The sequence below is a fragment of the Dermacentor silvarum genome, chromosome 2 (genome assembly GCF_013339745.2).
Source record: "Dermacentor silvarum isolate Dsil-2018 chromosome 2, BIME_Dsil_1.4, whole genome shotgun sequence".
NCBI classification, from domain to species: Eukaryota; Metazoa; Arthropoda; class Arachnida; order Ixodida; family Ixodidae; genus Dermacentor; species Dermacentor silvarum.
This window is the reverse complement of record NC_051155.1, coordinates 53,064,659-53,208,837: the sequence shown is the minus strand read 5'-3', so window position 1 is coordinate 53,208,837 and position 144,179 is coordinate 53,064,659. Positions and strand designations below refer to the sequence as shown.

General features: G+C 48.4%; 1 protein-coding gene across 2 annotated transcripts; it reads left to right on the top strand.

The window, feature by feature from the left end:
* Positions 1-27,301: 27,301 nt before the first annotated feature.
* LOC119441469 (transcription termination factor 2) lies at positions 27,302-136,693 on the top strand. 2 transcript variants are annotated; one of them, XM_037706088.2, is made up of 17 exons: positions 27,302-28,046; positions 28,728-29,370; positions 33,766-33,967; positions 34,919-35,058; positions 42,768-42,881; positions 44,380-44,636; positions 46,265-46,440; positions 67,337-67,401; positions 71,158-71,240; positions 71,853-71,944; positions 75,044-75,173; positions 79,194-79,361; positions 88,246-88,307; positions 92,556-92,709; positions 97,115-97,197; positions 120,445-120,519; positions 136,354-136,693. In XM_037706088.2, exons 1-17 carry the CDS (start codon positions 27,738-27,740, stop codon positions 136,487-136,489), a joined length of 2,889 nt encoding a protein of 962 aa, XP_037562016.1. In that variant the 5' UTR covers positions 27,302-27,737; the 3' UTR covers positions 136,490-136,693. The 2 variants fall into 2 exon arrangements, with proteins under 2 accessions (XP_037562016.1, XP_037562015.1); XM_037706087.2 differs by having other exon boundaries at positions 33,709-33,967.
* The last annotated feature ends 7,486 nt before the right edge of the window (positions 136,694-144,179 follow it).

Below are 144,179 nucleotides of genomic sequence, written 5' to 3'. Positions count from 1 at the left end.
GTCCGATACCTCGGCGCTGTAGCGGACGTTCTCTGTCCCGTCGCTGTCGACAGGGTTGTAAATTTGCTTTGGCTTTCACCCAAATTTTCTTCGTGTTTGGACATGGTTAATATACTTAATTTGCAAGGTGTTACAAAACCCGACAAACGGAAGTGATTCACTTTGCCAGAGAAGAGTGTTGATTTATTGTTCCTTCACGAAGTGAATTTTTTCTCGCACATCTGATGTCACGGATTTTCAGAAGCGCTTTAATTTCACGATTTTTTTTTCTTTGGCATCTCGCGTAAATGCGGGGGTCGGTGTAGTCATTCTGCATCCCGCCCACTTTTCAGCGGTGTTCACCACGGTTTGACTGTGACGGTCGCGTCCTAGGCAGCGATTTGTAGCGATGCATAATGGCTTTATTCTACTCTAGTCTTATCATCCACGGCTCACGGCCGGGTGATCCCGTTGATAACGCGAGCGGACCGTCGCTCCGACCACTGACAAAGCGCGAAAAGGCATTACCGGAAAGGCATCGCTATAAAATACCGGCCCTAGTCTTAAGTTGCTCAGTTGGGGGTTTGCGCATGCGCGTGGTGTGTGTGTGTGTGTTGTACGCCCCCTACGCGGAAAAGATATGCGAACACTTTCCTTCTCTCGCTGAGGCCTTATCTGTTGGATGATTGTGCTATCATTCTCCTGCGGCGAGTTCAACTGCGTTATAGAGATAGTGTGAGGGATGTTCAGGGCCCAGGTCGAGGCAGGCCGGGGGACAACGCGCGTCAGCTGTCCTATATACTTGATGACTTTAAAGTACATTATGCATGGGTTCTTAAGAATGGGGTAATGTGTGTTGCACCTTGGAAGCGAGGAAGATCCGCAGCGAGACTAGGTAGATTTTACGAGAGTGAGGATTAAATACGAGTACATGCCGTAGCAGCGGTCACAATTGGTTCCTTTCCTGCAGACGCGGGTCACATTTCGAATCATTACCCTATAATGCTTTCTATACTGAGCCTGCCAGACCCCCGTTTTGAAGGCGAGCGTCACTGGATGTTAGATCGGCAGTACTTATGGACCTAGAAGCCAAGGTATTTCTAGTACACTGGCAAACAGTAACGACCCCGCTCTGGAGTGCCAGTGGGACTGACTTAAAACCAGTGTGGCAACATTGGGCTAGAGAAGCAGGCCGGAATATCAAAGTAAGGCTTGCATGCGAGCTAAATGAAACTCCTAGAAGAATCAGGATAGTAAACGCTGGTGTTCCCTTGACCCCAAGCCACAAGAGAATTTCGAGAAACACTGCGGCTAGGTATATCGTCTCTGACTGAGATCACTCGGAAAGGTAATTCGTACGAGCAGAACATACTTCGAGACGGACCCTGCAGAAGTGCACACGGTTGTTGAGACCGCGGCACTCACTAGACGAAAACAGGTAGATTCGTGACATCCGTTTTCCTAACGGATTGTTCCGTCTCTGAAAAACGCATCTGACATCAAGAGAGTATTCTTCGATTACTTTTTAAACCTCTTTTCAGAAAGCCACACACCTGACCCAGGCTTACTAGGAAGGGACGTTAAAACTTTCTGTCCGAAGGTTCCGCAGTTGCCATTTTCTGTTAGCGAAGACCTCCTAATGCCCACTACACTTGCAGAAGTGCATTCTGTGCTAGGAGCGATGAAAGTAGGGTCCGGTCCCGATGGTTCAGGAACCGAATTCAACAAAGCATTTCGGCGCGAGTTAGGCCCAGGTTTGGTCGCGACACTGAACAAAAATTTGAATACTAAAGTGCTCCCGAAGTCATAGGGCAGGCCTCATTCTACTTCCCAAAGACGTTAAAGATCGCCGCCAACCTGCGTCTTGGCGGTGCGATCAAGGTGTTGAACTCGCATCACAAAATATTCGCCACAGTATTAGTAAGAGGCTGAAGCAATACTGGCCCGATGTAATTTGCTGTAGGCAAACCGTTTGGTTGTCGGCAGGAACATCTTCAGTACGTTGTTCGCTAACCACGATCTTTTAGCTTATACTGAACATACGAAGGCGCCAGGTTTGTTCGTTTCATTGGACCAAGAGCACGCCTTTGACAGTCAGTTGGTGTACTGCGCATCTATGGCTTTGAACCAGAAGTTGTCGATTTGTTCCGGGGAATATACCGGGAACATGTCGAGCACCTTGGTCTTAAACGGAGTGGCAAAGGGTACGATAATATATAAGTAGGGGCGTCCGACAGGAATGCGCAATTAAGCCCGATGCTTTTTTTTCCTGTGCATAGACCTCTTTATTCGATCGATATGCGCTGATTCGAAAGTACGCGGCCTTCCGTTCCCGGGCAAATCGGCGATATCAGCGTATGCCCAAAGAGCAATATGGTATGCTGATAACGTGACCGTGTTTATCAGAGACCCAGACAGTTTGCTTCAAGTGTTGAGGCGCTTCGACGAGTATGGAAGCATATCGGGGGCGAAGCTGAACATGGCGAAAAGCTCTTGGCGACCAGCTTAAACCGAGCATGCCACACAACCTTAAATAGTATAGAAAGGTTAATCTTCTGGGAGTTGAGTTTGATCGATCTGGCGTCGCAACCGAATGTATGGGAACCGCTCGTCCAAGAGGTTAAGAATGCTACTCAGAGGGCAAGACTCTGCAATTTCTCATTTGCAGAGAAAGCCTATCATGTTAAGTGTATTTTTCTGGCGCATTTCTTTATGTTGCTCGTGTCGCACTTCCTCCGAGACCAGTGCTGCAGGCCCTCAGCACGCCGTTTCTCTTTCTTCTGGGGATGGCGGCAGCAGAGCGTCTGCAGAGGGACGCCCTACCAAGGCGCCTCGGGGGCTTCAGCTTGCCCTGTATCGAAACGATGGCGCTACTGCTTGTCCTTAAGACACTAATGACAATCCTAGATGACGTAGGAGCAGCCGCAAGGCTACTCGCCATGTATTTCCTAGGCCCACTTCGGAGGGTATCGACCCCGAGGTGGAGCGAAGAAATGTAGCGCCCGCGCGGCTTTGCGAAATGCTTGTATCCGCCCGGTCCACCTTGAATAGCCCGCCACCGACGTCCCATGGTTGGAATTACGTCGACTAGGTTCCCTAGAATGTAGCGGACATGCGTGGGAAAGGGCATGGAGAATCCTGCCTACACTAGACCGCCTACAGCGCTGGGGTCCAGCCCGCGAGGTGCCCCAACTGTGGAAACGGAGACTGCGGTACATGCTGTCGCAAGTTGTGTGGTAGCCACGACCTTCTGACGTCTCGTGCATCGATGCATGCTAAGTATAGGCGTTCCCAGTATTACACTAGGGGCCGGTGTCCGCGAGGCGTCTTCGGAAGGCTCGTCCTCGCCGCCGGGGAATGTCCTTACCGCCGTGCCAGTGGCAACTCATAGATTCCCCGCAGGGGCGTCTGCGCAAGCAGGCGTTTGGTGAGTTGCGCCACCACGTACCCGAGCACACGAGGGTTGGACCCTCCCGCGTCTAACCGTGCGCGGCTTAGCCGTGTCCGGGGAAAAGGGGATCCTGGGGGTTGAGCCAACGCTGAGTGTTTGGACCTTTAAGGCCCCTCAGCAGAGGCAACACACCCCTTTGGCCTCGGCTTCACGTAGACGGCACCCCCGGACTGACCCACCCTGGGGAAATCGGTAGTTGCCTTTTCCTGTCTCTCTCTCCCTCCAACCTTCGTCTTTCTCTCTCACTTTCCATCTCTCCTGTTTTCTACTCTCTTCTATATTACTTCCAATCTTCTTGGCAGCGAGGGTTAACCTTGTGTGGGTAGCCAACCTTGGATATTCCATATTTGGTTATAGTGGTGGCATACAGTTGGCGTTTGCAGGACCTGTCCTTTACAGATTCTGCAGCGTCCCCTTGTTGGGCTCCATGGTGGGTGGCTGGCGCCACCGCCGAAACAAATTCCGCATACATGGATAGTTCCTTTCCCGCACTTCCTGATTGCCGCCAGAAACGGGGGCGCACCGAAGCATTCCAATTTTTTGGCCAAAAAACTGAAATTTTTCCGCGCTTTCACGTTATTCATAGTGAGAAGCCAGACAAGAGCGTAAGAGTTGCATCACCCTTTCTCGTTGCGAAATGTTTGACCGAGACCATAGGACCAGGCTACAAGGCTACAAAGTTGGCAAGTGGAGATCTCCTGCTGGAACTCCGCGACAAAAAACATGACAAGTTACATACCCTAGTGTCTTTTGGCGAAATACCAATAACAGTGACCCCGCACCGCACGATGAACACCACTCGTGGTGTCGTCTCAGATGACGATCTCATGGACCTAACCGAAGCTGAACTTCTAGAAGGCTGGAAAGATGAAAATGTGATCAATGTAAAACGAATTAAGATGAGGCGAGATGGCAAAGAGATCCAAACGAAACACATTATTCTCACATTCGGTACAAGCGTTCTGCCCGAGACCATAGAGACAGGATACATCAAGATCAAAGTCAGGCCCTACATTCCGAATCCTCTCCGTTGCTTTAAATGTCAAAGATTTGGCCACAGTTCGCAGAACTGCCGTGGCCGCCTCACCTGTGCGAAATGTGCCCACGAACATGTATCCGAATCCTGCGAAAACAAACTGCAATGTGTCAACTGCGACGGCGAGCATGCCGCCTACTCGCGGTCCTGCCCGTCGTGGAAAAAAGAGAAAGAAATTGTCACAATCAAAGTCAAAGAAAATATATCGTTCAAAGAGGCACGAAGGCGGGTGTCATACCTGCCAAAGAACACCTTTGCCGAAGTGGCGCGTCAGGGGGCAGCGTCGCAACGGCTTCCGGCGGCTGTCCGGCCCACACGCAGTGAGCCGGCAGTGACGCCATCTGCCCCCTCGGCGGCTGCAGCTAGCGCTGCTCCGCCAACTCACAAGAAGGGGCCATGTACCTCAGCGCTGGTGGCCTCCAGGGCCTCGTCCCTCGAGGCGAGGCCTTCTCGTCAAACCAACCGCTCGCAAGAGCGCGTGTCCAGCGCCTCGCAAGAGGCTATGGACACAACAACCAGCCAAACGGCGCCACTTGCGCCTAAGGAGCCGCGAGAATCTCGCGATCGCTCCAAAAAAGAGAAAGCCCGCATCACAGGGCCCGACAAGGGCTCTGTAAGTTAAGTTAGTCTCTTAAACGCACAGCACAAAAAACACTTTCAACATGAATACACAAATAATACATTGGAACGTCAGAGGACTCCTACACAACCTCGATGACGTTAAAGAAATCCTACAGAAGTTTAATCCTAAGGTGCTGTGTGTTCAAGAGACACACCTTAAATCTACACAATGCAACTTTCTCCGGCAATACGCCATTTTCAGGAAAGACCGAGACGACGCTCTTGCGTCGTCCGGTGGTGTAGCAATAGTTGTAGACAAGTCCGTAGCTTGTCAACATGTACCCCTTCAGACGGCCCTTGAGGCAGTGTCAATTCGGGCAATTCTTTTCAATAAATTGGTCACAGTATGTTCTATATACATACCCCCAAATTATATTCTCGGAAAAACTGAATTTCATAACCTCATTGACCAGCTTCCCGAACCTTACATTCTCGTGGGAGATTTTAATGCTCACAACACGTTGTGGGGAGACTCGCGATGCGACGCGAGAGGTCGACTCATCGAAAATTTCCTTCTGACCTCTGGTTCCTGCCTTTTTAATAAGAATAAGCCGACCTACTATAACGCCCAACATGATTCGTACTCATCAATAGATCTAGCAATTGGATCTGCTTCTCTTATGCCTGACCTTGAATGGAATGTCATTAACAATCCTTTTGGAAGTGACCACTTCCCTGTAATTTTAAACTTAATAACGCAGCACGATAACCCTCCCAATATTCCTCGATGGAAATTATCATCGGCTGACTGGGAGCATTTTAAAGATTTAACTTATTTACCACGATATTTTATAAACAATTTTAGTATCGACGATGCTGTTGCGTATTTTACTGCTTTTATTATCAATGCTGCTGAAAAGTGTATCCCACAAACGAATGGTTGCTCACTTAAAAGACGTGTCCCCTGGTGGAACAAAGACTGCAGAGAGGCGCGAAATAGACATAATAAGGCATGGAGCATATTGCGTAGATCGCCAAGTACAGAAAATCTAATTGAATTCAAACGCATTAAATCACAGGGAAGACGGACACGACGTCAGGCAAAGAGAGAAAGCTGGGTGAGGTTTCTATCGTGTATAAATTCATACACACAGGAGGCAAAAGTGTGGAATGGCTTAAGAAAGCTAAAGGGTCACCAAATCCATCCGTTGCCTCTGGTGAATGACCAAGGGAATACCTTGCAGGACCAGGCATACTGTCTTGGGGAGCACTTTGAGCGTGTTTCAAGCTCAATCCACTATTCGCAACCCTTTCTCAAATATAAACAGAGAGAAGAATGCAAGCCATTCGTACGCAAATGTCGACAGAAGGAACCGCATAACCTTTCTTTCACTATTGCCGAGTTGAGAGCTGCCTTGATCGCATGTAAGAGTTCTGCACCGGGACCCGACAGAGTCATGTATGACATGATTAAGAACGTACACCCTGATACACAACTGACACTACTCGCACTTTTCAACACTATTTGGGCTGCCGGATACCTTCCGTCCGCATGGAAAGAAGCGACTGTGGTCCCTGTATTGAAGCAAGGTAAAGATCCTTCCTCGGCGGCAAGTTACCGTCCCATAGCTCTCACAAGTTGCGTATGTAAGCTATTTGAAAAAATGGTTAATCGACGACTCATACATTTCCTTGAACTCAACAAAATGCTTGATCCCTATCAGTGTGGCTTTAGAGAAGGGCGATCCACAACTGATCACCTTGTGCGCATTGAAGGAAATATCCGGGACGCATTTGTGCATAAACAGTTTTTCTTATCGGTATTCCTCGATATGGAGAAGGCGTACGACACAACATGGCGTTACGGAATCCTGAGAGACCTGTCGCGAATGGGCATCCATGGCAATATGCTAAGCCTAATAGAAAGCTATTTGACTAATCGTACCTTCCGTGTCAGAATCGGCAATGTATTGTCACGTCCATTTATACAGGAAACTGGTGTACCCCAAGGAGGGGTGCTTAGCTGCACACTGTTTATCGTGAAGATGAACACACTTCGTGCTTCATTACCACCAGCGATTATTTATTCCGTCTACGTAGACGACATACAAATAGGTTTCAAATCCTGCAACCTCACAGTGTGTGAAAGACAAGTACAACAGGGCCTAAACAAAGTATCCAAGTGGGCAGACGAAAACGGTTTCAAAGTGAACCCCCACAAAAGTTCTTGTGTTCTGTTCACCAGGAAGAAAGGGCTTGTTGCAGATCCCACTATCGAAATGTATGGACAACAAATACCTGTGAACAAACAGCACAAGTTCCTAGGCATCATTCTTGATTCTAAACTTACTTTCATTCCGCATATAATATATCTGAAGGAGAAATGTCTAAAAACAATGAACTTACTGAAAATCTTATCTCACACATCCTGGGGTAGCGACAGGAAATGTCTAATGAATCTTTACAAGAGTCTCATTTCATCACGATTGGATTATGGTAGCGTGGTATATCACTCTGCCACCCCTAGTGCGCTGAAGATGCTGGACCCCGTCCACCATCTAGGTATCCGCCTGGCCACTGGCGCTTTCAGAACAAGCCCCATTGAAAGTTTATACGTCGAATCAAATGAGTGGTCACTCCATCTGCAGAGAACATACACCAGCCTCACATATTTCCTTAAAGTCCACTCTAATCATCAGCATCCGTGTTTTAATACCGTTAACGATATGACGTGCGCTACACTTTTTCGTAATCGTCCCTCTGTAAGACAACCTTTCTCACTGCGTGTCAGGGAGCTTAGTGAAGAAATGGATATCCCACTCTTCGAACATCGCCTAATGCCTTCAGCCAAGCTGTTACCACCTTGGGAGTGGCAGGTAGTAGCATGTGATATATCATTTGTAGAGGTTACAAAGCACGCTTCAGAAGTCGAAATCCGAATGCATTTCCTAGAATTACAATCCAAGTACTCGTGCACAGAATTCTACACAGACGCTTCTAAGTCGCATGTCGGAGTATCTTATGCAGCCGTCGGTCCGCCCTTCTCGGAATCCGGCGTACTCCACCCCGAAACAAGCATCTTTACGGCTGAGGCCTACGCAATATTGTCAGCTGTAAAGCATATAAAGGAATCTAAACTTCAAAAAACGATTATATTTACAGACTCCCAAAGCGTCGTAAAAGCCTTGAAGTCACCCTGTAAACAGAAAAACCCTGTTCTCATTGAGCTCTATTCTGTTCTTTGTAGAGCATACGCAACTAACCAGCATGTCATTATATGCTGGGTGCCAGGACATAGAGGCATCGAGGGCAATGTTCTTGCCGACCAAATGGCCACATCAGTCACATCACCCGCTATCAACCCTACAGCTGCTGTTCCTGCAACAGATTTAAAACCTTTCTTGCGAAAGAAACTGCGAAGCCACTGGCAACGCTTGTGGGACGCAGAAACAAGTAATAAACTTCATTTGATTAAGCCGCAATTAGGTTACTGGCCTTCCATAACAAAAACCCGGCGAACTGATATCCTGTTCTGTCGTCTAAGAATAGGACACACGTACGGCACCCACAATTTTCTATTGAGTGGTAATGACCCTCCAACCTGTGGTAGATGTGGCGAGAGGCTCACCGTCCTCCACGTTCTCCTGGAGTGTCGGGAAGCCGAAAGAGAAAGGAAGAAACACTTTCCTCTAGCATATCGCTATTATGTCCCTCTACATCCCACTATGTTTCTCGGTAAAGAACCGCTCTTTAACACCAAAGCAGTCCTCGCATTCCTGAATGATGTTGTGCTACATGTTATTAGCCCAACAAGTTCGTAGCGCATCCTCTCTCCAGAGGATGTTGCTGTGATTGTTTTTTATAGCACATGCCTCCAGGCCCTTGTGTCTCAAGGGCTCTGTTTAGGCACTTGTGCTTCTGGCTAATTCTTGCATCTGCAATATTTTGGAAGTCATATCATTCTTTCGCAATGTATTGTTCATGTCTATAGTACACATCATTAGTCATTGCCATAATTTTATTACGTATAGATTTTACGCACTTTACAGCGACTGCTTTTAGGCCCCTTTACAGCCATGCCACATCTAACCTTCATATAATTGACTATTAATATACCACTAACAAGCCATTACCATCGTCCTGGCGCTCTTTGGCCACACCTGGCCCTTGCGCCAATAAACAACAATAATCATCATCAACTCATAGATTGCGACACATCGTTTGTAGAGGTCACTAAACACGCGCCAGATGCACACATTAAAATGCAGTTCTTAGAGCTTCAATACAAGTACTCGTGTACAGAGCTTTACACTGACGCTTCCAAGTCACATGCCGGGGTGTCTTATGCAGCTGTTGGCCCATCCTTCTCGGAATCCGGTGTACTCCACCCGGAAACGAGTATTTTTACGGCTGAGGCCCATGCACTGTTGTCGGCTGTAAAGCATATAAGGAAATCAAAACTTCAAAAGGCAATTATATTTACGGACTCCCTAAGCGTCGTAAAAGCATTGATGTCACTCGGTAAACACAAAAATCCTGTACTTGCTGAGCTCTATTCCGTTCTCTGTGAAGCGTATGTATGTAACCAGCATGTCATTATATGCTGGGTGCCTGGCCATAGAAGCATTGAGGGTAATGTGCTAGCTGACCGAATGGCTACGTCAATAACGTCGCACGCTATTAACCCTACAGCTGCTGTCCCTGTAACAGATCTGAAACCTTTCTTGCGAAAGAAACTGCGAAGCCACTGGCAACGCTTGTGGGATGCTGAAACAAGTAATAAGCTTCACTTGATTAAACCACAGTTAGGTTTCTGGCCCCCCGTAGCGAAAACACAGCGAACTGACGTCCTATTCAGTCGGCTGAGAATAGGACACACGTACGGAACCCACAGTTTTTTGTTGACAGGTGATGAACCACCAACCTGTGGTAGATGTGGTGAGAGGCTGACCGTCCTCCATGTCCTCCTGGAGTGTCGGGAAGCCGAAGTAGAGAGAAGGAAACATTTCCCTGTAGCATACCACTATCATATCCCTCTTCATCCTATGATGTTTATTGGTGAAGAACCGCTGTTTAACACCAGAGCAGTCCTCGGTTTCTTAAACGAAGTGGTCCTGCATGTTATAAGCTCAACAAATTCGTAGCGCATCCTCTCTCAAGAGGATGCCGCTGTGATAGTTTTGTATAAGCACATGCCTCCAGGCCCTTGTGTTTCAAGGGCTCTGTTTAGGTAGTAGTGTTTTTTGACAATTTTTATATCTGACATATCTTGTATATCATATCATTGTTTAGCAATGCATATTTTACGTTCATAGTACACGTCACTAGTCATTGCCATTATCTTATTCCGTGTAGATTTTACGCACTTTACAGCGATTATTTTCGGCCCCTTTACAGCCATGTCACATCTACTTCTCTCAATTCATCACTTCACTGCGAACTAATACTGTCATGGCGCTCTTTGGTCATACCTGGCCCTTGCGCCACTAAACTCCAACAATCATCAATCATCAATTGAGTATTGCATTGAAAGAAGAATCATTGAACGATCCTGACCAAAGATAATTTGCACGAAATATATATCTTCTCGTTCAACAGTAGAACAACGCATAGCGCGTGATTGCATACGCTAGCCGTCTTCTCTCGTCCACAAAATGGAAGTTTTCCATTACTGAATGCAAGCGCCTGGCGTTCGTCTAGGCAGTAGCCAAGTGCTGCCCGTACTTGTTCTGCCGTCCATGTTCCGTTATCACTGATCGCCATGGCCTGTGATAACTGAAAAGCACTCGCATGATGACCCGCCTGGACGACTGGGTCAGTGTGCGCTATGGTTACAAGAGTACACGTTTGCTGTTCTGTACAAATCTGGCCGTTTACACGAGGACGCTGCATGTCTCTCCTGTCAACATGTCGACAGTCCAGACCATGATGCCCACGACACCTACGCTTGTGCACTAGCCATTTCAGACTTGCGTGACATTCACAATGAACAATAATGGCGTGGTGACTCTACGTTGCCTCGTCGAAAACGGAAAATTTACAGGGTCTCTTCTGTTATCCCTATGACGACTTGAAGGCGGAAGCCCAAGTGCCGATGTAATAATTAGCCAGTTTAATTAGCCACTTTCGCTGAGTCATCCACTTTAATCGCTTCGTAATCCCTCTTCACTCGATTTGATTCCACTTGATTCGCTTTGTAATCCCTCTTCATTCCCTTTGATTACTCTTAATTCACTGTCATTCTTAATTCACTTTGATTCCTCTTAATTTGCTTCATCCTCCTTCTTAATTCGCTTCGATTCTTCTTAATTCGCTTAGTCATCCACTTAATTCGCTTAGTAATCCACTTTAATTAGCTTTGATTACTCTTAATTCACTTTGATTCAACTTAAATCGCATTGATTCATCTTAATTCAGTTTGATTCCTCTTAAATCGCTTTGTCCTCTTTCCTAATTGACTTTGATCCTTCTTAATTTGCTTTGATTACTCTTAATTACTCTTAATTCACTTTGATTCCTCTTATTTCCCTTTGCCATGCACTCATGATATTCTGGCCCGCTTTAACTAGCTATAACTCGCTGGAGAAGCTCACAAATTTTTATACGATACGTGCTGGCGGCCTGTTTTCGCTCAAGGACGTTAAAGGTCGACTGAATGATGAGACATATTAGGCTTTCGCCTTAAAAGGAATAGTGAAAATACTAGTATTGTTGCTTGAAGGAAATCAGAGAGAGCGTCAAACGCATCCATGTGTCTAAAACTCAAGGCCAACCTCCATGCATCGAACGTGCGTTCCTGTTTGTCCAACAGGAAGCAGTATGTTCACGTAGGCGCATCGCACTCGCCATATGCGCCCGTCCTCTCAGGTGTTCCGCAAGGTTCAATCCTTGGGTCGCTTCTCTTAACTTATTTAAACGACCTAGCTCTTGATTCACCAATGCGCTGCTGTTTATTTGCAGACAATTATGTTGTCTGTTTGAATATTCAGTCAGCTGAAGATCAACCAATATTGGATGATTACCTGAAAGCCATTGACAATTGGTGCTAGGGAAGGCCTTAATTGGTGTTAGGGGGAGCCTTAATATTTCAAAGTGCTCACACATCTGAGTAACAATAAAGAGTAATTCGTTAGAACACACATACGCCATAAACAATGTCGCAATTACGAGGGTTGACAAATACAAATATCTCGGTGTGATCATACCCAGAACGTTGAACTGGAACGCCCAGGTTAAATACATAGCATCAGCAGCATTAAACAAATTATGGTTACTGAGACACCGTTCGAAACACGCTACTGGTAAAACAAAGCTTGTCGCTTACATATCATTAGTGAGGCCGTTACTTGAATATGCTGATGTGGTATGGGACCCGGATTTTAAGACAAATATTGCCCTGATCGAAAGTGTACAGAGAAAAGCACATCGTTTCATTTATAGTGCCTACAACCGAAATACATCTGTTAGTGAACTCAGAATTTAATCAGGCCTTCTAACACTCAACTCACGTCGTACACTGCATCGATTAAAAATGATGTACAACATTGTGAACAATACGAAAAGACTATTCTAATGCCACAGTGACGAACTTCGGCGGAGCGCTTTTAGTTTTTTCCACGAAATATCGCGGAGTGGAATTCATTGCCGCATAAAGTAACAAATTTATCTAGAGTTGAATCATTTTTGTCTGCCCTCCCTAAGAATGTGTCTTTTATCAGATTTACTGCATCGATTTTCTTTGCGTCATATCAGCGGCGCGCACTCTGTGGTCTGACTGTTGTCATGGTTATTTTTTTGTGTCTTTTTTTTCAGCACACTTGCTGTCCACTAATTCAGGTAGCTCTTCCCATTTTATGTGTGTTATGTACAGTAATCATTGAATATTTGCTCTTCGTTACGCGCACATGTTTTCATATCGGTATTTGAAAGTGATCTTGACTATGTGCTGGAAAATATCTTGCTGTTTTCTTTATGCGTTTTGGTCATTTGTTCTGAAATGTACGCATCTGTACCTAATGTAACGCTACTACTTCATTCTTAACCACTCCTGCACTGGTTGCCAAAAGGCAGCTGGCATGCAGTATTGTACAATAAATAAAATAAATATTTACCGCTTTGCGATATTTCAAGTTTTGCTGCTAAAACTAAAATAATAGTACGCAAAGGAGACTAAATAAACATTGCCGTGCGTTTAGTATGTTGCAAAGTACGGACAGAAAAATATTCGAAAGAAACTTGCTGTAAAAATACACATAAAAAATTGTTTGGAAAAAAAAAGCCTATTTTTCAATTTCTTGTTCAAATATCATGTTTGCCATTTTTTGCTTGGGTTGTGGGTGTGCGCAGGCAATCGAGATTATTTTATCGTAACAAACGAAGGTTTGTAAAGTAGCTATCAACAGTATGAAAGCATGAAAATTTTCCCATTTTTTTAGACTCTAAAAATTGTAACACCGTGCAATAGACCTCTCCCTGTTTGCAAAAAGCGTGACGACACTGCGGGGGCCCCTCCCCTCTGCTGCGCCTCCGAAGCGGGCGCTGGTTGGCAAAAAAACATTCGTGCGACCTGTTCTCTCTGCATAAGAGCGCTGCTTGTATATCAACTGCCGCGACCGTAAGTCCGGCATATTGCCTTTTTTTGAAGTGATAGCATTTACGAACTGTGCCTAGGAAGTATAATCGTCCCCGTTTCACCGGTACAACAATGTAGCGGTTCCCGTAAGTCAGAGTGTGGTGATTTCGCAAAAGTGCGCCTCTTCCGTAGATAAAACATCCACAAAAATGTATTACGCCTCGAAAACGAATATTTTATCATAGATGATGCATATTTTCGCGGTGACAATGTGATACTTCGCTAAATGACTGGTCTTGGAACACAAATTTGTATTGCATTGTCGTGAATGCACTGATGTGCGCCCCATTTACACTGTAGCTTTAAACGATATACAAGATTAACTTCGTATACAACTCTACGGCGAATCAGTGGAGCCGTCATAAAATTAATCTGGAGCCTTTCGTTGCACTGTCCTCCATAAGCCGCTGTGCAGCTCAGGGATGTTAAACACCACAATTTGTAGTCTCGGTCATGTGAATGAACAAAGCAAAATCTTACATAAGTACATAATCCGTTGCGCGTTAACTTCGCTGTGTCTGCTGCCTTCTTTGCTGCTCTCAACTTTACAACACCCAACTTTTGCACGAATATGTGCATCATCACGGCATAAAGTCCGTACCATAAAGTGAATACACCAATAACGAAAAAAAGGAAAGTTCAATTTTATTTAAGACCCGTGAGATCTGCATTAAATCGCGATAATTTCAGTGGTTTGCCTTTTGGGCATTTCCTGTGGTTAAATGTATACACGCAGCTTCGGCAGCGGTCAAAACATCGTAGGAGCTCAGTTGTAATCATACCTCTCAGTCGTTAAATTATGCTCAAAATGAAGGTCTTTTGTTCATATTTTTTTTCTGCACACAGCGCGGATGGCCCCGATATATACATGCGCTCTCTAATCATCGCGTCTCATTCACTCTCACCTGTTCAATAATTACGGATTCTGAAGTTCTGTCGGAGCCTGATCACTACGACTGGTTTTGTTACACGCAACACGCGTCCACAGTCTCGTAAGCGAGATGTATTGCTAATCGCGTAGTACACCACGCGCGCGCACACACGCACACAGTGTGGTCCGTTTCCCTACGCAAAGGTAAGCCGATATCATTGCTGTTCTCGCCGCACACTTTACCACAACAAATGTGGCACACATTCAAGGAAAATCCGATATTCTTCTTTGCACAATCCATCGCAGACCACCACCACGTGGTTCACGTTCGCAAGTAAAAAAGGCCCCAGCGTCGCCACATTTTCATCACGCAGTTTACCACACGCCGATGTTCTCCGACACACATTACTGTTAATCTGGCTGGCAAGAGAATTGTGGAGGTTCACGTAAAAATAAAATAATAGATAAAATAAACAAAAACACGCGTCCACGTGGCGCTCGCTTACACCAACTACGCGCGACTGCACCACGCAGAAAGCCGCCGGCGGCTGTTTTTTGCCAACCAAGGTCACCGCACGTGCGCCGTTGACGTCACGCTGTGACGTCGCCGGTGCGGTTTGACGTACCCCAGGAGAGGTCTACTGCGTAAGTCACATTTTCCACCCTGTATAAGTCAAAATTTTTTCATGCTAGAACAAAGGCGTGCGCTGAAAAAACTAAACTCGGTTCCGATGTGTGGAGGAATTTGGCACATAAAAATGTCGCCGAAAAAAAAATTGTTGGCACCCCCTCTGACTGTCTTTATGTGAGCACACCCTACTATGGCATACGGAAAACTGCCGCGAATGTGAAATAGACACCACGCAAGAAGAGGTAACGCTTGATTCTTTTACGTAAGTGTCAAAAAGAATTTGTGCATGCTGTGAAATTGTTCGCGAACGACACCGCAAAATCTTCGGGGATGATGGACACGCCGCAAAGGTTCATGAGGAACCACACGCCGATAATTACGTCGCAAGAGTTCAAGTGAGGCGGAAAATTGCTAACAGGTGCCACGTTTTAGTCGCACTACTAACACTTCTGCCACTAACCATTGAGGGTGCCAGTCGTAGATGGGCTGCTTGCGCAATGAGGCAAATATGTGTGAGTCGGTTTGTGCTCTTCCGCGTTAAAACGTCCAAGTGGGCAGCTGCGCGAATCCAAGCACTGTCCTCGCACAAACTAATACCAGTGGCTGACCAGCTCGCAATGATGTTGGACCAGCCGGGCGAGTACAATTTGGTAGTTCGCAAACAACTGGGAGTTGGTTTACAACTGGAACCAGTCATGCCCGACTGGGTAATAGTTAACCCCCAGTTAGGACATGTTGCAGCTGCTTTTGCTCGTTGCTGGGAAGTAGGGTCCAATTGCAAACCAGTCGCCTTCAAATTGGCACCAACTTAAACCATTCAGCACCAGTTTAAAACCAGATGGATATCTTTCACCTGGTTCAAGTTCACCAAAGAGATCGAACGCCTTCACCTAACGAAGTAGCGTGCTGAAGTGGCACCGGATCGACCAATACAGCCTCAGTTCAAGCCTTGTCGTACATCATGCAGTGATGTTCCGTGCGGGGAATTTTCCCCTTTTCGGAGAATTTTCGGCCGCAATTTTGCGCGATAGGGAAAAATGGAATCTTTGCGATATTGCAGGGAGCTTTAAGGTTGATAAAGTAAATATTAGAATTATGCCTTTGAGCAAGCCATCACTTTGACAAACCACCGCACACCCTTTCAGTGCATTGGCCAAACTTGGAGTCGGTCGGCTTCAAGTTCAAATAGCCTTTGTTGTTGAAAGGTTGGTGCACTGTTCCGGTACAAAACGCGAACAGCAATTCGTTGCATCAATATTCTATACGGTGACCTACTTAGAATCGCTAAAGAGCTGCGAGCCACCAGTGTTAGTTGATGCTATAGAGCTCTGTCTACGCGGAAGGTATGTCAGGAACCGACATTAGAAAGTGCCTCATTAGAAATTGAGGTCTCATATTGCCGTTCGGCCGAGATGTTGAATTCACTGTGTAATGTCTTTAAACGCACGCGCGCACACACACGCGTACGCACGCACGCACGCACGCATACACACGCACGCACGCACGCACACACACACACACACACACACACACACACACGCACACACACACACATATATATATATATATATATATATATATATATATATATATATATATATATATATATTGTAAGGAAGATGACGAACGTCGCTGCAGAGTCAGCAGCATCGGCAGCATCAAGCGCGCAGCAGAAGCTCGAGCGAGAGGACTGTGCTCGGTGCAACCTACGACCGGCTGTCGCTACGAACCCCAATAAATCTCCTTTATAAGTGGTGGAGCCGTGCTGGGTAACGCTCCACTCTACCATCCTGGAACTTCGTTCGCGGACGCTACCCTCTGCCATGCCGGACGCCGACCAGCAGACTCTTCCATCGCCACCCGTCCCTTGCGCTGGCACCGTTCGCCAGCGGGAACCTCCCATCTTCAGCGGAAGCGATGACAACGACGTTGAAGAGTGGCTGTCATCTTATGAACGGGTGAGCGTTCACAACACATGGGATGACTCCGACAAGCTGGCTTACGTATCCTTCTATCTTGCGGGCGTCGCCAGTCTCTGGTTCAGGAATCATGAGAGGGATATCCGAACGTGGTCGGCGTTCAAGACCTCGATTACCGAAGTATTTGACCGACCCGCCGTCAGGAAACTCCGAGCCGAGCAGCGTTTGCGTACACGCGCACAGGACACGGGTGAGACGTTCACCAGCTATATAGAAGATGTTATCGATTTGTGCCGGCGCGTGAACGCTGCCATGACGGAAGTGGAAAAGATCAAGCACGTCATGAAGGGCATCGATGATGACGCGTTCCAGATGCTCCTGGCCAAGGACCCGCGCAGTGTTGGCGACGTTATCAGCTTGTGCCAGAGCTATGATGAATTGCGTAAGCAGCGAGCTCTGACAAGGCGACATCCCACACTTAATGCGGCGTCACTCTGCAGCCTGACCACCGGCCCCGAACAAGCCTCCCTGATAACCCAAATCAAGGATTTCGTCCGCGAAGAAGTCGCACGACAGCTGTCTCTGGTGTCCATTACTCCGGAGTCTGCCAGCACTTTGCCGTCTCCTCTCCGTAATGTGATCCATGAAGAGGCCACGAAAGCGCTGCCAGCTGTTCACCAGCAGGATGCCGTGGCTACACCGTTAACTTATGCTGCGGTTGCTGCAATGGCCCCTCGCACTGCGCCCGTACCACGTTTCCAGCAGCCTGTGCACCGCCCTACTCCTCCCGTTCCCTGGGCCAGCACTGCCGTCGCTAACCCGTGGCGTAAGCCGGACAATCGCCCTATATGCTTTGCATGTCGGTATCCCGGTCACGTCGCAAGGTTCTGCCGCCGCCGATCGCAGGCGTTCGATGACGATCGACGAGCGTCCTATGTGCCGCCCGATCCAAATGAGCCTTACGGACCCTTCGATCCATCACCACATCGCTCCCAGATTGATCGCCGTCCTCGCTTCGAACGCTTCCGGTCACCCTCCCCACGTCGCCGATCGCTTTCCCCTATGCGTCAGCGACCCGTCTCTAACGAAGAGGGAAACTAGACGACGCAGTTCCTGAGGCAAGAACTGCGCAAGTGTCGACATGCCGAAGTCCTCCTCCTTTACCTGCCAATGTCATTGATGTGTTTGTCGAAGATGTCGCTACAGTCGCCCTCGTCGATACCGGTGCCGCTATTTCAGTTATGGATGCCAGGTTTTGCCGCTTGCTTGGTAAAGTGACGACGTCTCTCTCTGGATTGTCGCTTCGAACGGCAAGTGCTCAACCCATTCGCCCTACCGCTGCCTGTACAGCCCGTGTAATCATACAGGACGTTTTATACACGATTGAGTTCATAGTTGTTTCATCGTGCTCCCAAGCCGTTATTCTAGGATGGGATTTTCTCTCACGCCACAATGCCATCATCAATTGCGCTAGGGCTGAGATTGAACTTTCCCACTTTGGTGACCTGGCTTCGGTCGATGCTCATCCTGCCGCTAAACTTCTCGTGAAAGAAGACACCTGTATTCCCCCGTGCTCTTCAGCATTCGTACCGGTCTCGTGTAGTGCTATATCCGACGGGACGGTCTTATTCATGCCCTCTCATCACTTTGTTACCCGAAAAGCGCTTCCTTTGCCCTTTGCAGATCTTGACCTCGCCGCCGGTGTCAGCACGATGCCCATTTACAATCATCTTTCATCGCCGCTATCACTGCTCCGACGCGAATGCCTTGGTTACGTCGAGTCGGTTGATTCTACACGAATTGTCTCCGTACTCGACGAAATGCCTTCTACTGCCGTTCATGAAGTGAGTGCCCTCTCCGTAGCCGACTCAGCATGGACAGATGTGTTCAGCCCATTCACCGCCGACGATCTGACACATTCGCAGCGATCTCAACTTCTCGCAATCCTTCAGCACTTCCACCGTTCTTTCGACGTTGCGCAAGCATCTCTTGGCCGTGCATCGACAGTCGAGCATCACATCGACACTGGATCACACTCACCGCTGCGACAAAGACCATATCGCATGTCCGCTACGGAACGTCGCGTCATTGCAGAACAGGTCGATGACATGCTTCGTCGGGGCGTCATTCAACCTTCACAGAGCCCATAGGCCTCTCCCGTGGTACTCGTCACGAAGAAAGACGGTTCCATCCGCTTCTGTGCTGATTTTCGACGGTTGAACAAGATCACACTGAAGGACGTCTACCCATTACCACGCATCGATGATGCTCTGGACTGTTTGCAGGGAGCCGAGTTCTTTTCTTCGCTGGATTTGCGGTAAGGCTACTGGCAGGTTCCGATGGCAGAGGCCGATCGCCCGAAAACTGCATTTGTTACACCAGACGGCTTGTATGAATTCACCGTCATGTCTTAATTTCGGACTTTGCAACGCACCTGCTACGTTCGAAAGAATGATGGATAATGTTCTGCGTGGCCTCAAATGGAAAATCTGTCTTTGATATCTTGACGACATTGTGGTGTTCGCCCCTGATTTCGCAACGCACCTGCTCCGCCTCCAGCACGTACTCACTTGCTTGACCAACGCCGGGTTGCAACTTAACCTGAAGAAATGTCGATTTGCTGTTCGTCAGCTCACAATTTTAGGCCATGTCGTGTCAAAGGAGGGCATTCGCCCGGATCCCGAGAAGCTACGTGCTGTTACTGCGTTCCCAAAACCTACCACTATCAAAGAGCTACGCAGTTTCATCGGCCTCTGTTCTTACTTTCGGCGATTCGTTTCGAAACTTGGCGTCTATTATATCACCTCTCACGCAGCTCCTTGGTGGCTCTACAGATCTCTCATCATGGTCTCCAGAGTGTGACGACGCCTTCACAACCTTGCGCCGTCTTCTCACGACGCCACCCATTCTTCGCCATTTTGACCCTCAAGCGCCAACCGAACTTCATACTGACGCAAGTGGTGTAGGCCTTGGTGCTGTGTTGGCACAAAGTCAACCTGGCCACACAGAATACGTCGTCGCATAGGCGAGTCGCACGTTAACCAAGGCAGAGGCCAATTACAGCGTAACAGAAAAGGAGTGTTTGGCCATTGCGTGGGCGCTTGGCAAGTTTCGCCCATATTTATACGGCCGATCTTTTGACGTAGTGACCGACCACCACGCACGCACTATGTTGGCTGTCGACGTTAAAAGACCCATTGGGCCGCCTTGACCGCTGGGCATTGCGAATTCAAGAATATGACATCCGCGTGGTTTACCGTTCCGGGCGAAAGCACTCCGACGCTGACGCGCTATCCCGATCACCGCTTCCCCCGAAGGCCAGTCACGACTCCTCCTGCGAGTGCACATTGTCATCTCTGGACTTTGACACTATCGCTGCTGTACAGCGATCTCTGGACTGCATCTCTGTTCGACCTTATCTCGGATACGTCGAAAGTTCCAGCGTCACGCACGCTCCGGCGCCAAGTTCCTCATTCTGCGATTCGAGACCAGCTACTGTATCGCCGCAACTATAACCCAGAGGGACGCACATGGTTACTCGTCATTCCGCCAACCTTGCGATCAGAGATTTGCTCCTCGTACGACGTCGACCCTCAGTTTGGCCACGCGGGAGTCTTCAAGACCTACGGAAGACTTCGACACCGCTATTACTGGCGGGGAATGTACAATTTCGTCCGCCACTTCGTCCGCTCTTGTCATGAGTGCCAACGCCGCAAAGCGCCACCGCACAACTCCGCGGGTGAACTCCAGCCTTTACAATGCCCATCCCGACCCTTTGATCGCGTGGGCATAGATCTCTACGGGCCACTCCCGTTGGCTCCTACCGGCAACAGGTGGATCATCGTTGCGGTAGACCACTTACACGGTATGCGGAGACTGCTGCTCTACCAAATGCTACAGCGCAGGAGGTCGCCAATTTCATACTACGCCGTTTTCTCCTTCGTCATGGGGGTCCACATGAACTTATAAGCGACAGAGGCCGCACCTTCTTATCTGAAGTCATCGAACAACTGCTTGCTGCATGCGCTATTGTTCATCGTAAATGCACTGCCTATCACCCACAGACTAACGGTACCACGAAACGCTTCAATCGAACTCTTGGTGACATGCTCGCCATGTACGTCTCACCTGATCACTCTAATGGGGACCTAGTTCTTCCTGTTTTTCACCTACGCCTACAACACCGCGACTCAGGCCACTACCGGATTCCAGGGGCGTAGCCAGAAATTTTTTTCGGGGGGGGGGGGGGTTCACCGGCCCGACCGGGGGGGGGGGGGGGGGGGCAAGCGTGTGCTTTCCTCTACGTGACGTGATCGATAATAAATATCGGTAGTTTAAGCAGACTCTATACATGTATATCACAGACACATGTATATCAAAGACATGGGACCCCCCCCCCTCCCTACCCCCCCCCCCCCTCCCTACCCCCCCCCACCCCCTCGCGTGTGCTTGTGGAGAAAGTAAGTAAGTAAGGATTCGGGGGTTGTAACCCCCCCCCCCCCCCCTGAGGCCGACTTAACCCCCCCTTTTGTTTAACCCCTTTTCTTTCCTTACGCATTTGAGTACTGGAACTAAGATGTGAGATGCGCAATCGTCTGCACACTCGCAAAAAGCGCATTTTTTTTTTACAATTTCCTGTGAATAAATCGAAATTAGTGCTGTTCAGATGGTATTGGCAAACTGTCAACCAAAGCTGTCAACCAAAGCTGGGCTCGCCAAAGCCTGCGAGTCCTACGTGAGACCTACGCTCCCAATCTATCGTCGCGACGAGAAAAGCACCCCGCGACTTCTGCAACATACCGTGCACGTGCACGAATTATGGAGCGCCAACGAGGAATCTGCCCAACTATTGTATGCCATGGAAGTGGAAGAAGAAATGGCTTTTATACTTCTACCTACTTGTTTTCTAGAAATGGACAATGAATAAACGGAAGACGCGGACACCTTGGAAACGGTGGTGGTGGGTTCGCCTGGCTTTGCAAAAGAGTGAGAAGTTGGGTCACTCCAAGGCTTCGTTGCCGCACCTCCGGTCGCGCGACATTGAATACTATCCTATCGCGAGTATTACTGACAGTACGTTTTAGTACCACTCTTGTCGTAGAGCAAGGGGTGGTTCTTGATCGCGTCGATCAGCATTGCAGCCTACACTTCTGGTGCCATGTTCAATTTTACGACCGGTTGTTTACATGCTAGTGTAGCTTCCGGTTGAGCAGAACGACTTTCCGCCGCGTTTCCGCTTCGCCATAGCGAAAAAATCGGTCCGAGACCGATTTGGCTCGCCGCTTGTGTTTCTGCCTGTTTTGCCGCCTAGGCGGGTGGATTTTTGCAAGATTTTGCCGCTTCCGACAGCTCCGAGACCAAGTGTGAACGTAGCCTAGGATCCTGCGCGAGCGCGGCCTAACCGGCACCTGAAGGGAGGCGGCGGAAATGTATACGGAAATTTCGACCACCTGGGGTCTTTAACGTGCACCTAAATTTAAGTAAACGGGCCTCGAGCATTTTCGCCTTCATCTAAAATGCGGCTGCCGCATTTGTAGCTTCAGAATGCGGCCGCCACATTCTCGCCCAAAACCTCAGAGAGCCTCAAAGCCTTGACAAACACCGTGACAGTTTTTTTTTTTTTTTTTTCATATGTAGAAATGATTCGCTGTAAATTACCAACCCAAACGAAAGCGCCCAGGAATGAAACTGTGATATAGTAGCACCGGTTCCTTGAATTATGTCAGCGCGAAGCGACGCGAACAAAGGGTGGGTAAGTGGGGCGGGGTTTGAACCCCCCCCCCCCCCCCCCTGGCTACGCCCCTGCCGGATTCTCACCCTTCTACCTTCTTTACGGCCGTCATCCTTCGCACACAATCGACACCATCCTGCCCTATTGGGGCAGGATGGTGGGCAGGATAAATGTGTTTTTCCGAGTGTGAAAGATGCCCGCGAATACACACAGAATTGCCGCGCGACTGGCCGCTCGAGGCACTTTGCGTGTATTCGCGGGCTTCTTTCACGCTCGGAAAAACATTTCTATGTAGCACGTACTGAGCAACAGAAAGCTGTATCGGGAGTTTTTCATGTTGCTCTACAACTTTCTGATTGACACTTTGATAATTAGGACAGTACTTCTCGAGATAGATAAGTAATTACAATTACCTAATTAAATCCCAGTAACGAAAAAAAGTACTGGCGGCTACTCCACTGTGCTGGGAACAATACGCACTATAGGCTTGCTTCGCGTAACGCCGTTCCACTTTTTTATATATATATTTTTTATACGAGCTGCGCGATAGCTGGGACACCCTGTATATGAATACCGCCGTCCCCGTGGGAATAACTTCATACCAGGGGCGTAGCCAGAAATGTTTTTCGGGGGGGGGGGGGGGGGGGGGGGCAAGCGTCTGCTTTCCTCTACGTGACGTGATCGATAATAAATATCGGTAGTTTAAGCAGACTCTATACATGTATATCAAAGACATGGGACCCCTCCCCCTCCCTCGCGTGTGCGTGCGCTTGTGGAGAAAGTAAGTAAAAAGTAAAGTAAGCTCAGTAAAATACAACAAGTACGACAGGTACAGTGGGCGTTTGGAGCAACGGTCTCTCATCGCGCCACTGAATGGATCAGTCTTCGAAAACGCATCATTGAGACGACCCGCCCGATCGGAGAAAACATCATTAATTGTTAATCTCCGTTAAGCGTAGATGGCGTCGTCCTTGTCGGGGCGAAGTGCGTTTCACAAATCTAGGACGGCTATACACGTGAGAATGCACGTGTGACCAGGCTATACCTACTCCCATAGCAATAGCTTGTTCGCTGCGTCTTTGCACTAGAAAACTTAAATACGCGCAAAAACGCGTAATACTTTTTTTTTTTTCGAAGCTTTCGTCGCCCTGCTCCTTCGTACGAGAGGTTTGCATTTCCTGCGACAAGTGCATGGGCCGCTGTGTCTTCCGCTGTGTGCGAGCGTGCAGCTGTCATTTGCCTTTACGTCAACATATTCAGAATTGTACAGAATATTTCACCGCACAGCATAGATATGGCATGTGTAGGCATTTTAAGTAGTGCGTGCAACTCATTTCTGCTTCACTTACGCCGGTGCAAACAGGAAGCGGCCTTGTACCTCACAGAATCTCGACTGATTGGTGTACTAGTGATGCAGGAATGAACTCCGGTCTTGTTCAGTGCATAGTGCACATAATCAATTTCCCAGGACGCGTGAACTCCGACGAGAACTGTCAGCGCCTGCAACAAGAGTTTACTTACGCTGTACTGCGCACAGCAGTAATCCATGCTTGTCGGCTGTCTGTTTCGTGCATTCTGTTGCGAGTCGGTGAAATTTCACTGCTGGCATCAACCTCTTCGTGTGTACATTGCTCGTTTGGGATTCCACAACACAACAGCAACTACCAGCCTTCCGTAATTGCTAGTCTGGGATTCCACAACACAACAGCAACTACCAGCCTTCCGTAATTGCTGGTTTGGGATTCAACAACACAACAGTAACTACCAGCCTTCCGTGGGGGCGCAATCGCAAACAAGAGACGTTTCGCGCGCAGGGCTCATTCACACTTGCGACTAGGCGAGGTCGCGCGACCAAGTTGGTAGCAAAGCGACCAGTCGCAAGTAGTCGCAAATGGTCGCTTTTCTCGAAATGCGACCGTTTCGGGCCAGTCGCTCACTGCTCGATTTTTCAGTCGCGCGACCGCAGTCGCAGAACAGCTGAACCAATCAGATGCGAAGGAACAGGACGTCCGTATACGCATACGCTTATTTTACGCGGCGATGACATTTCAAGCAGACGTGAACGGCATATCGTGATACATTTCGGTTTAGCGACCGACGAGTCGCGACGAGTCGCTATTCCGCGCATGTCCAAGTTCACATTTGTTTCGCTACCGCTGCGGCCGCCGCTGCCGCTTTCGTCCACATCCATCTATATAGTCTGCGTACGTTTGTCGGCGTAGTGGCGCTCATTATCGTATTTCGAGCGGTATGTTCATTCATTGACCCACCCGTCATCAAAAGTGATCATTTTGCGCAATTTCGCGTGTCATCTGCGGCCTTTGGTAAATTCCTCGTTGGCGTTCCGTAATTCTCCTCACACGGGCGCGGTAGCGCTGAGTCACAGCTTGGTGCCTAGGCGTGACTATATTTCTTTAATAGCTTTTATTTACAAGTTGTAATAACATTTCACCATTTCGTATTGTCGGCGCCTCCAGGACACCAAAGGGGCAACGGGAACACCACAGCTAAAACGCGGGCTGGCCCTTCTGTTGGGGCTCGCCAAAGCCTGCGCGTCCTACGTGAGACCTACGCTCCCAATCTATCGTCGCGACGAGAAAAGCACCCCGCGACTTCTGCAACATACCGTGCACGTGCGAGGAGAATTATGGAGCACCAACGAGGAATCTGCCTAACTATTGTCTGACATGGAAGTGGAAGAAAAAATGGCTTTTATACTTCTACCTACTTGTTTTCTAGAAATGGACAATGAATAAACGGAAGACGCGGACACCTCGGAAACGGCGGTGGTGGGTTCGCCTGGCTTTGCTAAAGTGTTAGAAGTTGGGTCACGCCAAGGCTTCGTTGCCGCACCTCTGGTCGCGCGATGTTGAATACTATCGTGAGTATTGCTGACAGTACGTTTTAGTACCACTCTTGTCGTAGAGCAAGGGGTGGTTCTTGATCGCGTCGATCAGCATTGCAGCCTACACTGCTAGTGTAGCTTCCGGTCGAGCAAAACGACTTTCCTCCGCGTTTCCGCTTCGCCATGGCGAAAAAATCGGTCCGAGACCGATTTGGCTCACCGCCTGTTTTTCTGCCTGTTTTGCCGCATAGGCGGACGGATTTTTGCAAGATTTTGCCGCTTCCACCTTACCGGCACCTGAAGGGAAGCGGCGGAAATGTATACCGGAAATTTCGACCACCTGGGGTCTTGAACGTGCACCTAAATCTAAGTAAACGGGCCTCGAGCATTTCCGCCTTCATCTGAAATGCGGCTGCCACATTTGTTGGTTCATTTGTTGCGCATTTGTTGCTTCAGAATGCGGCCGCCACATTCTCGCCCAAAACCTCACAGAGTGTCAAAGCCTTGACAAACACCGTGACAGTTTTTTCCATATGCAGACATGATTCGCGGTAAATTACCAACCCAAACGGAAGCGCCCAGGAATAAAATTGTGATAGTAGCACCGGTTTCTTGAATTATGTCAGCGCGAAGCGACGAGAACAAAGAGTGGGTAAGTGGGGGGGTGGGCGCAAAAAATTTCGGGGGGTTTGAACCCCCCCCCCCCTGGCTACGCCCCTGCTTCATACGACGTGCGATGGTATTTCACAGTATATTGCAGATGTTCCGGCTGGTGGAGGAGCCTTATCTTTTACGCTGAAATTTTATTTCAGTGTATTCCCAGGTGCATATATAACCCATACCTATGTACAAAAATTCCCTATATATAGTAGCAAATAGGGAATTTTCGTGCATAGGAATGGGCAAGCTGCCGCAAGGTACGGAATGTCACTGCGTACATGCGAATTTACGCATGTTGACGGTATCAATTAATGTCCATTGATTGACGACGGAACCATCGATACTTTTTTGTAGGCGGCACCGTCGATATTCGCAGCAGAAACGCTGGCACCGGTCGCAAGAGATGAATTGTTCTTTTAAACGTTTATTGAGCAAAAAAGAAACCAGAGGCCTTGATTGACGTCGCTGCGTCTCGCTTTCCCTTTCTTGAAGGCATTTTCTTATCAGCTGCTGCTTGTGCGCTCGCCGAGTCCGTTCGTACCCCTTTGCGCTAGGTCCTCACGGCGCTCACAGTGAGCGCCGTTTTAGCATACTTTCCGCTAGTGGCCGGATGAACAGAACGAAGTTGTTTTCGAAAGGATATTCTCAGAACGAAGTTCAGTCTGGGTGCCGTATTTAATTCTTAATTCAGGCTCGATACTCAGCTACGATATATACGACATGGTCTCATCGACGCCAAACTCGCTTGCGGTTGTTTGACTTGTTTCATACAACATCTAACGCTTCGACACGCCTAGTTGAAGCAGACGCAGCGCTCCCTGTCCAAGGGTTCACGATCCTACAATTTGGGAAACTGGCATTTACTGCATTGCTGCGCGGCATTCCCTTCTTCGCCCGCCTGTCCAGCACGGCCTACGCCAACACAGCGGCCAAACTCTCCTCAAACGTTCGAGAAGCCGAAAGCAAAAATGGGAAACAATTGGCGTCTATGTTCTTTCATGGTTGAACATTTAGACGGTATCCTAGCCTTGAATGAGCTTGTGATGATTTGCCATTCAAGCGCGACCAGCTTCACATTTCAAGTTGAATTCAAACGACCCGCTTTGGGGCATGAGAGACGCAATTTTAAGCAGGCCGTAGCTTCAGATTAACATTTGTTTGCGAATTCTTTAAGTAGATTACCTAATTTTAATGCGATAAATCTTACGTGATAAAAATAATTATAATACGAGCACTAGAGCTATTATAATAATGAAAATTTAATGAAAATTGTCTGCGTAGATGCGATACTAAAGCATAAATCGAAAGGGCTTTCGCGGTATGTCAACTCGTGGTTTGCGGTCTTGGCGGCGAAGTTTGTAAGTGTCAGCCCGTTACCCTACCAACAACTGTAGTTGTTGCACACGTGTAATGCTTCGTTGATGACAGATCACGGCTGTTACGCTGTGGCGCGAAGTATGGAGTCGTCCGGCGAGTGCGGCAAGAAAACAGGCGATCCCGGGCAACCTGAGAGCATCCGTCGCGAAAAGTCGGATGCGTTTTCGCGTCACCGAGGCGACAATCATGGGCGTGTGGCCGACAAACAGAAAGTGCCGAAGCTACCCGCTCCATCGCAAGCAAGGGGACTGGAACATTCGTCAAAGATGCCTACCAAGGACGCGCCTGCGACTAAGCTCCTACCGATGAACAAGTCAAAAGAGGCACTGGAGTTGGAGATAGAAAAGAAAAAGGTGAGAGCGCTACAGTACGCGCGGCTACCTCTCGCTTTTCCAACTGAAAGCATGCAAGCCTGAAACCTTACGTGTGTTGCAAAAGGTTATGGCATCCTCGGCGAATTGCAAGGGTTTCATCCAGTCATCGCCGGTCCAGGGCGCCCCGGTGCGATTTCTATAGAGTGCCACGACCAAAAACATTAGGGTGGTGCAGTCATTATGACCGCGCATGCTCAGATGCAAGCTATCCAGAACCAAGCGTTATTGGTAGACGGCGCCAATGCAGCCCAAAGCATGGCGTACGAGCGCTCCAGACGAGCGTGCTGACGACTATGCCAGGATACCTGGCAGAAAGCAACGTCCCCAACCCCCGAAAAAAAATTCCTGGCTATGTCACTGGTTTCTGGGGCCACGAAACTGGTACTCTAAAGTACTCTCCCTCTCTCTCATACCACCCTTAAAAATAGGGACTAAACATTTTTAAGCGAAGTAATGAAATAAGTGAAAAACAGATGATGTTGAATGATGGACGTGTAGATGTATAGTGTGTGAATTAAAACTCTTGTCACATTGTGTTGCACAAAATGAGTAACCAGTTACTGAAAAGCAATGCATTGCTTATATTACGGGATGACTTCATGTAGACAACAAAAAACTATAACAAGTTGTTGTTTAAAGCTGCCATTTTTGTACATGCAGAAAGTCATGGGAACTATCAAGCTAAACACCCTCCCCGACGGGGGCAAGCGGCTCAGGGACCAATTGAAAGAACTGGAGGACCAGCTCTCGCTTCTGTGTCTGTCAGCGCCAAACAAGCAGGGAACCGGCACCGAAAGCAGCTCAGCAAAGGATATGAACACGACTGCCAAACATTCTTTCACTAGTTCTTCTCGAGGGGAGTCCACATCAGACGCAGCAGTTGAGAAATCCGTGAGAGAAGCTGATACAGGTGTTGAGCGGGCGCTTCCTGCCTGTAAAGAGTCGAAAAAGAGTGCCCCAACCAAGAGTGATGTGAGAGAGCGTGACCCTTCAAAGGTGTCTCATCAAAGCTTGCAAACAAAAAGTAGTTCTGATGCACGTGGTTCCAATGCATCAGCAGGTGACCATAAAAAGCATAGTGATAGATTAAGCCATGACATAGTGAAGAGCCGTGCTATGCCCGAGTCTGCAGAAAAACAAAGATCATTGGAATCAAAAGAAAGCAGAGTGCAGAGCTCCCTTCGAGAGCACATTCTGGCAGATACTGATTTGTCCGAGCGCAAGTGCGAGTCCATGTGCCAGAGTACAACAGCAGCTGATATTCCACTGAAGGGGACCTCATCTTTAACAAGTGTGCAGCAAGGTATGTGTGTCCTTCTTTCAGTCCACCTTCTCATAACTGCGTAACAATGGGAAGCTCCTCCTGCGGAAACCGCCTGATGGTTTCAAACCGGGAAACGAATATGGCCTTAGCATTTGTTGCTGTATTAAATGTAATTCTCTATGCCTTTTGCAGTTATTTGGACCGTAGCGCTTAAGTGACATGGACAAGGAAGAACGACAAGGACGTGCGCACATACTTGTCGTTCTTCCTTGCCTGCGTCACTTAAGCACTATGGTTCCCGTAACTGCACCAAACCAACTAGCCCAGAAGTCTGTGCTCCTGCCTTTTGAAGAGCCTGTGTCGGGAATGGCATTGTGCATGACACAGCTGTACCATCACGACAACCACCAGCTTGTTACATTTTCAATCTGTTGTGCTTCTGACTTAATGCATGTGTCTCGAGTCGTTACACAGTTAACTTTACTAAATTTTCCCAGCAGAACACATGCTGTTGGTCAAAAGTTCCTTAATGTGCTATTTCCATCAAGCTGCACCTTTGTGCACTTCAAGGTGTCTTGCAGTGGTGGTTTGTGCGCATGCCTAGGAGTTGGCTGCTATGCGAACAATGTTTCAAGATTGAAGTTCTGTTTTATATGTTCTTTGTACGCTCATGTATTCTAATAGCTGGGCCACAAGACGATAATATGAGATGATTGTGAGATTGAGGTTGCTGATGCGCTGGAGACTAGATATACCCTAAACGGTTTTGAATGAGAGGAGGTTGTTGCCAAAACTAAAATATTGAGCCCATACTTACAGCATTGGCTTTATCATCGCCTTTAATCCTGTTTAGTGATTTCGGGGGAAGCCGGCATATAAGATTTAAAGGTTATTTGGTGTGGTTTCCTTGGGTAGAAATGTTGCAGTGGCGATTGTGACAATTTAGCATTATCCAATTAAGCTTAAGTTCAATAATGGTTGTGGTATGAATGGAAGTTTCATTTTATTTATTTTCTCTGCAAGCTGAGGCATTACAGAGAGGAGTGGGTAGTATGTAAAAACAACACACATTTTAGTAGCCTAGTAGGGTTTACAATAATTTGTTAACTGGGGCATTCTTGAATGGCGTTGACATTAACAGTGGAACTGGGAAGGCAGTGCTAGTCTGCGCTTGTTATCAGAACAAGTAAATTGAAGGGCAGGTTAATGCAGCAACATGTCAAAGCAACCATTATTTCCAAAAGAAATGTACGATGGTGATAACAAAAGAGTTACTTAAAATGTGACTGTAAGCGATAATATTTATGAAAAAGAAACATGAGATCTTAAGACAAAGTGGTAGGTTAGGCATATCAAGAATCGATTTCATTAAAGCGACACACCCGCCGGGGTGGCTCCGTCAGCTAAGGCGGTGCACTGCTGAGCACGAGACCATGGGATCAAATCCCAGCCGCAGCGGCCGCATTTAGATGGAGGTGAAATGCAAAAACGCCCGTGTGCTTGCGTTGTAGTGCACTTTAAAGAACCCCAGGTGGTCAAAATTATTCCGGAGCCCTCCACTACGGCGTGCCTCATAATCAGAACTGGTTTTGGCACATAAAATCCCAGAAAGAAGACGAATATTAAAGCGACACTTGCTGTGTGCAAGTAGTTGAAAAAAACTGGTTCGGTCAGTAGTGAATTGCACTGGTATAGCGTAGCCAAATAAATATCTGGCTACGTCACTTGCACAGTGTAATCACAGAAACACTCCGTTGTGGCGAATACCATGATGTGAAAATTGTTGGGGGGAAGGTGGTACCTTATTTGCAAACTATTAGAAAAATATTTAATATTTGATTGAATTCACTTCTGGCACTATTCAATTCGTATGCGATTCGGTCTCAAAAACCGCTGTTGCACACCCCTACATTTGACACTGTTCAATTACCCATACGAGCAATTACCAAAGAAATTGTTTAACAGGTCAGATAAATTTTTGTTACTAATGGGTGGAATATCAACATCTTGTCTAATTTATTTTACTTATTTATTTATCAATACTGTAAGCCTTGAAGGGCTCATATGGGAGTGGACATACTAACAGTACAGGTGTAGTGCTTTGTCATACAGGGTTTATCGATAAATTTTTGATGAACGCTCAGCCAAGACGACCACAATGCATTCATCATTTTGATAATGACTCGAGGTGAAATTCGAGTGCTGACACGAATGAGTGCACAGATTGTGAGCAAACAATTTCACTTGGAAGGAAATTCCACAGATCTTCTGTTCAAGTAAAAAAAAAGAGTATTTTAGTGTGCTACAACGTGAAAAAAATGATCTAATACATTTATCATGGTTAGTTCTAATGGAGTGACGTCCAGGGGGCACCAAGTAGTCGGATTTCGTTAAGCTTATCAGGTCATTGTAAAGAAGATAAAGGAACTTCAAACAGCCCAACTTCCTCCGACTAGCAAGTGTTGGTATGCTTGCTTGGGTGCGAAGCACAGTTACGCTGTCGTACCTTGAATACTTTGTGTAAATGAACCGGAGCACCCTGCTTTGGATCTCTTCTAATGCCAAGTTTAAATATTTTGGATGCGGGTTTCATGCTATGCTGCCATATTCTAATATCGGCCTAACCAGAGTTTTATAAGCAGTTAAATTTCACCGAGGGTGGGGAGGCTGTCGCTAGTTTTCTTCGTAAAAATCTGAGTTGTTTGAACGCGTGTGCACAGACATTATGGATATGTTGGTCCCATTTCAATCATCTTGTTATTGTGACGCCTAGATATTTGACTGAGTGAACTCGTTCCAAAGAAGTATTAATTAATTTATATGTGAAAATTAAGGCCTCTCTTTTTATGTGTTACAGTCATACACGTAGTTTTCTGTGTGTCAATTTGCATGCCCCATTTCTTGCACCAGGTAACAATGTTTTCTAGAGACTTGTTAAGCTTTGCCTGTTCATTGACTAGCAGGTGTGTAAATGACTCAGTCATCTGCAAAAAGCCTTATTGTAACCCCTGGTTCCATACATTCGTTCAGTGTAGTTGCCAGTATGTATAGAAATGTTATGGGTGCATCAAACAGGAACTCGCAGTTTGACGATACCTGAAAGGATAAGAAATTGTGCTTTTTTGAAGATGATAATGTTTTTTGAAGGTATGATAATGTTCTAGGATGTGGTAACGGTGGACCTATGGTTTTTTAAAAGCAGCTACTACAGTGACAACGCAATAGCAGTCTGAAAGCATGTTGCAGCAAGGTTTAAACAGAGATAGCACTGATAACACGCTGAAAGAAGAACTGAACATCAAAACAGCATTAAAGCAAAGCAAAAAACAATACATTGGCTCTGAAGGGTCTGGAAGAGACTGAACTCAGTGCATCAAAACTAAAACCAGCACAATTCTAGGATGAAATCTTGTGCTGTAGTATTGTAGAGTTGAAGTGCAATACTATGCTCATGCATGAACCTGCCAGTGCCATTGTCACACTAAGTACATGAGCTTATTGATTTCTGCTGTGTTGCACATCAGAATATTTGCATTGCAAAGCTCTGTCCAGTTAGCTGTAGTGGGCATTACGGAAGTGAGACACAGCCTAATAGGAAGTGTGGCGCCAGTGTCAATGAGATATTGCAGAAGTACATCGCAACTATCGTGGGAGTGATGAGCAACGCAGAGCTCCTGTTTGTTTAGTCACAATGTGACTATGACAGTGTAAGTATTCCTCATGGCAATGTAATCACAGGGACATATGACTTAAATGTTCAATATTTTGCTCTGTGCGTGAAATTTGTCGTGAAAAGCATTGAATATGACTCTGAGCACTGAGGAGTATTCACTTCACAATTTTCTGCTTGCAAACTAAATTTTCCGGCCAACAGATAAGTGACTACTATTGATAAGAGTGCGATTGTCAGCATTTGGATATTGTGTCATATGGAAAGATATAGAACATTCGTACACTTCTGTGCAACATTGCTGCAGCACCAGAAAACGGTTCAACTGTACAGCAAAGCAGGATGTGTATTAGGCAGATGCAAATTGCAAATGCAATTGCATCTGCGCAGATGCAAATTAAGACTCATAGTGTGCAGTAACTAAAAATCAAGACCATAGTACACCAAGAATTGAAATTGTAGTACAATGAGCAATTAGCCATGCTGAAGGTTAAAGAGTAATTCTCGTGGTGCTCAAACAGCTACTCGCAAATGTTGTTGCTCAGAAATCTGGCAGTACTGGATTTCCTCTGCAATAAGTTCACATGAAAGTATTGTGTGTGGGGGTATCCTATCCGCTTATATGGGGATAACCCTTTTGCTTCTCAGTATTCTTTAGTGTGTTCACTCCGTCACATACCCCTATCCCTGACACCCACGGCCACCAGGGCCCAGTGGCGGCGGCATGGTAAAGAGGCGACCCGTGAGCCCTGTGGCACGTGCAGGCATCTGCGGGGAGGAGCCCCGTCCTCCGACGAGCGCCTTGCACAGCGTGTACGACCGACGCACGCTCCTTGTGTCCCCTCTGCCACTCAGCAAGACAGCTGCTCCATTGGCAAAGAAGGGGGCTACGCTGGAGGCACTGGGCACCCGTGTCCCCAGAGGGCTCTCGGAGCGCTGCACGGCTCGACTGCAGCACTTGTTCCAGTGGGTGCTCTTCCTTTTAGCCCAAGCACAGTTATAAACTACTGCACAGTGCAGCGTGTTTAAATGGACACAGAAAGCGCTTGCGAGCACTTGGCCAAAGCATAATTGAAAGTTGAGTGAGCGCCGTCGGCCACTCATCACCTGAGGCAGGCTTCGCACACCCAGCTTGCCCACAGGGTCCGAGAATGCTCGCCCTGCTGCGATAGGTCTGCTTCAGTTTTTTTTAAAAGTTTTTTATTTGAAAGCGAGAAAATGAAAATCAAAGAAAACTGAAGGAAAACTGTCGCAGTAGGGTGAGCATCCTCTCATCCTGCAGGCAAGCTGGATATGTGCGCCTGTCTCAGGTGATGACTAGCTGACTGTGAATACTGTATCTTCATTAATGCTTTAGCCACAGACTTGTGCAGTCCTGTTAGCATGTCTAAACTAACAGTGTTAGCATATCTAATGGTTGGAATGAAAACTTCACAAAAATAGAAAATGAGGGAAAGCTGAATATCTCCACAGTCTGGTATCCTGATGTTAAGCCTGTACAGTGCAAAGAAAATAGTGTTGTATAGTTTTACTTGCTATGGTCACAAAGTGGTTGGAAATCGGACGTTTCATCGGATCCTGCAATCTGTAAACTCTGACATGACTGTATAAAGAAGCGTTAAAACCATGAGGCTCAGTTTTTCCTCAGGAACCTAGTGAAGCCAACAGCAGCAAAGTCAGCTAAAGCATAGAGGAATTTAAGTCTTTTTCAATTGAACTGTTGAGTCAATAATAAATTCAGGGTAAGTTTTGCATAACCTTCTTATTCTCAGTGAAAAAGAAAGGAAATGAAAGCACTGGAAAAGAAAACGAAGTTGGATTCTAGAGATAAAAGTATTTCAAACTTTTTATTAATTGCGCACCCGTCATTTCCATGCGTGTCTATGATTCTCTTTCTACTGTGGTTGTGTCAAGCAGAAGCCTGTCCAGCCAGCCAGATGAGTGGGATGAGAGCCCTCAGCCGGAGGGGGTGCGTACCCCGCTGATGCCCCATCAACGACAAGCCCTGCGATGGATGCTCTGGAGGGAGGAGCAGGAGGCTCCAGGGGGCATCCTTGGTGAGCCTTCATGTGTATTACTCAAAAACAAGTCGGGTCAATGAATCCCACAGTCATAAAGGAACAAGGGGTTACGGAAGGACGTTTGCCAGTGGCACTTAAGTCGCAGACAGCAACAAAAAAAGCCATGTTAAAACCTGAAGTCAGAGATGCAAAGGCAGTGTATTGGATAGGAACAACGGAGATAAAAGCCATTTGTGGAGCTTCATTGAAAGGAAAAGATAGAAATTGGAGAGGACATGCTTTTACGATAATTCAGGGGGCAGTACCCTACCATTCTATGCCGGATCAATCTGTGTGAGAGCAAGTAGTTTTAGGAGGAAATTGGTGAATAACAGACGGATCCAGAGATAGGGGTGTTAAATGCATTGCTATAGACACCAATTGTAGTATGGAACCTATGGAGAGAAGGCCAGCTGTGAAACCAAGGACAAAGAAAGAAGTAATATTCAAAGGGTGGTGTCCTACTGTTCAAAGCCAGGTCGAGCCTACTCAGAAGGAGGAGTTTTGCAGGAGGAGGGGGGCGTCGCATGAACTTGCTGTGACCCTCCCGATATCAAAATCTTTGACAGGTGGCAAATCCTGCCGAACCTAACAATAAAGAGGCGCATGCTAGTCACTGTCGGCATCGATCACGGTTGACTCGAGCAACGTGCCAATGTTGGCTAAGCATGGAGCAGTGGCTGAGTCATGTGATGCGATGTCCTCGTTTTCGTATGTCGTGCAGATTGTCCTTACAATAAGTGTGTCGAAAAGAAATGTTTTTCGTTCTGGTTTTAGTTTTGTTCCACTGAAGAAAGTTTCGTTCCCGTTCTGCTCCAGAACGAAAAAAAAAAATGCTTCGCAACGGTTCATAACGGTCCTGGTTCGCATGCAAAAATTTTCAAGCAAAATAATGATAAAAACATAGTATTTATTTTTCTCAATAATTTGAGAATAACATTTTCAATATATTTCTCAAATATTTTTCTCAATTTATTTGTCTATAGCGTGGTAACCGTTTTGCGCGTGCTTTGAAACGTTAGTGCAAATGTGATGCAGCTTACGACGAGGGCTTCACTAGTCGTCTCGTCCTCAGTGAGGTCGTCCTTGCTTCGCGGTATTCAGGCTATTATGAATTATGAATTATGAGATCATGCTCAGTGCCTCGAGTCCAGGCACTGAGTATGATCTCTGAAGCAGCACGTCATCGAGTGTACCTAACGAAAGGCGAGACAACTGTTTTCTGATAAAACGAACATAAACAAACGATAACGCTTCGGTAACAAAGCGTTGTACCCGTAGAAAACGAAACGATGAGCGCCTCAGCGCACAAGCCCTGGGCTTTGCTACGATCCCGATCTGCTGGTGTAGCGAGCAGCAGTCCTAGATTAGGGGAGCGCTCGACCGGCTATCGCTCGTACTATCGCTGCCTGAGATACGCACTTATGCGGACCCTTGAGGTAAGCGCTAATTCTCACGTTGCCTGACGTCGGTTGCTGCGGATTGCCGACTTTCACCTTGAACTGAAAACCGATCAAAGATATTTCGGTTTCACTCAGGAACAAAATAATGAATGAAGTTTCGGTTACATTTTCGTTCCGGTCAAAAATATTCTTTTTCGTTCCATTCCGACACACTGCTTGCAATAACCGACTTGCCGTTAAGATGGGAAAGCCCTTCTGGAATTTGGAAGAAAACTGAAAAGCAAAACTCTGTATTCAATAAAAATGCCATAAAACACAGGTCCACTATTAAACTGAGAACCTCATTGGTGTACAGTAGAACATAACAACAGAGCACTTGATTCTAATAAACAGGCATTCTATTTATAAAAATATGTCTTCCAGTCCTCCGTATACTAGAACTGATTTGTAATCGATGCTCACATACTAATTTGAAGTTTGCCTTAATACCAATACACCGTACTATATATCTTGATTTCTGTATACCCAAGTTACTGATAGCTTGTGATATTCTTGTTATACGATGTTAGGAAACTCCCGAGCATGTGCAACGCTCTTTTCTTGTACAAAATTTTTCAGCAATAAATTTGATTATTTTCTGCTATTAGATATTCGATTGGAAATCTACTATGGGTATTTGCACATCCTTACTTCTAACTGCTAACATCCTTGGCTAACTCAGGGCAGCTCAGGGCTACGCTGACTACCCCAATAGGTAGAGGGACTGGGTTCAATCCCTGTATACAGATTAGTTTTCCTTACACTGAGAAGCTTTCTTTCTGAGGGACCTCAAAAGCTACCGTATAGACTTGTGTAAAGGCTGCACTTGTTTTCACAATTCGGACGAGGTGCGGCCTTTATACGGGACTGAAGCTATTGGTCAAAATGGTGCCGGCGCAGCCGGTGACTTGTCCGTAACCCGGGTCCACGAATTTACCATTGCATCAGAGGTCAACACGCAGCTCTCGCTGTCTAGTAGTGGCATGCGAAAGTGTGCAGCGCGCAAAAATTTGCCAATGCGCGTGCATGGAATCGCAGCAGTACTTGCTCTGAGCACTTCTCTGTTGGAAAAATTTTTTTTCTTCAAATTTTAGGCGGCCAAGTTGGGGGTGCGGCCATTACTTGGGTGCGGCCCTTACACAAGTTTATACGGTAAATTGCCTTCCAAGCAATGCCAGCCCTCTCTCCACCAAAACTATAATGCACAGCGCAGGCACAGCATTTCAGCTGTAACTGGAAAAGTTATGTATGAAAATTTTTTGCCAGTTAGCGAATGAACTGGGCAAATAAAAAATGTATCTGGTGTTTGTCAAGAGTCTGTCAACTGAATGAGAAGTGTCCGTTAAGTGAAGTCACTAGTACATTAGAACAGTATGATGAAATAACTGTATTGCCTTATTTACACTGTGTGTGTAGATGTCTATGCACTGAACAGGATTGGCACATTGAAGGACCACTTAGTTTTAATTCATTGTAGCTGTGTGGCACATGATCGCTGGGTGGCTTGTTGGCATGATAAGAACCTCGGTCTCTCCTGACATGAGAATTATGGTTTGATGCAGCTGAAACGCAGTGTTTATGTTCTAGATGTGGCTGGTCTTTTATGTTTTCAGTTAACAGGGGTGACACATTTATAGTACAGTTAAACCTGCTTATAACGAACCTCCATATAACGAATTCCTGCATATTGACGCGTACTCTATCTATAGACGTTTAAACGACGATGACAGTATATGCATTAACTGACTCTGAGTAGTAGGACAGGGTGTTCGAAGACGAAGAAGATGTCTTTGTGCTGGTGATTCTGAAGCTGCTCCGCCGTCTTGTTCAACGTGTGGTCTCTGGTTCGTGTTGACCCGTGACAATTTAACGAAGTTTTTCTATTTCCCGCCGTCACTCCATAGAAGCACATGTATTTGAGACCTCTAAGTAACGGAAGTGGCAGCGGGAGACCCCCTCGATATAACAAATTTTCCCCTCCGACAACCTAGAGATTTCGCGCCAAATTTTGTCATTTTTAGGTGAGCAGCAACCGGAAGCACCTTCTCCGCCGCGACAGAATGCGAAGCGAGCGCACGTGTGCGTGCGTGCGTGTGCGAGGCGGGCCTGCATCCCTCGACCCAGCGATCTTGCCGCTGCGGGCATGACCTTTCCCCCCTCCCTTCATTCAAACCTGATCCTGCTGCTCGCTGCAGCTGGCCTAGCCCGCCAAGCCGGCACTCTCTCCTTTTCCAGTTGATGTTGCCGACGCGCTGATACACGCTGTGACACATCACACTCGATGAGTGCGGACACGCGCTGTCAAACACTGGCGGCGTGTGGAGAAGCGAGCGAAGTGACCTTCGTGCTGTTGTCTATCGCTTCAACGCAAACTGAGCGCCGAGAACACAGAGCACGCACAAAGCTACGAGCCGCCAATGCACCTACACTGCTAGACTCTGCCCCAACGCAGATCGCTTTCAAGATACAGCCCGCGCGACCGCGCGCCGCCGCGCAGTACGCAGTTGATGCCAGAGTACAGTACAACGCCGCCCCGCTATCCCTTCCCCCTCGCTCCCTCGCCGGTGCCTCGAGCACAACCGGAGAAGGCACGCTTCCTCCCTGCTTTTCTTGCACGCGCGAGATTTAGACGCGGTCGTCGGCTCCCCTCGCACGATTTCACTCGCACATACAGCATACGGCGCGTGGCGACTGCGTTATCGCCCTTGGACTTTATACGGAATATCTATGAGCCAAAACCAATTTTAGGGCCACAACGCGTCATAGACACCATCTTTATATAGCAAATACGGATCTCAAGAGGCATACTTTTTTTGGCTGAAACCAAAATGCGTCATAGTTGTCACCCCCGGCACTTTGGGCGGCCAATGCCATCGTCAAGCCACCAAGCAAGCGACATGAAAAGTCAAAATGGCCGCTCGGGCCGGCGCGGGGTGGCAGTTCGCAACGTATGATGCGGGAACGGTCCCACAGGTGCGGCGCAACAGCGGGGTTACCAATGCATTGGGTACTATGGGAGCTTTACCGGGACCGGCCGAAAACGACGTAACAGCCGGGAAAACGCAGCCCCCGGGAACGTAACAGCGGGATTCTACTGTAACACTATACGACGCTAAGACGCCATCGTGACGCTTGCTCTTCGTTTCCGATGCCTCGCGCTTGTGCGAAACGACACACGTCCACGCATCCGGTACCTGGTGGGACATTCCAAGGATGAGTGCTTCGATGAAAACAGGTGCGTGTTACAATTGAGGGCGAGTTAGAATCGAGTAAATACGGTAAGAGTTGTTTCTTTTAACGAAATACTCTTTATAACGAAATTTTTCGGGAATTTGTCAATTGCGTTATATCCAGGTTTAACTGTATACTGTCACATTTAAGTAATGTTTCATTCGGTGCTTAAAGTCAGGGGGGGTCCCGGCCCCCCTCCATTTATTTAGGAGGGGCTTGAACCCCCTCGGCAGGTCAAGTGTAGGACTGCGGCACCCATTCGACAAGGCACTGGAGGTGATTTTATTACCAGTAGTGCCTTGTGCGGGGCAATTCTAACCCTCCAATTTTTCAAATAATGATTTAATCGTGAATAATCAGTTGATTTGGCATGAGCAAAAACAAGAAAGCAGGTGTTGTCGTACTGCTGCATGCATTTCCTCGACGCACTGCACATGACGGTCACCACCCTTGTTTGACTAAGATTCTTGGCACAGCATACTGTATCGTGAGCCACCTGAACGTGAAGCTACCTGCTCGTGAATTAGTGAAGGTTCACCTTGGTTTCTTAAGGTTACCAGTTAATTTTCATTGTTGCCACAGTGAGTTTCCATGGCCATATGCCTATGCGCGCGCGACGCCATGCTTGGTAATTTATTTAGTCAGCGAATGTTTACTGGAATTTATACAGATGGTAAAATTGCTAATCTTACTTGTTATAGCTGTTTAGTGATTTGTTATAGCTACCATTGCTTAGCATTTTGAGTGAAGCTGCATTTTTCCCCCTATATACGTGTATTTTTTTCGCCTCCTCTACTGCCACAATCTTTCACAGATATACATATTATCACATTGTAGTGATGGAGAATACACTAGTGAAAACTGTAAATCATGAGATTAACTCTTTATTGGGCAAACCTGTGCCCAGAAAAAAAACAAGCAACAGTGAAGCACAACAGTAGCGGGGAGCACAGTTGGTGATCGTCGAAAATCTGATCAGCAGGTCAAGCGTGTCGGCATTTATACATGACTCATCAGAGGTTCCAGAGTAATCGATGGTGCCCGCGTGTCTTCCGGAAAGTACTACACAATTAGTGTCACGCATACAATAAGGTTACACAAGGTTCGGTGACAAGAGACAACGGATAAAACCATTGATAACATTCGAGAAACTTCCGAATTCATGCAGGCACGTCCTGCGCCAAGTGATAACGTTTAACATTTGTTAGCGAGTGAAGAGTGGTCATGAAGAGCGGTCACCGGAGAAAGATAAACACCGGGGTGGGACTCCTGCGCCAATTGCTCCATTTTAATACAAATGCAGATTCCTGCGCCAAACACAGAAAATTTACCGAAATTACGCCACGCTGCGCCAGAACCGCTTTGGCATATGTGCTCCAGCAGTGGCCGTGAACAGCGAGGTAATTCATTCCCCAAAAGAGAACGCATTCATTCTCATTCCACAGACTGCGCGACGGCGCCTCCCGCACAGTTTCTCGTGATTTTCGCGCTTATAACACTGGACTGTTTGGCGGATCCGGCAAGTGGCCAGCGTGCGCGCGGCCACTCCCGGCTGTTGTCACTGCTGTTGGAACGGCCAGGGCGGCTGTATTTAGAGTTTACTAGACTACGGTTCCCTAGCTGAGGGTGCTGCGAGCGAACTAGATTTTAGGGAGGCGTGCGCTGCAGCAGGTTCAGTGAATGGGCGTCTCTGTCCCCAGGGCCAGTATACCGTAAAAATATTCCAATCGGTTTTTATGCCCATATGGGCGAGGCCTGAGCCATTTTAACATTTCGCGAAGGGCTAATGGTGGATTTGTAATAAAAAGTCGCAGTTTCGCCCAGAAGGCGAAACTGCAAATTAGTTTACAGCTACGCGAAGTAAGGATAGTAGTTTTATCATCCGTATAAGCTTGCAAACATTCGCTTACTAACTAAATTAACAAGCATGGTGTCATGCACGCACGAGCAAACATGAACACATCTCACTTGATGACCGTGGGAACTCGCTGTCAAAATGCTGGAGTGAGGAAGCGCGGCAGCAGCAGCGAGCGAATTGACCTTCGTGCTGCCTCTTTCTTCAGTGCGAACTAAGTGGCGAAAGCACAGCGCACATGACGCTATCAGCACTCGCACTCAGTCCCCATCGCAGATCGCATTCAAAATAGGGCCAGTGCGGCCGCGCCATACGAAGCAGCCGCCGAAGTGCAATCTTCCCCCGGTGCATTGCGCACGACAAAACAGCGCGTTTCCTCCCCGCTCTCCTCCTTAGTGCGCGCTAGATTGAGCCGTCATCGTCGGCTCACCCTAGCACGCTTTCCCTCGCACATACAGCATACGGTGCGCGGCGACGTACAATGTTATCGCCCCTGTTCTTTATAAGGGGCATCAGGACGACGGCAGAAACGTGCCTGGAGTGTCCATATAATTGCTATTGCAATAAAGACAGATTGGAATAGTTTTACGTTATACTAGCCCGGGATTGATTGCGGCTCTCTGGGTATGCGGTGACAAATGGTGACCCAGAAATTATGCTAGCGCATCGATTGACAGCATAATTTGAGAGCATTTTTCACTATCCTCATAAGCGTTCGTGCGAGAATATATAGTTCTATTGTAGCTCCACCTATGTTTTCGCCTTTACAGGAAAACATGCGTTATGGCTCCGCTCGACCCACTATAGCTACAAAGCTATAGCTACAAAGCGTGCTTCCACTGTGCGCTTTGTGCTGGTTTATTTTCTGTTTGATCGCGGTTTCGAAGTTCGCTGTTCTATTCCAATATTCCACCAAAATTTAGATTGGCCTGCGCCAAACTGCTCCAAAATAAAATTTACGCTGCTCCAAGCTGCTCCAAAATGCAATTTTGTCTGCGCCAAGCTGCTCCATAAGGCAATTTTACTTGCTCCAAAAATTGCTCCAAAATGACTGTGGCTAGTCCCACCCCTGTAAATAAGTATACAATATATAAGTATAGATGATTAAGTATGGGTGAGCTCGTTGCCTGGAAGTTGTAATAATGTGAGTGCCATGCATTTTCTTCTCTGCTCTGCAGCTGATGCAATGGGTCTGGGCAAGACGCTGACCATGTTGACTCTGATTGAGCAGCAACGGTCAAGCGACAAGTCACACAAGTCAGCCTCAGGCATCGAAAATAGCAACAAACATGGTGCGTGCTTCTTGTGCTTGCATTTATATATTTCACCATTGTCCCGTACTTGTACTAAGGAAGGGACATAAATAAGTTCCGTTATTTGAGAATGACTTCGGTAAAGCTTTCACTGTTGAAGCATTCTGGCATGCTGGTTTCAAATTTGCAGCAAGTTTTCTTGCACAACTAAGAGTTCACACACTATTGTGGAAGGTGTATGTGTTTTTTGTCTGAAGGTGAGCTTAACTCTAGATGGCATCCAGGGGATTGGCATTCCAAGAGAATCTGGAATGACCGGAGAGTTGAATAAAGCAAAAAAATTTGGTTTGAACCAAAGTTGTTGAACCCAAAGTGTTGAACCAAAGTAACAAACACCCACTACAGTGGAACCTCGATACGATTCTGCGTAATACGTTGTTCGAGATACCTTTTTTTCACTTTTCCTGGTAATACGATTTGGTTGGATAATACGCTGGATGATAAGATTTTTGGATGATACGCTTTATTTACTGGTTCCCGTGAAGATCGTATTAATGAGAGTCCACTGTACTTGGAAATGGTAAATTTTCAGAGAAGTGTAAAATGTTGAATACATTCGAGTCTTGATATAACGAAGACAGATATAATGAATTATCATTGGATATAACAAAGTAAATCTAAAAACTTTACCGACGATTACAATACTCCTTAGTGCGAAATTTGAGCGAAGCTCTGTATATGTTTTCCTTTTGCAATGCATTGGCTGGCGCTGACAAGCTGTCTCGTGCGGCACATTGCAAATGGAGTGAAATGTGGTGCGAGTGACGCATGGCCGCGATTCATAGCAGCCGTCGTAGACAGACCTCCACTAATGCAGCGCTTTGTTTCCATATGTGGTATTGCTGGATGCGCTTGCCACATGCCTTATCGATGGCGTCATCGGTGAACAGATGACACGCGTTATTCTGGTGCCATCTCATAGTGATCATTGCCACAAAACACGTCTTGCACGGCACTATGCTTTTCTTCTCACGCTTTCGCCATACACTCCACTTTTGTCCTTGCGCTCTCTTCACTATTGTCATCTTTCATCCCTGCTGTGCTCCATATTCGGTGTTCCATCCTTCGCTGTGCTCGTTCGCTTGGTTACGCCGAGGGACGCCGACGCACAACACAGGAATGGGCGCCTAAGAGCTGTGCTCTAAAGCGTTTGTCACTGATATCGGCATGTAAGGAATACATAGTTATTACAAATGTCAGAAATAGTGAAGGCATTTTTGTGTTAGATGCGATTTTGTTATATCGAGGTATGACTATAATAGTGAAAAGAAACAAAACTTCATTATGAGTCATTTGTTTTTTCTAATTTGCAAACAGTTATCTTTAAATATGTCATTTTCTTCTCATTGAGCAATCACAGGCCAGAAAGCGTGGTGATATCTTTGTGCATGTCTCTCCAACCCAGCCTTATGTGTGTCAGGCTTTTGAGGCGCCCATCTGTGCACTTCTTCTTTGTTACAACTGCACTCTGATGCAGATGACAACGATGACTGTGAAACAGCGGCTGCTGCATCACCCAGGGGTGGGACCCTGGTGGTGTGCCCACTGTCTCTGCTGCACCAGTGGGAGGAGGAGGTGCAGCGGCACCTGCCCGATCGGTGGCAGGTGCAGCTGCACCATGGCCGCAACCGCACGAGTGACCCGCAGGAGCTCGCGCGCTGCGACCTGGTTGTCACCACCTACGACACCATCAGCAGTGACTGGGCACGCGTTGATGCTGCTGGCAACAGTGGGGTTGGTATTGCTGCCTATATCCGTGATACTGTGAACCATTTTATATTAACCAAGTTTGAGCTGCAATTTTGTAGCGATTCCTTCTGCCAGATTCTATGCCACTCTTGTCGTCCACCGTTCACGGTCAGCTAATCCCATTGATAATGCGGACAGAGCATCGCTCTTACTACTGACAAAGCGCGAAAAGGAAATTGCATTGGAAAAGGCATCGCTGCAAAAAGATGGCCCTGTATGCATGTCGTGCTTTTAGCTTGGTCTGAATGTGCTGAATAAACAAGCACTAAATTAAGGGTATGTGAGTATTTAGCAATTCAAATACAAATAGAATAATCTTTATTCACTTCACTTTGTCAATTTCACATTGGAAGCTCTAAAAAATTTGTGACCAAGTGTATGGGATAAAAAGAGTTGTCAAAGCCTACTGGAACAATGAACTTTGTAAGATCACTTGGAATGCCCAGACTGAACCTAGGCCATTCGTGCAAAACTACTGCTCTAAAGGACTAAGCTTCAAGAGTTATTGTTACAGTAGAAAAAGAAAGGACTGGTCTATGAGTTCATGTTTAGACATGAAAATATTTCATTCGTGATGTCCTATAGTCAATATGTTTTGTTTAGATTTATTTTTGTCAGTTTGTGTGAAATATCGTTATGAAGCACTTCCTTGGTGCACCTGAGCAGGTTCTCATGGGTAAGGGGATTTGTATTGTTTGTCTTTTATATATTATTTCTTCATCAAAATTCAGTTTGACATTTAAAGCCAAATTTTATTGAATGCACATAGCGGAATGCCTACCTTGTGCTCGTTTACCTTTTATTCTAGTATTCGTCCCATCATTCCAATAGTATTCTCAAGTGAAATGGAGTAGCCATCACACTGTAATGTGAACAAGTCTCCCTTTTATTTCATTTCAATAACAGAATAATAGTGCAAAGCTACAAAAGAAGTCTCACAATTGCAGAAGAATTGGTCCTAGTACAGAGACCAAACCGACGATGAACGCCTTCCCAAGGCATTGTCTGTGGCAGCTAAGATAATGGCGAGACAAGCAGATGGAAGGGCGAGCCGAACTAATCTGGAATTCAGAACCTCTTCAAGTTTTTTCCTTTTTTATAGTTTCATGCTAATTCCATGCAGATGCTGACTTTCTCTACCATAAATCTTCCTTCGGCTTGCAGATGTCTGCTGAATTCATTATCTTTAAGATTTCGAAGGCACTACGACAACCAAGTTATGAACTGATCAAACTAATGTTGAATTGCACTTGTTATTTTGATGCAGCTACCTGATTTCTTGAGCTTGGATTGGGCTCGGGTTATGGACATTCAAATCTACCTGCAAAAAACATAGAACATGATGGTCCGTGCTGAATCACAGTGAAAGTGGTTGCGTGCATACGGCAAAACGTGATGCCATCTAGACCATCCGATCAACTACGAACCTCAACCGCTTTGGAAGAGCAACATATCCTTTTAGCTTGGCCTAATATTTGCCTTTAGTGTTCTTTTGAGAAACCCCAGTTAGAATAATAATTAATTGCGTGTTCGCCTTGGTGACTATGTGTGTGGCTTTGTTGTGCTAAATTGATTGCTTCTCATACCCGTTTTTGTCTTTCCTGTCCACACAGCTGTCTCCGCTGTTAACGGTGAGGTGGCGCCGCCTGGTGCTGGATGAGGCACACAGCATCCGCAACCTGCACACGCGGCGTGCCAAGGCCGCGTGCGCCCTGCTTGCATGGTCACGCTGGGCCCTCACGGGGACCCCCGTGCACAATGATCTCAACGACATGCGTTCCTTGCTCAAGTGAGGCCAACCACCATGCACTTGCTATGCCAGCCGGTTTATTCTGCTTTGACAATTCTTTGAAATTACAGTCAAACCTCGATATAATGAACCTCGATTTAACGAAATTTGCTATGTAACGAACTATTTTTATTTCCCGATCTTAGTTCCGTTGAATTAAGGGGGGGAGGAGGGGATGAAAAATTAACTTTTTTGTTTCTTGACAGAAAGGGCTGAAATTTGGCACACACGCTGTACATTGCAATAGAGAGGCAAATCTAAAATTTCATTAAGATATCTTCATTAGTTGTTGTTTTATAAGAATTTACAAAAGTTTACAAGTTCCTTGCTCGTGGAAAGCCTGGCACAGTAACGAAACATGGTACGGAACTGGGAATACTGTGTATGTTTGCCCAAATGTCTAATCTATATCAAGACAGTGTTAGATTTTTTTTTTAGTGCCCTCATAATTTTTTACTCGATATGACATGCATGTGACTTGTGTTTCACTGCATAGAGCCATGTAGTCATTCTGAAATAATTAAATAATGGAAAAATAAATGAACATTTCAAGACTGTCTTGATGTGCAGCACAGTTTATGGATCACAGCAAAACAAACTGGACCAAAATCGGTCCAGCCATTGTTGTGCTATGCTTTCCACGAGCGAGGTGACCAACAAAAAAAACTCTATTGAGAAAACGACCTGCAAAGTTTTGCAAGCAGGGCAGGTTTATTAGAACGCAGCAGGGCGGTAATTTTTGGCATCAGTGCTGCCAAGCACCTTCTTGCACCTTTGCCTCTTCGTTTGGTGGGCTTTGAAAATTTCATAGCCTGGCTAGTCCATCAAATTGAACTTCCGTTCAGTTGTGGACATCGCGCGAAGGGAGTCGCGCACGCTGCATGCTCGCGATTCTGCCGTCACCGCTGACACGAAACGCGTCTGAATCGTGCGCCGTTTGGGCGACTATTTGTCCGGTGAATCTTCAGTTATCACACTGTAGCTCGTCGACGGTTGGGGCTCGCTCGGAGGCGGCGTGTCCGTGTCGCACGATGCACCAAACTAAGTACACCGTCTTTGCCGGCGATGGTGACCTTCGACCCGCGTCGATACGATCTCGGCTGATTCGCGCGGCCGTACACCGAGGCGCGGGAGCTTCCGTTGGCGCGTCTTCCGTCGACTGCGTTGTCGGTACCGATGGCACAGGGCAATTGTCGGTTTCGCTGCTTGAGTCAGACGGTGCAAGATAGCGCGGCACGTAATCCACGGTGCAAGGTAGCGCGGCACGTTCAGTCGGGTGCTCCTCCGCTTCTCCCGCTAATCGCCGTATTTTTCTCGCCGTAGGAGGCTTGCGCTTCCGTATTCCGAAGGCGTGCTTCGTCCAAACTTTCATCTCCAACAAGCGACGATCCATAACTAAACTGGGCGCTCTCAGAAATCCGAATTCTGCATGTCAAGTGAAGACGCCGGCATGGTTTGCGAAGCAGACAACTGCGGTTGCCATCTTGCTCGCTGCCGCAGCAGTAACCAATGGGAAGACGCCTTTCACCACGGCAGCCAATCGGAGGCCCGCTTTCATCGGAGGGCCCGTGTGACTACCTCCAGCAGACCCGCGCTTCTTTTGTGTTTGTGCGTTTGTTACAAGATGGCGACGACCGACGAATTGAGAAGCGGAACGGCGAAACTTTGAGCTTTCGAACGATACCAAGATGGCGGCGCTCAGTGGCGGGAAATACGAGATATGGCTCCGCGAACGGCGGTGATTTTGCGTGATTTAAAGCTGTTTTCTCGCCCTGCGCACTGACAAATTAATTTTTTTCAGGCACTTTTAGCGCGTTTTCAGCCAAACCATTTTGATACAGCGTAGATTAGGCGTTGCAGATAATGAAATGCGGGGTTTCCAAAAACCGATTTTTCTCGTGATTTTCGCGATCTGATCCCCGCGCCCCCCCTTAACGAAACCTCAAATTAACGATATTTGTGATATAACAAAGTTTTTTGTTGCAAGTACAACTTCGTTATAGCGAGGTTCGACTGTACATCTCACTTATTTTGTGAGCTAACTTGGTGAAACTTAGCACACCACTTGTTCAATTTCTATAGCAGGTTCCGAAAATACAATTACTTTTCCTCTGGCATAATTAGTTCCAAATATAACTGGAAATTAATTGTCATTGGACAATCTTCCACTATGGAAGTATACATGCATAACCAATAACAAGATGACAAAGCTTCGCCGGCGGGTTCAACCAATTGCAACAACTGAAACGATCATACTTAGGGGACGCTTTGTGATATCACAGACACGACAGTTATCTCAAAAGGAGGACAAATAGCCTTCTCAAGTCCGACGCACCTTGAGATCCAAGCCACTCGCAGCTATGCAACTGAATTTTCAGACCTCTTATTATTTGAGCTGCAGGCTGTACACGATGCGATTGGAACCATTGCCAACCTGCCTAATATCAATGAAGCCCACATCTATACTCCTACACCACGGCGCTACGTCACAAAAATGCGCTGTCATTGTCGTCGCAAGTTAGTTTCGCATGGTAAGCACTCTGCCACTCGTGCCGCAGTAGCCGCTGGGTTTCGCGGGTGGGTGTGCAGTTTTGTGTGTGAAGTCTTTATTCTTGGTTTTGCAACGAAGAAAACTCGGTATGTCGACGAGCTGTGTTGCACCGAAATACGCAAGGGGCTCATGTTTTCATATGTTTCCTGTTAATGAAAACCATCGCAAGCAATGGGCTGCCGCGGCCAAAAGCAAAAGTTGGATTCTGATACCAGATCATCCATTATGCGCCAGACATTTCATAACAGTTAAGCTTCTCTGTTATGTTGAGTGGCGTGTATTAGCCAACCTATGATCTTAGGATCGTTAATAGCATGTCATTACAATTTCTTTCTGCACTGTGGGAAAGCTAGATTAGGATTAGCCTTGAATGTAGGTCGAGCCAGCAGATTCCCCTCAAAGCACGTCACATTCAAATTTATTTTAATCTCAAAGGATTGAGCAGCCTGCAGTGTAGATATCCTATCACACGTTCACATACACAGGCAGCACGGTCAAAGCTAGGTTAATTGCAGTGTGCACGTCATAAATGCGCCTTAACATGTTAAACTCCACGCCCGAAGTAAAATGTACAGAGTTGGTACAGAGTTGGAGTGATCGGACGGCCACGGCCAACAGCTCAGATTGTGCGAGCCTACACAGCCAGCGTCGTAATAGGGCTGGTACCTCACCAGTCCCATCACTGAGCCGAGGCAATCGGTTCTATCACCGCTCACGGCGACATAGAAATCGACTACAGCTTATTTTTTTCACGAAATAGTACCTAATAGAACAAAATTATATCGAATGCGTGCATTTTGTAAAGCAGTGCCCAGTACTAAACCACTGGCGTGATCGCGAGCAACAATATTCGACGATGTTTCTTCTTGCAGACAGAAAGCAAACACTGACCTCCTCAGCGAGGCGGCTTGGGTGGCTTGCAAGTACTATGTTTCGTTTGCTATGCGCACCCACAGCACTGAGAAAACCAATTCATTTAAACCCACATTAAGCGCGTTGTAAAAAGTAAGTCCGCTATGACGAGCTGCGGCCAGATCGAGGCGCCGTCGGCCGTCATTGCGGCGGTCAGCGAGCTAGGCCTATCCATCTCGTTCCGTCGTATTTCACTGGGGGCAAAATGCAAGAACGTGCATTGGGTGCCTGGTAAAGAAGCCCGTGTAGTCAACAATAATCTGGAGTCCTCCACTACGGCGTGCCCGCTTCAAATCATGATTTTGGCAACCTCCTCAACCCCCCCCTCCAAAAAAAAACCCACCAACCTAGGCATGCAAGTGAGGGCGACGAATGTGGGTGGAGTGTACGCGATGGCGGTATAGGACCTGGAATATAGGACTTGGGATGAATGGTGCCTACCGTTGTTTGCAAACATGGTGTAGGTCAGTACTGACAGCCTCGGCGCAGTTAAGCACTTAAAACAAGTAACAAAAACATTGCGTATTTGTGAGCAGATACACAAAATTAACAATTCTACATGTGTGAACATTACTGTCCACTGGTGCAGGCGCATGTTCTTGACCAGAACAATGACCTTGTGGACCACATTGCTCATTCTTTCTCGACACCTATAACTCCTCCTCTTTCCCTTCCATCTGACCCCCACTCTGTTTTCATTGCCCAAAAATCCATCCTTCAGTGTCACAAGCGTGCCCTCATCCCCCTGCGTGTCTGCTGCCTTCCACACAATCTTTCTCGTTTGGAGGAAGTCTCTCTTCAGAAACTTTAGGCCGGGGCGGGCCTTACACCAGCCATCACTTGTGCCTGGGGTCAACCATGCGAAGACATTGTCCAGTGTCCGTAGTGCTCTGCTCTTAGGTCTGCAGCGGATGCCTGCCATCTACTTTGGACGTGTCCTGGGACAAAGACAATTTGCGGAAGTGTTCTTAAATGTTTGAAATTGAACAATAATCAAGTAGAAGACTATGAAAGATGGATTCTGGGCAACGCATTTTTAAAGTCGCTGTTGCAGTATGTTTGTGAAACGGGCCTGCATGCTTACCGTATTTACTCGAATCTAGGCCGACTCCGATTCTAAGCCGACCCCCCAAAAGTTCGAAGTCAGAAAAAAAAAAAAACTTACCTCAAATGTAGGCCGAACGAAAAAGCGAGGACAGCATTCGCAAAATGAAACAGCATTTATTAAATATGAACATGCCGAGCTCATTCTATGTCACCATCGCTGCTAGCCTCGTCGCTATCTTCCTTACTGCTGACATCTTCAAACAGTGCGCTATATTCAGTACCATCCAGCGCATTAGAGATGCTGCATTTTTGGAAGGAGCGCACGTTGCGGCGCACGCAAAAACCATCTCCCCTTAAACGACAGACCGATGCCGAAGTTCCGCCCGGCTTGAACGTTTGACGATGCCTGTACGGCTAGCACAACTGCCGTATTTACTCGATTCTCACGCTTCCTCGATTGTAACGCGCACACGTTTTCCGTGAGGAAAAAGTCCTTTACCAGTACCGCGCACCTCATGCTTTCAAACTGAAATACAACTTTCTGTCATTTGTAAAAATAATTTCCTCCCGATGCACTGATGTTACGATGAATAAAAAAAAAGTCGCAGTTTCGCCCGAAAGGCGATGCATCGAATGCGGTAGCAAATTAGTAGACCGCTATTAACAAGCACGGTGTTACTCGCGCTCAAGCAAACATGAACACATCTCGCTCGTTGACCGCGGAAACGAACTGTCAAAACGCTGGAGACGAAGCGCGCCTTCGTGCTAGCATGCCTCTCGCTTCAACGCGGCGAAAACACGGCGCGCGGTGTACTTTACCCGTCGCAGATTGCTTTCAAGATAGGGCCACGGCAATCGTATCGCCGGAGTGGATCGTCGCAGATTACGTCCTGCTTCGGTCCACTGAAACCATTCCGCATTGCTTTGCTGGCGAAAATCCTCTCCTTCTGTTTGCGCCAGTCCCGCTCGCAAGTTTCGGATTCTCCGAACGCCCGTCATGCGGCCCGATTTCCGTCCGTCTCCGCACAGATGATCACTTTCCTTTTAAATGCGGCATCATGATGAACTCGGTACTTCATGCTGATAGATAGAGCAGATGCTGAGAACGTGAAGACAGACGGTAGACTATTGCCTAAGCACGTGTACTGCAGCACACGGAGGAAGCTTCCGCATGCTACGGTAGCTAGGCTCGACGCGCGTGCGAGGCGGCCATCTTGAAATGCCGACGCAGATTTAGGGTCGTGTTGAAAGTGCGCGTTAGATTCGAGTAAATACAGTATTCGTTTAGAAAGCGGCACTATAGTGGCATCGCCCATTCGGTGCCATTACGATAACGCCACACCGCGCGCTGCACCATACCGATACTACCGATACGACGCAGGTCAAAATGGCGACGTCGCTCGTGTACTTCAGTTGGCTACTGGCGCGGCTAGTAGCGGCTGCGATACTGACTTTTCTAGATGACGCTAACTATGCACCACATTTATCAGTTTCAGTTAAAAACTGGCGCGTTTTTTAAAATCCTCGAATCTAAGCCGACCCTAGAGTTTCGTATGTGATTATTTGAAAAAAAACTATCGGCCTAGATTCGAATAAATACGGTATATTTAGCTCCATTATGACATTATGCAGCGTGGCAATCTAAGTGAAAATAAAAAATTGTCATTGTTCATGAAATCAAATAAAAAATAACCCCTGGATAGAAATTTGTTAATTGCATGTTAGTAGACACTGTATAGCATAAGGAACACAAAGTGGCAAGCAGATGTCTTATGGAGGAACTACAGTAAAACCGCGGTAATTCGAACTCGGTTAATTCAAAATTTCGGTTACTTCAAAGAATTTTAGTGGTCCCGTGATTTTCGATGCAAATTATACCGGATAATTTGAATGGGCCGCACGGCTCTATTCGGATAATTCGAAGTTTTCGGCTGGCAGCAATGTGCGGCTGTTAGGTTAGGGCACTCCGTACAGTCGCCAACCGATTTTCCGAGCTCGTGGGGACTGAAAACTAATCTGAAAAACTCGTTCGGCTGAAAAAAAAAAGAATTTTAGGCCCCTTAGTGCGGCTTTAAAAAAAATCTCTAATAATGCCCTGCCTCATACTATGCTTGGAGGGGATCGACTTGCTTGGATTTGCACAGCAGTGACGTCGTCTCCGTGTACGGTCGACGCGAACGTCACCGCGTTGGCAATCTCCGCCAACGGAGTTCGCCGTGGAGATCGAAAAAACGAACTTTGCACCGCTTTTAACTCTCCCGAAGGCACAGGAGGTAGCGCCGATCACCGAGACATGGGTCTCTGAGACACCTGCTCAGTGTACACGCCGCGTTCGAAATAGCAACCGAAACGTTAGAGAAAAAAAAAACTTACTAACTGAATTAACAAGCGTGGTGTCAGTGCGCACACGCAAGCATGAATAGATCACACTCGATGACCGTAGACAAATACTGTCAAAATGCTGGCGCTAGCGAGCGCAGCCATCGCCGCGAGCGAAGGTTCGTGCAGTCTGTGGTTCAACGGAAACGTGAGCGGCGAAAGCACGGCGCCTACAAAGGTCAGAGCCGTCTGGAGATTGCTTTCAAGATACGGTGCACGTGACAATCTGCACCGGCGCTAAGTACACAGTTTGAAGAGTAGAAGTTGCCCCCCCCCCTCTCTATCCTGCGCTGCTTTCCGCTTTCCTCCTTTTGCATGGGAGATAGCGTCGCCAGTTCCCCTTGCGCCCTGTTGCAAGATACGCATTTGGTGCCGCAGCACAACATTGCTCCCCCTCCCTCCCTCCCATACCCCCACGGCCTTTGGCACGACGGAGGAAGTTGCGTTTGCGCTCCGCCGTGCGTTCGCTCTCTGTGAAAGCGCGCGTGGCCTCCGAGACTGGAGGATGGTGCGAGCTCTAATCTTGGAGGCTATAGAGCGAGCCACTGGAATCCAAGCCAGTGCAAAATCTAACATGGCGTCCTCCAAGTTTGGGTAGCGTGGCTCGGAACGAGCGATTTAGTCCGGAAAATCGAACATTCGTGTCTCAATTCGTCCGAAAAATTGAGTGCGAAAATGCATGGACTCAATGGGAACCCTGACGGTGCATTTTTGAAGTCCGGAATATCCAGCAAGTCCATATTTTTGGAGTCAAGCACCCACACGCCCACTTTAGTGGCAGTTATTGATTCCGTGAACATCGTCCGCAGCTTTGTTGAGTGCAGTGTGGGTGCAGTGTGGGTGTTGAGTGCAGTATATGCTGCAACGTGAGGCAGCTGGAGAGCATGGCACTTTGGGGCGGCGAACTACTGTGCTACAGTGGCTAGAATAGGGGAAGTGTGATTACCGCCCGGTGGCTCCTATGGCAACCGCCGTTGCCGCCTTGTGATGCATCTGCCGGGGGGCGCTCGCACTCGTTTATACGTCGCGCTGAGTACCCGATACGAATTGGTCCGCAAGTTTCTCCCGCTTTTTGTTGGAAATTCTTGTGCAAAGTTATGTTTTGTGCGGTGCTGACAAGTGCTTAGGGATGAGCCGCCGTCAAAGTCACTGTTTTGTGCCTGGCTGCACGACTGGTTACAAGTCGTGCAAAAAGAAGTTGTCGCTCTTCGGGGTACCGAAAGGCGAGGAGACAAACCGAAAGGGGCAGCGCAACATACCTTGAGCTGACAAGCTACTCGAACGAAATGCTGCTGTGTGCGAACTGCATTTCGATCCGCAGTTTGTGTCGTGTCACTTTGAACACATCATCAATGGGGAACTGGTGCGCCTGGAAAGGAGCAGGCCATTTCTACAGCCGGATGCGATACCGACGATCTTTCCAAACTTTCCCAAGTACCTCTCCAAGCCAGTGCTCAAGAAAAGAAATCTGAAAGAAAGGTTGGACCCACAGTTTGCGCCTCCACAGAAAAAATCGCGAATAGACGTGGCCTCACCTGACACATCGGATGAAGCACCCACGCTTGCCGCCAACTCTGTGGATTACCAAAATGTGATCATGCCGTCCAATCAGTGGGGTAAGCACATTTTTTCTGAAAGTCCCCTTTTTGTCGCATATAGCGTCTGCCTACCGGGGCCAAACATGAGCTTGCTTCATGCTCAAAAGCTTGTGCTGTTTCGTGGCGGGGACAGCATGATCGAACGCCAAGTGTTTGTACGTGGTGTCGAGCTCTCACTTGATGAGCACTGCGATCCTGCATCCCTCCTACAGGCTGTTGACAGCATGCAGCTCTGTTCTGGCGCAGCGCAGTCGGTAGAGTTCCCTCTTGCGCGCAGCTCCAACATAACGTGGAATGAAAGCCTCTACCACATGAAGTGCAATGGGGTTGTAAGTGGCCCTGAGAAGTGCTGCATCGCCTGCAAGTACCTCAGAAGGCTACTGCTCAACCAGAGGTGTCGAGCTAGGCAGCTAAAGCGTAAGGAAAATTACGCCAGGAAGCTAAAGGCAAGGACCCAAGCTACTGTGCGCCGCCTAAGAGCCAAAGCGAAATGCTTGGACGAGGCTCTCACGCAGCAAAAACAGGCAAATCACGCGATTGAAGAAAGTACACTTAAGAAGAAGATCGACAGGCTTCCACCGAAACAGAAAGCAGCAATCATGCAGTGCCTTGAAGCTGCATGACACTTTATAGTACACGGCAACACAGTGAGTGATAAAAATTATCAATAATTGCACCATATTTTGCTTATAACATCCTAGTTTCCAAGAAATCGCGCAAACTTGAAAATATTGGGCGAGCCACGGCGAGCCAACTTTCTATGTAACATAATCATCGGTGCATGCCAATCCGCCTTTTGCATGTCCCGAGTGCGCATGCGCTGTACCCTAGCGGCGAGCGCCGAAAACGTTTTGTACGGCGTCGGCGGTTCGTGCAGCTGACGACACACGCGTATGCAGCATAGCCGTCGAGCACGCGAACTCTATTGTCGGCGCTGGGCCGGTCAACGACGCGGTATTTGCGCTGTGTTTCGGTAGAAACTTCAGCTGTTCACAGCGATATTCGGTTAACATCCGGTACATCGCAATATATGCCGACACGACACCGATGTCGGTCAGAAGTCAACCTCACGCCGGCGCCAACGCTCGGCCGGCTGTAGTTGTGATACTGTGCCAGTGGGAGACCTATATTGTCATACAAGTATATGACGAAGAAGCGACCGAACCACGCAACCGTCGACAGCGAGTGATCGTAGTGTGATAAGCTTTCGTGCCGACGACGCCGACAAAACCAGTGTGCTGATCGCCGTGCGAGCGGCCGCCGAGTGAGAACGTCGCACCGACAACGTGAATATCGCTGCAAATGCGCTCGTGTATGTATTTATTGACGCTCAAATTGAGTCGAAACGTGCTTCCGACGCTGATATGCACGATTTCCAGCCCTTTAAGGCCCTCCACATCAAGTTTGAGGCGGTGTCGATCTCGTTCAGGCAGCTTCATTAGGCCTGACACAGCCTACGATTTCGTCCGCTACCGGCGGACCTGAGATATAGGATAAGCAAGTACGACGAAGGAAACTGCTTATATAGTGTGGTACTGACCTTACCGACTTGAAGTGAACCACTCAGCATAGTACGATGCACACACAGAGTGGGAAGCGGCGACACGGCGCAGTGCTAATACCGCGGTACAGGCACCGTTCTTGAACGAAGGCTGTCGGTCGCAGTCGCCGGCGCTTCCATGAACGAAGTGCAACTACGGAGAGTGTATTTTTTGCTGCCAGATTTAGTAGTTACTGAAAACACAGTTTGCCTCTTATGCTAAACAGGCAACAAGTGATGGCCTTGTCAACAAGTGACCTTTCGATACTGCATCGTAAGCAACAACACCGCTCGTTGCCACGCGAGTACGGCGGGCATCGGCATTTTCGCGTGCCAGTGCGGCTAGGTGGTCGTTGTCGCCGTTTTCGATGTGCCCGGGCCGTTCATGCCTTCTCGTCTCAGTGTGATCGCTTCTGGTATGTGCATGAGAAGTGTTAATATTTGCTTTGAACATTTCCTCATTATTTCGTGTTTCTACTGGTTTTCTACTGTACTTGAAGCGAACAGCTAGCGGTGGCCGTACGCGTGCGGATGTAAACAAATGCGCCGTTCTTGCGTTGCATAAATACTCCGGGCACAGTGTGGCCTCTTCAAAGAGCTATGGCCACTGTGGTCAAGACTCAGCTATAGAAGCAGTTTTTATCATCCTATTAGCGTACGTTCAGTGCACGTCTAACAGTGGCAAATGCATGAACCCTGCTGCTATATACGATACAGCTAACCTCCACTGAGCGGAATCGACCCCAGGTTAAACTTGATGTGGGCAGCTGGCGAGTGCTCACGTTCGTGCATTTCAACTTCCAAAGCATGTTTGGACTTGTATTCGGTACGAATAAACATGAATAACACGAATACAAGCGTAGGCGCTGTGTCAATCGCGTTACAGTGCGATGTATTCGTCAGAGGCACATCGCACGGTGACGGGTTTTGTCGGCGAACCTGCACGAAATCCCGTCATCATATTTTGACGACTTACGGTTGTAAGTCGCACCAGAGTCATTGCCTGTCTAGGCACTCTGTCCAACAAGCGGCCACTAACACAAAACGAAAATTACGACTGACGAATGCACAAACCCATTTCAGCTTGCTTCTTGCAGCGTGTCTCTGCGTCTCGCGGGGCCCCGACGCCGTACATATTGTTTCTCGCGCAGTCCGCTAAGGTGGCGCCACAGCGCAATGCAAAAGGCGGATTAAGGGCAGGTACAGATGTTTAAGTGCAATCCAATTGTATATTTCTTTAACGAGCAACTCGGGGACTAAATTCATCTTTGCAAGCAAGAACAGTTGTTTTCGTTCAAGCGTGCGTTTATACAGTAAAACCTCGGTGATACGAATCTCGCGGGTTCGCGTGAAATATTCGTATCACCCAAAATTCGTATCATCAGCACATACACAATATCAAGAAAAATGAAATTTTTACCAGAAAAGATTTCTGATAGTGGAATCCCATTAATACCTACCGCGCTGCTACGTCGCGTTTTTGCGGTCCCGACCTAAATCCCATTCACTTCCATGTATAGTTGAATCTCGATTATTCGAACTCGATGGGGCCCAAAAATTTTTTCAAATTAAAAGAAGGCCTTATTTTTGCAATATTCGTGCACCATAGCACGATGCATGAACGGTGCGATTCCTGAAATATCGCGGCGCGCAAGCACATATCGAGCAACGGCCATGAAACTGCCCGCGCTTGCTTCGCGATAACGGCAGAAAATGAAACTTCAGGGAGCGGGCGGCGCAGGCATGGCGAGAGAGAGATTGTGGTTGTGAAGAGGAAGAGGTGACACGGCGACGGGCGTGCGCAGGGACCGTCGCAGGTGAGGGAGGAGGGCGGCAGGGAAGCGGATTTGGCCTCGGCAACTCTGACGCTTCGGTGGCTCCCCTCGCCCTTCCTCTCCACACCCTCGTAGCCCCCTCACCTACGACTGTCTCCGTGCACGTCAGCCGCTCCCGCCGGCCCGGCGCCGCTTAGCCCGCTCTCTGAAGTTTCGTTTTCTGCAGTTGAAGCGAGCGTTGGCCAAACTGGGCCTCAGCCGTTGCTTCCCTCTGCGCTGCAGCCGCAGCGTTGGCTGAGACGTCGGCACGTACATGCGTGTTCCAGCGCCACGCAGAAACGGCGACCTTGGCGTGATGCCGCGCTTCTTTTCTTTTTTTTTCTCCGCGCGGCGCTGAAGGGTCTCGCCTAAGCTTTTGCTCTATGGCGGTGTCGGAGCAATGCTGGTCGGAGGCGCCGCCATGTGATTAGGCGCGCTGCTGAGAGTATTGTCGGTGCGCGGTATGTTCGAATTAACCATCGCAAATGCTTTCGCGTTCGAATAACCGGGTGTTCCCCGTGATTCGCCAATCTATAATGTACCAGCACGTTACGTTGCATTCGAATATGGCGGTCACGTAAATTTTGCGGTGCAGCCAGCTGTACATTGCAACAAGCGACCGGCACGTTGCAGATACGACACACCTGCACGGACCTTATCGTCAAAATGATCTGCGATGTTGACAAAGTGCGCCTAGTGCCAGTAGCTTCGTATGTGCTGTGCCTTCGACGTTTAGTTCGCATTGAAGCTAGAGACAGCGCAAAGGTCAATTCGCTCGCTGCTGCTGCTGCGTTTCCGTTGCTTCACCTTTTGGGCGAAACTGCGGCTTTTTTTTTTCATTTTTTTCGCGGTCCCTTGAAAAACGTATCAATGAGACGTTTTCTTCTTGTCCAAATCGTCAACGATTGCCTTCTGAAAGGCATATAAGTGCGCACACGTGATCTTGGGAATGTTTTCGCAGACCACTGAACGCCTGAGCACGTCGAGTGCAGGGAGCGTTTTGACCGTCGGGGTTGCGCCTCGGTCGTCGTTGCAGCAGCGGTCCTCGTCTACTTTCTCGCTAAGCATTGGCTAGGCTGTGATGTCCAGTCTGCTCGATGTGGCGACCAATGAGAGATTGCGCAGCCGCGTGACGTAGTCGGTTGCTTGGCGACAAGCTGGCCCAGATCCCGCTGTGCCGGCTTGTCTGTGCCGGTTGCCCCGCTGGTTCGGCCGCCGCCGCCGTTGCTCACGCGTTCGTATGATCCGTAGTGCAACACGTTCGGAACAGCCGTTTTTTTTTTTATTGTGAGCAATGTATTTCGGCCGGGGAATGTTACGAATTCGTATCATACCGAAATTCGTACCAGCCGGGTTCGTAGCACCGGGGTTTTACTGTAGACAGTAATTTGCACGTAAAATAAGACCGCAGTTAAGCAAAACTCAAGGCGTGTCTGCGCGGCCTCCGAGGTAAACATGGCAAGACGGCCCAGATCTCGCAAGCAAAAGACGTGTTATACACAAATTTATAGGGCGCATATGTCGCTACAATGTTGCTGCGATCTTTGCGAACACGAGCGGCTGAGCAAGATGTATCATTCGAGGTAAAGAAGAGCAAGATCTACCATTCGAGGTAAATAAAATGAAATTCGCATGGCGAATCGGGGCGGTTATCCGGCTAGTCGATCGTTGGGCCTGGTCGGGTGACGTGAATGCAAGCGTGAGCGCCGCCTTGTGGCTGCATCTGAAACGCTCACACGAGCAGCGGGGCCTTCGTCACACTTCCCTCTTCTAGCCACTGTAACTGTGCCAAGTAATCCCGCATCAGTGTTTACTACGAGTAATCTTTCTCGGACATGGAAAATAAAGGTGATTTCTTTTTTCGGCAAGTTCTTGCTTGTTTTCTTTTTTAAAATTAATTTCGGTTAATTCGAAAATCCGCTTAATTCGAAGAATTTTCATCGTCTGGCGACCTTCGAATTATCGAGGTTTTACTGTATGTCTGATTTTATAGCCAATTGAATTTTATTTATTTATTTCAATATAGTACTGCAGACTTTCTCGGTCCAAGCAGGAGTGACACACATGTGAGGGCCCTTTATGAGGCAATTACCCCGTCAGAAATTGCACCATATAAAATATTTTTAAAAACAAAATTCAAAAATGTGCTTGTATTGATCTGTACTATCTTCATTCAGCTATGTACTGCAAAAAGAATTATGGTTGTATCGCCAACTGTTGTTGAGATATTGTATTTACGGATTCAATGAGAGGCCAGAATTGCCATTTTGAGAAAAGGGTGAAAAAAAATAGTATGTACATTCCCTCACAAGCCACTAATAAGCTCCAGGGGCATAGTCACTTTGTTCACTGCTACCTTTATGACGCTTCCTTCAATTTATGCTGCGCATTGTCTGCAGATGTGCGCTTGCGTGCGGAGTCTGCAGGCATGACCAATCGCTGCTGCTCCTTCTCCCTCATGCTTTTGATGCTTTGCTGGCCAGGATTCATCCTTAGCTCTTGTAGGATTCCAGCTGAGATTCTTTCAGGGCTTGTAACTGTTTCTGCCACGGTTGCCACTATGCTGAAGAGAGATGCATGCCTCTTTCTTGGTGCGAGTTCCCATATAAGTGAGTGCAAGCTATCATTAATTTTTTTGAGTCTTGCTGTGCACACTCCACTCATGAAGGTTTTTCTCAGATAGGCGATCATAGATAGGCAGCAGAGCGTTGGCCATATGCTGAGAAAGGTTATAACGATGTTTTGGCGCTGGCTCTCCTTTAGCTTTTGCAGCATTCTGCCGGCACCAGGAATCGGTACCAGTGGTACAAAGGCTGTGATTGGACTTACTATCATTCAATGTTACATGTTGATATGTCAGCATCACAGCCTTCTGCATTGTGTCAACGTCACCATTTCGTGACTTGAGGAGAGCCCAGCTATAGTACGAGCTGAGTTTGTTGACAAGGTGGTGACTAATATGTCAGCATCATAGCATCACAGCCAGAAAAGGAAGTTGCAACCCTTGTATTCTGCAAGCAGATTGCACAGGCCTGTCCCCATGCGCTTCTGCACATGATTAATGCAGTCCTCTTTCTGAATATTTATGCAGTAAAAGCTTGTTAATTCAGATTTCACGGGACCGAAAAGAAATGTCCGAATTAACCGAATGTCGAATTATCAAGGGTATCAAGAAAACAAACAAATGCTTACTACGTCAACATGCTCTTATTTACAGTATGACACATCAAATTCTGTTTCTATTTTGCACAAACGCAATGCGGAAGCTGCATTTCTCGTCGTCTCGTGACTGATTAGAGTTCGCAGCGGCGAGGGTCTCGCAACTTCACAGCACGGCCGCGGCGCATGTCTTCATCTAAGACGCGCTTTGCACTAGCGCACGCACATAACGATTATTTTTTCGCCAATGTCACCGGGTCGCCGCCCATCGCGATGTCGACGGTGCTTTTCATCCTCAACATCTTTGCACTGAGTAAAAACGAAACTATTGTTTGCCGCAACCGCGGCCGCTGTCAACGCGATCATGCACGGCGACCTTGCGGTTCTGAAGGTGCGCGGCTGATGCACGCACCCACTCAAAACGAAACTACCGTTTGCTGCAACTGCGGACGAAACCGCAGTCGTTATCGGCGCAATCATGGATGGCAACTACTCGGTTGTGAAGGCACGCGGCCGACGCACGTACCGAGTCAAAACGAAATAACTTTTTGCCGCAACCACTACGGACGAAACCGCGGCCGCTATCAACGTGATCACGGATGGCAACTACGCAGTTTTGAAGGCATGCGGCCAACACGGTGGTATGCGCGCCAGCAAGCGCAAGAATAAAAGCTTCAAAGGCTCAAATAGGCACGAAGCGTTCTGGCGTTGCTGTCATTCCCGTACGATTTCCACTGATGGCTATGGCGATGCGAATTCTGTCGCTTCGTTTCGGTGGACGCTAACGCTGTTATGGCTCATTTGCGTCGCACATTTGCGGTGCTCCGCGCTCGCCGAGCTCCGAGAGTTGTCCCAATTAACCAATCTGCGGCCAGATACGTCTGAATTAACGAGTTTCATTGCATTAAATAATGCGTATGCCTGCCTAAGACCACAGGACGTGTCCAATTAACCAATTTTCTGAATTAACGAGTGTCGAATCAATGAGCTTTTACTATACCCATAGATTTCAGCCTCTTTTAGGGTGAGGAAGGTCCTGCTGTCATCTGACAAAACAGTCGTATCTCTGAGCTGGTGCTTCTCTGATGACCTTCTAAACAAGTTAAGGCCAGCCTTAACCTCCATTTCACCAGTCTTCTTGTCAGCATTTTTTTGGCAAACGTGACTGGCCTTCCATTCTTCATAGCGGGGGTCATCAGCTTATGGTCTGCACTCGCAACCAGCACAAAAGTTGCTGAGTTGAACTTACTCTTAGACAAGCTCTGAAAAAAGTTCAATAACCACGCTGACTCAGTTCATGAAAGACGAAGCCATTTTTTTCCAAAAACAAATTTAATATTCATTGCGAGAAAAAAAAGAAGAGAACACTAAACAGCACACAGAAAGTGCATAAAAGAAAAGTACAACTAGCCACTTTAGTCCACGCGAGAAGTTCAAACGACTCTCGGTTCCGACGAATAAAGAAAAACTCAATCATCGAAACTTTTATTTACTTGGGCAGTGCTGTTGACAGCATGCACTGGCTCTAGCGTTGACAGCGGTAGTGGTGCGGCGGGCAGTGGCATATGAGGGGTGCGGCCAGCCTTGGACGTCCGAGTCCAAGGCTGTCGGAGTTGAAGGCTGACCAAGTGTGACCGCTACAGCTGAGCGGCGCACATACTGGTGCCTTGGCTCGCGGTTCCACCCTGGCGCCTCTCACCAGCGTCGCTCCAGGCCTCTGGTCACCCTCAGGTGACCTCTGCTCTCCGCACGGCGGCTCAGGAACAGCACCAGGAACAGGAACGCCAACAGCAGCAGGTGCAGCAGGAATAGCCAAGCCCTACGCTCGGCGGATCTCTCCAGGGACAGCCAGGGTCATCCTGGTTCTGTCGAGGCTCTCGGGTTCGGGTCTGAACCCCGACGACACCGACCTCGACACCAGCGCTCTTCTAACCCCCGTCTCCGAGCGATCTCTTCATCGAGCGTTCCAGTCTGTCCTTCTCTCTGCTCGTTTCTCGTACCTGTGGTTTTGTGCCCACCGCTGATTGGTCGATCCTATTTCTCGCTCGTCCGGTCACTCGTGCCACCGCCCGCCAACATCATCTTCTTTGTTGGCAGCTCGATGGTGTTTGGAGCAGCCGCTCCTAGACTTTTTTGTTGCTCTCCACTCACTCATGACACTCGCCCACCTGAAGGGGTTCATTCCCGATGCTTCTCTATCTCTTAGCAACCCTCCTGATGTTCTTGATCAATGATTTCTTTGTCTTCTTGCCATGCTTGTGTTGGCACACAAACTTTCGTGTTGACATTGCCACACATTTTTCGTGTCCGATGACACGACAAGATTGCACCCACGGCCCGGCCCGCATGTCTCTGGCTGAAGCGCGTAGCAGGTGATGCTCTCAGCCAATCGCATAGCCACTTTTCGTCACGTGCTGTCGGCAACCAATAGCCACAGGCCTCTTATCATTTTTTGTGCCATTTTTCTACCGATTCCAGTGACTAGAAAGAAGCACCGTCGCGCGAAATTTGAACACAAAGGGCTGATCTTTCAAATGATACCAACATGGCAGCGAGCGTGGCTGTTGCTTGAAAGCTGTCCGTTGATGAAAGTGCACCGTTTTAGGTTCTGCACCTACAGAAATTGATGCACCTTTCATGCAAAAAATTTATATTATGGTGGTAACATATGCGTTTCAGATATGAAACCTGTCAGATTGGGAGAATAATGAATGTACATTCCGAAAATAGCATTAAAAAAATTGATTTGCTCCTTATTTTCAGCGCCGAAGACCTGTGTCTCCATTCAGCTCAATTCAGTCTTATTTGACCTTGTGGGGTCTCACACGGGCTCTTGGGACAAAGGAACGACAACACAGTAGTGTAAACAAACAAAGGGGCATTTATTGCACCTTTCATACACTAATGCATGCTAGCCGAATTACTATGCATAGAACATTCATATGGGCACGCGACAAGTCAAGGAAGTCCAACTTACTGTGACCGGATAGCGAGCGAACATCATCGCCTAGTCATTCACGTGTACGGTCATGTGAACGGTGGCGCATTCGCACGATCTGTGTTCGTCCATACCAGTACCCTGCTCCCAGCCTCGTGAGACGGTCTCGCGAAGCGTGGACCGGCGCACACGCGGGACGTCTGCATCAAATCTCGATCCCAACCTGAAGAGGAAGCGCCTTCGACCCTTTTCTCCGAAGTCACCCCGCCATTCAGTGGCGTTAGCATCGCGATACTCGTGCCATCTCGCAATGCTCCGCAACTACTATGACCGCCGCCGGCGCTTAGCCACACGGAGAAGCCGGAATACAGGAGACGCGAGCTATGCAGAGGAAAACAACATCGGGGACGCGTGAGAGTCGCGCATCCCTACGTCCCCCCAACCTCAAATCACTACACATACTCCGGCGAAACATGTCACACGGTCTGTCAACGCGCGCGTCGCGAACAAAAGTTAGTACGTGCGACAGTGGCCGCGCCGAGGAAATGTCTACAAGTTATCCACAACATGCGAGCCGACATTGTCTCTGGGGTTCACTGTTGGCGTTCGTTGGTCACAGCACCACCTCTGCAGATTTGATGGCACGACTCCAGCCCAGGACTCCGGAAACGGCGACTCAGAAGTCGGCACGAGCAAGCGTCGCTTGCTCCGACGCGCCCTGCTGGCTAGAGCCGCAGTAGCCATTGGTGACTGCCGGCTCTTTTCCCAGCCGCTGAGGGTTGCGAGCCGGACATAGGCGGCCCCCGAAGTCGCTGCGCCGTACGATGTGCAGGTGACAGCAAACCAGGGGTGACTCCGCTCACGCTGCGTACACTCAACGCACTCAACAAACACTAAAGTAGTGCAAGGGAGAGGAATTCGGCATACGCATCGCCCATGTGGTACGATATTCAATTCGGCGAGCAAAATTTCGGGCGGCGTTTCGGATGCTATAGGTTCACGTGAACAAAGCTTACTTTCTTGAGTCGAACGAGTAATTTCAATTCGTGCAAGGCGAACTAATGAGGGAAGCAATGTGCGACACCTCAACACCGCGGTCCACCAGGTTGTGTCCCTCAATGTGCGACAGGCGGCTTTGTAAAGCCTTAGGCCTAATGCATCGCTACTTTGACAACAACCGGCATCAAAAAAAAAAACATCACCCAAAATGGGCACAACAGGCAGCCGCGAGGAGTCGCTAGCTCTGTGAGGTGGTCCTACCCCGCTCGGTGCACACAGCATCCGAGTTGACGGTGCCCACCGTCCCAGACGGTGTCGGAGCGCCCGGTGCCAGGCTGCAATTCCAGTCAGCTCGTAGCGGCACCCGTGGCCCACGGCCACCCGGCTCCCTGAGCCGCGACTTCCGAAGTCAAAGAGATAGAAGAAGCTATTTATATAAGAAATTATATAAGAAACTCACTCGCTTCAGGCTTGCCAATGCTCCGCGGGCGCTGGGCCTCGCTCTCCTAGGATACAGACCACGTGGCTCTCGTACCGACGAGTGTACTTCAACAAAACACTCGCGAAAAGGCTTAGCATGTTGAAAAATTCAAACACGCTACAGCAACTGTCGCCTCGCTCAAGAAAGCATGCCGCCGACACTAGCTATCAAAATCCACGCTAGGACTACGCTTCGGTTCAAACAAAGGTTGTCTCGAACCGAGCAAAACATAAAATTATCGTTCGATGCCCCAAGAGCCCCACGTTGGGCGCCAGATGTGGGGTCTCACACGGGCTCTTGGGACAAAGGAACACACAGTAGTGTTCCTTTGTGTGTTTGTTTACACAGTAGTGTAAACAAACACAAGTCTGCCGCTATGGTGTGCCTCATAATCGGACCGTAGTTATGGCATGTAAAATCCTAAAATTGAAAATTGTTTCGCTGAAAACACCTTTATTTGCAATCTATAGGGGTAGTTCAGAAATTACCATTGCTTTGGCGATACTCTCCTGGATCGGCCCACTTTGCTACGACACTCTCTCTCCCTGACAATCACGGCAGAGCGACGACTGCATGACTATGATGGAATGACGTCGATGGAACAACGAAGGTGGTATTATGACAACGGCATGATGACAATGATGTGGTGATTCCGAAATGAGCACGATGGTATAACAATGACAGCGTGACATTGATGGCATGATGTTAATGGCATGACGACGATGGTGTTGTGAGAATCGGGTGATGATGATGGAACGACCATAACAGCATCACGATGATGGTACGACAATGAACGCATGACGATGACTGTATGATGCTGATAGCATGACAACAGCAGCATAATCACGATTTAATGACAACAGCACAGTTACATTTGAATGACCGAGAACAAATGACTTCGATGGAACGATGAAGGCGGTGCAACGATGATGACATGACAACAATTGATGATGTTTCTGAAATGATGCCGATAATACAACAGTGTGACAATGATGGCACGGCGACAATGGGATGAGGACGGCTGTACGATGATGGTGGAACGATGACAGCGTATCGAGATTCGGATGACTAAGCTGGAATAAAGACAATGGAACAACCACGATGGCATCACGACTATGGGCACATACCCAGTGGCTCAAGCTAGCAGCCAACTTGGGTCACTGGCTTGATAGATAGACTCAAAGTGCCTGATGTAGGCAAAGAATGCCAATCGCACTAAAAAGCAACCTGTACTGCACAGCTCGTCATTGCAACGAGTTACCTATTGTACAAAGATTATATTTAAATGCTCTTGATAATGCCTTCGGTGTTCGATCATAAAGGGGCCTGTGGTATCCTTGAGAAACAGACTTGGCAGTTAAAGCTTGCTTTTTTCAGGGCACTGAAATGATATGACCCTTTGCAACGTTCTGTAGCAGTCAAATAGATGGCAGTCTTAAGTTCTTCCGCCAGCTTGAACCGTAACTGCACGTACGCAGGTTCCTGCAGTGCCGCCCGTTTGACGACGATGCATTTTGGAAGCAGTGGATCAAGGAGAATCATGGTGAGGCACACTTTGATGATGATGCCAGATTCATGAAATTGCTGATATGGCCACTGATAAGGTGCTGTCTCAGCTGCTGGGGGTCAACACACTTATCAGGAATTCCCAGTGGCCAGATGTGTTTTTGGTAGTTTATCAATTTTACTGGGACGGCTCTGGCATTTGTGTTTAAAAGCTTAGTGCTGCTTAAGTAACAACTTGATGAGGGCTAGTTGGTTCATAGTTGAGCGAAGGTATGAAGTAACAGCACGTAATGAACAGCGCTTGTCCTGTGGTCTTCGTTCCTTTCTCGTCTTTGTTCATTACGCGCTGTTACTTCATACTTTGCTCAACATAGTGCTGCACTACACCAAGCCTCATTGATCTCTCTTTTAAGAATGTTTATGTTGAGCTAATCATTGCTGCTGGCATGCAGCATGAACCTTGCCTTTAGTACCTCACTTAATGGAAAAGGAAAGCGAGAGAAAGCCTTAGTTTGGACACTTCTGATAGAAATGGCGCACTTATTTTGTTTTTCAGGACTGTAATGTATAGGAAAAGCGTGTTTGTTGTTCAACATGCCATCTGTAGTCAAAACTGATTCATGTTTCAAATGTAAAAAAAAAAACTATTTTGTTGTAGGTGGCTGGGCTGCTCAACTATTGCTGTTTCTGGTCTGCTTCTGTCATGTGGTGCTAAGGGCCTGGTCATGCGACTTACTGTTGCCTTTTGCCTTGGCACCATGACAGTGATGTATTGTCAAATAGACAAAAAAATATACAAAAAACAAGTCAGATTGGCTTCGGCAAGCCAACAGCTGTAGTATCTGCTGCCTTGACAAAGACAAGTGTCATTGCTTGTCACTTGACAGGGACAGCTCCTCTTGTTAAAGTGAAGCTGAAGAGAACAATTATTTCAGCTGTGTTAAGTGCTAGTAAATTACCATTCTACAATACTAAAAAAGCTACTCTTACTGCGAAAATTGACTGCTTACGCCAGAAAAGAATTCAAAATGAACGATGGGCAGTGACATGCCGCCTTGTAATTTCCACACCAGTTCGCTGTGATGCTGTCTGCTCGGGCCTAGTTAAATTTTTTATTGATAAAAATGGATTACATCGCATTCAAGAGAGCCAAAGACTGATCTTTGGAATTTTCAAGAACGTTTGCTGAACCACAACAGTCGAAATGCAAAAAAAAAAAGAAAAATGCTTTTCAATCCGTTTCGTCACACTGACGTGCCAGCCATAGGGTTTCAGCCCGAAATTAAAAAAAAATAGCTGTGACGGTCGTACTAATTAACCTACTACTGCAATATCAACGGTAGTAGAGTTCTTCAAGAACACATAATCAATCTAAACTGATTCATATTTTCTCTTTAGTGCCCCCTTAACACATCAGGGGCTGAAGTGCTGTGCCAAATCACCCAGACTGCGCTAGATTGCTCCAAAGCATAAGCTTCAAAATAAGTTTCCTAATTTAAAAGCAGGCTGCGCGGCTTCAACGATGTAAGGGCATAGCTGTGTGGTGGCTAGCATTTAGTGTATAAATCCAATGCAGTTTAATCTGTCTTAGCTGTCATGTTGTCACCTTCTACTCGCTTGGGAGGAGGAGAGTTGCGTACATGCGCTACTCTCGATGGAGGAGAGACACAACTGGCAGCACAGCAAACAAGGATTTAATATGTGCAGGGACGCTAAAGGCACAAGGCACACAACACTAAAACCATAACTCAGCCAAAAATACTCACTCACTAGAAAATACAAAGCTCTGACTAAATACAAAACTATCAAAAAATGCTCACGTAAACAAGGAACGACTAACACTCTATCTTGGTTTCGGAGCCTAGCTCCGCCTTAAAGTCTCTACGTCAGTCTTAGCCCTTATTCTTCAGTCTGGTCACCGTGGCCCCGGCCTAACAGCGTCGCAAAGCAGAAACGTGGGCTCTTACCGACCATCGACTTGAAGTTCTTGTTGGGTCCGTGTCGTGCGCGTCCCAAGCGTTGCGGGTGCCGTAAGTGCCAACGCCTCGCGGTTCCGTCGACCTGACCGAGTACGTGGCTGGTGCCCCGGTAGCCGCTGCTAACGTGTCACTCGCCGGGTTAGGCTTCGAGAAGCGTTCTTCGCCTTACGTCGATCGGCATGGCGGCCCGGTGTCACAGTGATTATCGGTTGAACGGGCTTGGCCGAGGAAGAGGGATTCTCGAGAAGAAGACCGCAACCACCGTGAGCAGCAGCAGCCGGTCCCAGGAGCTTCGCCCAGACGTCTCCGAGGACTACAGCTACGCCTGGGCCTTGCCAGCGTCACGAGCTTCGTGGCCGGGTCCTCCGCTCTCCCGTCATCAGAGCATGGCTGACGAAGCGACCTTCCAACTCAAGAGCCACGTCGATAATACCGCTTCGATGCTTCTCCCTCGCGGATTACACCTCGGCTCGCGTGCCTCGAGCTCTCGCGCCTTTCGGAACGCTCCGCAAACTTCGTCGTCTTTTTCGTATACAGCCGGCGACCTCTTACATGTGACATATGTCTGCAAAAAGTAATTTTCTTTTCGTGAATTCTAACTGGGCTTTTGGAAGAGCAGAAGCAAATGTTTTTATTTTATTGACTTTTATTGGTAGTAAGGTCTCATTAATTTGGATTGCACGGGAAGGGAAAGAAATGTCCACATCTGAATATCGAGTTAACGAACTGATCAAGCCAACAAATGCAATAGCATGTCCTTATTTAGCAAAATATCTACTGTCTTCATCTTTCTACTTCATCGATTGTGGGCACGAACTGCAATTTTCACTACGGAGAATCAAGCACTAGTAGTGGCTAGGCCCTTGTGGCATCTTTTGCAATGCAGTAGCAGCAGTGTGACAAGTGCATCTACATACTACAGATGTACTATTCACTGAGTGCACATCCCTCGATTATTTTGTTGTCATCGAGGCTGCTGGCAACTAACCATCCATCGCGATGTAGAGGCAAGCGTGCGATATGGACCACAGTGGAAGTGTCTTTTATCTTCTACAGCTTCCACTGTGTCTGTCACATGCACACCCTACACTGAATTAGAACATCGCCGCTTGCTGCAACTGCTGTCGCAAACACGTCGACGAATCTGTGCTCACAACGATGGCAACCACGGAAATGTGCAGCGAGATGGCCAATGTGGCATCGTCCACAGTGCACAATGTGGAAAAAAGGAAAAAGAAGCAGAGTATTTCAGAATAGCTTGCCACAATGGTTCACATTATAGATTTTTTAATTTCCAATAGACCATTGTATCGGTGCATGCTCCCCAGCCCTACAGTAATGTCCTAAACTTGTTATGCACAGCACAAATGCCTTTACTATTTGAAAAATGTCAGTCTGAACCATTGTGTCGCTTGCAAACTCGTAAGCGGGAGCAGTGCTTTTCAAACACGACCCAGTGTGTTGTCTCCTATTGAGAAGGCCAGAAGGCTAGCGACAGGTGACATTGTCACATATTTAAATATTGCAGTGGCAATGTGGTGATGTTGTATAGCATTGAGTTATGTAGGCAGTTTACACTAATGTTCAAAAAGTGTCAAGGTGTCCTTGACACTTGTGTGCACTGAAGCATAACGTGCAAGAAAGGCAACAGGCAGCATTGTAGGCATAGGAGGTAGACAAGCTTGTGTTGTCTTCCACTTTCTAGCTTTCAATGTCTCGTTTGCAATATTTAGACATGCGACTCGTAGACTGTCCCAAGTGCACAACCAATTCGTGCCGCAGTGCTCCATTCCCTTTGCCCCTTTGACTTGCAGGACCAGAGGCACTGGCTATGGTGATGAAATGTGTCCTGCTTCGCCGAACCAAGGAGCAGATGGGAAAGGATGGCAAGCCGCTGGTGAGCAAAGCTTACATTGCGCACAGCCCTTATCTCCTGCTTCTGCTTCCTTTTCTTTTTTGCATGCGGCCCTCCTCTATTGCAGTTTTCTTGGCCGGTAGCCTTTCCTGATGTGTTTATAACTTGCATCGGTTTGCAGTTCGTCAAAATTTTCCAGTGGTGTCACTCCAGTAAAGCTTTCGCTTTTCTTATATTTTTTGGAAATGCAGAAGCTTGTGTTGGAGTACTTTAGCAAGTCTGCTGTTGAAGCCCCCTCTTAGTCATAAGAGAGGCTGGGTCAGCTCATAGACAGGGGCATGTGGTGCGTGTAAGTTTGCGTTACATCTTTGCTTAATTCGCTGACCTACACCAGTAAGAGGCGCACTCAGCATCCTTCGTGACGTCACAACGTGCAAGTGCAATGGCTTCAACATGAAGTTTTTTTTATCCTACAAGTAATCGAGCTTCATCTCTCTGTCTCTTTTTTCCATACGACTAAAAAGATCGAGTTTATGAGAGACACTTTACCAGCCCAGGATGATTTGCTGCTGCTCTTCAGCATAATCTTGAGCTGGGTGTGAGTGGAGGAGTTTGCTTACCAGGCGTGTGTATTTCCCCTGGACTAATTTGCAGGTACCGCTGCCCAAAAAAAGCATCGTCCTGCACAAGCTTTCCCTCGAGGGAACCGAAGCCAAGGTGTACAAGGAACTGGACGAGTGGTCTAGGTACTACTGTTGCCCTCTTTTCCAAGTGTTTCTTTGGCGTTGCTTTGCATGGAATATTCACTACCATTCACTGCTGCAGTTTTGTATTAGTAGAAGCCATGCCGCTTGACCGTGATGCCAGCTTGAGAAACACTGATTTCATCTGTAGATGCCAGCAGATGCCAACTGACCTTGCGATTTTGCTACACAAACAACCACATGCACACACACACAGTTGCATAACACATGCATGCATATACACACAAATGGACACAGAGCGAGTCATTTATTCGTGTAAACCTGGTGTCGCCATCAGCAACATCTGCAGTGGGAAAAGTTACTTTTATTGCAATAGCAATCTGCCTTTTGCATTGCGCTGTGGCGCCACCTTAGCGGGCTCCACGAAAAACAAAATATACGGCGTCAGGGCGCCACGGGACGCGCAGGCACGCTGCAAGAAGCGAGCTGAAATGATGTTGCGCATTTGTCAGGCGTTATAATTTTCGTTTTGTGTGACTGGCCACTTCTTGGACAGGACGCCTAGGCCGGCAATGACTCTGGTGCGACTTACAACCGCAAGTCGTCGAAATATGATGACGGGATTGCGTGCAGCTACGCCGACAAAACCAGACACCGTGCGATGTGCCTCTGAACGAATACATCGCATTGTAACGTGATTGAGACAGCGCCTACGCTTGTATTCCTGTTATTCATATGTATGCGTACCGAATATGAGTCCAAACATGCTTCGGAAGTTCAAATGCACGAACGTGAGCACTCGCCAACCGTCCACATCAAGTTTAAGCTGGGGTTGATTCCGCTCAGCGGAGGTTAGCCGTATCGTATAGCAGCCGAGTTCATGCATTTGCCACTGTTAGACCTGCTCTGAACGTACGCTAATAGGATCATAAAAACTGCTTTTATAGCTGAGTCTTGACCACAGTGGCCATAGTTCTTTGAAGGGGCGACACTGCGCCCAGAGTATTTATGCAACGCAAGAACGGCGCATTTGTTTACCTCGGCCCGCGTACGGCCACCACTCGCTGTTCGCTTCATGTACAGAAACCGTGCACCGCTCACACGAAATAATGAGGAAATGTTGAAAGCAAATATGAACACTTCTCATGCACATATCAGAAGCGATCACGCTGAGACGAGAACGCATGAACGTCCCGGGCACATCGAAAACGGCCACAACGACCACCTAGCCGCACTGGCATGCGAAAATGCCGATTCCTGCCGTACTCGCGTGGCAACGAGCGGTGTTGTTGCTTACGATGCAGTATCGAAAGGCCCATCACTTGTTGCCTGTTTAGCATAAGAGGCAAACTGTGTTTTCGGTAACTATTAAATCTGGCAGCATAAAAATACACTCTCTGTAGTTGCACTTCGTTCATGGAAGCGCCGGCGACTGCGATCGACAGCCTTCGTTCAATAACGGAGCCTGTACCGCGGTCTTAGCTAGCACTGCACCGTGTCGCCGCTTCCCACTCTGTGTGTGCAACGTACTATGATAAGAGTGGTTCACTTCAAGTCGGTAAGGTCAGTACCGAACTACATAAGCAGTTTCCTTCGTCGTACTTGCTTATCCTATAATTCAGGTCCGCCGGTAGCGGACGAACTCGTGTCAGGCCTAATGAAGCTGCCTGAACGAGATCGACACCGCCTCGAACTTGATGTAGAGGGCTTTAAAGGGCTGGAAATCGTGCATATCAGCGTCGGAAGCACGTTTAGACTCAATTTGAGTATCAATAAATACATACACGAGCGCATTTGCGACAATATCCACGTTGTCGGTGCGATGTTCTCACTCGGCGGCCGCTCGCACGGCGATCAGCACACTGGTTTTGTCGGCGTCGTCAGCCCGAAAGCTTATCACACTACGATCACTCGCTGTCGTCGGTCGCGTGGTCGGTCGCTTCTTCGCCATATACTTGTATGACAATATACGTCTCCCACTGGCACAGTATCACAACTACAGCTGGCCGAGCGTTGGCACTGGCGTGTGGTCGACTTCTGACCGACATCGGTGTCGTTTCGGCATATATTGTGATGTACCGGACGTTAACCGAATATCGCTGTGCACAGCTGAAGTTTCTACTGAAACACAGCGCAAATACCGCGTCGTCGACTGGCACAGCGCCGACAAAAAAGAGTTCGCGTGCTCGACGGTTATGCTGTATACGCGTGCGTCGTCAGCTGCACGAACCACCGACGCCGTACAAAACGTTTTCGGCGCTCGCCGCTAGGGTACAGCGCATGCGCACTTGGGACATGCAAAAGGCGGATTATATGGATGCTCCAATCGGATTTCTGCCGTCGTCGTCGCTGTGAGGTTCCGTATGAAGTCCAAGGGCGATAAAATTGTCGCGCGCCGTATGTGCGAGTGAACTCTCGCGCTTTCACGGAGTGCAAATGCACGGCGGATAGCAAACGCGACCATCGCGCAAAAGGCCGTGGAGGAATTGGAGGGAGGGAGGGGGGCGACGTCGTGCTACGGCACAAACAGCGCAAAGGGAACTGGCGAAAGGAGGAAAGCGGGAAGGCAACGCAGAAGGCAGGGGTTGTGTCTTGTATTCTGCCCACAACTGCGCACTTGTACTTTGAGCGGCTGCGACCGGTCGCCCGCACTGTATCTTGAAAGCGATCTGCAGATGGCTCATAGCTTTGTATGCGCTGTGCTTTCACCACTCAGTTTCCGTTGAAGCGATAGACCCTACGAACCTTCGATCACTGCAGCTGCTGCGCTGGCTCATGCCAGCGTTTTGACAGCGGTTGTCTGCGGTCTTCGATTGGGATCATCGAGTGTTTGCTTGTGCGCGTTGACACCATGCTTGTTAATTCAGTTAGTAAGCAAATGTGTCCAAGTTTATACAGCTGATAAAACTACTGTCCTTACTCCGTATAGCTCTCTACTAATTTGCTATCGCAATTGATGCTTTGCCTTTCGGGCGAAACTGTGACATTTATATATGCTTGGACAAGCTGACTGCTACTCATTCTTGCGTTGAGCGATTAAACTTGGTGTAAGATAGGCTCCGGGAGGTTGAAATCATTTGTAGTGAGCATGAATCGGTTCTGCTTTTTTATTTACACTTGAAGCTTCAAAAACATTCGCAGGTCGAGTGGGCCCGAGAAGTACACGGATCCTGTGACTGGGCGGGAGCTTTACCGCAACACAGGCTCTCGGCGCTTTGTCATGCTCATCCGGCTTCAGCAGGCCTGCTCTCATTTGGCCTTGCTCAAGAAGGTGTGTATTGCAGAAAGGACAGAAAAGGCAGCGATTTGGTCCTTCTGCATGAAATGTTCTGGTTGAAGAAACACATGGGCCCTTCTTTATGACAATAGTGTAGTGGTGCATGCAATAAAGGTTAAGGGACACTGAAAGGTAGCAACAAATCGGTTCAGACTGATGGATTATTGTTTAGGAATTCTGCGGTTGTTTGGTGAAAAGAGGTTAATGATTAGTGAAGAAAATGATGGCCAAGCTATCAAGCCTAAGAATAGCACAGATAAGACATAGATAAGTAGTACAGGACAGGCACCTGTCTCGCCCATGCCTAATCTGCATTATTCTTAAGCTTGAATCATGAGCAAGTTTTCGTCCAAGCTTTCTTTTTGATTGAATTTTACTTTCATCAGTGGCGTCAGCTTCACATCACAATCTCATAGTGTTTTTACACTTTTTTTGGAGGGAAAGTCCACAAAAATTGGCAGATTGAGTCATTTTGCTTACTTTGGAATGCAGTGTGGTCAATTCTTGTGACAGTTGCAGTAATTGCTGTGACATCATAGTAATTGTCATAGTAATTGCTGTGACATCAGCAATTCACTTGCTGATGTCACGGATAACTGGTAAGGCATTGTTGAGACAGCGCCACTGTGTCTTTTAACTTTTGTGTCTTTTTCGGTTATCAAGACTGCTATTGACCCTTTTCGCGGAGCAGTTTGTTTTAGAGAAACGAGATGGCGCTTACGGCGGTGCGTCATACGTGTCCTCAGCGACCGTGCACGAATACGAAACCATTACCGCTTTTACCTTGCTTCTGTGCGATCAGCTGTCGGAAATGCATCTGAGTTTTCGCTAACGCACTGTGCTCTAATCATGCTAGATTGAATCATGTGGATTGAAGACGTGTGCAGTAGTTGGCTGCAAAAATAGTGACTGGAATGTTGAGGAATGGAATGAATCTGTGTGGCCAAGTTCGCGGACCGCTGCTGCAACTGTCTGAACGTGTTACCGGCACTTCGAGATATACGGCTTTCCTTGAGGATACAGAAATTTGCTCATCTGCCACCATTGTATCGCTAACCTTCAAAGAAAGGCCTTCAGCAACAGAACGTCGGCAAGAGTGAGTACCAACAGAACGTCGGTAAGAGTAGTTAAACAATGACAAAGCGAGTAGCGCCGCTTCCTGTCACAGTAAGCTTCGCGCACGTTATTTATAGGCATCTGTCCCAAATGGCAGGAAAACTTACGCCCACTGTATCGCCAACGTATCAAGAATAAGTGAATGGGCGCACATTTGAATATATGTGCACTACAGTTAAACCTGCTTATAACGAACCTCCATATAACGAATTCCTGGATATAACGAAGTTTTTCTATTCCCCGCCGTTACTCCATAGAAGCACATGTATTTGAGACCTCTACGTAACGAAGCGGCAGCGGGAGACCTACTCGATATAACGAATTTACCCCTCCGACAACCTAGAGATTTCGCCCCAAATTTTGTCATTTTTGCGCGAGCAGCAACCGGAAGCACCTTCTCCACCGCGACGGAATGCAAAGCGAGCGCACGTGTGCGTGCGTGCGTGTGCGAGGCATAATAATAAGTGGTTCATATGGAAAGAATAAGGTTGGCGCTATCTTCTGCAGCCCTAGAGGGAGCACGGCTCAGCGCCTGCATCCCTAGACCTGGCGATCTTGCCGCCGCGGGCGTGACCTTTCTCCCTCCCTTCATTTAAACCTGATCCTGCCGCTTGCTGCAGCTGGCCTAGCCCGCCAAGCCGGCACTCTCTCCTTTTCCAGTTGATGTTGCCGACGCGCTGGTACACGCTGTGACACATCACACTCGATGAGCGCGGACACGCGCTGTCAAACGCTGGCGGCGTGTGGAAGCACCGCTGCAGAAGCGAGCGAAGTGACCTTCGTGCTGTTGTCTATCGCTTCAACGTAAACTGAGCGCCGAGAACACGCAGCACGCACAAAGCTACGAGCCGCCGACCCACCTCCCCCAATGGAGATCGCTTTCAAGATACGGCCCGCGTAACCGCGCGCCGCCGCGCAGTACGCAATTGATGCCAGAGTACAGTGCAACGCCGCCCCGCTATCCGTCCCCCCTCGCTCCCTCGCCGATGCCTCGAGCGCAATGGAAGAAGGCGCGCTTCATTCCTGCTTTTCTTGCGCGCGCGAGATTTAGACGCGGTCGTCGGCTCCCCTCGCACGTTTTCACTCCCACATACAGCATACGGCGCGCGGCGACTGCGTTATCGCCCTTGGACTTTAGGGTACGGCCACGCTAGCGGCAAAAACACGCAGCAAGAACGCGCGGCAACGCGTCACGCCGCGCGTGGCAAAAGCGGCAGGAATCGGGGGTCTTGCGGCGTGCCGCGCGAAATGGGTTCTGCGGCAAATGCCGCGTGCCGCGAGATGAAGAACCAATCAAGAGCGACGAGGGTGACGTCACTGGAGCCATCACAACCGGAACACCGCCGGTCTGCGCCGGGTTTTCAATCGACGATCGTGGTCTCTCGCATGAAACAACGAGCGCTCGTGGTGTTGCGGTGTTGCTCGCCCGTTCGGAGAGCACCGGAGATCTTACCGCGCTGCCGCGCGGCGAGACGCGTGTGCCACGGTGGCCTCGCGGCAAGGCACTGACGCGCGGCAACTTGCCGCTCGCTGCATGACCGCGCGTTTTTTGCCACTAGCGTGGCCGTACCCTTATATGCGGAATATCTATGAGCCAAAACTAATTTTAGGGCCACAACAGGTCATGGACACCATCTTTATATAGCAAATACGGATCTCAAGGGCCATACTTTTGCTGGCGGAAACCGAAAATGTGTGATAGTTTTCGCCCCCGGCACTTTGGGCGGCCAATGCCATCGTCAAGCCACCAAGCCAAGCGACATGAAAAGTCAAAATGGCCGCTCGGGCCGGCGCGGGGTGGCAGTTCGCAACGTATGATGCGGGAACGGTTCCACAGTTGCTACACAACAGCGGGGTTACCAATGCATTGAGTTCTAAGGGAGCTGTGCCGGGACCGGTCGAAAACGACGTAACAACCAGGAAAACGCAGCCCCCGAGAACGTAACAGTGAGGTTCTACTGTAACACTATTCAATGCTACGACGCCAACGTGACGCTCGCTCTTCGTTTCCGATGCCTCGTGCTTGTGCGAAACGACACGCGTCCACGCATCCGGTACCTGGTGTGACATTCCGAGGATGAGTGCTTTGACGAAAACGGAAAATGGGTGCGCGTTACAATTGAGGGCGCGTTAGAATCGAGTAAATACGGTAAACGTTTATTTTTCGAATTTTCGTGCCGAACCTGCATATAAGGAAATCCTCTTTATAATGAAGTTTTTCGGCAATTTGTCAATTTCGTTATATCCAGGCTTAACTGTATCTACTATTAGAATTTTTGCTATTTGATTTTTCAAATGCAGTCAAACCTCAATATAATGAGGTTGTACTTGCTGCGATAAACTTGCTTGAAGCTTGCTTGAAGGAGGGAGGCAAAACACTCATGCTTGCAAACTTTCCAGAATTTTTCCTAAGGTCTACAAATGTGGCCGTGTTTCACTCCTTACGAAAAAAATTCTGTTTGTGAAGAAGGTTCACTTGTTGCTCAGCAAACCTTCCTTTGAAATGTGATGTGGGAAGGACTCAGTAGGGGTGCTTACTTCAAGTTAATACAGACTAGTACCTGAAGCATGCAATTTTGGCAACAATAAAGATGGTGAAAAAGTAACTGTGGTCGAAAAACAGTGTGTTGCCTGTGAGTCCTGGCGGTTTCAAGTTTGCGGCTGTTTGTGTACTGTGTCCAAATGTTAATAATAATGATAAAGCGTGTATGTATCCCTCGGAAGGAACAACTTTATAAAAAATGTCTGCTATCCCTTCTCTCATCGTTCTCTTTTCTTTCTACTGTATTGGCTCTGTGGGATTTTATTAATTTTAAAGATCACAGGTTGGCAGGTATGCAAAACACCTACCATTCACATACCTCTGTGATGCCGAGCTGTGGGACCTTTATCGTGCAGAAGGTACTCGAGGATGCGGCTGTGGACACGGATGAGCTCCTGTCGGCCAGCATGGCAGGACTGCAGCTGTCGGATGAAACGGCCGCAGCTGAAGACCGCCTTGATGCGCTGAACCTGGACAAGTATGCCAGTGCACGAGAATTCGATTCTGCTTATGTCAGCTGCAAGGTTCGTCTGGTGTCTGTTAATCTTTGCGTAAGATTGGGGCTTTTAAAAGGGCACTAAAGGAAGATAGTTAATCAATCCAGATTCTTTTGCTGCCATTTTAGAGACTTTAAAAAACGCTGATTTTGTGCCAAGTGGTTGTGCTTTGTGGAGCGCTACTGCCTGCTTTGACATTCTGTTTGACTCTGATAAAGATAGGCAAAAGTTAAGCACCAGTAATATTAGTCACTGGCTCAGTAATATAATAATTATATAACAGCTCCATAATATTACTCACTGGCAGTGGGTCATTACTCAAGTTGCACCTTTTCCTAACAAATGAATCACTTATTCTATAATGCCTTGCTTGATACCCCCTGATGATGTCATAGACTGATGTTTAAAAATGCCAAGGACAGATCAGATCACTAATGACTCAGTCACGGTACTGTGACCTCATGATCCTCGCGTGCTTTCCATCGTGCCCATGGGGGTGCACGACAGGATCTTGGACTTTATACGGGGCATGACGGCGAGAGGGCCTTGCTGCCATGCTGCTCCGCTTCGGCGGCGCACAGCTGTGACGTGCGGTGTGCGATTTGAGAGGCGCGTGTGCAAGCAGCCACATGTAACTAAACCATTTGACCATCTGCATCTGAGATAGTTTTCATTTATTGCCTCGGTATTCCTTCGCGGCTGCAGTGAAATTTTGTTATAAAGTTAAACCTCGATATAACGAACTTCAGTGTAATGAAATTCTCGATATAGCAAAGCATTTAACTTTTTATAACTTCACCCCCGTAGAACATCATTCACAGTCAACGACCGATTTTCCGGACGCCTGATTTTTCGGCCATGCCCTATAATTCGTACGGCTTCGTGACACCAGCACGTACCTCATAGAGTCAATGTATAAGAACGTCTGAAATTTTGGATTTAAGAACCCTTTGCCATCCAATTTTGCTGACTTTTTGCTGTGACCGCAGGTTCGAAACTGAATTAATCAGATATCACTGCCATATTCATTATCTCGCCGCCTCGAACCGGCGCTCTCGCATGTCCAGCTGCTGCACGAACACTGGCGGCAGTAATTTAGCGTGCATGATATCAATGAGCGACTCTTATCAACGACAGTGCACTCTACGTGAAGATCGAGTCGGTGTCAAGGAAGGGCCATTGTCAATCTTGTCATCACGTGCCGGTGCTGTCGTCGCCTCTGTCGCACCCTGCAGCCGGGTGTCGCGCCAACGATCGCCCCGTCGAAGGTCTCTTCACAGAACGAGGCAGCGCTATCTCAGGAACACCTCCATCAAAGCACCACCTGTTTCATCATCAATAGGCACGTGAACTCGGTTATATCAGTGGCTTCCAATGTGTCGGTTTTACCCATTGGGGGTTTCGCCCTGGCACAGAAAGCCAGGCTTTTCATTGATCGGCATGGCTACTGATTCCAGCCTTCATGATCGCGGTGTTCCTGGTTTTAGGAACCGCCGATATCATCGACTGTGCGAGCTCGTACTTTTTTGATTCTTGAAAAATTTGCAGCTTCGTCTCAAGTGACACAGCTTTGCGCTATGTCGGCGCCATCTTCTACTAACTGGGCTGTGCGCTCGGGGCTGCTTCCGCAGTGCATTTCCGTGCTTGCAGAGAGAGAGTCTAGAAAGGTTGGGTCCGGCACGCCACTTTTTGTTGATTATTCTCCTCTGAATGCGACGCGGCAGCGAAGCAGCTGCGCTGCACCAATTTGCAGTCGTCTCCATTGCTTACCCAGTCAGCGTGCGGGCAGGATGTGCTGTGCGGTAATGGCAGCAGATACGAACTCAAATAGGCAAACTTTTTGCCCTGTCTCGGCATGGTTCGTTTAAAGGGAACTTAGCAACGCAAATGTCACAATTAAGCCCGGCCCACATTCAGCGTTTTTACCGGCGTCTCCTGCCATTGTGTCTCTCAGCATCGTTGTATCAACGACGCCGGAGAGGTCACCCAACCACATGAGACGCAACGGGGGCGCCAGATGCGCCAATTGTGCCGTTTTGATACAGTTTCGTATTTTTGCGCCACGCTGCACCAAAATGCCCAGCCGGCCGCGAAATTTCTCGGTTACGCTAGTTTTAGCATGAAATAAAGGCCACGTTGGCAACTTGCAGCTTGACACGCCATTACAGTACCAGTAGCGCAGAAGAAATCCAAAGTGCCCAGACGAGACGTTGGCGTGTTTTATGGTGGGCACCGAAGAATATTTTCGCTGCTGGTTGCAGTGCGGCGTGTTGTATATGCAGTAAAATCTCGCGGAGTGCGCGTTTCTTGCAGTAACGAAAGCATTTCGCCATTGCCGCCTTGGCTCAGCAAGATCCTCGCCGTATCTGTGCACGCGGTCACGAGCGGAGCGGGTGCGAATACTCCACGGGAAACTCGCTTGTACGGTACAGCAAGCCACCCGACACTGACGGCGTGAGCTTTGTAGGCGACACAATGCACAAAACTAGTTAGGGTTCGGTTCTACGCGGCAACAGGCACCGCAGTAATGAAACGGTGCCGATTTTTGCTGTACACCGCCGAAACGCCAAAAGATTGTCAAGCAGTCGCTGCATGTTTCGACTACCGCCGGAACGTCGCGACATATCGTCAGAAAAAAAAAAAACCGCAAGGAAACCACTCACGAAGAAATGCATGTGTACTTTCTACGTGTTTGGCAGGAAAAGTTGCGTGCAGTGCACTGCTGGGGCGTGATCGAAGTCGTTCGGAGCACGCATTCAATTTCGCCGGGTGCGGCCTACGTCAGCCGTGCGCGGTGAAACTGAACGCGCGCTGCGAACAACGATCTCCGATGGCACCCGTGCCCTCACCTACGCTGCTAATGTGAATTACCGTATATACTTGCGTAATGAACGCACTTTTTTTCCCCCAGAAATCCAATGCAAAGTTGGGGGGTGCAGGGTGCGTAGGGGGGTGCAAATGCGGGGTAAATTTTATGGCGTTTTATGAGTAAGTGTTCTTTGTGAAACTGCTCCAAATTTGGGATTTAGTGCTCCAAAACGGTGTTCTTTTTCCCCGTAACCTGCTCCAAATTTGGATTTTCCTGCTCCAAGAATTGCTCCAAATCCTGTTGCACCACTGGACACACACACACACAGTGCCAGTCCAGCGTCGCACAATGTGACCAGACAAATTTAACCAGAAGCAGTGTGCAATGTCATTCAAGTGAACTATGAGAAATGTTCCTGATTAAGATTTTTAAGCCCTGTTTATAGTTCTGTGGCACACGAACACACAAAAAAACATTCACGGCAGCACGCTCGAAGGTACGAGTGGCTGCTTTCTCAGACGGCGCCGCCTCGCCGACGAGACACTGGCGCCACATGGTGGCACGCACGCGAACTGGTTGCTGCGGAAGTCGCTTGCGAAAGTTGCCAGCAGCGCGGCCACGGCCACGCGCTGATTGGTCTGCGCCACGTCGTCGCTCATCGAGCCGCTTTGGCGGCGGCGCTGGCGCCGAGATCTCTGGTGTGCCTTGAGCATGGTGTTTCGGCTTGGCACCTCCCTCAGCGTTGACGCTGAGCGATGCCGGGTGACGAAATTCCAGAAAACGCCGGGAAAACGCTGAATGTGGTCGGGCCTTTATTCTGCATGTAACACAGCGTTCGGAAGGCAAAATGTTTATTGTTATACTCGATATGCGGTGAATAACATATCTTTATATGTATATACGTAAAATTCCGTGCAAGACCCCCCCCCCCCCCCTGCGTTGAGGATAATCCAAAAAAGGTTAAGGGGAGACCCTTGCTCGGTCGCGGACCGAAATTCAAAAGCTGTTGGCCCCAGATCTGGCGGCCTGCGAGCTAGGCCTATACCGTCTCCCAGCGAAACCTGCCACTGACGAAAGCTTTGCCTATGGCGATGGCTCTGCAGATACCTGGCAATTGAGTCGGGCCTCCGCACAAGTTCGGCTAAACAATAGATTTCTTTCTCACTAAATAGCATCATTTTATGCAATTCAATATGCAATTTCATGAACAGGGTGAAGAAAGGGGGGGGGGGGCACTTGTTTGGTATTTGGTGCCAATTTAAAATCACTCGAAAGTGGAGGGGGGTGGGGGCGCTTGCACGGGTAGAGGCGCTTGCTTGGAATTTTATGGTAGGTTTTTTCTCATAGCCCTAATGCATAAGTTGATACTTCTAAGTCGACTGATTGTTATAACCGTTATATCGTTATAAGTGGACTGCACTGTATAACGAATTACGTTTATACTCGATTTCAATATAACGAAATTTCACTGCCTCTGTGAAGGAATACCAAGGCAATAAATGGAAACTGCCATGACTGCAGAAGGTCAAGTGTGGGTGAATTACATGCAGCTGCTTGTGAATGCACCTCAAATTACGCGCTATGCGGCAGAGAGTGGCCCCGAAGCAGGGCAGCGTAGCAGCAAGACCCTCTCTCTGTCACGTTTCGTATAACGTCCAAGGGCGGTAAGATCTTATCGTGCCCTGTGCACAGGATGTATGCTATGGCTGCGAGGGAAAGTGTGCGAGGGTGAGCAGAGAAGAATATTGGCTTTATGCGCACTGTCTTCCCAGTCGAGTAAGGACCTCGGTGGGGGTGAGCATGTGATAATGTGATCAAGCTCGCATGTGGGGTGGGTGGGTGTGGAGTGGGGCGCAAATGAAGGGGTGTCCCCTCCTCTAACTTGGCTGTGGCTGCGTGCATACACGGCCCGTGTGCCTTATCTTTGCGACAGGTGCAAAGATTGGGCCAGCCAAGGTGGCCATGGAATTATGGGCGCTGTCTTCCCACACATTGCTAGAGTGCACGTAATCTCGAGTTTTGGAAATGCATGGAAGCATGAGGCAGATGAAGCGTTTGCTCTCCTCTGCCTGTGCTCTTCATGGCAGCGTCGTCTCCCCACGGGCTACACTACCAGCCGTGGTGGCGGAGTGGATCCAAAAGTTTGCCAAGCTACGCTTCGTACTGCCCATGTGAAGACATCACCGACACGTCATGAAACCATATCTTTAGTTGCTGACTCACAAATTCGACAATTTTCTTTGTCATTGAAATTAGTAGGGTTTTTTTTTTTTTCGATTGAATTATGTCGCCTCTTCGCCCCTTCGAGGTAAGTAACGGCGAGCGTCGGCGTATGGGCGAGGAGCAGGGAATGAGCTCCACAACGGCGGCAGCCAGGTGGTGCGGCAGTGGCGGGATACATGACCAACTCGGTGGCAGCAGAAGCAGATCGGTTTGTCGTCTGGGGTTTGCCATTCAGCAGGATTGCGTGTCCTGGGAGCGAAATACTGGTCACAACAGGTTGTGGACATGGGAATTGGTGCCGAATCAGGTCGGGAGACAGAGCAGGCGGTAGGGATGCCAAGGTTTGCAATTTCTTGCCGCACAACTGCTTGTATAACGGAAATAGTAGGGGCCGCTGGGTCAAAGGTATCGTCGAGGGGTCGTGGATAAAGGGGGGCCAGACTCGCTGTTTCAATCTCGCGGCGAATGATACGCGTGACGTTCTCTTGAAAAGGTCGTGTGGCAGGAAGAGCGGAGCAAGAGGACGTGGCAGGGGTGTTTGGGAGCCGGGAAAACTGTGGGACGACGCGGCGGCTTTTGGCTGCCTCAAAGCGGCGGCATTCTTTGACGATGGCGTCGACAGTAGAAACGTCGTTATAGACGTGCAAATTGACGCCATCGCCCGCGATGCCTTTTAGGATATGGCCAACCTTGTCAACCTCGGTCATGTACTCGTCGACTTTCCGGCAAAGAATGTCCAGGATTCGTATGTTGTGGTTGGCGCCGTAGGTGTAGGTGGCGACGGGGTGTTGATATCGGAAGCCATGGCTGAGAAGACGACGGTGCAGCCGCTTCGGAGCTCCATGGCGAGGACAGGGAACGTTCCACCTCCACCACAATGTTACGCGAAGGACGAGTCAGTAAGACGAGCAACTATTTACAGGTTATATTTACAACAGCGGTTCCAGCGCTGACCGGTTAGATTCACAGCGCGAGCCTAGCTCGTTCTTCCTCTTCTTTTCTCGAGTGATGGTGCCCGCGTGCCTCGTTCAATCAAATACCACACGCATGTAGCAATATCATTAAATGAAGGTTCGTTATACCAAGGTTTGACTGTATTCTGCTCCAAAACCAACATTTTTCTGCCCTGAAAATTGCTCCAAGACCTGTTCCAGCTGTCCCGCCCCTGCATATCAACAAGTTGCTGTAGCATGACAACACGTCACCGAGTTACATGTTATGTTACACTGCAATCCTCAAGGAGAAGGAAAGAATGGTTTACTCTTGCTAGCTAAACATTTGTAGTAGGCAAGGCACTTGTCTGTGCCACTGCTGGATTTGCTTGAGAAAGGCTGGAGCTCTCTTTGGTGCAACACAGATCACGGTTTTCTTGCCATTGCGAAGTTTTCACAGATGTGCTGTTTAATGGCACTGTTCTCTATGGAATTACATAATGAAACAACAAACACTACCTTAATACGATGTGTGTTCACAAAGAAGCCGAACTTTTGAAATAGTGTGCCCACCGGCAGAGGGAGCGCGCTGCGGCTACTGAGCGCATGTAGCAGCAGGTTTAGACAACAAACTGCCATTTGCCGCGTTTCGCTCTGACCATTAGTTGGCGAGCTACAGCCGTTGAATTGAGCACATGAACAAGCTGTTCTTCGGATTGGTGCCAAAGTGACAATGAAGGAATTGGAAGAACAGCGTGTGTATGTGAAGTTCTGCTACAAACTTGGGAAAACTTTCACACAGATGTTTCAGTTGCTTAGCCAAGCATACGGGGAGGACTGTATGAGTCGCACGCAGTGCTATGATTGGTTCAAGCGTTTTGAAGACGGAAGAATGTCGGTCGATGACGATCCCAAGCCTGGACGACCTTCCACATCCAACTATGATGACCTTGTCGAGAGAGTTTGAACTGTGATTAGTGGAAATTGTTGTTTGACTGTTCAAGAACTCGCTGACGAAGTAGGTATCAGTGTACGATCGTGTCATGAAATTTTGAGTGATAAACTTGGATGCATTGTGTCAGTGCAAAATTCGTGCTGCGTTTGTTGACTGACGAACAGAAGCAAACCCGTGTTGAGATCAGCCAGGAACTGCTCACCGCTGCCAATGACGATGAAAACTTTCTTAAGAACATCATAACAGGCGATGAGACATGGGTTTATGGCTATGATGTTGAAACAAAAGTGCAGTCATAGCAGTGGGTGGCCAAAGGTTCTCCTCGTCCAAAAAAAGCACACGTGAGTCGGTCAAAAATGAAGGTGATGTTGGTTGTGTTTTTTTACTGCAAATGGCAATGTCAGGAATTTGTGGCACATGGTCAGAAGATAAACAAAGAAGTTTACCAGGGAATCCTAGCACATTTGAGAGATTCTGTGCGCACTAAGAGCCCTGAATTGTGGGAAAATCAGGCTTGGATGTTGCATCTTGACAATGCACCGGCTCACGCGTCGCTCCTTGTCTGCAGCTACTTAGCAAAACACCACACTCCTGTTGTGCCCTACCCACCATATTTTCCGGACCTAGCCCCAGCAGACTTTTTTCTATTCCCCTAGCTGAAAACCACCTTGAAAGGATGTCGTTTCCAAACTGTAGAGGAGATCCAGGACATTGCGAGAAGCGACCTGCGCGCCATTCCAGAAAGTGCGTTCCAGGAGGCTTTTCAAAAATGGACGAAAATATGTGAAGACTGCATTACCAGTAGAGAGGACTACTTTGAAGGGGACAGCACTTAAAATGTTGTACCATAAGCAGTAAAGGTGTTATAGCAAAAGTGCTGTTTCTTTTTGAACCCACCTCATATACTATACAGCATCAAGCACTGAAGTGCTTGATGCTGTATAGTGCTTAAGTGCTTAACCCTTAACCTTAACATATAAATAGCCCCAAGAAACGTTTATTTCCTATCTAAATATGCAAAATACATTGACAATAAGCATTATCAATGAATGAAATACGTATATATTTTACGGAAACTTTTTAGCAAAGGGGGTGGAGCACCAGGCAAGAAAACGGCAAGTGGGCTTCACCCCAAGCCGCCTATGGCATCGTTTGGAATTTGTACAGACAGTTCTTGTCATATGTTATCCATGGGGTAGATTTAGTTTGCTTCGCATTGTGTGTGTGATGCCACTGCAGCCGGAGATCTTGCGTCGGTCTGTCACCTCTGACCTTGCTTTCGAAAGAAAGCGAGTCGCGTGGTGAACTTCTTCCTTGTCCTGTGTTCTTGCTGTAAACCAACAAATGACACTTGCTGTCTGTCATTCAGTGTTGGCCAAAGACATTTAGCCAGAAACTTCATACTCATTACTGACACTTTGCACCCGCCGTGGTTGCTCAGTGGCTATGGTGTTGGGCTGCTGAGCATGAGGTTGCGGGATCGAATCCCGGCCACGGCGGCCGCATTTCGATGGGGGCGAAATGCGAAAACACCCATGCACTTAGATTTAGGTGCACGTTAAAGAACCCCAGGTGGTCCAAATTTCTGGAGTCCCCCACTACGGCGTGCCTCATAATCAGAACTGGTTTTGGCACGTAAAACCCAATAATTTAATTTTAATTTTTTTAAAACTGACCCTTTGCAAGAAAAAATTTTTAATCTGCTATGTTGCTTGTAGGGAACAGTTGTCAATAAAGGCTAAACAAACCAAATAGTTTTCTAGAAGCATTTGGCTATTTGCTTATATTGACAGCCATTGTTGATGGTTTCTGAAGAATAGTTTCTTTGCACTGGACGTTACTGTTCCGTGACTCTATTATTGTCATTGCATCTCCTATCTGAAAACTGTTTGCTCATTTTGCTCACTTAAATTTGGCGATTGTGGCTTGCCTTACAGTTGTTTTGACTGCTGATCACCATAATTGCTGTCACTCTTTCCTCTATGCCTACAGATCAGGACTTTGCTCGACATGCTGCTCAAGGTGCGAAAAGAATCGAACAACCAAGACAAGAGGTGATGACCAACTGTTCACTTGTGCTGGTTAAATGTTTGGTTAAAGTACTGCTGCCACGTGGCATAGGTACATTTCTGCTAAATGCTCAAACTGCTTGCATGAGTGTCTGCAGACAATGTTGCTATAGTCGACTTCCGTTAATTCGACCCTGACGGGAGTGCCGAAATTGATTGAGTTATCCGGCAGGTCGAATTAAACAAGATGCATAAAAATGCCAAAACAGACACCTGATTCATTTGACAGTATTTGCCCTATTCTAACACGCCCCTGAATCAAGCACACACACCTTCTATATGTCCAAAGTAGAATACTAACGTAGGAATGACATTAAAGCTCCTAAATGAAATGGAAATGTCACGCGCACCTGATTTTTGAGCTAGAAAAATTGTTGCACATTAGTGGCTGGTTTCCTAAAGTCAGCTTTGCCACACGGTTAATAGTCAGCTCCGCAGCAATACATCCGGGTTATGCAGTAAAGCATACAACCATTGCAAAATAGTTTTGGTTTCGTGCCCGCTTGCACTGTGGGGTCAATATTCGGCCCAATTTTCTTTAAATAAAAGAAAGGCACTCATTATAACACCGTAAATGCTGTAATCAAACATTGTGAGCTATGGTTATTGGTTGAAAATCTTCCTAAGGTGAGCCGAAAATAGGCGTTTTCGACGAGAGAGTACATGTGTTCAACGCATTCACTGTCCCCTAAGTTAAGCCGAGAATGATGTTGCCACTAAATGGGTCGCTACTACGGTCCCTATAGGGGTCAGGCGCCTTCGTGCTGGCTGGTTAAGTTCGAATTATCCGGCGAAGGCCAATTTTGGGATCAAAATAACGAAAGTTTTGTCCCATAGAAATGCATAGGTGCCGTCCAGGATTTTCGATCTGGGTTGATTTAACTGAAAAATCGAATTAACTGGAGTGGAATTGATGGAAGTCTACTGTACAAGATTTCATTTTTGCTCACAAGCTGGCTGCATCACCACAGAGTGCATCCCAACAGATTTGACCAAGAGACCGATCGGCAATGCATTCATATTCTAGTGAACACTTGTCCGCACTCAATTTTCCACAGAGCTAAGTACAGTCGAGCCGAACTATATCGAACCCGTTTATATCAAATTATCCCGTATATCGAACAATGTCTAAACACGGTAAATTTACGTTGAGAATATATAGCAAAAGTTACTGTTACATCGAACGAAAATAGCAACGACAACCGATATATCAAACTCCATGTGCCTCAAAAGTGCCCCAGCATGTTGGCTTTCCCTTGCGGTGGCGGGGAAAACTGCCGGCGCCACCCTAGAAAAAGTGGTTTAGACCCGTCTGTGCACAGGCTAACGCCCCCCTGCAAAAAATGATCCTGGCCTGCTCGCAGCGCTTACAGCCAATCAGAGGCCGTTGTGCTTTCTCCGAGGCGCGGAGGCGGTACAAGTGAGCGCCATTTTTCTTTCTTTATGCTTGTGTGCCTGCTGCTGCCTCTTTTCCTCGAGTCCTCATTCAGCGTGGTCCGTGCTGGTGGTGTTGCCTGTTGGCGCTCTGTGAACTTTCTTGGCGCGCTGTCGTCATTTCTTGTGCAAAGAGGCAGAATTTACGTCGTGCCGACCACGAGCCAAAGCAACAGCAATAAGGAAATTGACGATGGCCCGTTGCCTACATCCTCCTAAGTGATTAGTGCACTTGCTTTGGTCCGGCACTATTGCGTGAATATAGAAGGTTGCGGCCTCAGCTGCTCCACCTCGTTGGACAACGTGGAGGCGTGCGTGCTGTCGCAGGCAGCGAAGTCGTTTAAACAGAAAAAAATACAGGACTATTTTATTCCAAAGTAGAGCACGAAAGTAAGCCACCATATTAATAAAGTACTTTTCTTATTGGTATGTGCCTTTGCGTCATCAAATCCTATAGCGGGCCTATATAGAATTATGCCATATATCGAACTAATAAACGTTTTTTGGCGAGTTCGATATACCTGGGTTCGACTGTAATAACTGGCACACCCACACATTTAACTACAAATATTGAGAAAGGGTTTCTCAGAAACTGGTGTAAAGCACAGGATTTCTACTAAGTGTATATTAGCTTCGTTATTGCATGGCTTCAGTTCTGAAATTGTAGCATGTGTTCTAAAGTGATTAATCGCAAAGGTCATTTGTTTAATTTTGTTAAAAAGCTACCATCACTCTTGCAATTTGTCTTGCAAGCAGTGTCCATCTCTTCCAGTAATCCAGCCACAGAATCGTACTTTGTGCCATAGAATATTTTTTAATAAATACAGCCGAACACCTTTACAACGAACACTTCTACAATGAAGTGACCTGTATAATGTAGGATTGATTTTGTCCCGATTGAATCTTTTGTATGTGTTGTGAAAGCCTCCCCAACGAAGACCAGTACAATGGATTTGCCTTACAACGAAGGAATTTAGGCGTACCTGACGGCTAATTTGTTGCTTTATAACGAATGCCCCTTAGTGGTGCCACCACTGCTCTCCACACATGCCACTGAACTGCGATCTGCACTATCGCTAACAGCAGCGCTAGCGATGCATTTGACATGCATGCTGATGTCGGTAAGCTTTGCAGTCCTGCTGCACTGCTTCAGGAATCGCGCAATTGATACGGTGCTAAGGCTGATGAATGTATCACAGCTGACGACGGGATTATGTAATAGCAACTGGTGACCGACAATGTTTTCAAAGCTATCTAGGGTGGAAAGGACACGAGTGCCAACAAAAGCAACAGTTATGAAGAGCCAGTAACCGAACTAAGAATTTTGACAGCAAGGGAGGCGATAGCAGGATTTGACAATGTGCACCTTTATCTTGCGCGCCCGCCGGCCTGGCGCCAGCTTAACCCGCTCCCCTAAGTTTCGTTTACTGCCGTTGAAGCGAGCATTGGCCGGCGTGGTCAGTTACGTTGGCCGGACTGGGCCTTCACGTTGCTTCCCTCTGCGCTGGAGCCGCTGCATTTTCTGAGACGTCGGCGCGTACATGCGTGTTCCGGCGAGACGCTGAAACGGCGACCTTACCATTTGAGAGAGGAAATTTTCGCCGTGGTATGTTTTTCTTTCTTTTTTTATTTCTCCGCGCGGCGTCGAGGGGTCTCTCCTAAGCTTTTGCTTTATGGCGATGTCGGAGCATTGCCAGTGGGAAGCGCCTTCACGTGATTTGGCGTGCTGCTGAGAGCATTGTCGGTGCGTGGTTATGTTCGAATTACCGAGCGTTCTCGCCCATTGTAATACACATAAATTTGACGAGACTACAGTGTCAGTTCGAATTAATGAGATTCGACTGTATCTATGTTTTGCAAAAAATAAATTTTTTCTGCCTTTGCACCTCAATATGGGCTTGTCATCTTCAATTTTTACTGGATTCGGATCGTACGTTTTCCTGGATCGTACGTTTATTTTTCGGGTATTTTTTGAAAACGTATGAATGAGGTTCTACTGTATATATTCTTTTCTCTTTTATTCCATAGCCCTAATGCATAAGTTGATACCCTTAAGTCTACTCATTGTTATAATACCCGTGCCACACGGGCAAAGTAAAGTGCACTTTGAGCGAGTGCACTTCGCGGCTAGTGTCATTTGCAGGCTGCTACACGGGAACGCTTAGTGACACTCACTGCAGAGCGCACTCGCCGGCGAGTGTGTTCGGCAAACACACTTCGCGCCGGCGAAGTGTGTAGCCTCGTTGCCAATGAGGGAAAAAAAGTAGGTCATTATTGAAAGAAGAGTCGGGAGTAATTTTTAATAACACTGTTTTAAATTGCTAACGTTACAAAATAATAAAATGTGCCACGCGACAAAAAAAAAAAAACAAGAACCACAAAAAACTACTCTCGCTCTCGGGCTGTTCACGACCACGCCAGTTGTTTGACGGATCGAGTCGTTTTGACTGTGGCTGGTGAAGTTGCCATCATTGCCAGCGCTTGTAAAGGTGGATTATCAATGTTGTTTCTAACAATAATAAACTGTTTTCGTGCAAACATATTTATATTAACAAATATATGCTTTCCTGTCTGACTACCGATTGCCATGGCCATCAATTTTTAAGAACACTTTTCTTTCTCGTGTAGCAGCGCGCCGCCAAAGTGACACTTAGCGCGCTGAAGTGCATTGGCTCAAAGTGCACTTTACTTTGCCCGTGTGGCACGGGTATTACTCATGTATCATTATATGTGGTATTGTTATAAGTGGATTGAAGTGTACTATGTTATGTGACACCGGTGTTGCGGCGTGTCGTGTAGTGTGGTGGTGTCTCGATGGACTTCACTTCTGTCATTGGTGCGCCGGCATCTGGAGAGGCAGGGCATCCCCTCTGTGACCATCCAGGGCAGCGTCCCTGGCCAGCAGAGGGCTTCCTACGTGGCCAACTTCAACCAGCAGCAGGGGGGACCCACGGTGAGTCGCCTGGTTGGCCCACCAAAGTGCAGCAGTGGTTAGGTTAGTGAGCTGAGCTGCCAGAGCTCTCTGACCATGTAACTCGAGTCTCGTTGTTGGGCCCTTGCACCATAGTGTGGCATGCAGGATGAAACAAGGTGTTGGAAGTTTACAGTTGCCATATCACCTATCGGAATCAGAATCGCTTTTATTAAGAGAGAGAGAGAGAGAAATAGAAGAAAGGAAAGGGACAGTATGAGAGATTACAAGATACTTATACAGTTAAACCTCGGTATAAGAAGTCTGGAAAAAATCGGCAACTTGCTTCTTTATATCGAAATTTCATTTAATGGAATTAAATATTAACAAGTGTAAAGTGATGTGTGTTTCTCGTGCATCTAGTAGTCCTTTTCTATATTACCTGAACAACTCTCCCTTAGCTGCAGTTTCCTGCTATAAATATTTAGGCGTTCATATCACATCTAATCTATGTTGGTCTTTGCATATTGAGATGATAATTAACAACGGTAATCGCATGTTAGGTTACTTACGCCTTAACTTTTCAGCAGCTCCTTCATCTTTAAAGCTCTTGCTATATAAAACATTCATTCGATTTAAATTAGAATACGCCACTCCAGTCTGGGATCCAAGCACTAACAATTTGATTGTGTCGCTAGAAATGGTCCAGAATCGCTATCTGTTCCTGTTATAATCGTGCTGCCAGTATAACTTCTATGAAATCGGATATCTGTCTTCCATCATTAGCATCCCGCCAAAAACATTGTCACTTGAACTTTTTTCATAGGCTTTACTATCACCCGACCCTCCGTGACGAATTCATTCTTCAGCAACATTATATATCTGACTGTATCAACCATCGCTTTAAGGTTGGTATCGAGCCATGTCATACGAAAACCTTTCTTTACTCTTTTTTACCTCGAACTTCACAAGATTGCAATCGCCTTCCTTCTGACATTGTTTCCATTTATGATAACACCCGATTTAAATCTGCCTTAGCTAACATTGTACAATTAGGAGTTACCATGCCTTACCATGCTTTGTCATATTATTCTGCATTATGTTTATTGTCTACCCACTCCCCTTTGTAATGCTTCGGCCCTGAGGGTAAATAAAACAAAGTATTGAAATTCAACCTTTTGTGCAATAAGTACAATTTTCAATGGATTTTTCTGACATGGAAGGGGGCCACAAAATTTCCCGAATGTTTGAGAAATCTATAAAAAGCAAGTTTGATGAGAAAGAAATAAATTTTGTTGAACTCGAGAGTCGGCAACAATAGATGCAAAGTGAAGCCAACAACGCTTTCGCATCCACTTTGCCTCCGTGGCTGATAGTGTTGCCCACAGTAGCATGATGCTATCATGAAAAGCACCGACAGCGGGGAGTGAAGGCTTCACCTGCCTCTCGTCTCAACGCGTCTTACGCTATCTCCAGTACTAAACATGCGGAAGACAGCGCATGATGCCACGCCAACTCAGTTTGCCCAGTCCTTATACACGCGACAGATTAGCTCTAAAACGGCGTGTGGGCTGTCTATGTGGTTAGCTGCGCAGACAGTCATGTGTAGCCACGGCCGTACTTGCCCCCCATTTCGTTCCCCCCTTTCCCCTTGCCTGCATGAAAACACGGCACTCATCAAGCCACTCTCCTTCTCGACTCACCCTTGTAAGCTTTCACTTGCACGTTAAGCATACAGAGCACCAGGCATGATAGGATCTTGTCGCGCTTGAACTTTATGCGGAACATGACGCTCCTCCACTGTGGCTGCCACTCTTGGTTGCTTGGTGTGCTACTTGAGAGTCACTTGTAATTCGACCATTTGACTATCTGCATGCGTGGAAGTTCCGATTTATTGTCTCAGTATTCCTTTACGGGTTGCAGTAAAATTTCATTATACAGTAAAACCTCGGTGATACGATCAGGGTTGGTATGAATTTCGGTGTGATGCGAATTTGTAACATTCCCTGGCCGAAACACATTGCTCTTAAATGAAAAAAAAATTGGCTGTTACGAACGCGTTGCCGCACCGCTGCGGATCATGCGAACGTGTGAGCAACAGTGGCGCAGCGGCCGAGCTAGCAGAACTACCAGCACAGACAAGTCGGCGCAGCGGTATCTGGGTGGGATCCATAGCCACCAAGCAACCGGCTACGACACGCGGCTGCGCAGTCTCTCACTGGTCCCTACGTCAAGTGGACCGGACCACATCACAGCCTAGCTGATGCTTTGACCAGCGAGAAAGATAATGCGGACTGCTGCAGCAATGAGGACCGCGGCAGCAGCCATGACGGCCAAAACACCCCCTGCACTCGATGTGCTGAGGCATTCAGTGTCGTGCGAAAACATTCGTGAGATCACTTGCGCATACTTTTATGCCTTCCAGAAGGTGATCGTTGGCTATTTGGGCAAGAAGAAAACACACACAGATAGTATAACCCCATTGATACATTTTTAAAGGGACTGCAAAAATGCTTTTTATGGCTATGTGTTCAATTATGATCAAATTGTGTAAATATAAGACCGTGAATAAACTTTAAACTTCTATTATTGTAGAAATAGGTTTCCTGAGTGTTGGAGCTCAACATGCTGAAGCATATGCCCTTACATTTCCGTGCAAGTTTTCCAGTCTAGTGCCCTTGATCTCATTCCCTTGCATCCTACTGCAATTTCCTGTTTTGGTCGCCTCCTCATTTCTTCATGCCTTTATACAACATATAGTATAATGTCAGTGATAGAAATTTCACGGGGTCACATGAAATATTCGTATCACCCAAAATTCGTATCATTAAAACATACACAAAATGAAAGAAAAATTTTTTATTTTTAGCAGAAAAATTTAGCAGTGCAGCCAGCTTGTATGTTGCAACAAGCGACCGGCGCGTTGCGACAAGTGACCTGCACGTTGCAGCAAGCAACCGGCATGTTGCAGATACGGCGTGGCTGCGCAGCTGCCGTATGTAGGAAGCGATCTGCGACGCGTGCTAAGTGTGCACCCACGTGGGCCTCTTCTTCAAAACGATCTGCGATGTTGACAAAGTGCGCCTAGTACCGGATAGCTTAGTATGCGTTGTGCTTTCAACGTTTAGTTCACAGCTACTGCTGCTGCGCTTCCTTACTCCAGCGTTTTGACGGCGAGTTTCCGCAGTCACCGAGCGAGATGTGTTCATGTTTACAAGTGCGCTCGTGACACCGTGCTTGTTAATTTAGTTAGTAAGCGAATGTTTACAAGTTTATACGGCTGATAAAACTACTATCCTTACTTCGTACAGCTGTCTACTGATTTGCTATTGCAATCGTTGCTCCGCCTTTCGGGTGAAACTGTGACTTTTTTTTTTCTTCGTGGTCCCTTGAAAAACGTATCAACTGGGTTCTACTACCTGTGTGCATTTTTTTCTTGCCCAAATTGTCAACGATCGCCTTCTGGAAGCCGTAAAAGTGCGCACACGTGATCTCACGGATGTTTTCGCATGCCACTGAACGCCTCAGCACGTCGACTGCAGGGAGCATTTTGGTCGTCGTGACTGCTGCCGCGGTCGTCATTGTTGCAGCAGTCCTCGTCTTCTCCCTCGCTGGTCAAAACATCAGGCTGTGATGTCGTCCGATCCGCTCGACGGGGGGGACCAGTGAGAAATTGAGCAGCCACGTGACGTAGCCGGTTGCTTAGCGAGTATAGATCCCGCCCAGATCCTGGTATGCCGGGTTGTCTGTGCCGGTCGCTCCGCTAGCTTGGCACCGCCTTCGCTGTTGCTCACGTGTTCGTAAGATCCGCAGTGGCGCGGCAATGTGCACGCGTTAGCCGATGTTTTTCGTATTGTGGCCATTGTATTTCGGCCGGGAAATGTTATGAATTCGTATCACACCAAAACTCGTACTGGCCGTAATCGTATCACCGGGTTTTTACTGATTTCTGCTATCCAAGTCGGCATGTTAGCATTGTTTGGAGGCCAGAAACCGAAATGCTGGTACAGATGCTGCTGTGCTCACTTCCTACAGGGCTTTAATTATTAAAAACTCTCTTCACTGGTGTACTGTGGAGCTGTACTTTGTCATGGTGTTATAGCGTCTCCCTATTGACAGCTGGAATTTCTATCTTGCATCGTGGTGCAGATTATTCTTGTAGAGTTGAAGCTCGTTATAACGAAGTAGCATGTGACACGAAAGTACCTTTGTTATATCTGATATTTACGGATACAAATATATTACACATTGATATTGGCAAGCAACATTTTATATTTACTTCGTTGTATACAATTATTCATTATATCAAGGTATGGCTATTGTTGATGTTGTTTGTGGCCTCCTGCGAGCAGTGCTGTGTGTCCGTAGTACTGAAAGAAAGAGATGTTTTATTTCTCTGCACCCCGTAAGCAACGCCAACCTTCATGAGGTACCTTCTCATCTTCAGGTGATGCTGCTCTCCCTCGAAGCTGGCGGTGTGGGCCTCAACCTGATTGGTGGCAATCACATGTTTGTGCTCGACGTACACTGGTGAGTAGAGCGAATGTAAGGTGGGCGAGGCTAGCCCAGCTTGGTCACTGGCTGAACATACCTAGGCAACTGCACCGAAATGTCACTTTGGGTAAATTGGTTTTAAATGAGTAGTATGCACCACTGAAGCAACCTTGGCAAAGCCGTGGGGTTGCCGATTGTGTAATTTTCTTATTAGCAGCCTCTTAAGCAGCACCTAAGCAGACGATGCATACACCTCGTGGTTAGTGGCTATGATGTCGCCTCCTAGGTTTTTCATCGCACTGTAGGTGCCACCTAATCTCGGAGGTCATGCCGAAGAGCTGGCATGATCTCCGAGTGTTCTAAGTCGTGCATCACTTCCGGCGAGTGATAACAGCGGCCTGCTTCTATCTATAAATTTTTTTTTTGCAGTTCCTGTTTTAGAAACGACTATTTTCGCTACCTTTCTCTGATACTTTTACTCGTATTTCAAATGCAAAAAATATTACGCAGAAGCTCCTCAATCTTAAACGGACCCTCACCAGGCCACATGGCAAATTTTGGTTGGAAATTGTTACGTGCCCTCTAGGGATTGTTCTACTGCAAGAATTTTTCAAATTGGTTCATTAACAGCCGAGATAAAAATATTTCAGTGGTGCAAACCCATGATTTCAGGAGGCGAGTGTCACCGCGAACATACTGTCACGTAGTAGTGACGATGAAGCAAACAGTCGTAAAACTGGGAATGACGAAACTGATTCTTTATTGGGCGAACCTGTGCCCACAAAAGCAAGTTACACTTGAAGCACAACGATAGTGGCGAACACAGTCGGCGATCGTCGAAATCTGATCAGCGGCGAAACGCGTCGGCTTTTATACCTGAGTCATCGAAGGTTCCAGATTAATCCCTGATGCCCGCGTGTCTTCCAGAAAGTTCTAGACAATTCGCGTCGCTCATACAATCAGATTACATGGGCGTCGGTGACCACAGACGACGGATAGAAGCATTGATAACGTCCGAGAAGCTTCCAATGCAGGCGCGTCCTGCGCCGAGCGATAACGTTTAACATTTGTCAGCCAATGTTGAAAGCGGCCACCGGTGAAAGATAAACATGTGTACGTGTCAATACCCTCCCCTTAAAAAGCATCGTCCCGATGCTACAAACAAACACGAAAGCGAAAACAAAACCATGCGTAATAAACAAAATAACAAAAAACAATAACAAAGTAACAAAGTACCTAAGTTTGTCAGCGGGCGTAGAAAGGCTTAAGACGCACCACGTGGATGACTTCAGGTCGTGCCCGGCGCCGCTGTGATTGCGAAATGCCGTCTGGCACGACCTCATAGTCCAGTGCGCCAATACGTCGGGTGATCTTATAAGGTCCGAAATAGCGACGTAACAGCTTCTCGCTAAGTCCTCGTCGGCGTATCGGAGTCCAGACCCAAACACGGTCACCGGGCTGGTACTCGACGTAGCGTCGTCGAAGGTTGTAGTGTCGGCTGTCGGTCCTCTGCTGGTTCTTGATGCGCAGTCGGGCGAGCTGTCGACCTTCTTCGGCACGCTGCAAATAGGTGGCAACGTCGAGATTTTCTTCGTCGGTGACGTCCGGTAGCATGGCGTCAAGCGTCGTTGCCGGGTTCCTTCCGTAGACCAGGTTGAACGGCGCCATGTGCGTCGTTTCTTGCACGGCCGTGTTGTATGCGAAGGTCACGTACGGAAGGATGGCATCCCACGTCTTGTGTTCGACGTCGACGTACATTGCCAGCATGTCGGCGATGGTCTTATTTAGGCGCTCGGTGAGGCCATTCGTCTGCGGGTGGTAGGCGGTGGTCCGGCGATGGCTTGTGTGGCTGTATCGCAGGATGGCTTGAGTTAGTTCTGCCGTAAAGGCAGTACCTCTGTCGGTGATGAGGACTTCTGGGTCACCGTGACGCAGGAGGATGTTCTCAACGAAGAATCGGGCTACCTCGGCAGCACTGCCTTTGGGCAAGGCTTTTGTTTCGGCGTAGCGGGTGAGGTAGTCCGTAGCTACGACGATCCATTTATTCCCGGACGTCGACGTCGGAAAAGGCCCCAGTAAGTCCATCCCAATCTGCTGGAACGGTCGGCGAGGTGGCTCGATCGGCTGTAGAAGTCCGGCTGACCTTGTCGGCGGTGTTTTGCTTCGCTGACAGTCTCGGCATGTCCTTACGTAATGGGCGACGTTGGCAGAGAGGCGAGGCCAGTAGTATTTTTCTTGTATCCTCGCGAGCGTGCGGGAAAAACCGAGGTGTCCAGCCGTTGGGTCGTCATGGAGAGCTTGCAGAACCTCTGGACGCAATGCTGAGGGTACCACGAGGAGGTAGTTGGCTCGGAGAGGCGAGAAGTTCTTCTTTAGGAGAATGTCGTTTTGCAAGAAAAACGACGCCAATCCTCGCCTGAACACCTTCGGCACAGTGACGGTCTTGCCTTCCAGGTAATCTACAAGGTTCCTTAGTTCCGGGTCGGCTCGCTGTTGTTCGGTGAATTCGTCGGCACTGATGGGTCCCAAGAAAGTGTCGTCATCCTGGTCATCCTGTGGCGGTGGTTCGACGGGGGCGCGAGACAAGCAGTCGGCGTCAGAGTGCTTTCGCCCGGACTTGTAAACGACGGTGATGTCGAATGCTTGAAGTCTCAGACTCCATCGTGCGAGGTGACCTGAAGGATCCTTCAAGTTAGCTAGCCAACACAAGGCGTGGTGGTCGCTCACAACTTTGAAGGGCCTGCCATAGAGGTAGGGGCGAAACTTTGATGTAGCCCAGATGATGGCGAGGCACTCCTTTTCTGTTGTGGAATAATTTGATTCCGCCTTCGATAGCGACCGGCTAGCGTAACTTACAACCCTTTCTAGTCCGTCAGTCCTCTGCACAAGCACGGCGCCGAGTCCTACGCTGCTTGCGTCGGTGTGGACTTCGGTATCGGCGTTTTCGTCGAAATGCGCGAGGATGGGCGGCGATTGTAGGCGTCGCTTCAGTTCTTCAAATGCTTCGATTTGCGGCGTCTCCCACTTGAACTCGACGTCGGCCTTCGTGAGGTACGTCAGTGGCTCGGCGATCCGTGAAAAATCCTTGACGAAGCGCCTGTAATAGGCGCACAGGCCAAGAAATCTACGCACTGCCTTCTTGTCGGCGGGCGGAGGAAAGTCAGTGATGGCCGCCGTTTTCTGTGGGTCAGGGCACACTCCAGACTTGTTGATGACATGGCCCAAAAACAAGAGCTCCTCGTATGCGAAGCGGCACTTTTCTGGCTTCAACGTGAGTCCGGAGGTCTTGATAGCTTGAAGAACTGTTTCAAGGCGCCGCAGGTGTTCTTCGAAGCTTGAGGCAAACACAACGACGTCGTCCAAATACACGAGGCAAGTCTGCCACTTCAAGCCTGCCAGTACTGTATCCATGACGCGTTGGAAAGTCGCAGGTGCCGAGCAAAGACCAAACGGCATGACCTTGAACTCGAACAGTCCGTCTGGTGTTATAAAGGCAGTCTTCTCCCGGTCCCTCTCGTCGACTTCGATTTGCCAGTAGCCGGTTTTGAGGTCCATCGACGAAAAATACTTTGCGTTGTAGAGTCGATCCAAGGCGTCGTCAATCCGTGGGAGGGGGTATACGTCCTTCTTCGTGATCTTGTTGAGGCGACGATAATCGACGCAGAAACGTAGGGTTCCATCCTTCTTCTTCACTAACACCACAGGGGACGCCCACGGACTCTTGGACGGCTGGATGATGTCGTCGCGTAGCATTTCGTCGACTTGTTGCCTTATGGCCTCGCGTTCGCGCGCCGAAACTCGGTACGGGCTCTGACGGAGTGGGCGGACATTTTCGTCGGTTATGATGCGGTGCTTGGCGACAGGGGTTTGTCGAACTTTTGACGACGACGAGAAGCAGTCCTTGTATTGCAGGAGCAGAGCTTTTAGTTGTTCTTTCCTATGCCTGGGAAGGTTCTGATTGACGTCGAAAGTTGGTTCAGGTACTATAGTCGTCGTTGCAGGTGCACTGGAATCCGTGAAGGCGAAAGCACTGCTGGCTTGTACTATTTCGTCGATGTAGGCGACCGTGGTGCCTTTGTTAATGTGCTTGTATTCGGGGCTGAAGTTCGTGAGCATCACCCTTGCTTTCCCTGCACGTAGCTCAGCTATGCCTCTAGCGACGCAAATTTCACGGTCGAGCAGTAAGTGATGATCGCCCTCGATGACGCCCTCCATGTCTGCAGGCACTTCGGTACCGACGGAAATCATTACGCTGGAGCGAGGCGGAACGGTGACTTGTTCTTCTAGCACATTCAAGGCATGGTAACTGATGTCTGTATCCGGTGGTATCGCGTTGTGCGTTGAAAGCGTTACCGACTTGGACCTTAAGTCGATGACTGCACCGTGTTGGTTTAGAAAGTCCATGCCTAGGATGACATCCCTGGAGCAGTGCTGCAGGATTACGAAGCTCGCCGGGTAAGTGCGGTTGTTCACAGTGACTCGTGCTGTGCAGATTCCAGCCGGCGTTATTAGGTGGCCTCCCGCTGTACGGATATCGGGTCCTTGCCAGGCAGTCTTCACCTTCTTTAACTTGGCGGCGAACGGGCCACTGAAGACGGAATAGTCGGCTCCAGTGTCGACGAGAGCAGTGACGTGATGACCATCGATTAGCACGTCTAAGTCGGTAGACCGTCGTCTGGTGTTGCGGTTAAGTCGTGGCGTCGGATCGCGGCTGCGTCGGCTTGCTCCGCTGCTGCTACGTCGCGTCGGTAGGTCTTCTTTCGGCGGCGAAGTGTTGTCGTTAGGGCTCTTGCCAGGCGGTGTGCTGATACCTCGTCGTGGTGATTCGCGAATCTTCTTCGTCGGCGGCGGAGGATCTTCGGTATTGCGGCGTACAGCAACCGCACCTCCATCGGTTGCTGCCTTTAGTTTCCCGGTTAAGGACTGGGAGATCGGCCCCGAGTGGGACCGGTGTACTGACGGCGATGGGGCGAGATGTAGCGGCCTGGTGACGGCGAGCGTGAGGGTCGTCGTGGTTGCCACTGAGCTCCGGCGAGGTAGTCGGCGATGTCACGTGGTCGCTCGCCAAGCTGTGGACGTGGCGCGTTGACCGCGAACCCTCGTAGGCCCATCTCGCGGTATGGGCATCGGCGGTAGACATGGCCGGCTTCCCCGCAGTGATAGCAGAGCGGGCGGTGGTCGGGGGCGCGCCAAATGCCCGTTTTTCTCGGGTAGCTGCGCTGGGCGACGGGCGGGCGTGCTGGCTGCGGCGGCGGCGCTGGGCGACGGAATTGCGGCGTTACGGGGCCCTGGCGCGAGTGCGGAGGGGGGCCTTGACGACGGGCAACGGCGGCGTATGTCATCGCTTCCGGCTGGGGTTGCGGCGATTCGGGAAGTCCTAGCGATTGCTGGATTTCCTCCCGCACGATATCGGCGATGGAAGCAACTTGAGGCTGCGATGACGGTAGCAACTTCTGCAGCTCTTCGCGTACTATCGCCCTGATGGTGTCTCGTAGGTCGTCGGAAAGTCCTTGGACTTCGGCGTAGTGTGGCGTCGAACGGCGATTGTATTGCCGGTTGCGCATGTCCAGTGCTTTCTCGATCGTCGTAGCCTCCGAGAGAAAGTCTTGGACTGTTGTTGGTGGATTTCGTACCAGTCCGGCGAATAGCTCCTGCTTAACTCCCCGCATGAGCAAGCGAACTTTCTTGTCTTCGGGCATAGCTGGATCGGCGTGCCGGAACAATCGAGTCATTTCTTCAGTGTACATACCGATGCTCTCATTCGGGAGCTGTACACGGTTTTCCAGCAAGGCTGCAGCTCTTTCTTTACGGACGACACTAGTGAAGGTGTCCAGGAATGCGGCTCGGAAGAGGTCCCAGGTTGTTAGTGCACGTTCCCTATTCTCGAACCAGGTTCTGGCGCCATCTTCAAGAGAGAAGTAAACATGGCGCAGCTTTTCGTCGCAGTCCCACTTGTTGAACGTAGCGACCCGGTCGTATGCCTCCAGCCAGCTTTCGGCGTCTTCACATGGCGAACCGCGGAAAGTCGGCGGCTCCCTGGATTGTTGCATCACGACCGCAGATGTTGGCACAGGGGCTGTCATGGTAGCTGCTGCCGAGGTCATGACTTTTTTCCTCTTGGTCTTCTCAGGTAGGGGTTCGTACTCCGGTGGCAGGTTCAGTAGCCTGCGACTAGCTCGCTGGTTGGGGTAGGCGTCGACGTCTTCTAGACGGTGTGGGCTTGGCTCACGGCTGGACGGGGGGGTCCGGTACAAGGACATAAAAGCACCTCCACCAGATGTCACGTAGTAGTGACGATGAAGCAAACAGTCGTAAAACTGGGAATGACGAAACTGATTCTTTATTGGGCGAACCTGTGCCCACAAAAGCAAGTTACACTTGAAGCACAACGATAGCGGCGAACACAGTCGGCGATCGTCGAAATCTGATCAGCGGCGAAACGCGTCGGCTTTTATACCTGAGTCATCGAAGGTTCCAGATTAATCCCTGATGCCCGCGTGTCTTCCAGAAAGTTCTAGACAATTCGCGTCGCTCATACAATCAGATTACATGGGCGTCGGTGACCACAGACGACGGATAGAAGCATTGATAACGTCTGAGAAGCTTCCAATGCAGGCGCGTCCTGCGCCGAGCGATAACGTTTAACATTTGTCAGCCAATGTTGAAAGCGGCCACCGGTGAAAGATAAACATGTGTACGTGTCAATACACTCTCTCCACTTGTTCCTGTCTAGCCTCCCCAAGCAAAATTATACCGGAGCTAGAGGATCATGCGACGCATACGTCATGGGCCAAGCCATTTTTTCTTGCTGCGTGGCGCACTTCCGCTGACGGTCTCACGCGCGCGTTGTTGCATTTGTCTTGTTTCGCGCAGACCATGATTTTGCGCGCTGTGCACAAGAACACCTGACTAGTGGTATAAGTCGGTGCTACATGAACACTGAGGCAGTCACAAACGGATCACAGAGCATGATCACACTCTGGAACATAGTAAAAAATGATAGTTTCGCTCTGTGCGCACAATTGCACATGAGAACAAGCAGACGAAATGGAAATACATCTCTCTTGGTACGGTACGAAGTAAAACGAAGACACGCAAACATTCGGTTTATAGGTTTTGTTATTTCTCTAAACAAATAACTGCCGTTGCCTTGAATAATTCTCAGTCACGTGGCAATGTGAGCGACATTACAGCATGGCGAAATATGTAGGCACGCTTGTGCGATATACGTCGATATACACTGGGAGCGCAGTGCCCGCGAGAAGGGCAAATGGCGTTTGGTTTTAAATTAAAGCTCTTTTCGCAGCGCGTAGTGGTGTAATACTTTGCAGGCACAATCGTTAGTGCGCATTGTATGCACTGCACTTGTCACTTTGAAATGGCCGGACCTGGCGAGGGGCCCTTTCATCTATGCTTTTGACGTGTTCAGAAATTTTGTTACATTTGGCCTTCAAAGACGATTATGTCAAGCTGTGCTGCATTGCTCAGACAAGGCACAACACTCTGAAAGATATGTATGTACATGCATGCACAAAAAAAGGTGGACACATGTGTTCTTTTAATATGGATAGCATTCTCTGCCTATTTCAGTTGTTTTGAGCCTATCTATCTATCTATTTCTAATTCAATCTATGCTCTTACGCCAACTCAGTGGCCAAAGTGGTCTACCTGCTTGGGTTGTCATGTGTCATGGTCGTTATATTGTTGGAATTCCTGCTTCGTGATGTCATCGTCGTGCCTTCTCTCCCGACCCACTAACCCAAGTTGTCTAATGGTTTGGGCCACAAAGTATCGGCTCGTGGTCTTGATGCCTTCGTGGTGGTTGCACCGCCGTCGTTATAGCTTTGTCATCTGACACTCGTCATGCCGTCGTCGTCGCACCGCCATGATGAGGCCGTCGTGGTCGCTCGATCGTCGTCATTCCGGCTTCATGATTGATCTGACTCTCCTCATGCTGCCGTTCTCACTCCTACTCCGACCCAGTAATCCAAGTTGTCTAATAGCTTGGGCCACTAGGTATGTTTTCAGGGTCGTGATACTGTCGGAGTTGTTGCGTCATCACCATTCTAGCTTTGTCATCCAACTCGTCATGCCGTCGTAATCACGCCATCTTCGTCACACAACTGTCGTCATGCTATCGTCATCACACTGTCGTTTTATCGTCATCACTTTAGTAACATCATCCTATTGTCATCATGCCGTCGTCGTCATACTACCTTCCTCGTTCCATCAACGTCAATCTTTCTTCGTCATTGTATTGCAATCGTACTGTAGTCATTCAATCGTGGTTAGACTGCCCTTGTCATGCCATCACAGTCAGACAGCCATTATCATGCCTCCATTGTCAGACCGTCGTCATAATGCCGTCATGGTCATGCCATCATTGTCACTGTAGCTTTGTCGTCCGACTCCCCATGCAGTCGTCGTCACGCCATCGTCGTCATACAGGTTTTATGATACAGTCATCGCCACGCCATTGTTTTCATACACTCGTCATTTCATTGTCCTCCTGCCGTTGTCATGCCATTGTCGTCACTGCATCCTCGTCGTACAGTTGTCGTGCATTCGTTGTTATACTGTCATCGGGATGCCATCGCGGTTGTTTCAACATCATCGTTGTAACTTCGACATCCGATTCTCGTCATGCCGCTGTCATCATACTGTTATGGGGAGACAGACACAACAGGAAAACGTATTTACAATATATTTACAAGGCGATGAAGCGCTGAACCATATGAGCGAGAGCACGCCAGATCAAAAACGTCTTCTTCATCGACGCTCCTCTTGAGGAATAGTACCGTGACATGACCCCCGGCCACTGAAGCACCGTCACGGTGCTTGCTGTGGTGTGGGCGAGCAGTAAGGTTTAAGGTGGAATACGTGGACAACATCTGTAGGTGGCGAGGCGGAGGGTGAGGAAGACACAAGAGGGCCAATCTTGTAAGTGAGGTCGGTTATACGCCTTAAAGGGGGCCCCTAAACCACCTGAGATATTTTTTGAACATTGCAAGTAAACATGCGCATCGACTTCAGAATGCTGTCACGATCAACGATGCCAAATGCTGCAGCGCTACGCGCCGCAGGCGCGCCACAAAACCAAAAAAACAATGCCGTCCTCCTCCCCTCGCCTTTCCGGTAACCCCAGCGGTCGTCATGATGTCAGCAGGGGGAATCTGGTGATGTCAACGGCGGAAACGATGTCCATTGGTCGAACAAGAACCTACGACTTCCGGTATGTCTGCTAGCAGGTACGCGCGCTCCCTGCTCGTCCTCGCCGTGTTGCTCGCTTGTGCGCGCTTGCGCATAGGTAATTACAGCCCGCAACGCAAGTGCCAAATTGCTCGTGTTCCAACACAGTCATGCTTAGCGGTCTCATTTGCTGCGCGAACAGAGTGCGACAGTGTTGGCCTTTCCAGACGTGCGCGCAACACACGTGGCACGCTTCGCATAACACGGGCCGGCTCCGCAGCAACAGCGGGTAGCCGAGAAGCGCTGAGTTCACGTCCACGTTACCGGCACGCTAACTCGCCGCACGCCGTTTGCCATTCGCGGGCTGCGGTTCGACAGCGGTTTTGCTCGCGAGCGACGAGATTTCCTTGCCGTACGTAGAGAGGATGAGACCGGGACTCATTTGTGCGGCAACCTCACCGCCGCTGATCGCTTGACGGCGCCGATATCGTCGCTAGGCCTTTCCCGGTTCCCTTCAAAGCTAAAGCGGACGGCGCTTCGAAATGAATTACCGACGCTCACAAGCCGCAATATTTTATTATTGTTGTTATCGCTCTTCGCAATAATTGTACACAAAGAAGAAAAATACGCTGATATTAGCGGCGCCGTTGGCTACGATGCGAGCACAGCCAAACCGGTCGTCTCCCGTCGGTAGCCGTGCACTCACCTGCAGCCGATGTTTTCGTTGCCGGTGGCAGAGGCGTGCAGCTTCGTGGTCGTCGATTGGCCCGTTGATCGTGCAGCGGGCGGGGCGCCGGCCGAACTGTCATCTACTTTGGACACCTCTCGCGTGGCAGACTGGAGGCTGTATCGTTGTCCGCATATGTGCCGCTAGCATGGCTAGCGTGGATGTGCCTTAACCGGAAGTAGGCAGTGTTTTGAGAAGCGCGTTGGCGATGACGTATGTCACGTGACATTTGGAGCAGCAATCGGCGAGGAGGAGAGACCAGCCGTAGCGAAGGAAAGAGCGAAACGAGCGAGGGCCGTTTTTCGATCATCAAACGCGTGTAACTCCACTATTACGGCACCATTTCGAAAAATTCTCGCGGCTACGTGTTCGTTGTAGACTCGTGCACAACTGCAACACCACAACTAAATTTCGACCTCTGGGTGGGGCCCTTTAAGACACGGTAGGGTGCGGAGTACCGGGAAAGCAATTTTTAGGAGAGTCCAATACGCCGAGTCGGAGTCCATAGAAGTACAAGGGCACCTGGAGTGTAGATAACGTCGCGATGACGGGAGTCATAGCGGCACTTCTGGTGTCCTTGCGATGTAGTAAGGCGAAGGCGAGCTATTTGGCATGCCTTGTCAGCTTTGGAAATGGCATCGCGGGCAGTACTCAGTGGGGAAATGGACGGCATCGGGGATGATAGTGTCAAAAGGTAACTTTGGGTCGCGGCCAAACAGAAGATAAAATGGTGAAAAACCAGTGGTATTGTGACGGGAAGAATTCTAGGCAAATGTAACGAAGGGCAACGCAACGTCCCACTCTTGATGGTCAGAAGAGACATACATAGAAAGCTTGTCAGTTAGCATCCGGTTGAAGCGTTCTGTCAAGCCGTTGGTTTGCGTGTGGTAAGCCGTCGTAAATTTGTGTTTTGTCGCGCAGGAGCGAAGCAAGTCATCGATAACTCTGGAGAGAAAGTAGCGACCATGGTCGGTGAGGAGTTGACAAGGGGCTCTGGGATATAAGATGATATCGTGGAGCAGGAAATCAGCGACGTCTGTAGCACTAGTAGGGAGGGTGCGTGTATTTGCGTATCGAGTGTTGTGCTCTGTAGCAATGGCAATCCCATCTGTTTCCAGAAGTAGAGGCATGGAAAGAACCGAGGAGGTCAAGGCCAACTCGGAAAAAAAGGTCAGATGGGATGGGGGACGTCAAGGGGCTGAAGGAGGCCAGCAGGAGGCATTGGTGGTTTCTTTCGGCGTTGGCACAGTTCGCAAGCAGCAACGTAGCGACGAATGGAGCGCTAAACACCAGGCCAGAAGAAGCGACGCCGAACGCGGTCGTAGATCCGGGAAACTCCAAGGTGACCAGCGGTCGGGGCGTTATGGAACTGGCCGAGAACGCTCAAGCGCAGATGCATAGGAATGACGAGCAAGAGCTCACGTCCCTCCGGAAAGACGTTGTAGTGATTTAATGTGCCATCTTTAAGCACGAAGAGGCGAAGAGACGGATCGGGTGTTGCAGAATCCAGCTTCTGAATAAGCTGACATAAGATGGGATCATGCAGTTGTTCATCACGGATGTGGCTTAAAGCAGATAGCGAGAGTATACAGGCAGGCGTGTCATCGGATGCTTCAGGCGGATCCACGGGATTGCGGGACAAACAGTCAGCATCCCTGTGCAATCTTCCAGGCTTTTAATAAACTGAGTCGGTGTACTCTTGGAGCCGCAGTGCCCAGCGACCAAGACGCCCTGTGGGATCATTAAGAGACGAAAGCCAGCAAAGTGCGTGGTGATCGGTAGTGACGGTGAAATGCCGGCCATGTAAGTAGGGGCGGAATTTGCCCACCGCCCAAATGAGAGCAAGGCACTCCCGTTCCGTGATGGAGTAGTTCTGTTCGGCTGGGGAAAGGAGATGGCTGGCATAATCGATAACACGGGCATGCCCATTCTGATACTGGACCAAAACAGCGCCAATTCCGTGGCCACTGGCATCGGTGCGGAGTGCTGTTAGAGCAGAGCAGTCGAAATGAGCCAGGACAGGTGGTGTAGTGAGCGACGTGATGAGGGTAGAGAAGGCAGTAGCTTGTGCCGCTCCCCCCAAAAAACGAGACGCGTTTCTTCAGTAAATTTGTGAGAGCGCGTGCAATTTCCACGAAATTTTTGACCAAACGACGGAAGTAGGAGCAATACCTTTGTTGTCAGAATGTGCTTTCAGCATTCTCATCACTTCTATATCGTCATCCTATTGTTGGGCCGTCGTCGTCATACCACCTTCATTGATCCTTCGACGTCATTCCTTGTTTATCATTCTATCATAATCATGCTGTTGTCATTGCGTCGTCTTCGCATAGACGCTATCATGCATTCGTTGTCATACCGTCATCGTCATGCCTTTTTGGTCATGCCACCGTCGCCATACAGTCATCGTCACCTTTATTGTCCTTCATGTCAGTCGTCGTTATACTATCATCATAATTTAAATAACGACATTTCATTGTCGTCAAGCAATCGTCGTTATACGCCTTTATCATTAGATCAATGTCATTCCTTTTTTGTTATACCATCGTCATGGTATCGGTGTCACAGCCGTCGTCCTGCCTCCACACTCATGGGCCAGCTTGAAAAGTGAGTGCCATGCAAAGTGGGACGATATCGGATTATGTGGCATATAGCCAAAGCAACGAAAGTCTAATAATTGCCGCTAGGCACGTTAAAGTAAACAAGATTTCAGGAATATTATCTGTTGCTACATTGCTCGATTGCTATTCACATTACCATCGACAGTCGTGGGACGAGTTCTGCCATAATTTTTTTTCTTCTTTGTGTCTGCTGCTCTCAGTACTATGTTTAAAACTTGACTGACTTCCCCAACAACAGCTTTCTATGAAACACTGTGTGGGGCACAAATTAACAGCATTGCTTGAACAAGGAACAATGCTTAGGGAAGGAAATGTATTCATGTAGACTGGCACACACACCAGAGTTGCTCAGTGGCAACTCCAAAGTTGGTATGATTCCGTAATCATTCCACATTTTCAAACACCCAGGATGGAATGGGAATTTAATGATAGCACCACTCTGGCAGATGGAATGGGAGCCCGAAATTTTGGAATGGAGTTGGAATGGAATTGACACATAATCCTGGAGTGCTAAATGTTAATTTTAAGCGAGACTACATAACAGATAAATTTGTCAGTTAGACTGAAGTAGACATGGCTAATTTATTACATTTTTCAGCGTTAACTCAATACGGCTGTTTCAGTATCTGCATATTGGTGATTGTACGTCTGCCACAGTAATTATAAACATCGCTGCATTCTACACATTCTACACTTCTGATTACCTGGAAAATTTTCTTCATACAATGTTGAAGTGCACTTAAAGACGGCAACTTTTAGTTAGAGTGAACTTTATAACTTTAACGTAGAGTTAGTTAACTCGTTAGGTTTAGTGTACTCCTTGACATTTAAGCATAGTTAAGTGTAACATAGGCAGTTAAGTTGCCAAGAATTATTCGATTTAGCAAAAGCATGCTTGACCTCCAACAAAGGGATGCGGGCCGAAAACGCCCACGTTGCAAATGTTTGCACCCCACGCAACTCTACGATGATTTGGAAAGCCTGTCATTTTTTCGCACATTGTGCCATAGCAAGTGGTCAGAGAGGTGTGCTGGAAAATATCCGTTATTATCGTAGTAAATGTGAACAAAGAAAAAAGGCAGCAAACTTCAGCGATTCCTTCGCCTCTGAGCTCATTTAATGGACAGCAGCATTCTCCTTAAAGACCACCATCTCAATTTTGCTGGCCTGCTTTTTCCTCAAATAACTGCGTTCACCCACTGCGGGCGACGCAGTGTAAGATTTCTTAAAACGAGGTTTCATAATGAAAGCGGTGTGTAGTCATCGCCATTTGCTCTTCATTGGCCACAGATATCAAGCACAGAAGGGTGGTATTTTTAAAGATACTACACTGGTGGTGGAACCCCAGTTATGTGTCCCCCGGTTTTGTGACAGATTAGCGCAGTGCCACCGAACTCCCCATGGAGGCAATGCTTTAACAACCTTGATTATACAACGTGAGATTGTACGTGTCCCATCTAATATGATGACCCGCTTAAAACACATGAGAAGCGCCGCTAGCCTTTGGCAGCTCCCTCGTTTCGCCGTCCCCTCCATTAGGAGGGGGAAAGCCCCCCTTCGCATGCGGGAAGATGAATAGCTTTCTTTGTCTCTCTCACCCATTTTCGCGGTTGGCGGCATTTGGTGGTGATCGATGGTTGGACTCGCGATACAAAGGCGCCAAGGGAAAGGGCACGTGCTCGTGCAGCAGAGTTGCAGGTAAAGGCGGGGGGGGGGGAGGGGACTGCCGCTCACTCGCTCGTTCAGGCTATTAGCTAACACTGACGATCTTCATCAATGGTTTCTGCACATTTCTTCCTTCCCTCGCGTTCGCTGTCCTCTCATCGTTCGTTTCTGTTCCCCTTCTTCATGTCGCTCAACCATCGCCCAAATGAGCACTTTCGGAGATAGTTTCACTTCCATGAGATTTCGTGCGACTCGGCACCAGATGCATTCACGTGTACGGCTGAGAGCGTTTTCGGCGCTGTGCCTAGCTCGCTATCTTTGCACAGTACCAAGAGCGTTGTCGGCTGTGTACTTTAACGCGTCCAGTGTAGGGTCTCACGAAAGTGACACTATCTCCAAAAGTGATCACCCAAGAATACTGCCTCAGCATGAAAGCATGTGCGAAGATCGGACTGATTAGCCACTGGAAGGCATGCAGATCATATCGGATACACGTGTTCATGCACGCAGTTCGGAGGTTTCTGTACACCTGAGCGACTTTCTATGCATCCATTGATGAGTGCCCGGTTTCGCACGAGTCGTCCTAAGAGATGGCTTGTGTGAGGAAGCATTGCATCATGTAGATAGTGCTGACTTCCACCTCGGATGAGGATGACGCCACAGATGCTACCTTGCCTGTGCCTACGTTTGTGGATGTGCTATGTGGCACTGCCAACATTTGGAGATTCATCCGTGCAAGAGACGGCACGGCGTAGGTGACCTCCTTGCAGACGTAGTTGCTGCACTCGAAAGAAAGCTCTTGTTTTGTGGCTCAAATAAAGTCTTTAAGAAACTGTTTGTGTGTAGATGAGGAAAAAACGTTTTAGCATGCTGGCGGGCACGGATTGCGGTACACGGTATGCTAAATCTCTCCAAAAAACCGTGATTGGCACTGGCACTGCAGTAGTTCTTTCGCAGTTATTTTTTGGAGGTTCTTGTTCCCGAGTCGGGCATAGTATTAGTATCACTTTTGCAATGTCTTACGCGACTCTGCATTGGACTGGTCAACGTATGCAGCCAACAACGTTCCTGGCATGTGTGTAGATAGGGAGCATACCATAGCACCAGAAACGCTGGCAGCCATACACGCCGATGCATCTCGTGCCGCGTCACGTGAAATCTCATGAAAGTGATAGTATCTTCAAAAGTGCTTGATCGAGAATACCACTCCAAGTCCTAGCCAAGCACAAAATGAACCCACAGATTGACCCCCAGCAAGTTTCGTGAAAGCTTGCTCTGTCGCCATCTTGTTATCGAGATGGCGCTTAATCTGACATCTGGTGGCGCTGACGGTAGGCTGTTGCCAACATCGTTTTCATATTCGATTGTAACGGCGTAGACAATATCCGGGCTCATTTTTTCTGAGAAAAGGTGCTTGTTAAATTCGAGTAAATACAGTAATCTTAATGACTACAGGCAACAATGGTCTCAAGGGATAAGAGGCCACGAAGCACGTTTGTTCTCGTGCGGAAAAATAGTAGCATTATTTGTTATGCTTAAGACTTCAATAAAAAGGACTTTATTTTTCTTTTTTTTTGTCACTACTAGGCATGCAAGGGCAAGTAGTAAACAATGATAGAGAAAGTGTTTCATTTACTGGAATTGTAGAAATGGAATGGACCAGCCCAGCCACTCCAGGAGTGGAGATAGTCCAACTCGCATCATTCCAAGGAGTTAGGAGGAGTGGAATTATGGGGATCTCCACTCTCCGGAATGGAGTGAGAATGGAGTGGAGGGCTCCACTCCGCAACTCTGCTTCACACAGGCACATGCTGAAGTGCAGACAGCCGAGCCTGAATCAAGTAATCTACTGCAGTTGAACCTACTTATAAACACTATTCTTGTGCCAAGAAGGTTTCAGTGTTTTAGCCCATAATTATTATATAACCAGGTTGCACAAAAAAAAAACAGAGGGAACAAAAATGAAAATGTCTTAAATAGACAAAGCAAGTATAGTCAAACCGACTTATATAATGAAGGTAACAGTGAGCAGCCGTAGCACCGATAACCTTTGTGTGTGTCACGAATTTCGGCGCTCCAGAAACGGACAGAGACAGAAAGCAAATATGTAGAAGAACATTTAGCTCAAACAGAAAAATTGTAATGATGAAAAACAAACAGCAAACTATCCTAACACACTATAAACACTATACACACACGACACACTCCAAAAACTAGCTATACAGATAAATAAACAAACAATCCCTCACTACATATTAGTCCTCCGCTCAGCTAACCCATGCGAAGTCGCGAACAAAGAAACGTTCTGACCGTTGCCAGTCGTGTCAGGACTTCCGCTCAGCGTGGCAAAAGCTGTTGGACTGCGTGGTTCCAACACAGGCCAACATCTTTTGGTTCGAGAGCGATGGGGTTGCGTTCTTGCACCGAGACCTGCGTGGCACAGGACGTGGTCTGGGCTGACGTGGCCTTGGCGATTGCCTTCGTGGCAAAGGACAGCAACCGGTTATGGCAACTTGGGGCTGGACCGGGGCCACGGAACACAGCCACGGCGACGCAGTAGGGGCTCAGGCTCTGGAGTTGTCGCTGGCCAACTCGCGAACGTTCCCTCTCTGGTCCGTGGTCCCCGAAGCTGCTGCCTCCTGTCTCCAGAGCACAGCTAGAGATGGAACTGCTTCTTGACCACATCAGCAATGCCAGTTCATCTCCGCCTGCGTCTCCTTTTTCTTAATTTCTTGTTTCTCTCGCGCTTCATGTGCCTCTCGCCTGTGGGTTCCTTCTCTGTTTCTTCGGCCGGCGTCTTCGTCTTTTTTCACATTATCGCACGTCCTGCCGGTGACTCGTGACATTGTGTTCTGTGGTAAACTAAACCGCTTACTATACAATGTTTCCATGCCGCATTATTGATTATAACAATTTAATATGGCTAACTGGGTGTCTGCACCGCAAGGAAAAGGGATGCGAAATCCACCGCATCTCCAGCTTAGCATGCCTCTCTCCCGTCTCCCTTCCACCTCTCCAGAACATGAGTCGATTACGCCGGCAGCTGGCCATTGTGTCACGGTTACCGGTGCACGAGACATGAATCAGGACAAAGACATACAAAACACATTTATGATGTACCCCAGCAATAATTCCACGTCAAATGTATACAAAACCGCAAGAATCATTACACTGAGTTTGATATCTACTTCTTAAAACGTCCTAATAAGTCATGTGCGATGTGGCGCTTACGTGTCTGCTTTGATGTGCTTCTTGCGCATGGCCCGGTGGAATGCTGGCTTCTCTGATGAGGATTGTCTCCCTAGAATCGGCCTGGCTTGTCGAGTGATGTCGTCGGTGAGGGCGAGGTTGTCTCTGTAGCATAGGATGGGGCCGTTGTCCTCGGACCAAGCCTTTGCTGGCGACCACGGTGCACAGCCGCGGGACGTGGAGGATCAAGCCCGACTGGTGCAGGGCCACTGGTGTCCTCCTCCTACTCAACTCTTCGATCTCGACGCCATTCGTTCACCGCCTTGTTGTTCTCTTCGCCCAGTCTCCTAGCGGACTTCTTCCTTTTTTCTTCTAGCGGTCTTCTCACTTTTTCCACTTCGCTTCTTCCAGACTTCCTCTTCCTTCTTCTCTTTCTTCTTTTTCTTCCACTTCAGCTCGTGACAATGCGCCCTCATTAAAAGAGTTTTTTCTAAAAAAAAACTGCTTCTCCATCGTTGTTTTGGATAATGTCCACGTAATCACCATTGTAATAATCGCCATAAGCACACCGCACCGAACACATCACTTTCACATTGCTCTTGCACTTCACATGTCGAATATCACAATCACCTACTTAGCACATCTTTCTTGCTCTTTTAAATGGCTCTGCACATGAGCTGAGAATTTGTCTACGTCACCAAGTTCCACCTATTTTACCTACAAGTGCATAATCAACACACCACATAGTATAATTCAGTTCACCTTTAACTCATCTACCTTTTACTGTAGACACCCATCACAAACATGTTCAATCAAAGCATTTCATATTACTGTCTTCACATCAGGCGAATTTGGCTTTCTGCTCCCACGTTATCTTGGCCTCTTATATATCCTACATGGAAGCTATACTCCTGTAGGCTTAAACTCCAACGCCTCAGCATGCTGTATGTGGACTCGGCTTTCATTAGATATTCTAAGGGTTGGTGATCTGTCTGCACACGAAAATGTCGCCCGTATAGATATTGTGGAATTTGCAATGCCCCACAACCGCCACACATTCTTTCTCGTTAGTCGAGTAATTTCTTTCCGCTTCACTTAATCTTTTACTAGCATAACATACCGGGTGCATTATTTCACCTTCATCTTACAGCAAAACTGCTCCGAGTGCCTTTTACTGGATGCGTCCGTACGCAGTACAAACTCCTTTTCCATGTTTGGTGCTAACAGCACAGGAGGTTCTGACATGCGTTGTTTCAGAACAGCGAATGCGCTTTCGTGCACTGCTGCCCAGCTTACAGTGTTAGCTGCTACTTTTTTGTCAATTCTACTAACGAATCGACCGTGGCTGCATAAGTAGGAATGAATTTCCTGTAGTATCCTGTTAATCCCAAAAACGATTGGACCTCTTTCTTGGTAGTTGGCCGCTGTGCCGCTTGTATTTTATTCATAACCTCCTCCTTTGTTGCAATATGCCCCATCCCTAACTTCAGTCCAGGGAAAGAAACTGTTTCGAAACCCATTTCGCATTTAGTGGGTTTCACTGTCAGTCCTGCTTTCCTTATTTTCTGAAACAAGACTTCCAGAGTAGCCAAATGCTCCGTCCAATATCAGTGGCTACTCTGAAACGGTGTGTCAATAGTTGGCATCTTCCCCAAGGCTATTCCTCCTACTCTACCTTTCGGAATCGTTCTTTGACATTGGTCGCATGACCTTACATATCTCTTCGTGTCACTGTGTACTCCAGGCCAAAAAAACTCTTCTGTTATTCTTGCTGCCGTTCTTTTCACTCCTTGGTGCCCAGCCATAACAGCAACGTGTCCAAGGTTCAAGACAGCGGTCCGCAGCGTTTTAGGCACTACCAGTTCTAAGCATTGTCTTCCCCACGTGAATAGACAACGCCTAAATTATATCCCACCATGCATCTCAAACTCAAATGAAGTGTGACTTCTCTTCCTTTTGAATGTGGTCCCCACTTTTTCAAAACACTTTTTTATGGATTCATCTTCTTTCTGTTTCTTGGCAAGGTCGGCAGGAGTGACATCTAGGATTTGTATATCAGGTACCTTCAACGGGTGTAGAGGTCGGCTTGCCCTTGCCGCTCTCGTCTGCACCGCTAATGCAACTATGTCATACTTCTTGTCTTTGGTGCGTGTACGTCCTTGGGGCGTGTAATTATTCGCGTCGTCATGATCACCTTCAGTGGTCATCTCATCTGTCTCATTACTGATCATTGACCATGCATGTCTCCTTGACCTTATGGGCGACCACTGGGGGTTGGGATAATCAAGCGCGCCTTACTCCAGGCACTTTCCCTAATATAAGGTCATATAACGGTGCTTCTGGGCATTTTGCTGTCACCAGGCCCGTGTAGTACGGTGTTGACACAAAAACCCTGGCCTCTGGGAGCCACCTGGTCGTTCCGTCTGCAAGGACTACCGATGTTTGCTCGCCAGTGAATTCGGCATCATCCACTAAGCTGCTTCTTACCAGCACTGTATTTGTGCCACTATCTCGTAGTACCGACACCCGTCTTCCTTTTATCTCGCCATCAACCACTGGCATATGCGGCCCTGCTTCATCTGTCCTTTGTTCTCGCTTGTCCTCAATACTCGTTCTCTTCCAGTCATATAAATCAGCTGTCATACCATCTTTTGGTCCTTTGGATATACCGCGCAAGCTGTCTTGTCTTGATATGCTCTGCACACATCAGCCGTGTGTCCTTTCTTGTGGCATATCTGACATACTTGCACTTGTCCGCGATCAGCCCCGACTCTGCAGTCCGCAGCTCGATGGCCCAGCCAGTTGCAAAGGAAACAACTTTGAAGCGGCCTTGTCTCTACACCAACAGCCTTTTCGGTGCGGGGGAACCCTTGCGTGTCGTAACGATCATCCATCATTCTCCCCAAGTTTTTCAAGCCTTGTGCTTCTATGAACTGGTCGGCAAATGTTGCGTATTCTGCTATACTCTTTAGGTTACGTTCCTTCAGAAAGATTGCCAGCTTCGGACTACAGCATGTCAAGAACTGCTCCGTTACTACACAATCTCTTACTCCATCATATGTTTTTTCTGTGTTGGACATATCTATCCACCTGTCGAAGTAGTTAGCTATACGCGATGCGAACTGCTTCGCCGTTTCCGCATCATACGGTTTTGTACTTCTGAAGTTTTCCCTAAATCCCTCCGCTGTCAATCTAAACCTCTGTAGTAGGGTGCTTTTCACCTTGTCATAGTCCAATGATTCTGATGTTGGCATTCTGCCATACACACTCAGTGCTTCTCCTGACAAACAAAGACTTAACGCCGTTGCCCATTCACTCTTGTTCCAACCCTGAACGAGGGCTATCCGTTCGAATCGTTGTGGGTACGCATCGAGGTCGTCCCTCTTGTCATGAAAAGGCGCCATTAGTTCTCTAGGGCATATTTCCTGCGCGCGGGTCGACCCTGTTTCTGACGACACCGACCGTATCTCATTTGCTGAGTTCTGTGCATTTGATTAAGGTTGTCGTAACTTCAGTTCTAATATCTCCTTTTCTATCTGTGCTCTTTCCTTATCTAGTTGTGCTCGTCGTTCAGCCCTCTCATGTTCTTCGCATGCCATCTCACGTGATGCCGCCCTCTTATCACGCAAGAAATTAGTGAGTTCTTCCCCCTTGAGACCTGTCTTTTCCACCACATTAGATAACTTGTCCAAATCCATGGCTCGCGCTGCTCGACAACCGTAACTATGAGTATCCTGGCAGGCTCGCCACTATTTTGTCACGGTTACCGGTGCACGAGACATGAATCAGGACAAAGACACACAAAACACATTTATGATGTACCCCAGCGATAAGTCCACGTCAAATCTATACAAAACCGCAAGAACCGTTACACTGAGTTTGATATCTACTTCTTAAAACGTCCTAATAAGTCACGTGCGATGTGGCACTTACGTGTCTGCTTTGATGTGCTTCTTGCGCATGGCCCGGTGGAATGCTGGCTTCTCTGATGAGGGTTGTCTCCCTAGAATTGGCCTGGCTTGTCGAGTGATGTCGTTGGTGAGGGCGAGGTTGTCCCCGTAGCATAGGACGGGGCCGTTGTCCTCGAACCAAGCCTTTCCTGGCGACCACGGTGCACAGCCGCGGGACGTGGAGGATCAAGCCCGACTGGTGCAGGGCCACTGGTGTCCTTCCTCCTACTCAACTCTTCGATCTCTACACCAGTCGTTCACCGCCTTTTTGTTGTTCTCTTTGCCCAGTATCCTAGCGGACTTCTTCCTTTTTTTCTTCTAGCGGTCTTCTCGCATTTTCCACCTCGCTCCTTCCAGACCATGTCAGCCTTTTTCCTCTTCCTTCTTCTCTTTCTTCTTTTTCTTCACTTCAGCTCGTGACACATCGACCCAGTAGCCAAGTTAAATTGTTATAACCAATAATCCGGCATGGGAACATTGTGAAACGGCTCGATCCCGCAGTCCTCCACGCCAGCAGGCTCCAGTCTCGGCCGGCCGCGCCCAAAGGCGCCCAGCTGCAGCTCGCGCGTCCCTGGTCTTTTTTGTCCACAGTTAGCTCTGAGGCTGCTAATCATATTGGCGTTCCTTCACTACCCCTCCCTCTGCGAATGCGTTGACGGCACTGGCCCACGGTGGCTGGCAGCGACGGCAGGACACCCCTACCGGTGGGCGAACCTTGTAGACTGCTAATGCACCGAATGAGGATCGGCAGAGCCGGCAACGTCCGAGTCACCAAGGTCTTCCAGGAACCCGCAGGTCCTAAACCTGGCTGGCTTCAAGGACAGACTCCTCGTGAAAATTGGGCAGACCAGGTGGTGCAGCCTGAGATTTGAGGTCTTGCAGGAATCTAAAGGCCCTAAACCGTCCCCTGATGCACACCTGGTCTGGTTTTCATCTCCGACCTCGTTTTGACGAGTGCACGCAGTAGGTCGCCAGAAAGAGCCGCCACCCGCTCAATGCCTTGACACCACAGACCACACTGCACCGCAGCACGCAGATCACAGGAGGGGAAGATCGCAGATGATCCCGATCGTCACTCTAATGCTGCTGCCACCGCTACCGTTGGCAACTGGCGTCGAGCTCCCGAAATCTCACCAGAACACTGGACACCGCTCACCAAGTCCTCTCGAGCCGTCTGTGTAGAACAACACACTGCAGCGCCGAGGGACGCAGCTGCTCTTGAGATGGGGTCAACGCCTTCATGTTCATGACATCACCTGCCCTTCTCGAATGGCGGTGGTGGAAGCTGCAGCAGCACGTAGGAAACCACGCCACCACCAGGTCCCACGCCAGGCTTTATGACGGCGACGGAGGAGGAACCGGTGGAAGCGCTCGTCACCGAATATTAGAGGTGCAGCTCGCACCGAGGAAATGGTCAGGCATCAGGTCAGGGTAGAAATCGCTACTGGCCGTGGAATGGGCACCGTCAGCCTTCCCCACGACCATGGTCCATCCTGGAACACAGCCGGGGCCGCACGTTATGTGTGCCAAATGTGGAAAACAGCTCGATTTCGCAGTCCACGCCAGAGGGCTCCAGTTTAGGCTGTCCGCACCCAAGAGCGCCCAGCCGGAGCTTGCGCGTCTCTCGTCTTCTTCAACCACAGTTAGCTCTGATGCCGCTAATCATGTTGGTGTTCCTACATACTATAGGACACTCAAAAGTTCACAGTGGCGTGGCTGGTTATTGTTGTATCTGATACACTGTTAAAACTGATATTGGTATAAGTGGGCTCGACTATACATGCCATGCATGAATCAAAAAGAGCCATCGCTGTAAAAACTAAAACGGCAAGGAGCACCAGTGAGAATTGCTCCCAAAGTGTCACAGCATGGAATTGTGTAGCCTGTACTGCTAGTACTATACACCATCGGACACCACCACCACATTTTGTTCTCCTTCCAGGAACCCGGCTCTGGAAGCACAGGCATTCGATCGTATCCACCGTGTGGGACAGACCAAGACAGTTGTCATCAACAGGTGAGTATACAGTTAAACCTCGATGTAATGAAGTATTTCACTAAAGGAAACAAGAAGAAAGGAAGGAAGGAATAACTTTATTAACAGCGAAGCTGTTTAAGCCAGCCGTAGTTTGTGATTCGTATCAAGAAATAAAAGAAAATAAATCTTTCTTGCTGAGGAGGGATTCGAACCCACGTACCCACGTTTCCAAGGCAAGCGTCGTAACCAATAGGCTATACAGCCACGCTTGCAGAGCATGCATTTATGCGAAACATGTGGTTGCGTTCGAGCGTTATCGTCTTAGTCCACAGTTGGCGAGCTCGCACGCTCGCGCTCTGCGAGGTGAAGAAAAGGTTTTTTGCGTTTTGCTCGGGGGAGAGTTGAAAAAAATGAGAGTGAGAGCGAGACGCATTCACGGAGCAGGTCTGCTGGAACGCGTTGTCGGCATTGCAACGCGGTGTCGGTGTTGCAAGCTGCACTATGCAACGCGCAGCGACAGCCGTAAGTCCGAGACGCGCGAAAAGAAATTATCATCATGAGTATTAAGATGAAAAGTTTGCGCGCACTTCCGGAAAATGCTGGGCTACAGTCGCCCAGCTTTGCTGTTTCAAGTGTTGCGCGGCCGAGTGCAAGGTTAATTTTGTTTCGCCTAGTTATATAAAGCTTCGCTTTAAAACATATCTGCTTTTGAAAAGGGGTTAGGGCGAAAGGTTATGAGCTCAATGGGCGGGGCCACAAGACCAGGGCTCCACTGGCTTCTGCCGCCTGCCTGACGTGACCCAGAAGCGTAGCTGCACCTCCGGGTCAGAGTTGGCGAGTTGTGCCTCCCAATGCTCCAAAGTGTTCGATAGTTCAAATTTACCTAAAAAGGTATTTAAATTTGGATGTCTATTTTGCCAGCCCCACGAAATGGGATATAGCGACAGCGAGCTGCCACACCACGGCCAGGCGTGCCCGAACAGTGTTGGAAATTTTTGTTTAATCTTTGTAGATTTGGAAAGACCCCATAAGGATCCTGCGGAGATCTATGGCGTCCTCCCCTTCTAATGATTTGTGTGGGGTGCTGTATTTTTGTCGCGTGCTACGCTGGTGAGCAAGAACTTCGCGAGGGGCCTTTTGGGATGGGTCGTTGACCTTCTCGCTTGTCCTGGAATGTTTGGGGGGATTGACAGTGCTGTCGAGGCTCTGCTCTGTTCGTGAGCTCTCGAGCAAAAACGTCCGCACTCTCGTTTCCCTCCAGGCCTGTGTGCCCTGGACACCATGTCAACCTGTATCCATTTGTAAATCTCCCGCCTAGGAAATTTTTTACTTTTATTTTTACTTGCGGTCGTTCAAAAAGAAACGGCACACATCCTGTGAGTCGGAGATGATAATCGTGTGTGGTTCCTCCCTCCGTTCTTGTGCTTTGATCGCCAGGACAATGGCAAAGCATTCCGCCTTGGCGATCGACAACATGTACAGGGAAGCACTCGTCATCATTCTCTTGTCGCTGCCAATTACTGTTGCAACGGCCCGTTTCCAGTTGTACTTGGAAGCGTCCACATACAAAACATTTCTTTTGTTTTTTAGTTGTTTACGGAGCCATCTTACTCTCCCCGCTTTTTGTTTTGGTTTGGGTCCATGTTCTTGGGCAGGGGAGCGATCGAGATCTTGCATCAGACGGGATCCGGGACTTCCACCAGTACCTCGTCCAGGTTCTGGGGGTACGGTGGGAAGCCCACCTTACCGATTATCTCTCTCCCCTCCCTCGCCTGGCTACGACGACTTCTCTGCACGGTCAGTACCGCCGCCGTCTTTAGCTCGGAGTAGGCATTATGTATTCCAAGCTCTAATACAGTTAAACCTGGATATAACGAAATTGACAAATTCCCGAAAAACTTCGTTATAAAGAGGATTTCGTTATATGCAGGTTCAGCACGAAAATTCGAAAAAGAAAGGCTTACCGTATTTCCTCGATTCTAACGCGCCCTCAATCGTAACGCGCACCCGTTTTCCGTTTTCGTCGAAGCACTCATTCTTGGAATGTTACACCAGGTACCGGAGGCGTGGACGCGTGTCGTTTCGCACAAGAGCGAGGCATCGGAAATGAAGAGCGAGCATCACGATGGCGTCGTAGCGTCGTATAGTGTTACAGTAGAACCCCGCTGTTCCCGGCTGTTTGTTTTCGGCCGGTCCCGGCACAGCTCCCATAGAACCCAATGCATTGGTAACCCCGCTGTTGTGTCGCAACTGTGGGACCGTTCCCGCATCATACGTTGTGAACTGCCACCCCACGCCGGCCCGAGCGGCCATTTTGACTTTTCATGTCGCTTGGATTGGTGGCTTGACGATGGCATTAATGTGGCCACTCAAAGTGCTGGGGGTGACAACTATGACGTATTTTCGGTTTCCGCCAGCAAAAGTATGGCCCTTGAGATCCGTATTTGCTATATAAAGATGGTGTCTATGACGCGTTGTGGCCCTAAAATTGGTTTTGGCTCATAGATATCCGTCCAAGGGCGATAACGCAGTCGTCGCGCGCCGTATGTTGTTTGCCAGCCGCAAGGCATCCTTCGTGACCAGTCGAATTCTCTATTCAACTCCTTACCTTCACCTACGGAAACAAGAGGAGGAGGCCCTTGAGGTCATCCTCCGCAAAATTGTTAAGCGTGCCCTGGACCTCCCCGTCACCACGTCCAACAGCCGTCTTATGGCCCTTGGGGTGGTGAACACTTTCCGGGAGCTCCGGGAAACGCACCTCACAAACCAATACACACGCCTGTCGCAAATGGAGTCAGGTCGCCGCCTTCTTGCTCAACTCCATATCCAACACACCATTCCCATGAATGATAGGTTTCGCATCCCAGAACTGTGGAGACGCGCCCTCCACGTGCGACCTGTTCCAACTAACATGTCACATGAAGATCATAATGGCCGGCGCCTGGCGCGCGTGGAAGCTCTAGCCCGACATTATGGCAACAAAATAGGTGTCTACTACGTGGACGCCTCCGGTCCTCACCATGGGAGATGGTACACGGCGGCGGTAGTTCACAACAGCAACATAGTTAACGGCCTCACCTTTAGAGCCCGCACTGCAACACACGCGGAAGAAGTCGCCATCGCTCTCGCGGTCTCACATTCCGATTCGAAATACATAATCACCGACTTGCATGAGGCCTGTCGGAACGTCGAACAAGGCTGGACCCCCTCTCTAGCCTATCATGTCTACAAAAGTTGCATATGGGATACGGACCCCGCACACCACCGTTACCTTATATGGTGCCCTGCTCATCGGGGGTTAGTAGGAAACGAGGCAGCAGACGCAGCCGCCCGTGTGCTCTCTCACCGGGCTGTTTTCTCCTCCCCACCCGATCAGGAACCCGATTTTAATCCGGCCTATACCTTTAAAGATATTACAATATATTATCAAGATAGTCATCGCCTTTACCCCTGCCCATGTAAAGGCCTTAGGAAGGAGGATGAGCGGCTCTTTCTCCGCCTTCTAACCAATACTTTGCTGTGCCCGGCAGTTCTAAAACATTTTGACCCCTCCTTTAGTGGCAACTGCCCACACTGTGGTGTGGTGTCTTCAGACACCTATCACCTGGTGTGGGCCTGCCCCTCCAACCCGGCCATCCCCCCATCCCCAGCCCAACCCGGGAAGACTGGGAGGCGACCCTGCTCGGCTGCCACGACTTACAGGCCCAACAAGCCTTAGTTGGGCGCGCCCGGGCGGCGGCTACTGCCACTGGGGTCCCGAACGAGGGACCTCCACCAAGTATTTGTAAGGACCAGTCCTTACGGGCTGGTCCAAGCATACTTCCTGTCCCTCCATAGCGAAATAAATGTTTTCACCACCACCACCACCATATGCTGTATGTGCGAGTGAAAACGTGCGAGGGGAGCCAACGACCGCGTCTAAATCTCGCGCGCGCAAGAAAAGCAGGGAGGAAGCGCGCCTTCTTCCGTTGCGCTCGAGGCACCGGCGAGGGAGCGAGGGGGGAGGGATAGCGGGGGCAGGGATAGCGGGGCGGCGTTGTACTGTACTCTGGCATCAACTGTGTACTGCGCGACGACGCACGGGCCGTATCTTGAAAGCGATCTGCGTTGGGGCAGCGTCTAGCAGTGTAGGTGCGTCGGCGGCTTGTAGCTTTGTGCATGCTGTGTGTTCTCGGCGCTTAGTTTGCGTTGAAGCGATAGACAACAGCACGAAGGTCACTTCGCTCGCGTCTCCAGCGGCGCTTCCACACGCCGCCAGCGTTTGACAGCGCGTGTCCGTGCTCTTCGAGTGTGATGTGTCACAGCGTGTACCAGCGCGTCGGCAACATCAACTGGAAAAGGAGAGAGTGTCGGCTTGGCGGGCTAGGCCAGCTGCAGCAAGCGGCAGTATCAGGTTTGAATGAAGGGAGGGGGAAAGGTCACTCCCGCGGCGGCAAGATCGCCGGGTCGAGGGATGCAGGCCCGCCTCGCACACGTGCGCTCGCTTTGCATTCCGTCGCGACGGAGAAGGTGCTTCCGGTTGCTGCTTGTACAAAAATGACAAAATTTGGGGCGAAATCTCTAGATTGTTGGTGGGGAAAATTCGTTATATCAAGGGGGTCTCCCACTGCCACTTCGTTACGTATAGGTCTCAAATACATGTGCTTCTATGGAGTAAATAAGAGAGGCATTGCTTCTATGTGCTTGGAAGGTGCGCTGGCGAAATCGTGCCCTCACAGGATGGCGGAGAGCTTTGACAGTCAGGTCAACCAGCTCTACTTAGCTGGGTATCCTCGCTCCGTCGTTGGTGCTGTAGCTGAAACACTCCTTCAAAAATTAAAAGGAAAAAAGAAGGAACGGCAACCGATGGAAACAAGGCCAATAGTTCTACCCTACGTACATAAAGTTGCACACAACCTTAAGAAGGTAGCGAATAGGTACAATGTCCCAGTGGTCCTCTCTGCACCAAAGAAGCTGTCAGGCCTGTGCCCGCGGATTTCCAAAGCACCCAAGCCGCCTATATGTGGCAAGAGGCATGTAAATCCCAACGTCACTTGTGCGGTGAGTGTGGTTTACGAAATTCCGCTCAGCTGTGGCAAGGTTTACATCGGCCAAACGGGTCGATGTGTTAACGACAGAGCGAGAGAGCACGCACTTTCCATTAAGAATAACCTTTCGACACATTTACCTGCGCACTGCAAGGCATGTAAATGTAACGCAAGATTTAAGGAGATCAGCATTCTGGGTAGAAGCAACGAGGTGCTGGCACGAGAAATTCTCGAGGCATAAAAAGAAAAAAAGATATCTGCATCAGCGATACGTCAGTGGTGTTGCGCGGCGCCGAGTTTGAATTTTTTAGATGCTTTTTAAACTAGCACATGATTCTTATTGACTCATCTAGGTGGGGTGATACGTGGAACCTTGCCGCGCATGTGTTAGCTCAGCTATATATTGCGATGCTTTCTCAGAATAAAGTTAGTTGTGAGTGACGCTCTTTCCTTTCACCTGTATTTCTTTTCCTTGATGTGTTGCGTCCTATCGTTGTATGAAGAATGTACCAACTAGCCCAACAACAAGTTTTATTATGGAGCAATGGCGGGGAATAGAAAAACTTCGTTATATCCAGGAATTCGTTATATGGAGGTTCGTTATAAGCAGGTTTAACTGTAGTTTTTGGGTCGGTGTGCCTACCGGTACCCCTAGGGCCACTTTGTAGGCACACCTAATTATAGACTCGATGTTTACTTCTTCACTTTTGTTTAGTGTGTGGAAAGGTAGCCTGTACGTTATCTTACTCATTACAAGGGCCTGTACTAATATAATTGTATCTACCTCCTTCATTCCTTTTTTGTGATATTGTTACAAGGAGAGAGGTTTAAAATATATTGACAGGGATATTTACAATGCGGCCACTGCCATACAAAACATACAAGATGGCAACATCAATCTGCGCGCCATCATAGAGCGTCGTCGTCTGCCATACTGTCCTCAGCTTCGTCTCGAGCAGCGCTTGGTGACATGACCCTCGGCAGCGAAGGTGCCGTCCCGGTGCTGGCTAGATCGTCCGAGTTGTATCGCTTGAGGCAGGTGACTTGTACGACATCGATGGAAGGTCGAGACGTGGTGGAATCGAGGCGCGTGATTTCATATACGCATCGGTCACTTGGCGCAAGACCCGGTACAGGCTAGAGTAAGGCGAAATCAACTTTTCGCAAAGGCCAACTCGTCATGACGGTGTCAAAAGAAGGACCCTATCTTGAGGGTTGAAGTGGGCATCGCGGTGGCGGGCATCATAGAAGAGTCGTTGCTTGTCCTGCGAAGCGGTAAGGCGCAGGCGTGCAATCTGGCGTGCCTCTACAGTTCTGAAGATGGCGTCACGGGTGTATTCTGACGACGAGTCGAGAACGGCGGGAAGGAGGGTGTCAAATGGCAGCAAGAGATTTCTTCCGTACAAGAGGTAAAATGGAGAAAAACTAGCAGAGTCATGTTGGGAGAAATTATAAGCAAATGTTACGGAGGGCAGAGCACCGTCTCAGTCATGATGGTTGGCGGAAACATACATAGCAAGCATGTCTTTGATAGTTCTATTAAGACGCTCTGTGAGGCCGTTAATCTGAGGGTGGTAGCCGTTGTCAACTTGTGTTTTGTAGCGCAGGAGTGCAAGAGGTCCTGAACAACCTTCGAAATGAAATAGCGGCCCCGATATGTGAGGAGCTGTTGAGGAGCGCCGTGGTGAAGTATAATGTCTTCGAGCAACAAGTCGGCGACATCGGTTGCATAGCGAGTTGGAAGCGCCTGAGTGATTGTGTACCGGGTCGTGTAGTCGGTAGCAACTGCTATCCACTTATTTCCGCAAGTAGATAGCGGGAAGGGGCCAAGAAGGTCAAGACCAACCCTGAAGAATCGCTCCGATGGCACGTCAAGGGGTTGAAGGCGGCCAGCTTGGAGTACTGCTGGTTTCTTGTGGCGCTGGCACTTCTCACGGGTAGCGACATAACAGCAGACAGAATGGTAAATAAGGGGCCAAAAGAAACGATGCCGAACACGGTCATACGTCCTAGAGACTCCAAGGTGACCCACAGTAGGCATATCTTGTAGCTGTGATGACAGTTTGACGCATATGTGTAGGAATAACCAAGAGCAGTTCAGGACTGTCAGGGTGAATGTTGTAGCGGTACAAGATGCCATCCTGCAGTACAAACATATACATAGAAGGGGAAGGTGTCTCAGGAGTCAGCCGAAGAATGACGTCTCGCAAGTAAGGGTCACGGCGTTGCTCATCTCCAATGTTCTGAAACGCAGTAAGCGACAGCGCGCAGGTATACTCGCAGCTGTCGAGAAGCTCCGGTGGGTCTACTGGATGGCGCGACAAGCAATCAGCATCTTCATGCAGTCGGCCGCTCTTATGCACAACAGTGTATGAGTAATCTTGGAGTCGTAGCGCCGATCAACTGAGACGTCCAATAGGATCCTTTAGAGATGAAAGCCAGCATAAAGCGTGGTGGTCAGTGATAACTGTGAACGGCCGGCCGTACAAGTAGGGGTGAAATTTACCCACTGCCCAAATGAGGGAAAGGCACTTGCGTTCAGTAATGGAGTAATTACTCTCCGCTTGGGACAGAAGGCGGCTAGCGTACGCAATAACACGGTCGCAACCTTGCTGGCGCTGAGCCAAAACAGTGCCGATTCCATAACCGCTGGCATCGGTTTGAACTTCCATTAGAGCGGTCACGTCAAAATGGACTAGAACTGGCGGTGAAGTGAGCCGCACGATAAGCTGAGCGAACGCAGTAGCTTGCTCCAGACCCCAGACAAAAACCACGACTTTCTTGAGAACTTCTGTCAGAGGGCACGCAACATTAGCGAAATTGCGTGCGAACCGGCGGAAGTATGAGCAGAGGCCCCCAAGGCTTCGAATGTCGTTGGCACAGGTTGGCACGGGGAAATTCTTGACGGCGCAAACTTTCTTAGGATCGGGGTGGACTCTGGAAGAATCGACAAGGTGTCCGAGTAAGTTGCCAGCGGTCAAAGTGGCATTTTGATGAATTGAGCTGAAGCCCAGCCTTGCGGAAAACAGAATTGTCGAAAGGCACTCGAGTTGCATGGCAAGAGCTGGTAAAAAGACAATAACATCATCGAGGTAGCACAGGCAGAATGACCACTTAAAACCATGAAGGAGAGCGTCCATCATACATTCAAATGTAGCCGGCGCATTACATAACCCGAACGGCATCACTTTAAACTATTTTGCACCATGTAAACAATCGAGTGCATCATCTATCTGCGGCAGGGGATACAGATACGTTTTTGTTACTTTGTTGAGATGGCAATACTCGACACATAAGCACCAGCTGTCATTCTTCTTTCTTACGAGCACGACCGGGGAAGCCCAAGGGCTACAAGAAGGCTCAATGATAACTCGGGCAAGCATCTTGTTGACTTTCTTCTGTATGACTTGTCGCTCAGTAGGGGAGACGTGGTAGGGCCGTCAGTGGATCGGGCTGGCATCGCCGGTGTGTATTCGATGTTTCACAACGGATGTTTGGCCCAGTGGCTGGTCATCGAGATCAAAAATGTACCGGTACGAGGCGAGAAGGCAATAAAGTGCATCCACATGGTGGGCCGAAAGGTGAGGAGTGATCATTGTCGAGAAAGGTTCTAATGCTCGGGTTGTAGGGTCTGAACCAGCAGAGGTAGAGGACGCAGTATCACCAGTCAAGGCAGAAATGTGGTAGTCAGAAGCCGAGGTCACGGTTGCAAGAGATATGCCCCTGAGGTAGCACTTGAGGACAGAGGCCGAAATTCACCACAGGAAGACAGGTAACATTGTCTTTTATATGGACTACCGTGTGGGGGAATGTGACATTCTGCGACAGGACGGTGGCTCTGGGCGACATGACGTAATCGGCGGCGGCGACAGGTAGATCGGGTGAAACGGCAATATAGGTCACGGCTCGGTGAGGTAGGCGAATGTAATCGGTGGAGCATAGTCGACTCGGGGTAGGATCCGGAGGGTCAACGGCTCACGGTAGGGCGAGTTGGACAACACTTGCAGACCAATCAATAACGGCCAAATGTGCCGACAGAAAATCAAGACCTGAGATGATTTCATGTGGGCACTACTCCAAAACGTAAAACAGAAGTATGGTGTCCGGCTGCCCTGACACGGGCGGCACACATCCCAGTGACAGCTGGAGTCCCACCGTCGGCTACGCAGACGACAGGGAGCGCGGCAGGATTGAGGACTTTCTTTAGCCGCGTACGGAGGTTCAAGTTCATAACCGATATGTGTGCTCCTGTGTCAATCAGTGGTGTCACAGCTATGCCGTCCACGTCCACGTTGATAAGGTTGTCATGGCCAGGCAGTGAAACAGAGGAATTTCGGGTTGGGTCGTCTTGGCAGGCTCACCTCTCAGAGCTGTGTGTGAGTTTTGAGTAAGGGGACGGAGAGCAACAAGGCAGAGGCGAGCGGGAAAGACGGGGCATGGTGAAGGGGAACGGTTTTGTCTTGCGGGCAGAGATGTTGGAGTGATGCCTTTTTCAATGCGTGCCGGCGGGCTGGGACTGCGAGGCGGGCGTCGTTCATTTTATATAGCTCTGCCAAGGCTGCGTGTTCCAAGAGCTGCGACAATGGCGAGGAATATGTCCAACGCGTCCACAGCAGAAGCATTAGGCCTATCATCAGAAGTGCGCCATTCCTCCGGGTTCCGATAACGAGGACAAGCGTACGAACTTCGTGGTAGATCAAGTACGCTGGGTGAGCGGTAGTCGGGTCTGTGGGCTGGGCTCAGGGAATGGAGTCTGACATTGGCCAAATCTTGCCATAGAACAGTCTGGATTAGGGATATTGTTGCGTGGGAGTCGTCTGGGCCACGAACCGGGTAGGAACAGGTAATGCTGCTTCAATCTTCTGGCGGACGATGCGCACAATACTGTCGGATGCAGGCGGTACAGGTGGGAAACGGAGGTCCTCGCAGGTAGATGTTGCAGCCGTGTTAGGAAGGCGAGAAAAGTTGTGAGCAATGCGACGGCTTTTGGCTTCTTCGAATTGGCGGCGATCAGCACTGATGTCCTGCACTTTCGATGAGTTCTTGAAAACAAGGAGTGTAAACGCGTCATCCGCGATTCCTTTAAGGATGTGCTCAACCTTTTCCGCTTCCGGCATCTTCTAATCACCCTTGTGACAAAGAGCAAGCACGTCCTGAATATATGTCACATAGGACTCAACGCATGTGTGAGCTCGGCATGCAAGGTCTTTCTGCGTGGCACGGCGGTGGCCAACAGGCTTGCCAAACAAATTAGTGAGCTTTTGCTTGCACAGGTCCCAGCTGGTGAGTTCCTCTTCGTGGGTCTCAAACCAGACGCGTGCCATTCCCGCAAGGTAAAATAGCAGGTTAGCGAGCGTGACAGTCTGGTCCCAGTGATTGCTTGCACTCACCCGTTCGTAGAGTTGAAGCCAGTCTTCAACGTCGGTGTTGTCTGTGCCGAAAAAGGTGCCAGGGTCGCGCAGTTGTGCCAGGATGATGGTGGGTGTGCTTTGCAACGTGCCCGAAGCATAATAGGCAACAATATGTAGGAATGGCCCCGACCGGACAATCCACCAAGCCCGTTTACGAAGGACAGGACCAACCGGGACTGGATGCCCCATAACCTTTGAGGATGTTTACGCAGCGGCACATTCCTTCAGGAAAAACACCGCTCCAGGGCTAGATCAGGTCACGAACGTAATGATTCGCAATCTAAGTGACGGCATGCTAAGGAGCTTGACCGCATTCTTTAACAACACGTTCTGGACAGAGGACGGCGTCCTTTGCAAATAATGGAAGGAAGCCAAATTTGTCCTCATTCCAAAACTGGGCAAGCCCCATAACATCAACAACCTTCGACCTATCTTCCTAACGTCATGTGCAGGGAAACTCTTTGAAAAGGTTGCACAGGTCCTGCGAGCCAGATGGTAGTAAACTATATGTTCCCCTCCAACATGTTCAGTTTCTGACCCCACGTGTCAGTGCAGGACGTTTTTCTGCTTCTAAAGTACAAGGTCCGGCAACCCAGCAGAGGGTTGGACGATAAATTTTTATTGGCGTTTGTGATAATGTTTTTTGTTGTCACTGATCTCGGGGGCGTGCAGGTGTTATGAGAGATGGAGAGGTAAGACGCATGGCAACACAGCAAGCAGATTTTAATCTCACTACAAAACCCAAAAACCTCAAACTAAAAACTCAAACTACACTAAACAAATAAATACTGGAAAATGTACAACCTAATAAATTCATAACCATAAACTTAAGCACACTAAAACACGCTGCAGGAAAAATACTAACACATGTACAACCTAACCCTTAATAATCATTAACGTGTCCTTAATTCAGACCACACTGATTCTGGGCGTTTCCTACACAAACGTCTGGCAACTCTGGCCTACTACAAGAATGGATCGTCCTTACGGAGTTAGTTCTCGTTGCTCGTATTCTCCCGGCGGGATCTCGTTGGACCTTTCTTAAAGTTGTTGCCTTCGCCGACTGTCACATAGTCGTTGCTGCCTTGCAGTCGGTCCTTCAACTTGTTCGCCTCCGAAGCCTGTATAACCCGGTCGCTGTTGCTGACGTGGCAGGAAGGCTTGATGGGTTAGGCCTAGCGACGCGCTCGGCCACCGCTTCCGTCCAGCTCCTTTCCCGAGTGCCGACGTGGCATTCCGGGGATCATCGAACGTGCCGGTCTGCCGCAGAAGGGGGATCCTCTCTGGGGTGCCCGGTCCTGCCGTGAGAGGCTGCAGCCAGTCCAGGAGCCTCACTCGAACTTGCCGAGGTCGACGGCCACACCTTGGACGGCCAACGTCACGGACTCAGCCAGACCCCCAAGTCTCCCGTCGCCAGAGCGGAGCTGGCGATGCGACCTTTCTGGCCCGGAGCCGCGTCGATAATGCCCGAACTGTGCTGTTTCTCCCTCGATCACAGCTTGGTTCACGCGCCTCGCGCTTGCGCCGTTCGGAATGCTCCGTTCATATCGTCCTCTTCTTTTTCGCGCCACAGGCGGCCTCTTACATATGACAGCATTTAGATATCAAAAAGGCCTTCGACACCATCTCCCACCACACTATTTTGGAGGGACTAGAAGCGGTACTCTGCGGAGCACGAATTTATAACTACGTGCGCTCATTTCTCAGTGACCGCACGGCTACAATTGGACTAGGTTCCACGAAGTCTGACACCTTCAACTGTTCCGACAGAGGCACCCCTAAGGGAGTTGTACTCACCCCACTGATATTTAATGTCAGTGGGTGAGTAATCTAGCCCTGGAGCTAGATAAACACCCAAATCTCGGCTGTGCGATATATGCCGATGACATCACACTTTGGGCTCACTAGGGGTCCTACGGGGTCAAGTAAGATACTCTTCAAAAGGCTATAAACGCAGTCGTGGAACACACGAGGGCGGCAGACATAATGTGCGCACCCGAGAAATCGGAACTCATTCGGGTGCGTGCAAAATACGCAGGAAAGAAAGACTGGGTGCCAACCACTCTGGAATAGTTAATTGTTGGGCTAGTTGGTTCTGCATAACTGAACAAGTAAGGGAAGTATTGGCGAGGTTAGTATTTACACTGAGACCCCAGTATTGCGGAGAGGAAACGGCACTGATAGACTGCAACGTTCGATCGCACATTGCGGTGGCCCCAACTCCCAAGAACATGCATCTCAAGTACCATCCCGGACAACACAGAGCGAGGGCAAAGACTCTTAACAAAGGTTTCAGCATGGGACCAGGAGCGTATTATATGGATGCTAGTTGAACCATTACCAACACCTTCACCATGGTCTCCACGTGTCAGAACAACGTAACAACGGCATCCTTCAAAGCCTCCTCGGCATGCGCGGCAGAGGCTGCAGCTATCGCCTTTGGCCATTCAGGACGCCGAGTGTCAAACCGATTCGGCTGTCGTATTATCTGAATGGGATTGCACCCTACTCAATAATCAAAATTTTGGCCAATCAACTAGAAGAGCACCACACTATCATATGGTGTCCGGCATACGAGGGACTGGCAGGGAACGCGAGGACAGACTGTATTGCTCGAGGAATAAACGTCCGAGCAACGGCAGGGCCCAGCGACGACCTGCGACCGAATTCTCGTGGCATCTTACAGCAAAGACAGGAGCGGAGACGTTTTGGTCATTCTCACTCGAATTTAAACAGCCAACAGGAGAGGGACTGACGTCATATTCAGACAAATACATACCCCAACCTGCAACACCTACACAGAACACACCCCATGAGGCTCACTGACAACTGCCCGTGGTGCACAGACACACCCACACTAAAACACATCACATGAGAGTGTAGCGCCCACCGATGCTGCTAAGCGGGGACGCTTAGGTCGGCGCTCTTGACCGGCGCCTTGGGGCCGGTTGCGAATGACGACGACAATAAAGTTGGGCGGCGCGTGCTAACGGCGCAAGCACGGCACGCGCTAGTCCGTTCTGAAAACCTGCTGAAGTTGCTGTTATGGGGCATCACTCAAAGATGCAGCGATAACGTCCGCCAGTTCTTGAGCCACCTCAGAAGACAGGTTGCAAAGTAAGTGGCGAAACCGCGAAGTCTCCGAGGTGATGTGGTGCAGATCGAAGATGGCTTTGACCTGGGCGAACCAAACCTGCGGGTTCTTGCGCCAGAACGTGGGCAGGTGGAGCTGTAGAGCTGCGACGTCCCGTGGGCGCGAGGTAGTGTCAGGCGGAAGGTTACCTGAGGGCGGGACGTTGCTGGGGTCGGTCATCTCTTAGGCCGGATTCACCACTGTTGGGAACCGAGGGGTCGCAGCGGAGCGCCAGAGCAAGAGCAGCAGCTCAGCAGGTTTTCAGAACAGACTAGCGCGTGCCATGCTTGCGCCGTTAGCACACGCCGCCCATCTTTATTGTCGTCATTTGCAGCCGGCCCCAAGGCGCCGGCCAAGAGCGCCGACCTAAGCGTCCCCGCTTAGCAGCGTCGGTGGGCGCTACAAGAGTGTCCGAAGAGGCCTCCACACATAGACATCCCCATAATACACAAACATCCACTCATGAGGAATAGGCAGTGGGAGGCATGGCTTGCAGATGAGGGCCAGGAGAGCCAATCGGCTCTTCTGGACCAAGCCCAGCGAGCCACTCGTGCCAGTGGGGCTGTGGAATAGGGAATAGGGGCCCCAACAATCATGCCTTCTTTTATTTATTTCCAATAAACTTTTTTACTCACTCACTCAGTGAGTGATGATGAACCCCATAAGTGTGAAAATGAAACTGTTGCTCTGCAGAATGCCTTCCTTGGGCTTTATACTTGATCAGTCACATTGTGCGGCATCACTTTTTGTTTGAACTCACTGGCCAAACTGGCAGAAGTGACTATAGGCAGCAGAACATTGATTTAGGGTCTTGAAATTTTTCGAAAATTTCTTAAAGTTGGTAAAAATAAAGAAATACAAGCATGGCGTTTACTAACATGTAACTCAGCATTAAGAACTGCATCCATTAGAGCATTTAAAGCGAACAAATTTGATATAAGAAATTGCAGCTCACATGATTTTGTTACACTGTTTACAATGGTTTTGCAAAAGTCCAGCTCAAAGTTCAGTGGTGTAATTCAAGTAGGTGTGTAATACATGTACATTGATTTTGTTTGCTTTAGATGTACAGTGAACTCTCATTAAGACGAACTCGGTTAAGCCAAATTCTCGCATATGACAAACAACATAGTAACGTTTGTTTTGTTTTTCCATAGACTCAATGCAAAAAAGAAATCCGTTTAAGACGAACCGCCTCAGACGTACTCTTCGGTTAAGACGAACATTCAGAGGGACCGCCACCGCTGCAAATGTCCACGGCGCACATCGCCCGCGGACAGAGGCGAAAACAAGAGGAGGAAAAAAAAAAGTTTAAAAAAAGAAACGGAGAAACTCTCCTGACTAATGTCATTTCTCAGCGGGAGCTTGTGACCTCGTGCCATCATACAGATCCTACAGGCTATGACCTGCGAGGCAGCAGATGCCTGCTTGAGCTCCCTCTTGAGCTTTTTCCAGCAGCGCGAAAGCAAAGAAGCATTTTGAAGGTCATTAGGTGAGAGGACGCAGTTTGTGGCTGCTCGCCAATTTGAACAGAAGCCACAAACATCCATTGAGGACTGGATAAAGCCGAGCAAGGGTACCACTTGAAGACAGTTTTCTATTAAGTTCAGCTAAATAAATGGTTTTTATGTCATTTTTCACCCGATGTGAGTCCACTTCATTTACCGTTTTGAAGCAAGATGTTTGGATGCACCTGGTCATGTTGCCGAGGGCACTTCTGTTAAGGCAAACTTCTGATAAGACGAACAAATTTTCATGGTCCCTTCGAATTCATCTTAAAGGGAGTCTGCTGTATCTTTCTTAGGTTCAGGCTACAGAATTGTGATATCAGGTTTTATTGCTGAGCTATATAGTTGTAAACTTCTCAGTTCATTTTTCTTTATATTTAATATATTCAATACATTATCAAAAATAGGTGCCTAAAAAATCTGTAAGAATAAATAAATATAAAGTGGAACTGTGATTTTTATTTTGCCTTTTGATAATCAGCATATTACTGCGACATCAATGAAAATAGAGTTCTCCAAGAATATGCTTTATCAACCTAAACTGATTTAGTTTCCTTTGTAGCTTCATGCTATTTGTGGGTGAATGACAATTTTCGTTCAGGTTTGTCCGGTGTGCCAGCTACGTTCGGACAACTTAGGCTCAGTCTTGCACAAGGTCTTCTGTCTCAGTGCTCTCCGATTTTTTTTTTTTTAAGAAAATAAACCTGAAACTTAAATGCAGAGGTACCACTGAGAGGAATTATTGCGAGCACAATCACTGGCCCTAACCGAACCCATCTTTGTTCTGTCTACAGGCTCATCTGCACAGGCACCATTGAAGAGCGCATTCTAGAACTGCAGAAGCACAAGCAGCGCCTCGCGGAATCGGTCGTCGCACGACGACGTCTGACTGCCGATGACTACGACTTCCTCTTTGCGACAAGTTCTTGACAAACACATAGATTGTTGAGTGGGAGCGCAAAGTTTGGGCTCTGGGCTATGTAAATTTTAAATTTAAAGCATTTTTTTAATAATTTAAAGGACATTTTGCTTTGCAGTCCAGTGTCTGTTCCCCTTTTCTGTGTTTATGTTTTAGTTTATGCTTGAGATTATTCTTTAGATTGTTAGGTTATATAATTAAACATTCTACCATTATATCTGCCTCATCATTTGAGTGCTTGATTCCTCATTCCATGCTTTCTTCACACTGCATTCACATATACTGGTCTTTTTCCACAGCCTTTTTTTATGTGCTTGCGGATACAGCTTCTCAAAAAAAAAGTTTAAAATTTTGCCACATACCAGAATTCTACCTCTTAAGCTTGAGAGGTGAAATGTGCTTACATTACATATACAACAAATAACTTAAAAATAGACCATTGACAATTTGCACCAACTCCATAATTCATTACTTTCGGGCACATAGCTTTCCATTGACACAATTGCTGAGACTACCATCATTTTGAGATATACAGCTCCAAAACATACTCCGAAGTACATACAGATGGTTTACGTTGTCATTGTGGCCATCATCTGGGAGTGATGGCACGTCGAGAAACTGTATAGGACATTGAAACATGACAGCATAACCCATTGTCATCGTGACATCTTTTGACACAACACCGTGTGTCAAGAGATGACCAATATCCAGAAAAAAGAAAATGTGGTCGATAATAAAGTCTTTTTCCTCTTTTTGCAAAACCTATTCACACAAGGTACTTATACAAAAAAAAAAGGTGAAGCAGTGTCACTGGCTTGGTACACAGACGCCTCCTGGAGTTCTTGTCCCGCAGGTGGACCTTCACCTGCGGCTGCACCTTCTGTTGGTGGGGCAGTAGGGCTTTGCTGGTTCACGAAGGCAGCGATGAAACGACGCCAGGAGCGAGGGAGTAGACAGTCGACGCAAAATCCAATCAGCTTGCCAAGGAGTTGCCGTCCGTGACTGAACAGTCTTCTGCCTCCGCCGCCACCGTCGAAGGGGGGCACCACCAGTGTCCTGCTGTTCCAGTCTCTGTCACACCTGAATCTTTTTCCGGACTGCGTCTTTCGGCTTGCGGTGTCACGTGCGGCATTCGCCTCCTCGAGTCGTCCACCCTGCGCTATCTTGTACTTCGGCTAGAACCCTTTATTGCCTCCGGACAAATTCTGTGCTGCCATGCTTGTATCAGTGCTTGTACTCCTGCGGTGTCCTCGTCTTTCTGGCGCCGAAACTGGAAGAGGTGACGCCGCGCGCTTTGTTTTTGGCATCTTTGCGCGGTGTAGAAACGGCGGTGCTTCGCTATGAACACATTCGACAATTCGCCGAAAGGCGGCAGCAAATAGCTGCAGTGGTATAGGCGGGTCTGAACGGCGGCCCGTCTCGTGCTGCCACTCTCCTTTGCTCACGTATCTGACATTGGTGACGGCCTTGGGGTCGGTGGGAGTGTCTCTTCTGAGTACCAGGTTCGAGTGCCGCCTTGGCAAAGGGCCTCTTTCTTTGCAGGTGACAAGTTCTGCATGAACGTTTGAACATTTAACAAAAAAATGTCATGTTTAATTCTCACCTGCCACGTGACTTGCGATCAAAAGATTTACTTTCGCGCTTCGTCAGTGATCCGATCGAGTGGGGTAGACATTGCTATCAGAATCTAGACCGCGTGAACGCGGTGTGATTAAGGAATTAAATTGAGTGAATTGAATCCTCGCATTATACCCGATCGTAGTGCTGAGCATTCGGCATGGCCTCCGAAATCTTGTCGTCGCGCCATTCGATCTCGGAAGTTTTATTAAAAGCAAGGCCTTGAAAAAGCCGCGTAGCAAGATAAATCGCCATCACGCTTGATGGGTTGATGAACGTTTGCCAAACAGGATGTAGTGTCAAACGTCAGCACAAAGGGAAAAGAAAATGTATAGGAGAGCAGGGGAGGATCCAGGTTTTTTCTGAGGAAGGGTCAGCTTCTGTCAATGATGATGATGATTGACTTTCTTAGTTATCGAAATTCACCATTTCTGCTCACGATAAACCCGCCTCTCATACGGCTAGCGCAACACCTGTAGCAAAGCCAGGTATCGATTTCTCCAAACTTAAAGGAAAAGGACGTTTCCCAACACAGCCATGTGCTTGGCGGCTTTGCCTGATAATTTATCTTGACGTCTCTTGAGTCTCTAAGTTTAGTTGGTTCATGTTCCTGAGTGTAAGACTCAGGAACATGAATAAAAATTGGTGGACGGCTTAAGTGCACAAGTATCTGTACTTGAAAAGCATGGACACAGAATGGAGGAAGAGGTCAAGAAAGTTGGCAACCAAGTACAGGGTAATTGAAACTAAGTAGACAACCAGGAGTCATGAACGAAAGTGAGAGAAACAGACAGTTAATTGGATGTTAATTGGAGAAGAAAGAAAATGGAAGGGAAAATCTGTACGATAAAACAAAGGGCAGTGCCTTGCTATTTGAGGATCGAGCCACTTGCCTAAGGACAAGAACCTACCGGAGGAAATATTCGGAACTAGATTAAGCATGTGGATGCTTCAGCCAAAATCCGTTAACCACTCAGCACATCCTAATGTAATGCGAAGGGATTCACTCAGTGAGAACCATAGGTAACGTACAACTTCCAGAAGCACTTGGGTTTAAAGTGGAAGGAAACAACCCATCAGCCGTAGAGATAAGCAAGATACGTTTAGAGTATTGGTGGAAAAAAAGCCGTGAAGAGATTGATTCTCTTTGATCAGGTCGCTTGCATTTTTATAGGTAGTGGTACAAGGTATATTTCGAAAGGAAAAGAAAAGATTAAGGATATGTATACAAAAATGCAATTCACTGCATGCTTAGAAGTACTCAAGCGCTTAGGGGAAGGCTTAGGAGTGAGGATCAACGGCGAATATCTCGGCAACCTTCGGTTTGCAGATGACATTGTCCTTTTCAGCAACAATGGGGACGAATTACAGCAAATGATTGTGTACCTTAACCGAGAAAGTATACGAGCGGGGTTGAAGATTAATATGCAGAAGACAAAGATAATGTTAAATAGCCTGTCAAGGGACCAAGAATTCCCCGCAAGGGCACCTTGAGTATCAAGGTGATGGTGCTTGGCGCCACCACGGACCCTTACCCCCATACCGAAGCTGTCATCCGCACCGTGGCGAAAGGTTTTGAGGTGAAGGGTAGAAACCATGAACGGTGGCGGTCGGGGCCATGGTCAAGCTCCGGCCGACGGGCTCTTCGTCTGTTTACCAGGTGGCGAGCCCCGGGACCTTCCTGTGAATAAGACGGTGAAACACAGGTGACATTCTAGGAACCGTCAGCATGCCCATATCGCATGAGTATTTCTTCTTCCAAAAAACCCGATCGGTCCCTGAAAAGGGGCCGCACCGAAGAAAGCTTTGACAGAACTCGAACTGATTGCGATCACTTTCCCCGTTTCCTGATTATTCACTCTCTTGTAGACAACGACTCAGTCGCTGCAATGTCTGTTTTTGTTATCGCTAGGACCCTTCAGAAAATGATAGGAAGAAACTATGAAGCAAAGAAACTGTCATCCGGCGATCTTCTTGTTGAAGTGTCACAGAAAGATCATTCTGACATCCTACTCAAGCAAAAGCAGTTTGCTCATTTACAGGTGTCCATTACTCCCCACCGCAGTCTGAACACAGTTCAAGGCGTAATATCAGAATGTGATCTGATCCGTGAAACAGACTCAGACCTCCTTGATGGCTTCAGAGATCAAGGTGTCATTGCCCTACGCCGCATCACCATAAGGCGAAACGGCGAAGATGTAGTGACACCCCATATCGTCTTGACCTTTAGTCGTTCCCGTCTACCAGATGCTGTGAAAGCAGAGTTCATTCACTGCAAAGTACGCCCCTATGTTCCAAACCCGAGAAGATGTTTTAAGTGCCAAAAGTACGGACACGGATCAAACACATGTCGCGGAAAACTCACCTGTGCAAAGTGTGGTGCTCACGAGCATCCTACTGAAAGCTGCAGTGCCACCCAAACAGAATGCACCAACTGTCATGGGCCGCACGCTGCGTACTCGCGAACTTGTGAAATGTTCCAGAACGAGAAAAAGATCATTCAAATCAAAGTAACGGAAAACATCACATTCCCTGAAGCCCGGAAGAAGCTCTCGCTTCTCTCCGTAAGATCCTACGTTGACCCAGCGCGCCGGGGGGCCGGGCGGCATCTAGTTACGGTGGGCACGCAATACAGCTTTGCTGACGTGCGCCTTTCTCGGCCCCCCAGCAAGCAGCCATTGGCTGCACCAACCTTTCAAGTCCCAGAGGTCAACTTCGCACAGACCTCTGGAACAACCCAGACAACAGAGAGGGAGTCAACCCCTCCTGACAAACCTTCATCCGCTTCCGAGTCTCCGCCGGAAGCAATGGAAGTGACCCCGGGATCCTCAGTGTCTCAGACGCTGAGAGAATCCCCCAAAGAGAGGCGGAGTTTTCTAGACCGCCTCAAACAGAAAAAACATCCGCCAGTCAAGCCGCCTAATAAAGGCGGTGACATTTGAATAACCCGTCCCCTTATCACACGCAAAAATGGCTGCTGAGAGCATTATACACTGGAACTGCCGAGGGCTACTCAGAAATCTGGATGACATATATGAAATACTTGCACAATACCAACCTAACATACTTTGCCTACAGGAAACACACTTAAACCCAACACACAGAAACTTTCTAAAACAATATGCAGTATACCGGAAAGACAGGCAAGGCACTGCCCACTCATCGGGTGGCGTCGCTATTGTTGTGCAGAACACTATCCCCTGTCAGAGTATCACACTAGTTACTGATTTAGAGGCAGTGGCAATACGGGCTCTAACTTTTGGAAGATTAATAACTGTATGTTCCCTATACATTCCTCCGGACCATCACCTCTCCGTCGAAGAATTTGAAAAACTTATTGACCAGCTCCCGGGTCCATTCATGTTGGTTGGAGATTTTAATGCACACCACCCACTATGGGGATGTTCAAGAGCTGATTCCCGAGGTGCGATAATCGAAAAAATTTTTATTGTCTTCCGGTTCCTGTATATTTAATAAGAAAGACCCAACATACTTTAATACAGCACACAGCTCATACACAGCAATAGACCTTGCTATTGGCTCTCCAGTGCTCTTGGCAACCACTGAGTGGGCTGTTATCGATAATCTGTATGGAAGCGACCACTTTCCTGTTTGCTTAAAACACACAGGAAACATAAATATGGGTTTAAATTATCACAGGAAATTTAAAGAACAGGCTGCTGATTGGAAGAAGTTCCGAGAACTCTCTAAACTGCCGATTTCTTCAATCGTAGACCTAGGTATAGACGAATTACAATCCATGATCACCCTGCATATTATAGAAGCCGCACAGAAATCAATCCCACAGACATCAAATAAGACACAAAACAAACGTAGGCCATGGTGGAATGCGGAGTGCAAGAATGCCCGTGAGAACCAAAACAAAGCATGGTCAAAATTCCGCAGGTATCCAACAGTTAACAATTTAATAGACTTCAAGCGTGCTAAAGCAAATGGCAGGCGTATCCGACGTGCATCCAAACGGGAAAGCTGGCGCTCATTCCTTTCCTCTGTAAACTCCTACACAGATACACATAAAGTGTACAACAGACTTAGAGCACTTCAAGGACGCAGTGCTCACCCAGTGCCTCTGGTCAGCACTGCTGGTGATACACTGGAACACCAAGCAGATGCAATAGGAGCACATTTTGAATATATCTTCAGCTCAGCACATTATACAGACTCCTTCATGCGACACAAGCTAGCGGAGGAACGGAAACCTATCCGTGATAAAAGGCCATCCACAGGAGGGTACAATAGCCCTTTCACTATGGAGGAACTGAAGGCGGCTCTGGGAACATGTGGCAACTCAGCAGCAGGCCCAGACAGGATTACATATGGCACGCTTAAGCACATACATGAACACACCCTTATAACCATCCTCTTTCTGTTTAACAAGATATGGTCCTTTGGGCGCCTACCCAAAGCCTGGAAAGAGGCTGTTATCATACCCATTCTTAAACAAGGAAAGGAAGCCACACTTGCAGCTAGCTACAGGCCCATTGCCTTGACTAGTTGCTTGTGCAAGGTGTTTGAGAAAATGATAAATCGCCGCCTTGTGTATTTCCTTGAATACAACGGCCTTCTTGACCAAAGTCAAGCTGGATTCAGGTCTGGCCGGTTGACAACTGACCAGCTTGTAGCATTTGAATCTTATGTCAGGGATGCCTTTATCCACAAACAACACTGTCTTTCTGTATTCTTTGACCTGGAAAAAGCTTATGACACGACCTGGCGTTATGGCATTCTCCGTGATCTGGATTCTCTTGGAGTCTCGGGAAACATGCTTAATACTATAGAAAGCTACCTCTCCGAACGCACCTTCGTGGTTCGTCTTGGAAATGCTCTATCGAAGCGGTTCATACAGGAGAATGGCGTTCCTCAAGGTGGCGTACTCAGCTGCACGCTTTTCATAGTTAAAATGAACTCCCTAAGCAGTGTGTTGCCCAAAACAATCTCTTACTCTGTTTACGTAGACGATGTCCAGATCAGTTTCAAATCCTGCAACTTGGCCATCTGTGAACGGCAAACTCAGTTGGGGGTAAATAAACTCTCAAGCTGGGCAGATAAAAATGGGTTTAAATTCAACTGTGGGAAAACCGTCTGTTTACCTTTTTCTCAACAACGTGGCATTAGGCCGGACCCCGACATCACACTGAACGGGCAGACCATAGCCGTTAAACAAGATCACAAATTCGTAGGTGTTGTGGTCGATAAAAAGCTCACCTTTGTTGCACATATCAAGCAGTTGCGATTGAAATGCTTGAAAGCAATGAACTTACTAAAGATCCTTTCCCATCAGTCATGGGGTACAGACCGTGACTGTTTACTGAACCTTCTGAATAGCGTTGTACTGTCACGTATTGACTATGGCTCGGTAGTGTACGAATCAGCGTCAAAGTCTGTGCTAAAGATGCTTGACCCAGTGTACCACCTTGGGCTCCGTCTGGCCACTGGTGCTTTCAGAACTAGCCCAATAGTCAGCCTGTATGTTGAGGCTAACAGATGGTCACTGGAACGGCAAAGGCAGTGCACAAGCTTAGTGTATGCCACTAAGGTGCTCTCTCACGCAGAACATCCATCTGGTGAACTCCTGCGGGACACAAATAACACCCAGCTGTTCTTGAGGCGATCATCAGCAACGCCACCATATCCCATTAGGGTCGCGTCACACATTGAAAGCCTGCACATACCGGTCTCCAACCTCCAGGTGGTGTCCCATAAAGACACCATTGCGCCGTGGGAAATACACGCTGTTAACTGTGACATCTCATTTCTTGAGGTGGGCAAACATGGGCACCCGCTCGCAATAAATCAGCACTTTATGTACTTGCAGGCAAAATACAGGTGTGCCGAGTATTACACTGATGCATCCAAGTCCTCAGCTGTCGCATGTGCCGCACATGGCCCTCAATTCTCCGAATCAAAAACAATGAACGAAAATACAAGCATATTTACTGCAGAATGCTGTGGCATCCTCCTTGCCGTAAGGCACATCCTACAGAAAAAACAACCAGCCTCCATCATATACACTGACTCCCTCAGTGCGGTGACTGCGTTGTCATCCGGTAAAAAGCATAAAAA

Excerpts from the sequence above, each read along its gene's own strand:
- LOC119441469 (XM_037706087.2), top strand. The coding sequence starts at position 27,738 with ATGACAGATCACGGCTGTTACGCTGTGGCGCGAAGTATGGAGTCGTCC. Across the intron at positions 35,059-42,767 it reads GGCTCCAGGGGGCATCCTTG|CTGATGCAATGGGTCTGGGC; the intron begins GTGAGCCTTCAT and ends TCTGCTCTGCAG. Across the intron at positions 79,362-88,245 it reads CTGCTTATGTCAGCTGCAAG|ATCAGGACTTTGCTCGACAT; the intron begins GTTCGTCTGGTG and ends CTATGCCTACAG.